Source organism: Archocentrus centrarchus, chromosome 2, assembly GCF_007364275.1.
Source record: "Archocentrus centrarchus isolate MPI-CPG fArcCen1 chromosome 2, fArcCen1, whole genome shotgun sequence".
NCBI classification, from domain to species: domain Eukaryota; kingdom Metazoa; phylum Chordata; class Actinopteri; order Cichliformes; family Cichlidae; genus Archocentrus; species Archocentrus centrarchus.
In genome coordinates, this window is record NC_044347.1 from 21508983 (window position 1) to 21612875 (window position 103893).

The 103893-nt window shown below is 43.0% G+C and overlaps 6 protein-coding genes across 11 annotated transcripts; 3 read left to right on the top strand and 3 right to left on the bottom strand.

Annotated features, from left to right (window-relative positions):
* Positions 1 to 2641: 2641 nt before the first annotated feature.
* On the top strand, positions 2642 to 17429 carry LOC115793713 (ras-related protein Rap-2a-like). Its single transcript, XM_030748829.1, has 2 exons — positions 2642 to 3503; positions 16154 to 17429. Exons 1-2 carry the CDS (start codon positions 3190 to 3192, stop codon positions 16389 to 16391), a joined length of 552 nt encoding a protein of 183 aa, XP_030604689.1. The 5' UTR covers positions 2642 to 3189; the 3' UTR covers positions 16392 to 17429.
* Positions 17430 to 18162: 733 nt separating this feature from the next.
* Positions 18163 to 25868, top strand: mrpl39 (mitochondrial ribosomal protein L39). The gene is made up of 10 exons (XM_030748819.1): positions 18163 to 18368; positions 20023 to 20229; positions 20354 to 20493; positions 20717 to 20816; positions 20971 to 21038; positions 21351 to 21463; positions 21610 to 21675; positions 22119 to 22272; positions 23704 to 23751; positions 25729 to 25868. The coding sequence occupies exons 1-10, from the start codon at positions 18332 to 18334 to the stop codon at positions 25747 to 25749; spliced, it is 954 nt and encodes a 317-aa protein (XP_030604679.1). The 5' UTR covers positions 18163 to 18331; the 3' UTR covers positions 25750 to 25868.
* Positions 25869 to 29346: 3478 nt separating this feature from the next.
* On the top strand, positions 29347 to 46662 carry jam2a (junctional adhesion molecule 2a). The gene is given in 11 exon segments (XM_030753904.1): positions 29347 to 29646; positions 29648 to 29742; positions 36290 to 36355; positions 36565 to 36675; positions 39453 to 39602; positions 39702 to 39889; positions 40138 to 40240; positions 41054 to 41161; positions 41309 to 41321; positions 45573 to 45606; positions 45769 to 46662. Coding segments are annotated over 11 exon segments (969 nt in total). The 5' UTR covers positions 29347 to 29584; the 3' UTR covers positions 45808 to 46662.
* Positions 46663 to 48104: 1442 nt separating this feature from the next.
* Positions 48105 to 50186, bottom strand: atp5pf (ATP synthase peripheral stalk subunit F6). Its single transcript, XM_030751195.1, has 4 exons — positions 50051 to 50186; positions 49431 to 49600; positions 49095 to 49219; positions 48105 to 48212 (listed from the first exon to the last, which is right to left on the bottom strand). Exons 2-4 carry the CDS (start codon positions 49598 to 49600, stop codon positions 48184 to 48186), a joined length of 324 nt encoding a protein of 107 aa, XP_030607055.1. The 5' UTR covers positions 50051 to 50186; the 3' UTR covers positions 48105 to 48183.
* Positions 50187 to 52655: 2469 nt separating this feature from the next.
* appa (amyloid beta (A4) precursor protein a) lies at positions 52656 to 87948 on the bottom strand. 5 transcript variants are annotated; one of them, XM_030744760.1, is made up of 17 exons: positions 87773 to 87948; positions 70226 to 70399; positions 68249 to 68378; positions 67763 to 67875; positions 67492 to 67682; positions 66852 to 67189; positions 66131 to 66298; positions 62385 to 62524; positions 61509 to 61583; positions 61232 to 61390; positions 60677 to 60805; positions 60483 to 60582; positions 59308 to 59520; positions 59075 to 59128; positions 57705 to 57796; positions 55787 to 55933; positions 52656 to 55264 (listed from the first exon to the last, which is right to left on the bottom strand). In XM_030744760.1, exons 1-17 carry the CDS (start codon positions 87830 to 87832, stop codon positions 55163 to 55165), a joined length of 2385 nt encoding a protein of 794 aa, XP_030600620.1. In that variant the 5' UTR covers positions 87833 to 87948; the 3' UTR covers positions 52656 to 55162. The 5 variants fall into 5 exon arrangements, with proteins under 5 accessions (XP_030600620.1, XP_030600612.1, XP_030600629.1 ...); XM_030744752.1 differs by having other exon boundaries at positions 62385 to 62527; XM_030744769.1 differs by having other exon boundaries at positions 62385 to 62518; positions 87773 to 87947.
* Positions 87949 to 88203: 255 nt separating this feature from the next.
* cyyr1 (cysteine/tyrosine-rich 1) lies at positions 88204 to 99206 on the bottom strand. Of its 2 annotated transcripts, none has more exons than XM_030753832.1 (4): positions 99125 to 99206; positions 95996 to 96095; positions 94382 to 94545; positions 88204 to 89259 (listed from the first exon to the last, which is right to left on the bottom strand). In XM_030753832.1, exons 1-4 carry the CDS (start codon positions 99204 to 99206, stop codon positions 89126 to 89128), a joined length of 480 nt encoding a protein of 159 aa, XP_030609692.1. In that variant the 3' UTR covers positions 88204 to 89125. The 2 variants fall into 2 exon arrangements, with proteins under 2 accessions (XP_030609692.1, XP_030609700.1); XM_030753840.1 differs by lacking the exon at positions 99125 to 99206 and adding an exon at positions 96214 to 96301 and having other exon boundaries at positions 89126 to 89259.
* Between the last annotated feature and the right edge of the window lie 4687 nt (positions 99207 to 103893).

Sequence of the window (103893 nt, forward strand, 5' to 3'; positions counted from 1 at the left end):
ACAAAGGACCTTTAGGTTCCACATGGATACATTTTATTCGAGGCTTATGTATCACTAGACTTTAGGATTGCACTTTCATACTGTTTAATGATCTGTTCTGTTTTTCGGTTCCTTTAAGGGTGAATCTGTTCATCAGTAAATAGCAGATACTACCGGTGAATAACTTCGACACGTTGCATGAGAGAAAACGATATTTTCTTTTCTTACTAAATGATACTGAATGTTTCTAGTGAATTAAAAAAATATGTCTGTACACAAAATGTCCTCATTTGGTGACACCCCCACCCCCGTGTATGGATTTCCTCTTTTATTGTTCTGATTTGTTTGTTTTTGTTTTGTTTTAAACGTGTCGGCAATGATTGACTGATCGTAAAAGCACTTTCTGAGCAGTTGGTCAACTGAGCAGACTCAGCTTATCCAAACACTTTGCCTTATCTTGAGTCCATCGTACTTAAGGTTTTATGTTTGAAAAAAAGCTCTTATTAAATTTATTAAAGAGACCTCAGTGGGTCTCTCTTCTCAAATCCCTTCAGAGTTTCATTTGAATTATCATTATATCGGAAATCATGTTTTTAAGGTTTTAAAGTACGTGTCACGAGGCCAATTTGGGGTGGGGGTGGGGGGGGTGGGGTGGGGTGCAGACAGTCACCGATCTTTACCTCCAGTCTCCCAAATCTGTGGTGTAATCTTTTGGCCCCCCCATTGCCTTACAATGGAACTGCTTGAAGCGTGCAATTCACAGCTTTAGCCAGCAGAGGACACTACGCCCCGGAGACTGCAGGTTATGAAGTGTGACTGCCTGTGTCATCACTGTTGCAGTGGACCTCGCCAACAAAACAAAGACATGAACACAGATTGACAAGAAGCCCCTGATCAGATTTACAGTTTCAGTGTAATCATTTTTTTAAAATGTATTCTTTTTGCATATATTTTGTGCTATTTTATGTTTCTATAGTCAAATGTTTCTTTGGTTCCAGCAAGATAGTGTAAAATCTATTGAAAAGAAATAAAGAAAAATCAAAGTAATGTGCAGCTCCGGCTCTCATTTGTGTCGCAGACTCTTCGATGGCCCCACAGAGGGGTTTGCTCTAAGCAGTTGCAGGGCTGTAGCTGGGTATGCTGCAGGCCAGCAGTGCCGAACATCCTGCTTCATCCAGAGTTTTTCTTTGAGGCCCTCTTGGGGAGGGGGGGTCCCTAAAGCCCACTGCCTTAAAAGCAAATAAACATTGATTCTCATGAGAAGATTTTAAAGCTGCTTGCATTAAAAACAGATCTGAGACCTGCAGAATTAAACTTTGGGGTTTTTTTTGCCAGAGATGATAAAAATAATGAGGGAGACCAAAGACCGGGACAAGTGAGCGCTTTTTCCATTTATTTTCTGCCATTTCCCGTTACTGCAGTGGAGTAGTGCTTTTCTGAGGGGGGGGCTGATATGAGGGGTTATTAGTAGCACACTGGTAATGGCTGTGTACTTTGTAGTTAACTGGCTTTTGATGACAGCAGTGAGTGGCCTTTCAGCAGCTTCTGCACTTAAAATGATTATAATTAGATAATAACCTTCTCAATTCATTATGATGGGCTACGATACTTCTTAGGAATACTGTTGTGCAAATTACACGAGCGCAGCCTTCCTTCTCTAGTGCTTTATGTTTACACCATTACTAGAAAGAAGTCCTCGCAAAGGCCATTGCTAGCACAAACTGTAACAAATTACAAAATGCAGGTTGTTGCAGAAGTGCAATCATGCATTAACTTTAACCGTAACCTTTGTTCCTAAAAAGATTCATGCTGACTTCCAAGTAAAACAATGGCATCAGCAAATGCCCCAAACTTTATAATGTGTTTGAATTCCAGTGACAAAGCCTCTGTCCAAATTATTTGTTGCTGTCTACATCACTTCTTTACACACTCATTACACCCAGTCAAATCTGCTGCTTGGTTGGCAGTCAAGCAGATATACAGATATGGGTTGCTGGCTGCTGAGACTGGCAGGGCAAAGTGCTTCACTGCCTGCAAAATGGTGCAAGACAAGACATAAAAAGGGCCTCAACGCCCTGCGCCAAGGACATTTTTGTCCTGTCTCCCTCCCCTCAGCCCCAACCGGCCACAGCAGATGGCTGTCCCTTCCTGCGCCTGGTTCTGCCGGTAGTTTCTTCCTGTTAAAGGAAATTTTTCCTTCGACTATTATTTTGATTTGGTGCTATATAAATAAAATTGAACTGAACTGGTGGATTTGTCCGCTAGAAAGGGAAGGAGTACATTTGTGCTTAATTGCCAGAGAGTCCTTTAATTGACTCAGCCAGCCACCCGGCCCCCTCCTTCCCCAGGTGGTTCTGTAACTTTGGAGGGCACTTGACACTCACTGACAAACATTATATTTTAAACCCCAGTTCAGATGACTTATTGCAGCAGTGGTTAAGGTGGGGACTGAGCTCAAAGTCAAGCATCATATATGGTCACTGTCTAGAAACATTATAATATGCTGGAAACCAAGTCCAAGCCTCTGGCTTTGTCATGGTGCAGGCTAGCCTCCCATTGGCTGCCGACGGCATTCCTCACAGATTAGCTTATATTTCCACGTTCTCAAATGAGGTCAAAAACAATTATGTCACAGCAGCCTTTTCTTATTTCTTTTCCATCACATCTGCGCTATGCTCCCTGTTGCCATGTGGCACTAATCTCCCTCCATATCTTCCAGGAAATAGTAGCATCCAGTGGATGAACCACAGCAGAGGCGTGGATTCCCAGCACTGTTGTCTTCTCTAACGCAAACAGGCTTCTTCGCCTTTAACTCTGCCGTGCCCCACAGTGCAGGGGAAATGTAGTGTTAGCCTTTTTTTTTTTATTTTGTCGGCACATAAAAAGATGCGCCGTCTAGTTGTTTCTAATAATAGCCGGTCTTATTTTAACCACACCGACGCCTTATTGCATTATGGATGCCTCTGGAATGGTGTCCCTTCCAGATAGCGTGGGAATATTTCAGTAGAGGCTGTGGCCGTGCATCTCAGGGCTAAATGCTCCAGCATCATCTCCATTCGCCCGCCTATAACTGCAAGAGCATCTCGTTTACCGGAGGCTGTGTCATGCCTGTAGTCTGAGTCCAGGCTCCTGTGTACGGGCATGCGTTTCTTTGATCCGCTGCTGATCACTTTATTCTCTGCATGCCGGATTTAAGTCCACGGGAGCGCTATGCGGGAGTATAAGGTGGTGGTGCTCGGGAGCGGCGGGGTGGGGAAGTCCGCGCTGACGGTCCAGTTTGTCACCGGGACATTTATAGAAAAGTACGACCCGACCATTGAAGATTTCTACAGAAAGGAGATCGAGGTGGACTCCTCTCCGTCGGTGCTGGAGATCCTCGACACAGCCGGCACCGAGCAGTTCGCCTCAATGAGAGACCTTTATATCAGAAACGGCCAAGGCTTCATCCTGGTCTACAGCCTGGTCAACCAGCAAAGTTTTCAGGACATCAAGCCCATGAGAGATCAGATCATCAGGGTGAAAAGGTGAGAGGCTTTCCCATTTCCCTAAATACATACCATGATGCAAGAGACAAAATGTGATTAAACATGTTTTAGGGCCCTTAAATAATAGGGATGATCATAAGTAGTTATATCCTGATTTAAATAAGTTAAAGAGTCAAATTCAACTCCAGGGGCTCTGGGGAGGTTGGAGTACCCCCTGGAGCCCCTCGGGGGCCTCTGTAAAAGTAACGAACCGCTCATGGAGACACATAAAAATCACTGTTTTTTTTTTTTATTTTAAACTGAGGCCCAGAAATCACCTCGAAACGCCATCCTCCTCTTCCTCTCTCTCTCCCCATGCTGTCCTCCAGTCCTTCGTGAGAAGCTGCAGCCCCGCTCATATGTTCTTCATAAGAGCCCAGCTGCGGCTCACCTGTCATACATCAACCCGCTGAACCCTCACAGGGTTTGATATTCTCTGTGTCTCTCACACATGACTAACTCTGCATGGCTTTGATCAGCTCAGTCCATTACTCAACACATCCCCCTGAGCTCATCTCACAGCCTGGGAGAGAGAGAGAGCGAGCGGAGAGTGGGAGAAAGGCTGTGATCTATCCTTTCGGTAGTGACACATTGGTATTTTTTTTGGCTTGGAGTCTCCTGCAAATGTGCGAGGCTGTGACTTTTTTTTGGTTTTATAGCCAACCAAAAAAAAATGATAAAGGCTCGAACAGATGATGCCTTAGATGATGTGTTAGTGGCGGCCCATTGAAGACAGGGTAACAATAATCCCCTTACCTAATTCACACTTAGGCTGTGGGTGGAGAAGGGGTGTCCCACTTTAAGGCTAGAAATCAGTGAAGAAGACTTACAGAGGGAAACCAAAGATAAAGTGAGGCATTGCCTGAGCTCTGACTCATGCAGTGGTCTTGCATGAGCGTCATCATTTTTTTTTTTTTTTTTTGGGGGGGGGGTGTCACCTAATCACAAAAAAAGAGAAAAAACGCAAACCTCTAATTTTAGAATGATTTCACTTGTAATCATTCTTTTTGAACATTACTCAACATGAGTGTGCCATGCTTCCTTCCCTTATAGTCTTATAGTGACATTTACAGTTTGAGGAGTACAGTTTGATGCAGGGCTTTCCAGCTCCCTCCCTGGAGGGCTCCTCGTGTGGTGCGGACGTCACGGGCCCAGCGGAAGCTCGAGAGCGTCACAGCTGACGATGCACAGCGGGGGGGGGCAATGCATGAGAGCGGGGGGGGGGGGGGGGGGGACTCCTTTGAAATTAATATAATAATAATGATGGATAAAAATAAAAAAAAAAAGCGTCCCAGCACCCAAAGCAGCTGCCCACACTGCAGCAGCCATCACCGTCCTCAAGTGTGTACCTATAAATATTTCATACTTGTATTTCACACTGCTCTGGCTTTGAAGTGGGGCTTCTTACTGTATGTGCAAAGCTGCACATAAGTAAAAGGCCCTTAAGTACACTTTAAAACATGATATTGTTGCCATGTTCTGTGCAAGGACATTGTCACACAGAAATGAAGCGTTTGCATGTTCTCCCTCTGCCTCCCTGTACTTGGCTTCCTCCCACACTCTAATGACTTTCATGATCGTAAATGGCTGCTTCAAATTGGGCTTAGGTGTGGCTGCTGTATGAATTTGAGTGGTCAGTAAGGCTAGAAAGGGCAGTCCCACAATCTGAATTGATTTAAGGACACTAATTAATTCTCAGTTATCTACCTGATCGCATGACGGTGTCCAGCACAATCAGACTGCTCTCCATTAGCTGCCTTTAGAAGAACAGCCTCCCTCCTCCCAAACTTGTTGCTGAGCCAGCAGCAGTAACAACGAGCCTCACACAGAGATATAGTATGTGCCCACTCACCAGAACTTAATGGGATTGAGTTGGGTTGAAAGCCAAGAAGACATCAGGCCTCCATTAGGCAGTCATATAAACCATAATGCTTATGCAAGGCTTTTCCATGTGCCGAGCATGGACAAGAAGTGAGATATGTTGTTTGGTGAAGGCGGCGTGAAGCCGCAGTCTCATCGTACATTGATTCCTGGGGGGTACGTGATGATTACAGTTTCATTTAATAGCTAACAGTTTACTGAAATTAATGGATAGAAAGCACAAATAGACAGAACAATAGATAGATAAATAGATAAGCCAATTTCAAAAGGGAAAAAAAAAGTTGAACTAACTCACTAAAGTGGCTAACAGTTGAGACTGTGAGCTAATGCTACGAACACTCTTAAAACTGCTTGCTAAAAGTGTGCATAAGCGGCTAAAACTGTTAGCTTAATAGTCTGAACTAGCTAGCTAAAATCATAATTTAAAAAACTTGGACTTTTTATTAACTTAAAACTTTATTACCTTAAAATGTGGCTAGCAGTTGAAATACTTGGCTAAAAGCATAATCTAACAGTCACAATTCTCTATATTTTGCTAGGAAAATGGGAAATAGGTGCAGCGATTAATTGAAACATATGCAAACATACATGAAAATACAACATATGAAGCAAAACACAGTCTGTGCAATTCCTCTTGCACAGACTTCTTTGGATGTTTCTGCCTTTTGTTCTGTTTTCTGTCAACATGACCCCACACTGCTTCAGTAATGTTGAGGTCCGGGCTCTGGAGGAGGCCGATCCATGAAATGATAGTATTTCCATTGCACTGGCAGTGTGTTTGAGGTCAATGTCGTACTGAAAAATTAATTGCATGCTTTCCAGATGGTATTACATAGTAGATCTAAATCTGATCATTCTTCATACACCTCTAACTGAAATGCAGCACCAAACCATGAGAGACCCTCCACCATATTTTACAGATCACTGTAGAAACTCACTGTTGTACCTCTCTCCTGATCTCCATACATATTGATAACTATTTAAATAAAAAAATTCAAATTTAGATTCATCATTTTACGCCTGACATGTCTTCTTTAGTCCTTCGCTTGTCCAGTTTTCTCTGTTTTACACTGTACACTGCTAGTTTTTCTTTCAGCTAACAGCTCTTTGGGAATCGTGTTTCTGGTATACATTGGTTCATCCTCTGAGTAAGGAGCCTTTTTTAATGCATGAACGATTTATAGGCCAGTGGTAACCTTTTACCTCCGAACATGTTGAACACGACACAGCGTACTTCAAAAGTGCTGCCGTTAACGGACGTCCGGCAACGAATTCCAAAATGCCCCTATATGGCTGTGAAGTGCAATCTCTGAGCTTTCAGGAACCATTTGAATTATTCTGATAGGACAAACGGTCGCGGAGTTACGGTAAAAAGCCAGCGCTGATACGCTATATCTTAACCAGCTGTTTGCCGGTTTGCAAGGGCAAGTAACCGGCGCTTCAGTTGCGATCGCTTGGCATTAAAGGGTTAAGTGGGTTAACAAACAAGAAAACATTCCTGTGAAAATGGTCAGGTGTGTGGACTGGACTGAAAATGAGTGAAAATGAAAAAGCAGCCAATGTCCAAAGAAACACTTTCAGAAAGCCTGGAGAACTAGTGCTCAAGACCGTTTTAAAAAAGACATTCCAAGAAAATCTAGCTCCTTGGAAATGAGGATTGCCTCAAGATTTTTTAGCACAGTTCTGCAGTTTGACAGAAGTTTCAGAAGTAAAAAGGACAGCTAAAGACTTGTTAATGAATTGTTAGCTTAACACACTGAAATAGCTAGCTTACATTATGAACAGGAAGTTTGAAATTATAGATTAAAGTGTGGCTTGCAATATTAGATTAAAAAGTAAGGCTAAACAGTTGAATTTGTTTGCAAAAACAATGATTATTATGATGAAGTGGTCGCTAAACATAAGGAATTGTTATTAAATGGAGGAACAGCTAGAAGTGGTGAACAGAAAGTTCCAACAGCATGCTGATAGTTAGTTAGTTTAGTCTGTAAGCTGCACTAAAAACAATAAGATCCATTTTAAACAAGTTCAAATGAGTACATTCAGAAATGAGCTGTGGCGCCCAGCTGACAGGCCTTTGGCGCCACATATATATCAGCATTACTGTGTTGACTTAAGATGTGAAGAAAAGCAGGAAATATATTAAATAGAACAACAGTAAATGTATAGCAGTGTTCTTCGCATTATGTGCATAATCTCAGTGTATATTTGGATAAACAAACACCACGCCAGATAAGCTTTACCCCCCTGAACACTCCAGCATCTCTAAATCTAAACCCCCATGTAAGTCGCTATCTGTGAAAACAACATCTGGGTGTAGCCCTCCTCGCAATTTAATGATCTCCTTGCTCGCATGTTACGGTTTATAGTTTTATCGGCCCAGGAGGAGGAAGCACGTTCAAAGTGCTGGAGCTGCGTTTTCACGCTGCACTGATGCTGTGTCTAATAGCAGGAGGTGAGCAACATGCACCGCTGAGTGGGAACAGGGGGGGAGAGACCAAAACTACGTATCCCAGGGGGCACTTTGGTGTAGGTACATAGCCACGTCTTGTCCTTAGGCATTTAGTGTTTCTCATAAGCAGGGGGAGAATTGTTAAAGAAGCCAGCTTGCTGAGGGTAGCCACCAGTAAAGTGCTCATTGCTGGTGTGTGTAAAGTGCTTGGACTTATATATTTAACATATTTGCTGCATTACGCTTACTTGTTTTCACCATGCGCCTCCATTTATCTCATTCAGTATTGACTTGTAGCTTTCTAGGTGCTCTCAGATATCTGAAAACATACGGTTCTACCTTGAGCCAGTCATATCTAATATACACTAAGATAGTCATTCCCAGCCTTTAAAGCAAAGTCCAGCAGGTTTGCCCAGAGGTGAATATAGCACAATAAAGAAGCAAAGATCATTAGGGAAGTCTAAAGTGAGCGCCATTTGTGCAGCAAATTGCAATTCCTTGCTTGTAAATCGTCTCGCATCCATTCCGGTTTATCTTGTAATCCCTCGGGGTTACAAAAGATACTTTGCCTTGATGTGCATCTGGAAGTTCCCATATTTAGATGATTATCACTTTTAGCCACAGCTATGAAACTGATAAACAGTGATGGGTGATTCCAGTTCCTGAGGGAATGTTTACAGAGTGAAAAAAATCTGAAAGGCATATGCATTTCATTGTCACTGAAGGAAAACAGGCTACATTAGAACCCATTTAGAACCCACTGGGTGGTGATACGGGAAGCCCCGCCCAGTGGTTTCCCAGTCTTAGTTTATGAACGCAGATTGTGATTGATCAGTATTACTGAGAGGCTACTAACGGAACCCAGAAAGAATCTGGGACCAAAAAATGTTGTTCCTCACCTACAGCTTCTGCAAAATCCCTGTTTGTAGAGCTTGGCTATTCGAAGTGACATTGACTCTGAATTTGATAACGGAATAGGAAGATGGATAGATGGATTTGATCAGTTTGCACTGTTATCTTGCAGTGGTTTAAATCACTCTAATATTGCACTTACTGAACCCCAGCTTCACAAGTAGGGAAAACAGTCAGAGCTTTGTAGGGTTAATGGGTTTAATGCAGCCATTTGAGATGTTGTAAATTGACTTGTACAAATAGCATGGGCACAACTAATGCTAAAGGCACCCTGTAACTATTAGACCACTAGGAGTGCTATGGAGCAGATATGTGAATAACACGAGGCCTGTTTTGTTTGTTTTTTTGTGCCTTTTGTGAGACACTTTTCAGCTGCCAGTACATGTTATAACTCCCTTGTCAAATTGACATTCCAAACTGAGAAAGGAATCGATTTCTCACTATGCAGAAAAAGCTGGAACTATATAGACTGCATACAAAAGATGGATGTAGCCACTGGGCTGTCCCTGCACTGTTGTTATGAAACCTTATGATTTTTGTAGTCATAAATATACATTGGTTAGAGTGTACATCCATCTTCTAACAAATTGATGCATTCTCATAAACTTAGAATTAATCCATTAAAAATACACTGGAGCGGATGCCGCTGTGTGGAAGCCACCATGTTGCCCCACCATCTTGAATAGTGGCTGAGATGGATGTCACCGTTCTGCCTCATCTCCTGAACTGAAGTCAGGGCTCTAACACACAAAAGTGTGCATAAACATGCGTATTTATTCCAGATATTGTTGCAATTACTTTTTGTCAGCAGATTAGACATGCGACCCTCTGGACAGCTAACAATGAGCTGGCTAAACAACAACAACAGCTGGTTATAAGCTAACATTATGCCAGCTAATGTTAGGCTCAAGTGTCCCAGAAATCACACTTTCCCTCTAATAAACAGTTTGATTATATTCTCACATTGTATGAGAGTTTATTCACTAAGCGTCCAAGTCCAACAATGTTAGATCCACTTCAGAGAAGGTTTCACTAACGTCAACTAACAGCAGCTAACTGAGGCTAACAGCTGCAAAAACAGCAGCGCTTACCAACAGAAAAGTTATGGATATCCTCAACAACTCCCCTCAGTATCGCTGTCACTGGACAGAAGTGAGCTTCACTGACTCATCGACCCGTATCTGACTCCTTTCACAAAGTTTTACAGCCTCCTCCAGAGTAAATAGACGTGGACACCCAGCATATTAATAGCTGAGCTAAACAGCGGATGACAGCCTACATTCATAACAGATGAAGGGCAGCAAGAGTTGTTTGACCTACAGTGGCCACCATAGCTAGGATTATTTACTTGAATTGGGAGGGGTGAAAAAACAGAATTGAGTTGACGGCAATCTACTGACATCAGGTGGTAAGATTTTACACACTGTACCTTTAAAATGCTGCATCAAACAGATACTGTTAGGCTTCACCTCTTCACGGTCCATTCTAGTCACTAATTCTAGTCTCTGAAGGATTAAAGTGGATCTGCTTAGCTCTAAGCATGGAAGAAGGAACTCACCTGTTTTCTTTGTGGACTGGCTGTGATCATCTGACCTGGCTCTGAGCTTTAAGGTGTTTGTGAATTTAGACAACTGCATTCTATAGTGTAGTAGATGTTTTACAATGTATTATACTTTCATAGCATCTTCACAACCTCTAGTCATAAATACAGGTGGAGTGTTGCTAAATCATCAATTAAAAAAATTCAAAAGCCCAAACCCTCAGCCTAACCTAATGATAAACAGAAATGCCAAACTGGCCAGTTACTGTAAACTTTACAGCAGTGGTTCTCAAAGTCTGCTGTGGGCCATTTAAAAAAAAAAACAGAAAATCCCATTCCCCTTTGGGAACCACTGTTTTACAGTACTGCAAACGACCCAGTTCATGAGCATGTACTTGTTCAAACTGTCCATCACTCACACACGCAGATCATTAACTTTTAATTTACAGTCACACATTTCTGTGTATGAACGACCACATCGTGTTGGTCACATGTTTGGGGTCTGATTAAAATAGCTTGAAAGTGAACAACATTGCCTCTTCAAGCTTTGAATTACTTCCTGTTTGTCAACTGGACTTTACCCTTTGCCAAGTTGCAAAGTGAAAGCAGCTTGTATGTTTCTGTCATATTTGTTGAGCGTTTCTGTTTAAAACGCTCCATTTGAAACTACCTGCCACGTCTGAGAAGGCACAACTCAGTGTGGATGGATACTGAAACAACATGCGCACACAGGAATGCATGACGGGAATGAGGCATAACTTCCTAATTTGCCTCCTGACTGTCTCCATGGCCTTAGCTTGGAAGAAATGCTTTATTGTGTTATCATTTCAGCCCACTTTAACCCCAGCTCCATGTTTGTGGAGCACCATTGGTGTCTTTGGGGGATTGACTTACATTTGGAGCAGCCTCCTGTGGCCAGTTGAGGAACTGCAGATTGGTCATTTCCCATTGGATCTCCACTTCCAGGCTCAGCATGCACTACGAAAGAAAAATTTGGAATATTTTAATAATAAAGTGTCGTTTACTGCACTGCACAGCTGGCTTACATCTCACTTTGGAGTCTTGTTGTCATTTAGCTGCACAGAACAGCAGGTATATTAGAAAAAAATCAGTACTGGTCACGTGAACTCACACCCTCTTTTAACATCTTTCTATCTAAACAGAGAAGGTGATTGCCTAGGGAGCTGAGTTGCTCCATTAAAGGTGGAAATGAAGCTTGGGGTTTCATCTTAAAAGAAAAAACCTTCTCCAGCTGCTCTGCAGGCCCTCTCTTTGCCTGCGTATCACAGGAATGTTTGTGGTTTGTTATTTTGCTTCCTTGATTTCTCCTTCATGCCGCCGGCATGCAGAGACATTACAGAAACATTAGATACCAAAGCTTTGTTCTCCAGCAGTGGCACACCCTTTGGGAGTTCACATACTGAAGGCACTATAGGTTGTGTGATTTTTCTCTCCCCTCTCTCCATGCAGATACATGGCTGGCTGTCACACAGCGCTGCTGCTACAAGTGGTAATTAACAGCAGATCCAGAGAGCAAAGAGGTGGCTGCAGGGTTGGAGGGCTTCGTGTAGGCGATGCCTGACTGTTCTTTTGTAATTTGTATGAGTGTTTGTGCTGTGGGCCTTGTAAAAACGGGTAAGTGAGGTCACTGTAGCTATTTAGCACAGCAGGTAGCCTTAACAAGTCTGTTGTACCCCAAGGCTAAATGGAAAATGTGGAGGCCATCTTTTTTTTTTTTTATGTGAGGAATAAATGCTGATTCTCTGTGTGTGGGTGGGTTTTGTGTTTGCCAGCAGCTGAAATAACACCCTGCAGAGGTGAATGGCATTTTTGTCCAAGTTTAATTTCAGGCTTCTGCGTGCATTACACGGATGCAGCAATATGTTGGATAACAATAAAGATTAAAGGTTTTTTTAATTTCTATATAGTTTCATAATCTATCAGCCACTCGTTCTCTCACGCTCCGTTTTTAAATAACAAATGTGCACATTTATACAACTGCTTAGTTCAGCCAAGCAATCCCAACAGACTCCAGCTGCACAGATAATCCCCATACTAGACAGTTTCCAAGTGCTGTAAAAGGAACGAGTCAGAAGTGTTTGTTAGTTTCTCCTGATTTATATTTATACAGCAGGCTATGCCGGGTAAAAACACTTCAGGAAGAACATAACACTGGTAAACATGCCGTTACGGCTCCAATAGTCATGAGGACAGTCCGTATCACGATCTCTGGAATAACTGTGACAGAGCCGTCCATCCATTTTCTTCTACTTATCCAGTTCAGGGGCTGAAGCCAATCCCAGCTGCCATAGGGTGAGGGGCAGGGTGCAGCTTGGACAGGTCTGTCACCAGGCTAACACACACACACACACACACACACAGACAACCATTTACACCTATGGTGAGTTTAGAACCTAAACTTCACTGATTGCGTGTCTTTGGACTGTGGGAGGAAGCCGGAGAACCGGGAGAAATCCCACACAGACACAGGGAGAACATGCAAACTCCACACAGAAAGATCCTTATTTACATTCACAGCATCATATACTTGAAGCTAGCGCAGTCATTCATGGGGAGCAGCGTTTCTGTCCATTCAACATATATAATGTCGTTGCTCCCGTGCCCTCCACCTGAATGATCTGCTATTATTTTATGTCATATCTAGAATAGATGTAATGGAGATGTTAGGCTCCTCACTCCAGCACCTTCTGACATATTCAATAAGAAGTGATACCAGCCAATAGAGCCCCGTGGGACAACTTTTCTTCATGCTGCGCCGAGCTGCTTCCCTTTCCCCCCCGTCCGATGGGGAGGGGCTTGTAGTTTGATGCTGCAATAAACAGTCTCCGTACAAACTCCCCTCTCCACCCTGGAGAATCTGGCTCTCCCCGTGTCTTTGTAGATAAATATAGAGCTTCTCCTGCAAGGCTGTCAGCTTGTGTTTGTGTCCGTGGTGCTCTCCTTGTTCACACTTCACACCCTTTAGATTCCAGCTTTCCAAAAACACAGGCCATGTGAGACGGTCGTCCTGCTGAGGTCAGCTGCTGTGCATGTGTGTGTGTTTTGTACAGTGTGGCTGTTGTTGGGGAAAATGTCAGGCTGCGGGGAAGTCTCTGGCTGTGGAATGAGTTTTGCTTGCTTGACAGTTTCGAGTATCTTTATAGACAATTAAGGCAAAAAATTCTCTCACTATTTTCTTTACTATCCTCACTTTTTGAGAAGCTTCCACCTCCTCCCTGCTGCCTGCGCTCATTTCCTGCAGCTCTCTGGCCCCCGACAGCTCGCTGAAACTTCTGCCAGCTCTTTTCCGCGCCTCAGCTCTTCTCCCAGCTGAGCAGCGTGGCAGCGAGCCACCAATTTGTAGATAAGAGCCTTTTTCTCAATAGCACCAGCAGATCAATAAGGCAGGTTGGGAAAGCACTTAGGGATGACTGATGGCCAAGGCTATTAGGTAGTCCATGCTATTACCTGTTGTGAGAATATACACCCGCTTTAATTGACATTGTGTAGTTATTTAATCAGAGAAAACATGAAGGGCATCTAACTGAGCGTCTAACTGAAATATCTTGTATTTGAATAACATTGGGGTTACAAAGTAGTAGTTGTGAAGTGGCAGCTACTGTGCTACCAGGCTGGAAAACTGTGACATGTCACTGTATATAAAAGATAGATGTATTGTGATGTTGCCCGTTGGTTCAAGGATCAACTGTGGTGTGTCAGTCATTACCCACACAGTAAGACACTTCATTGCAAGGTGCTGGAAACGATCCTTAGAGATATTGGTCCATGTTGACATGACAGCATCATGCAGTTGCTGCGGATTTGTCTGCTGCACGATGGTGATGATGATGATGATGATGATGAGGTGCTCTATTGATTGGATTGAGATCTGGTGACTGCGGAGGCCATTTGAGTACAGAGAACTCACCGTTAAGATCAAGGAACCAGTTTGAGATGATTTGAGTTTTGTGACATGGTGTGTTATCCTGCTGGAAGCAGCCATCAGAAGATGGTACACTGTGATCATGAAGGCATGGACATGGTAAGCAACAATACTCAGGTAGGCTGTGGCATTTAAACAATGCTCATTCGGTACTAAGGAGCACAAAGTGTGCCAAGAGAATATCTCCCACGCCATTACACCACCAGCAGCAGCCTGTATTGTTGATACAAGGCAGGATGGATCCATGCTTTCATGTTGTTTACACCAAAGTCTGACCCCACCATCTGAACGTCCCTGCAGAACTGGAGACTCATCAGACCAGGCAACGGTTTTCCAGTCTAATACTTGTAGCCTCAGTTTCCTGTTCTTAGCTGACAGGAGCGGCCTTCAAAGTTTGATGTGCTGTGCGTCCAGAGATGCTCTTCTGCGTACCTTGGTTGTAACAAGTGGATTTTCAAGTTACTGCTGTGTTCCTATCAGCTCAAAGCAGTCTGGCCATTCTTCTCTGACCTCTGACATCAACGAGGCATTTTTCTCCCAGAGAACAGCTGCTCGCAGGATATTTCTCTTTTTCAACCATTCTCTAGAAACCCTAGAGATGGCTGTGTGTGAAAGTAGATCAGCAAGCAGTTTCTGACATACTCATCCAATTCAGGGTTGCCGGGGGGGCTCACGTCTTCTTGACCAATGCTGCATGCCTAAATGCATCGAGTGGCTGCCATGTGATTGGCCATTTAGATATTTGTGATTAAGAGCAGTTGAATAGGTGTACCTAATAAAATGGCCAGCGAGTGTAGTTTATTAGGAGTTCTCCTTGACTCTGATGAATGTTAGTCCAGTGTTCATTCTCCTTTAGGCTTTCCTTTGACCTCTCCACAGGCCATTTCACTAAACATGAAATATTGATTGTAGAGCCGCTGTCTGTCTGTCTGTCTGTCTGTCTGTCTGTCTGTCTGTCTGTCTGTCCCCACTAAATGAATGTAATGTGTTTGCCAAAACACTTGATGTGGGCGTGCAACTTCTTCTGACTGTTTTGTGCGTGTGTGTGTGTGTGTGTGTGATTTGAGTAAAGTGCATCTTTAAGGAATTATTTATTGAATTACAGATGTCTGCTCTTTTCCTCAAACCCATAAGTAGTGTACACGAGTCTTTATAAAAATGCTAAACCCTGGAGCTTTTGCTGCAGTGACAGACAGCGAATACAGCCAAAAATGAATATGAAGTAGAAAATAGTTGTTTCCAATGCCTCAGTGTTCACGTCTCCCTATGTGAGAGCAGCACATTAGCTTTATTCAATTATTCAATAACTTATTCCATTACTCTCCCCAGCCTGGTTTCCTTGTATCGATGGCTCAGAGGGAAGAGGACTTGGGATTGTCAGCCGCACACTGGGGGGAGAAAGCTTTTGATCCTGAAGATGTGCTCGGTGCACGATGGGAATGATGCAAAGTGCAGAGCTAATGATTTTAAACAAGAATCGGAGGCCATTAAATATACAGCTTGCATGCCATGCAAACAGATATGTAATGAATTCAGGAATAAATAGGACATCAGGTTTTTCATGGTGGCAGTTTTCTAATAGGACCTCCTGCCGGGGCGCTGGACCCCCCGCTGAGCGGTAGGAGCCTCCTGAGAAGCTGCAGCTGAATGTAGCTCTTCTCTCACTCTGTTGTGCATTGTTTCCAAGCCTTATTGTTTCAGCATTTACTAAATACAGTATGTAGGCCAACAATGCGCACAGACCCACTCACACACACACACACACACTCAAACACACACAAGCCACCATGTTTATGGCTCCTCCCCTCTCTCTCTTTCTCCCTTAGATATCAGGAACTTCCTGTAGTCTGCAACAAAACACACGCAGCGGGGGAGAAGGCAGCACAATTCCAGTGATGTTACTCTCTCTCTCTTACTTGCAGGTACCAGCAGGTACCGGTGGTGCTGGTGGGTAACAAGGTGGACCTGGAGGACGAGAGGGAAGTGTCCCCCAGCGAGGGCCAGGCGCTGGCTGAGGACTGGGGCTGCCCCTTCATGGAGACGTCAGCCAAGAGCAAGACCATGGTGGATGAGCTTTTCGCGGAGATCGTCAGGCAGATGGACTTCTGCCCTCTGCCGGACCGGAGAGAGGCCTGCTGCCCCGCCGGTAGCATACAGTAGCAGAAGATCAGTCAGTGTGTGTGTGTGTGTGTGTGTGTGTGTGTGTGTGTGTATGTGCGTGTGTGTGTGTGTGTGTGTGTGTGTGTGTGGGGGGGGGGGGGGGGTGATGGATGGGAGAGGAGTAGAAATTAGAGTCCAAATGTATCCATGTTAGACAGCTAGAGGGGGTTAAAGGAAAAATCCACTATTGCTGTCACTATTCTTAGCTGCTTCCTAAAGGATTCTGGGAAATGTAGGAAGTTGCAGGCAAGACATTCACTATTTCTACAACACAGAGTGGATTTTTTTTTCCTTTAAAAAGAAACACACACAGACAGACACACACACACACACACACACACACACACACACGGCCTCCCTGCATCTATCACGGTTTTGTTGATTATTCCAGAGTGAATTCCCGGGGTTTCCCAAAGGCAGCGCGGTGCCAAAACCATCTTAAAAGCCATCAACAAAGAGGATCATAGTGCTAAATGCTTTTGGGAAAGCAGCCATAGGTCCAGGCAAGGACAGCAGCGTGCTCAGCAGTTTTATTTGTCCTGTTTTTCTCCTGCTTGTCATTCTTTTTTGCACTTTTTTGGCAGTGCAAGGCCATTCACCGAGTACCTGAAGAGATGAGCAACACCACTGTGAAGGAGTCGTTACTGGAAGTGCATTTTGAAGCAGGCCCACCTGACTATGAATGAATGACAGGATGAACGAATGTCCAAAAAAGGCCGCACCTTTTGGGGGAGGGGGGGTTCAATTTGATTGGCGTCCCAGTCGTAACTGCGGACGACGTGTGCACGAAGTTGTACTGTCACAGTGGCGAGTGAGTACAATCAATCGCACCCAAAGAGACGGCATCAATCAGTCAGTCGATAAAATGTACCAACACTCTGCAGACACCTTACAGATGATACAAATGCCTTGTTACAATGTATGACGTGAACATCAGTGTCAGTGTGTAGTTCATCTATCTTTAGTCACATCAGATATGTTAGTGGTTCCATGTCAGAAACACTTATTTTCAACAAAATAATAAATCTTTATGCACAAGTGTGTCATGTGTATTTATTGCTGATTAATCATTTTGTGTAACTTCATCTCTTTTATCATTTTTTTAAGTGTTTTTTTTTTTCCCCCCTCCAGTGTTTGAAGTTCCTTTTATTTTAACCTGCAGAGGTCGTAAGGTTTGCACTCATTGTGAAATTATAGCTGCCTTTCAGCTTTGCTCTTTAGCAGAGATCTGGCGCTGTCTTGGCCTGCATCGAGATGATTTATGATGTTTTGGTCCTGCAGCTGCGTTCCCCGGCCGGTCGTCCTCGCACTCCTGCCGGTTGCCATTAGTGCCAACGCTTACTGCAGATTCTGGTCCCGAACAATCCACTGGGCATTTGTCAGATTCGGAGTGCCATTAGAGTCCATTAGGATGATGAAACTGGGGGAAGGAGGGGGGGGCATGTGAGACTTTGGATTCAAGATCATATTTTTGGATTCCCTCCAATCAGTAAAAGTCTTTCAACACTTGGGAAAGAAGCTGAGATGATGCTGAAATACATTGTAGCCACCATAAATAACAGAAATATTAGTAACAGTGCTTGCGAGAGTATCTCTGAAGTGAAAGACACGTGGCCTTTTTAATGCTTTTAGGGGCTGACTTAATGCAGAGTACAATAACTACTGCAGGGCTTTCTTTACGCCAGCTTCTTTGAAACCGCTACTAACAGCGACACCTGCTGTCGTAAGCTATAACGGCATTTTCTTCCCTCCTCTAGGTCACATGGAACTTCCGGCTTCTGTTCAGTTCCTCTCCGGACCTAAATATACGCTACACACGAAGCAGGCATGGCGTCCTTCAGCCATAGCTGTTTGTAACTGACATTTGTCCGTTTGCTTTGTTGTATCTATTGTAGGCTTTTTTTTCTGTTTCTTATGTGGCTGTAGGAACAGTCGTGACAATGGCGAGCAGGACCGTGTGTCGAGCTTTGCAGCGCCGTAAGTAGTGGCTCTTATCCGGGTGGGGTGGTCCGGCTTGTGATGGTCAGCTTCTTAAGTTGCTGGGTTTATTTGACATAACATAGAAAAAAAAATATCTAAAACGTAATCTATTTTTGCTAACAGTAATGTTTTCCAATGAGAAAGTACTGCTGGCCCAACAGGAAAATAGTTACTGTGATTAAATACACCTTTTCGTAAAAAGCGGTGATCTCCAGTTTAAGTAAGAGACTGTTTAAAACCCTTTAGCGTGTCTGTTTTCTCTCCGTTCAGTTTTATTTATATAACGCCAAATCACAACAACAGCAGCCTCAAGGTGCTTTATTTTGTAAGGTAAAGACCCCACAATAATACAGAGAACGCCCAACAATCAGTCGACCTCCTATGAACAAGCACTTGGTGACAGTGGGAAGGGAAATCTCCCTTTTAACAGGAAGAAACCTTGGGCAGATCCGGTTGGGGGTGAGGGGAGGGAGCCAGCTCATTTAATTTCTTTCTTTTTTTTTTTGTAGTGAAAATAAAATTACACAAAATTTACAGTTCAGCGATACAAACTAACAAAGTTCTGGCCATCAGAATGAGGGGAAAAAAGGTGATTAGACTGATCCACTGGGATTTTCCCACACAACCATCTCTAGGGTTTACAGAGAATGGTCTGGAAAAGAGAACGTATCCAGGGAACTGCAGTTCTCTGGGTGAAAATGGCATGTTGATCCCAGAGGAGTGTCCAGACTGCTTTGAGCATTAGGTCAAATAACCACTCGTTACAACCAAGGTATGCAGAAGAGCATCTCTGGATGCACAGCACATAAAACCTTGAAGCAGATGCAGAAGAGCACACTGTGCAGAACGGCAAAGTGAACCTACAGTTCACACAGACTCATGAAAATTGGATGCTAGAAAATCAGATCGGGAAAACCGGTCTGATGAGTCTCCATTTCTGCTGCCACATTTTGATGGTGGGGTCATAATTTGCTGTAAACAACATGAAAACATGGATCCATCCTGCCTTGTATCAATGTTCAGGCTACTTGTGGTGCTGTAATGGTGTGAGATATTTTCTTCATGCACTTTGGGCCCCTTAGTACTAACTGAGCATTGTTTAAACACCACAGCCTACCTGAGTATTGTTGCTTACCATGTCCATCTCATGATGGATGTGCAGCAGCAACTGGGTGATGCCGTTATGTCAGTATGGACCAAAATTTCAGAGGACTGTTTCTGGCACAATTCTGAAGTGAAAGAGGTCCCGCTCAGTTCTAGCAAGTATACCCAATAATCCCTGGTGACTGTACAGCTGTAGGTATATAATGGTACACAAAAAAACATGGTTCTTTATAAACTTGTGTTTTAGAGTTGAGGTTGGGTCCAGCAGAAATGAAGATAATGATGGACAAAGTCAGCTTCTTGGCATTTGATTCCTTCAATAACTAGATAATATTTCATAAGATATACTTTAATAGTAATTGCAAGCTTGACAACTGATCGTTATTGATCTCCAAGATTTTTGTTGGCGCAAATTTACTTTTTAAAATAGTTTCCAAGGCAAGAAAACAAATTTTCCTACCTGCCTGCAGGATTATAATCGCTGTCCTTTTAAGTCCTCCTTTTACCCTCTGGCCATCCTTTCTGCTCCATCCTGGCCCATCCACAGGCTTTGCATCCCCTGCAGCAGCTCAGCGTCCGTCTCTGGCTGAGGTACGCGGTCAGCGTAATGCCGTCTTCTCCAGAGAGCAGGCCAGGCAGAGAGCTCTGTACCCCCGCATCGAAAAGATAGAGGTGTCCCTTCAGGGCCCCGGATTGGACGGTACGCTGCTCGTCATGAACAGAGGAATGTCCACGCCGTTGAGCTGCGCCAGACGTGAGTAAAAAGAAGATGCATTAAGACGCTTATTTTTGGCAAACTTATAATCACCTCGACTTCAGTCGCATGTGTTAATAAAGTATTGTTGTTTCTCTCCAAACACACACTCTGTTACTCTCAGATCTGACGGAGCATCACGTGACAAACTCGGCTCTGGCCCTCATGGACGGGCAGCCGTGGCCTCTCCACCAGCCCCTCACCCACTCCTGCTCTCTCACTCTGCTCACATTTAAAGACGGCAACCCCACGCTGGTGAACGAGGTACCGTATCAGCCAAACGTCGCCTCGAAAGTTCAGCTCGCTGACAAAGGATTGCATCTTTTAGTGCAAAAAGAAAAAAGTCATGAAAAATAAGATTGCATCAAAGTGAGAAGCCTGCAGTATGTGACCAGAGGACAGCAGAGTGAGGCTGATAAAGACGTGGAAGCCACTTTGTAAAAATGAGTAAATATTTGGGTATTATGTCCTCTTGTCTTCTGCTCAGGCGTACTGGCGTTCCTGCGCGGCCCTGCTGGGTCAGGTGCTGGAGACGGCGTTCAAGGATGACTACACTGTGCAGCTGCTCAGCACTCCTGAAGTGCCAGGTAGCAGAGCACTCCTTTACCCTGACCCCTGAAGATTAACTGATACATATCAGTTCAGACTGAATGAACATAATTCTTGATATTTAAGCATTTTTTAAAGTGAAAAATGTTGCTTTCTCATACCTTTTGTTTCTGCTGTGCCGTCTCCCTGCAGTCCTTTCTGGAGCCTTCTGCTGCGATGTGGTGTTCGACCCCCAGCTGGACTCATGGACTCCCTCTGAGGTGCGTGTGGTCCTTTGAATATCAGATTGATCAAAAGTTGACTGTTTCTAAAATTTTGGGTTTCTCAGACAACGCAGATTGTGGTTAGTGAGACTTTCTTTGGTTGAAATTCCAAGAGTGAAAACTTTTAACACCGGCACTCAAAAAACTTAATTTAGTTTATTTTGTCATCTCAGCATATTCCTTAAACTCTTTCTAATGCGATCATTCCTGCCCAAACGTTGGAGTGAAGGAAGGATTCCTGCTGTTTGTTGGTTGATGCTTTGATAGCTGGTGATCTGTTCATAGAGCAAAGTGTTGGTTTCTTTTCAGGAGTCATTACGCTCTTTGACCAGAGGGGCCCAGCAGCTCATCCACCAAGACCTGGCCTGGGAGCCTCTGGAAGTGGCGCCCTCTGTGGCACTGGAGGCTTTCTCACACAGCAGGTAGACTGGCATCGGACTGGTGCTCAGCTCTGTAGATCGCGCACACCTCCACATGCCTGCTTTTACCACTCATTCAGTTTTAAAATCTTCTACTCTAGTAAATACATGGTGTCCGTTATTGTAAGCTTCCTCTCTGTCTTTCCCAGGTGTAAACAGGAAGAGGTGGAACAGAAAGCATCTCAAAGTCCCAAAGGCACAGTGATGCTCTACAGGTGACATTGCATTTTTATAAGAACCTTATAAAAATGGATTTTATATAAGGCCCACTTCCCAGAGCAAAATGCAGTGTAATCCTTTGTTTTATTTAGGTAAAAAAAAAAAGTCTCCTTTCAATAAAAAAAAATCTTCAGGAGCACCCAGACCAAGAGAGCGCCAGAGATGGCAACAAATACAAACCCAGATAAATAAATACAACTGATGCACAGTTTGAGCAAGAACAACACAACATCCAGATCAATTCACGTGCAATAACACATCAAGAAGAAAACCAGCTTTAGGGCCAAGAGAACTATTTTCCTTTAAAGTGGACTTAAACTCCCCCACAGTAACTGGTTCTGGCAGTTTGCATGATGGGTAGAGCAGAATGAGTCCAGGTTTAAAATATCGTCTTTCATTATTCCAATGCTCACCTAAACTCGACCACTCGTTTTGGTAGATGCGGTGACCATGTGCTGCTGAGTGGGGGCCCCCTGGTGGCCAGAACGGGCCTGTGTTCCCAGTATGAGGTGACAGCCATCCACAGCCTGGGGCAGGGATCCTGGGGCCTCCATCGTCGAGCGCAGGGCCTCTCCCTGCCTCTGCAGCTTCAGGTAAGAAAGTGTGTTTGGAAGATGATGATGGTGTGATGGCACACTAAAGAAAGTTCAGTAGAGGAGTCCACCTTCTTCTGTTTTTTTTTATATTTGAACACAGATATGGTATTTGAAATTCTTAAAGCTGTTTTTAAGCCATGTTAAAGATAACTGTCTGAATTTGTAGCCTTCAGTATGAGTTGCTTTTAAATTAGACCTGTAATTTAAATCCAGGTTGAGGATCAGACACTGTGTTGCCAAAAGAATTCACTCACCCAAAGAAATCATTGAAATCAGGTGTTCCAGTCACTTCCGTGGCCACAGGTGTATCAAACCAAGCACCTAGGCATGCAGACTGCTTCTACAAACATTAGTGAAAGAATGAGTCAGTCGCTACAGACCTCCACACTTCATGTGGCCTTCAGATTAGCTCGAGAACAGTGCACAGAGAGCTTCATGGAATGGGTTTCCATGGCTGAGCAGCTGCATCCAAGCCTCACATCACCAAGCACAATGCAAAGCTTTAGATGCAGTGGTGTAAAGCACACCACCACTGGACTCTAGAGCAGGGGAGACGTGTTCTCTGGAGTGACCAATCACGCTTCTCTGTCTGGCCCCTTAGTTCCAGTGAAAGGAACATTTAATGCTTCAGCATACCAAAACATTTTGGACAATTTGATGCTCCTGACTTTGTGGGAATAGTTTGGGGACGGCCCCTTCCTGTTCCAACATGACTGCACACCAGTGCACAAAGCAGGTCCATAAAGACATAGATGAGTGAGTTTGGTGTGGAAGAATTTGACTGACCTGCACAGAGTCCTGATCTCAACCTGATAGAACACCTTTGGGATGAATTAGAGCGGAGACTGTGAGCCAGGCCTTCTCTCCATCATCAGTGTGTGACCTCACAAATGTGCTTTTGTTCCCATAAACACTCCTAAACATTGCGGAAATCCTTCCCAGAAGAGTTGAAGCTGTTATAGGTGCAAAGGGTGGGCCGACATCATATTAAACCCTATGGATTAAGAATGAGATGTTACTCGAGTTTATGTGTGTGTGAAGGCAGACTAGTGAATGCTTTTGGCAACATAGTGCATGATTGTAAACTTCAAACATGTCTGAGTGCTTTGAGTGATCAGTAAGACTATAGAAGGAATCGAACCACCAACCTTCTAATTAGTAGGTGACCCGCTCTACCTCCTGAGCCACAGCCACCACTACACCGTATACATGTCAGTCCACACCCGGGTTTAGTGTCCTTTTTTTTTTTTTTCTTTTAATATTCTTAAAAGCTTTGTAGCAGTGGAATAAAAACTAATCAAATGGCACTTGATCGTCCTCCTGTTAGAACAGTTTGTCATGCACAATTGCCAAGAAGTGTATGGTGTCTAAAAAAGGACTTTATTGTGTCTACATGCGCCTCCAAGTCACGTTTTCTTCTCTTCGCAGGCTCATCACACAGTCTGGAGGAAACTGAGGCAGCGGGCAGAGAAACTGGTAAGAACAACAAATTTCTCAGTTTTCTGCCTCTGACGACGTGAAGCCAACTTAGAGAAACTTGTCTTGTAGATACCGAGTCTTTGTCCAGCAGCCAGAGGTTAGGATTTAGCACTCCATTTTTATTACCGTGCATTATTATTTTGGCAAAAACTGAGACAGGCGAAACACTGTGGGGCTGTAATCTTAAGGAAAAGACAGGTCTCATCTTCCTCATGAAGGACAAACGCTGTTTTTCTGAAGTCGGCATCAAAAGCACAAACACTGATCCAAGGAAAACATATTTTTAAACCTCTCCAATTTCAAGGCTCTGCTTCTAGGCGTTGTAAACAAGACTTTTTGGATTGATGCGAAGGTGAATCCGCTCAGTCTGCAGAGCTGAGTTTGACTGGAGCGCTGAAGGATAGACGCATCAATTCTGCAAATTCAAACTAGGTTACGAGTTAATTTTGGATGGAGCCGTCTGGGCAAAAAATGTATTTTGCTGCAGCCTTTCTGGCATTCGCGGTGCATCGCTGATTGCGTAATTAAAAAAAAAAAAAAAAAAAAAGATGTACTCATTAATAGACACACTTAATTTGGCAACTGAGGACATGCTGCGATCTGTGGCCTACATTTTATTTTCACAGCGATTCAGATATTCAGGGAATTGAAAGCGACACTTTTAAAAAGACGAAAGTATGAACATCAGCGTTGGACTGATGTTAAAACTGTGAATTATTTGGATCACGTATTTGTGGAGTTTTTACAAGCGCGGGATTAGCATGCAGGCCTGCTACAGAAGAGGCTGCGCATCAGTTTTATAGTCTTGGAGGTCACGGTTATACGGTTATTACCCAGCCCTCTGTTCTGTGTTTTGTTGTGCATATGATGTGTGTGAAGGGCAGCCGTCCTGTCCTGTTTGTCCCATGTTATTAGAATATCACTATCGCTAATCAGCGGAAGAGCTATAAACTGAAGCAGGCCTGGAAGCCTCTGAAGGACAGTTATATTACGCTATAAGAAGGCATATGCAGGCAAGACAAGCCAACCGCACTTCCTCTGCTCCTCTTCCACAGCCTGCGCTGGCAGGCAGCCGTCATTTAAGACCGCAGGAGCGCTTTTCATTCCTATTGTTAAGCGCCCCGAGGCCAGCTCGTCTTGTCACGCTCAGCTCTTTGAAATAAGTCTTCTAAATCTGTCTTAATGTGAGAAACAACCTGCAGTATTAAACAGTTACAACAGCTGGATCGACCACGCCGTTTACAGTCCAGGTTCAGGTGTGTTCCAGTGTTTCACCTCAGGTCGTCTGGTGCCCTGAGCTCACTCTCGTATTCAGACACTACGTTTTGAGAGGGTGTTTGGTAATTCGACCCTGTGTTTGTAAGTGTGCAACATTTATTCTATGCTCGGAGAACTTTAAAAGCACTGCTGACCCCGTCTAAGTCCAGGAGTGTGCAGCGGTCGGCAAGGCAGGCTTTAGAAAAACAACACAGAGCCCGTGCTTTGGTCTCGTCGGTCAGTGTGTGCTGTTTTCGTTAAAGCTCTGAATCGAGCGGCGATGTAAACGTGTCTGGCCTCTTTGACAGTCGTAATGTGTTTCATCATTAAGCTGAAAGATTCGTGTCCACCTCCAGTATGTACAGAGGCGTACAGGCTCTCCAGGAACAGGTTTATAAAAGCAGCGAGACGTGGGCGGACGCGTTTTGTGAGCCGGCTGCAGGCAGCGGGGAGGCACGTCCCCCCGTCTGCCTCCAGCTGGCGCTCGAAAAACACCACCGCCCACGCTGCAAAACAGATTCTTCCAGATTTTCCCCCACGGTGGGCATCATGCCCCCACAGCCCACTGCCTGCACTGTGGAAGTGTTCTTTTTTAAAATAAAAAAAAATATGCAAAAGTATATATTTTTAGTCCATTTCTAGTAAAAGCAGGAAGGAGAGGGGATCTAGCAGTCTTTTAGTTTCTCTTCTCATATTTTTTTTTTGTTTTCTGCACAGGTCGACGTGCCCGGGTCCTGAAGTAGAAGCTCTAACCCACTCCTCCCAACTCAGCCTCCAGCCAGCCTCTAACCACCTTCCACGAACACACTTTAACGTGCATCTGATCGGATCACTTGTTCAATAAATGTATAAAAATGTGTGAGAATCCAGTTGCATTTCTTTCGCCCTTCTGGATATTTCTGCAAAATGTGACAAAACGAAGCATTCTGCGATGAACAGTCGCGGTTGCGGGCGAGAAGAAACAAGACAAAGTGCATTCGCACTTGTGTCAGCAGTTTGCTTAATGACAAAAGCTGCGTGCGTGCGTGCGTGCGCTCATGTGCATATTGGCTAAAGGTCAGGCAACTGTACATCTGTTGCGTCTATCACTCGGCAAACAGGTGGCTCTGCTTCTCCCAGTGTGTGAGCAGGCCTGAGGATCTGAGCCATGAGGCAGTTGAAGTTCCCTTTTCCTCTCTTTGTCAGATTCCCGACAGACTGACGCATTTAGACTTTCTCCAAAAGCCACATCGTCGTTTTTTTAGAAGTGCAATCATAGCCTGAAATCATGCGCTCAAATTCTTCAGTAACAGGATTTTTTTCCCCCCATTAAAAGACTAAAATTCTCACTTAATGCTGTAAATATTTAATTACTGTAATTTCACACATGTGCATTCTATAGCAGTTCTGTATATTTTAAAATTATCCACCAAAAATAGTAAAGTTACGCAAAAGATCTATTCTTCAGGTATACACAAATGAGTCTGAATAATAAATGTCTGTGAAATTACAGCCTGGCAGTATCATTTAATATAACTGCTGAAATTTTCTGTAATCTAAATACTTCTAGTTATGTACCAAGGGAAAGGCCCTGCAAGGGAGAGGCCCTTGCAGATTTTGGGGACACTTCCAAGGGGATAGTGTGGAATATCTGAGAATGTGAATGGCCAGCAAAAGGGGAAAATTTGGTGGGACCGCTGGTGTGGAGGGGTATTGTGAAAAGGAGAGTGCAGGAGAAAGAGGAAGCAACTGAAACACTGACGTCTGCAAGGTTCTCGGTGCGTGCAAACAAATAATGAAACCAGACATGGGAAGAGGATGAAAACATGCTCTTAACACTTTTTGTCAATTCTCAAGAACAAGGTACACAAATATGAAACTCAGGTAAAGGTCAGAGAGTGACATTAGGACTGCGGTTAAATTTTGTCTTCACACTTTTTCAAATAAAGCATATAAGGTTTGAGAGGTCATACAAAATTTTCTACCTCCTCACGTCTCTCTTCATAACTAATGCAATTCAGGTAAACGTGATTATTCCAACTCACACTTTACATTTTCCTAACAGGAGTGTGCATGTTCTCCCCGTGTTTGGGTGGGTTTCTCCAGGTACTCTGGTTTCTTGGTTTCTGGTTTATTGGTGAGTCTAAATTGCTCATAGGTGTGAATGGTTGTCTGTGTCTCTGTGTTAGCCCTGTGACACGCTGGCGACCTGTCCAAGGTGTACCCCGCCTCTCGCCCTATGGTAGCTGGCATAGGATAAGCGGAATAGGATGGATGGATGGATTTTTCCCTCTGTGGACGTCTGCGTGCATCCTAACTAAAGGTTATTTTTTTTAGTTTAACCTGTTGGTTTCTAAGCACTGCGTTTGTATTCCCCTCATTCCAGACTTCATGACATCACAAATGCAAAAAACTGTTACAGAATAAAATGCACAATCAATACATGGATTACTCATTTTTTAATTACTGCACCACACTGGTACAGGAATAGCACACAGACTCCTAACAAACGCCCACTGTTTTGTTACTTTTATTGGTAGCACATAAAATATGAATATCACAGTGGAGTCCAACATAAAACATATTACAGCTGATATCATCAAAAATAAACTGATGTAATTATAAACACATTTGCTAGTTAAGAGGTTTTTAACTTTGGTATGTCATTTTATTACATTAAATATTGCTTAAATGTACAAGAATTTCCACATACAACAAACAACAAACCCAACTAATAATGTAATTTATATGAATGTACAGCAATATTTGATCATATTATTAGATATTTCATCATTTTTACACCATACTTTTTATAAAAAAAAAAATACAAAAGATTGCATGTAAACTTAAAGCTACAGAACTGTATCCCCGAGTATTGATCCTTTCTTTTCTCTTATGTGTTTTTGGACAATTTAATTAAAAAAAAAAAAATGACAGGAACACTAAATCAGCAACAACAACAACAACAACAACAGAACCCTTTCTGGTCAGATTATTACGTTTGCTTCTCAGAAATCGAATCTGTCAGGCTGAATCCATCAGGATCTTTGTGCAAAAGTCAGAAAAGTTGCACACCATGCAGCTGTTGCCCAATCTCAAGCATCCTGCTGTTAACCCCCACTCAAAAAGAAAATCCCTGACAGCATGTGAGACACACCCAGACACATATGCCTCAGACTTAGTGCCAGTCACCCCACCAGCACCAGTTGAGATGTTTGACTCGGTGCCCCGACGGCCTGAATTCCTCGCTCCTGCAGCACTTTAGAGGTGTTTAGGAACTGCTGCTGCGCAAACACGATTAAAGTTGAATAAGTACTAAAATACTCTGCAATAATGCATTCCCACAAATTAATTTATAATGCCTTTCTGTTCTTCATTTGATCAAGTGGTCTCTAATGCAATCTGAGGGGGAACTGTGCATGTACCTGGAGGTCACCTTGTTTTATTCATAGTGAAGAGGCCCACTGAAACACTTAAGTTGTTGTTGATAATCAGCATTCAGCTTTCTATTGTCACATATTTCATGTCTAATAACTCATCTGTGTTTTCAGGTCTGGTGGGAAAGATGAAAGATCAAGCACTCTATACATTTACTGCTTTTAGCCTCCTCGAAGGTGTCCAGCCTTCATTTCCTTCATTGGGGGTTTCACCTTTTTTTTTATGTGACAGTGGTGCCACCTTTCTGCTCTTTAAATCCAAAATCAGTTATAATAACCTGAGTTTGTGTTCATAAGATAAACACAGGCTGTTTTGTTTAACCCTTCAGAGCTTTACAGTTCTTCTTTGAGCTCTAATTCTAAACCTGTGATTTTGAGCTATAGACAGATTTTAAAAGCTACCTCTTTAATGATCACTTGAACCACAAACCTACCTGCCTGTGACAAAACTCCTGGTACTGGTATTTATCTCTTTTGTTGGGTACAAATGCTTGTGGTGATCCATAATTAAATGCTTAAAATGTTAAATACATATGAGGCGCTTTGTTGAGAAGGTATTATTTTAACAAGCCTGACCAAAACACTTCGCACTGATGTTCCCAATAAAAGTATGTCTCATTAAGGGGAGAAACTCAGTAATATCTGCGTTTCTTCGTGGAGCCAGCCTCATCGTTCGGTCTAACTTGCGGGACGAGCCGTGTCTCCCTCGGGTTAAAGTATGAAGGGTGCCACACCTTGCTGCCGTGCCCCAGTTGCCTCCCGCTATGTGGCCACTTGGCAGTGCAGTGCGCGTCTTGGACACGGCGCTGCGCTCTCGGCGCTCCGCCGCTCTGCTCATCTGAGCTCACTCCGCCCTCCGTCCCTCCCTCCCTCCATCCACCTCAATCTCAACCAGTGCCGAGACCGCACAACAAACACAGAAGAGCATCCGTTCGTGTCTCTAACAGTGACAGAGGCTCGCAGTTTCCTGCCGTACTTCTCAGCCGGGACACCGATCTCGCTGACTGATCCGCGCCGAAGTTGCGACTTCACGCTCATCTGTTTCTCGCGCCAGCAGCTCCGCGCCGGGTCGGCCCGGTTCCTCCACACACACACACACGCGCGGGCACACACACGCACCCCCCTCCCTGGAGAGCAGGTTATTCCCTGGATGCTGGATGAATTATCGGAGAGTTGTGAACAAGTGCGCGAAGAAAGCTGAGGCTCGGGATCTGCCCCGTCGCTCCGTCTTACGAAGACAAGACTCAGCCAGAGTTGAGGACGATGATGATGGAGACGTCCCTGTTTCTCTCTACTGTTATCTTACTGATGCAATGTAAGTGGAGCGTGGAAAGAATCCATTCACAAGAAGTTATGCTCATACTTTCCTAGACGAGACAGCAATGATTAAGGAGCTGAATGAACCAAATCTAATGATTATATCTGTTATATTTATTACTCAGGCATTTCACAGTAAAGATAAATAGTAAAAACTTATTATGGGGAGGGGGCTTTTCTGCTAATTTTCAAAAATCAGGTTATCAAATTGTATTAGAGATTTGGTGTAATTGTTGATTTGCAAGCCCCCCCAGTTTAGCTGGAGCCCCTCTGTGAGAGTGGGCTGTGGTGATGGTGCAGCCAGACTGTGTTCCTACAAGCTGGCCCCAAAGTTGGATTGGCCCGGTGCCGCTTAAGGGTGTGGGTGTTATGTTGGTGGCGGGTGGGGACCCAATTTTTGGCAGAATAAGCTGCAGATCTGCGCATGAAGTCAGTGTTTGGATTTCCACCAGAAACTTCAAGCTGGTCTTTACTGTGACATGGAGTTTGTGGGGAAGGAATCAGGAAATTGGTAACAAGAGTAAATTAAGCCCTTAAATAGCAGGAAAACATCTAAATTGCCCCGCTTGTACTGCATGGAGACACAGGAAGAGAGTGCTGGATGAGCCTGAGTGTGAGATGGATGTGATGAGACAGTAAGAGTGAGTCACACACATTTTGCTCACATTTCGCCACCTGTCAGGACACCAGGTCAGAGTTCAGAGCTGTGTGTTTTCAGGCCCGCTGTGATAGAAATCACTCATCGTGTGGCTCTACTGATGGATGTCAGCAGATGAATGGAGCTCCACTGAGCCTCCCCCAGCTCCACTGCTGCCTGCAGAGTGCATTGTTTTAAAGAATCCAAGAGGAAATGTTTTGGGTGGGTCTCTGGCAAGTGATCAAGTATCCTCCATATCACCACTCTCCCTCTCTTCCTCTCTCTCACACACACACACACAAACAGCTTAAGTAATATTCCCATTATTAACCTCTCACACATATGCACGCATACATGTGTGTGTGAGAGAGGGTGATATGGCGAAAGCTGGGTCTCTTGCCACATCAACTCACCCAACATCCCTCATATCAACCCTCTCTCTCTCTCCCACCCACACTCACGCTGTGTCTGTCTGAGACAGCTGTTGCTCACAGTCTTACAGTCATACAGACTGGCTTTGTTCAAATGGCGCACACACACACACACACACACACACACACACACACACACACACACACACACACACACACACACACACACACACACACACAGTCAGTCGTCATCCTGTTTTCCTCCCCCCCCAACAGCCTTGAAACGTGTTTGCCCTCCACGTTCATGCTATCTACATCGCACAGGCAAACAGGATATTTCCTATGGGTCCATCTCCTTCCCTCTTTCATTTGTTCCCTGTTAATTTGAATAAGTGCCTTAATTATTACTGCGCCATGCTTTTGACCTCAGCGCAGCCCTGGCAACACCCGCCTCCGTCTCTGTAATACTCAGAAAGGCCCACGTAATGAGAGTAAAGCCGAGTGCCAAGGAGCGAGCGTGCCATCCTTCTATTTTTTGCTCAGGCAAGAGGGTGGCTGTCCCTCCTGTGAGTTTAAGCAGTAGCAGTGTCTGATTGATGTTAATGCCATGCACGACGTCTGCGTGTGTGTGTGTGTTTATTTTGCCTGCCTGTGTTGATGCTATTGTTAGTCTTTTCCGTGCTTCAGAACTACCACAGGCCCACAGAAGCAGCATTTTAATTACCACTGTGGCCAAATCTGATGCTATATTGGAGAACCACCAGAGACCCGCTGCTGTGATACTTATTATAACAATCTTTTTCATCTGGCAAATCTAGTCCAACGCTGGCGCACTTCATTAGGTGCATTTTCCTGTTTGGATAACCGAAGTAGTTGAAGTCCACCTGGATCAGTGAAAAAGTGGAAAGTGGACCTTGTTTACAGCCCCCATCAGTCTGTTGTTAGGACACTCAGCACTCAGTGCCGGTAATAGTCCTAACTAACTGGAGATGAATTTAGTCCAAATCAGTCTTCTCTGTGTCACGATTGTTTTGCATACATCTATCAGGTTTTGAGCTTTGAGTTAGGTCTGAAAAACCTAGAGTTTGGGTGCATTAGCTCCTATATATGCACCCATTTTTGGCTACCATTCAGAGTGTAGCAGTTTACATATTTGCAAAAAGTAAACTGCTAGGATTCCCGATGCAATCCTAACAGTTCGGTTAGGATTGCATCAGGAAAGGTGTAAAAATCCAGTGTAAAAATCTGCTAAATGTAATCATGCAGCACTATCCACTAATGTCAGTTTTCGCGTTGTTTAAAGTTCCAGCTCCATACTTTCATTCTTGGACTCTCCTGCACTAGCTTTGGATCACAGTTCAAGATCAGCCTTATTTAGCTTATACTCGGTCTTGGTGCAGCACAAGTGGAGTTAGATGGGGGGGGGCTGGAGCCTATCCCAGGGCGAGAGGCAGGGTGCACCCTGTACAGGTCAGCAGCCTGTCGCAGGGCTAACACAGAGAGACAGACCACCATTCACACCTATGGGCAATTTAGAGTGACCAATTAACCTAACCCCAGCAACTGCATGTCTTTGGACTGTGGGAGGAAACCCACGCAGACACAGGGAGACCATGCAAACTCCACACAGAGAGGCCCGGGCCAAGGTGGAATCAAACCCAGACCTTCTAGATGTCATTTTAGCTGTGAGGCAGTAGTGCTAACCACCATGCCACCGTGCTGCCTAAATGGAATTGAAAACCATATTATTTATCACACGTGTGATAAATAATATGGTTTTCAGTGTGGTACGGGCCGTACAAGAAGTCTGCGCTTCACTTTTGTTGAGTGAAATTCTTGTATTTCATTACTGAGCACTAATTAGCAGGTATGTGTGTGTATGCGTTGCACTCATATAGTATATGGAGACTGATCGCTAACTAAGCTTGCTAATGTTAAGATGATAACTCAAACCCGCTGCTCCAAATATGGTTTTTCTAGTGATGAAAAACAAACAATGTTAGTGGCCAAAAACACTAGCTGAGGCCACTTACATCTTTTATGAGGTCAAAGGTGCAATCCTTCACTTCATCCTCTGCCTGAAACAGGCTGTTTTAGCTCGTAAAATCTCACCACTAGATGTCAGTAGATTGCACATTGCAGTCAACTGAGTTTTCTCACCCCTCCCAATTCAAGCTACCTTGGATGCTGTAGGGCAAACAACTCAGACCACCTATCTGTAGTGAGTGTAGACTGTCCATGTCTATTTACTCTGGAGGAGTCTGATGTGAGTCCAGTCAGTTAAGCTCACTTCTGTCCGATGACAGCAATAATGAGGTTGAGGTGTTGAGGATATCCTGAACTATTCTGTGGGAAAGCGCTGCTGTTTTTGCCGCTGTTAGCTGGCATTAGCGAAAATGTCTTTGAAGTGTACCTAACATCGTTGGATTTGGACACTTAGTGAATAAACTCTCATACAGTGTAAGAATGTAATCAAACTGTTTATCGTAAGAAAAATGAGAATCGTGAGTACTCGAGCTTAACATTAGCTGGTGTAATGTTAGCTTATAACCAGGTGTTGTTTAGCTGGCTCGTCTGATCTGCTGACATTAAGTAATTGTGACAATACCTGGAATAAATAAACATGTTTATGCATGTTTCAGTGTGTCAGAGCTCTGACTTCAGTTCAGGCGATGAGTGAGGAGGATAAGGATGGGATTTTATGAAGGGGAGTCCTTCTCAGAAGATAAAACGCAGGTGTGATGCTTCATATCTTGAGTCTGAAGGTGCAGACACGAGTTAATATCTGCCGCCACAGCAGGCGAACAACTGCGAGGTCTCTTCTTCACCTTTGGCGTATGTGGCTGGTCTCTAGCCACATACAAAAAACGCCATTAGGCAAAACGGCAATATCCATCTCAGCTGCTGTATTCAAGTTGGCAGGGTAACATGAGGGCCCCTCCTTCTATTTATTTTTAATGGTTTAATTCTAAGTAAATAAGCTAAAAAAAAAAAAAATGCCCGACTGTACCTTTAAGGACTCCCTCCTTTTAAGGCAGCTTTTCTTCTGATTGTCTAAACCAGGGTCTGGTGTTCTGCAGGTTTTAGATGTGTCCCTGATCCAACACACCTGAGTAAAATGGCTGAATTACCTTCTCAGTATGCAGTCAAGTTCTCCAGAGTCCTGCTAATGACTTCTATATTTGACTCAGGTGTGTTGAAGCAGAGACACATCTAAAACCTGCAGGACACCGGACCTCAAGGCCTGGATTTGAGGATCCCTGGTCTAAACAGTACTTTATATATATATATATATATATATATATATATATATACACACACACACACACACACACACACACACACAGAACAAATGTCCACTTTAAATTCACTCACAGTTGCAGCAACAGAAGACACAGCATCGAAGTGGCATCCAGGGCTCAGTGGGTCAACTTTTGCTTGCTGGCAGTCGTCTGTGAGCTTAAATAGCATTTGTTATTTACTTGACTTGGACAGCAGACTGCATAAAGCTGCACCATGTTAACACCATGCAGTTCTGAAATGATCTGAACAGGCCATGTGTTCATTGTCTGCCTCGACGCCTTTGTAGTTAATTGAGGCCAGCGATGCTGACAGTGTTCATAGTAGTTGAGCACAGCAAAAGCATGACAGAGGCAGCGGGACCTCACTTGAAGAGCCTCTCTGCTCATTTTATTTTTTTTTAAGTGTGCGCTTTCTTTGTCTATGCATCTCACACACACAAAGTGAACTCAGTGTGGGCATGTTGTCAGCCCTGTTACATTTCTTCTTTCTCAAAGAGACACCCTTCAAGGTGGCGGCAGGCCTGGTCTCACACTATGTGACAAGAGCTTCTTCCTCTCACAGTCCTACTGTCTGAAAGGATCTCCTGCGCCTTCAATCTCACTCTCTCTTTTATTCATGCTTCTGCGGGTCTCTGGCCCCCACCAAACCAACTCCACCCCCCCGGTTGCCTCACTGTCCTCCACTCCATTTGTATTCTATTCTTAGGGCCGTTCATCTCTCCTTGATCGTTCATTCTTGTCCCTGTTTTAATCTCATTGTATCTCCCTCCCTCGTCTTGTTCATCCTTTAGCGAGACACTGCCTCCTCTGAGGGCGTTGCGATACGCCAGTCAAAGCTACGATGATAATCCTGTTACACTCCTGCAAGTCAACACAAGGCAACGTGAAGGGAAGCGAGAGCGTCTGGAGGGAGAGTGTGTGCTTTTAATTCACTTAGGTCAAAGTTTGACCAAGTGAAGCTGGTGTAAATTGTGCTCACGTCACGAAAGGCTTTTAAAAAAAACCCCTCAAATGTGCTTTATGCTGCATTTAGCAAATGACATTAAGATGCTGTTTATGTAAAAGAAAAAAAAAAGTTACTTTTAAAAATAGCAGCTGTTGTGCAGATTTGTGTGAGAGACCTTTAGAGCGCATATAGAGGAACAGTTAGTTTGACTGGCCATCTCCATGTTGTGTTTCACTTCCTGCCTTTTGTCTCAGCTGGGCCAGCATTCTTCCATGTCTTCCGCCTCGGTACAGGCACTAGATTACTCACTGTACTCACTGTAATCTAGTGACAATGGGCCCTACACAGGAAAAGTGTGGAGAAGTGACAGCATTTTTTTGTCATATTTATATCATACTTATATTTGAGTTTTGTTATTCGCGGGAACAATGGCAGGAAGGTGCGTATGTGTGTGTGTGTGTGTGTGTGTGCGTGCGCGTGTGTGTGTGGGGGGGTATTTGCTGAGGTGAAGGAACTTAAGTTTTCAAGAAATCCCCATTTAGCCACATTATAAGTTTTAGAAGTTTTGAAGCTCTTAATGTTCGGAGGAAGTACCCCAGAGGCCCATTCAACATTTATTCTGTCATTTCAAAACTGCCCGGCTTTCAGTCTGCAAATCTTTTTCAGGCTGGAGTTAAACTTTCATCCTAGTTTTTTTTTTGTGTGTGTTTTTACTGCTTGTTTCTGACCTGTTTCTCCCTCACGTCCTTCACCCAATCTTAACCTTTAATTAATCACAGGACGACTAGACAGTAATCTGCCCCTTAAACCAATCAGCACACAGGAAAGGCGGCTGCTGCTGCAGCTTCCGCTTCCAGTGTTAATGACAAAGGCATCAGGGGAACCCAAACGTAGGCGGGAACCAATGCCTACCATACATCGGGTTAATCTGACCCAGCTCCCAGTGAGATGATTGGTGACTCTTCCTATCTTGCGTTTATCTAAACATACAGCAGGCTGTTCCTTAACCCCACAGGATTAAAACAAAGCAGGGAATAATCCTGTCCTCAGCTCAGACATCCTGGAGGAAGACGACTGACGTCTTTACCTCAGACAGTAGAGCAAGAGACCAACGATGGCCATTAGGTATTCTCCTCTTGCAGTTAGCGGGCAATGGGGAGCACTTTACCCAATTCACCTTGCCCTCTAATGGATGATGAGTGATACTGCATTCTGAACTGCTCTCACCTCTCTTTTTTATCTCCCACTCTCCCTCCCCTCGTCTCCTCCCTCACCGCTGCCACCACCAGGTTCCCCCTGTGTTCCTGTCAGAGTGATGACCAACAGACATAACGTGGAGGTAGAGGAGCTCAAAGGGGAGACAGGAAAAAAAAAAAAAATCAGCCCGTCTGTGGGCCACTTCCACATTTGAATCTTTTTTTTATTTTATTTTTTAACCAAGCTTCTATCTGATTCTCTCTGACAGAATAAACCATAAGGCTATAAATAGACCGAGCAGTTAAAAATGCCACTGATGCCTTGCTACTCTGGAATAAATATCTCATTGGTCACACTCCCTCTTTAGATGCGGTGCTGTCCTGCATATTCTTCACAGAGGTAGACCAGAAGCCGCGCATCGAATGGAAGAAAAAGGGGAAAGATGTCTCCTTTGTGTTCTATAATGGAAAGTTCAAAGGTGAGAAAGCAGCCCGTCGCTCTCCGTCCTCTCAGTGAACAAACAGGGTGTTTGTTTTAATCAGCTTGCAGTACCAGCTGGATAGGGTGTGCCACATAGAAAAAAATAAAATAAAATAAAGAAAAAAAAACATTTGGGTAGAGGTGAGATATTTTGCAGTCTGTGTCAGTGATGTCGAGGCATACAATCTTAACCTGTCTCTTGTCCTTGATCTCTCATCTTTATGTTTTAGGATGTGAATTTAATGGATGAAATAAATAATGAATCACAGCAGCTTTCACCCGGACCAGTCATTTTTACAGCCGGTGCAATTAGCCTGACAGTTTTCTCAAATATGTCAAGGCTTTGAAATGCCTTTGACCCATCACCGCCTCTTCATTGGCTGCTTTACAGCTGAAGTTAGTTTTAAAGGTGCTATGAATAGTTACTGCGTTCGTAATGTCAGGCTGTTTCTCAGAAATGGCTGCCTTATCTTTTAAATTCATAACAAGTCTTGCCATGGAAATCGTACTTTCAAGTTCCCATTTATCAGTGCATGACAGACGCTTCACCCAAAATGATCCAGCTGTTAGCTCAGGGAGATAACAGCTGGATATGGAGTTATGTAAACTACATGACTTCACTGTTCAGTGTACACATATTATAGTTTGTGTTAAGAACCCCCCCCCCCCCCCCCCCCCCCCCCCCCCCCCCCAACTACCTGGGCAGTGGGGATTTCCAACCAGGAGTACGCCAAATGGTACTAAAATTAAGAAAGGGAACATAATCTCACCAAGAAGAATGCAGGAATGATTAAAAATATATACATAATGGCTCAAAAGGTAAAGTAGGTGTTCAAATAGCTTACTAAAAGTATGGCTACAGGATGAAATTATCATCTAATGCTACTGATAAACAAATTAGCTAAACAAACTAGATAAATGCATAAAAACAGCAGAATGTATGGCTAGCAGTTAAAATGTTGGCTAACAGTATTGATTAACAGTTAAAATAGCAACGTAAAAGTGTGGATAAACAGTTTAAATATTAGCTAAAAGCTAATTACTAATAGCTGCTAAGAGTAGTAGCTAAAAGTTATATATGAATACTTGCAATAGTAAGAAAATACTTAGGGGCTGGAGACATTTGAACACGAAAGCCTGGGCTGGGAATTTCAGCAGTTAGCTACCAGAACGGATCACTATCGTAACAGTTGCCTAAACCGGCCATTAGCATTAGCAAGCGGTTTTTTGGTATGAACCCTGTGAAAGGTCACAAAAGGAGTGTTGGGAACCACTTTCTTAGAGTGGCGAAGTACAGTATTGTGCAAAAGTCTTGCACAACCCTTCATTTCTTTATTTTTTTGCTAGGAAACTGAGATTTATTAAGATGTGTAAACATACATGGAAATATAATGCAAAAACAAAGTTTGTACAATTCTAACAAGCCTGAAAGTCAATATTTGGTGTGACCACCTTTATTCTTCAGCACAGTCTGAACTCTCTGAGGCAGCTTTCTTCTCATTTCTTTAAGTAGTCTTCAGGAATAGTTCTCCAGACTTCTTGGAGAACATTCGAAGCTCTTCTTTGAATGTCTTTTTGTTCTGTTTTCTGTCAACATGATCCCACACTGCTTCAATAATGTTGATGGTGGATCAAAATCTGACGGTGCTGTGCTCATAATTTCCTCAACACCACTGGCTGAAATTCAGCCCTAAACCATGACAGCGCCTCCACCGTGTTTAACTGACGACTATAGACACTCGCCGTTGTACCTCCCACCTGACCTCCTTTGTATATGTTGACGACAATTTGAACCAAAAATTTGCCATTTTGCATACTTTAAACTAACAACATGGTAGCAAATTATGTGTTTTTGCAACAGACTGCAGTAACAAAGTGACTAAAGATACAATTTAAAATTGGTTCTTTGCTAAGTTGCCTGTTATGTATAGACAAGACACTGGTTCATCCCTTGAGTTAGGTGCCTCTTTTATGCTTGAATAGGTTAGTGTTCAAGTAGCTTAACAAAAAAAAAACAGTCCTCTGAGAATGGTCAGGTATAAGCCCTGGGCTGAAAATGAGTGAAAAAGCAGCCAAAGAAAAGACCTTCAGAAATGTATGATAACTTTCTAAATTCATGAAAGCTGATTTAAGTTTTATAGCGAGTGCAGAATGACTTCTTACCTTGACTACAAACCTAACCTCAGGAACTCACTGTAACTTAAACCATTTATACACATAAGCTTCTGACGATGAAGGACGCATCAGCTCAGACACTGACAGATTTTCTGAGATGTAGCAGGAGTAGTTCTCACTACTGGAAACACTTTAATTGGCTTAGGCATATGTGTTGCATGGGTAGAATGTACAGGAAGATGGACACAGGATAACCACTTGATAGCTTCCAGTGTATCAGACTTTTACCTGTACTACCTGCACACAAACTGTATTAGGTAACTGTCTAATCAGACACATCCATCGGGTAATATCTAGAAAAGTCCAGGGTTCAATGCATGTGTGAAAGCATCTTAAAACTGTCACGTCCAGGCGCTGCATGATAGCATATGAAAGCTTCGAAGTTGGGTTTGCAGCTTTTCTCAAAATGTCTCCAAATTATGACAGAATTGAAAAATATGTAATTACAGAGTTATTTTACTCATACTGCACTTGTTCAATTGCTACTGGATAATAAATTTTAGGTGGCAGCAATGCAGACCGTGGATTATAACATGCAGTGGCTGTAGCCCACAGCCATGGAAGACATTTCCACTTCTGACCTTCTATTCTTTCTTCCAGGTCCCTTTGAGGGCCGAGCGACCATTGACGGAGCGACGGTGACGCTGAAAAGAGTGACCCAGGAGGACGCTGGAGAGTACCGCTGTGAGATCAGTGCTCCTCAAGACACTGTCAGCCTAGGCGAGACCAATGTAACGCTGAAAGTCCTAGGTACAACTGACTGAGAATCTGCTGTAAAGAGTCCACTCAAACATTATTAAAGATGGCTTGCTTTGCTTACATTACTGTGATTCTTCCCTTTTCTTTCAGTGCCCCCTCAAATCCCACTCTGTGAAATCCCCAGCTCAGCAGTGACGGGCTCAGTGGTACAGCTGCGCTGCAGGGACCAGCAGGGCATCCCACCTGCCACTTACTCTTGGTACAAGGACAACAAGCTTATCAGAGCGCCCCATCACGCCAATGCAACCTATCTAGTCAACTCACGCACAGGAGTTCTGGTGAGACAGTGTGTGCATTTGTGCAGATAAAAGAAAAACAGGACAGTTGGATTGTGCTGGGAAATGTTGTACACTGTCTTCTTGCAGTATTATGTGTGATTAAAACCATTCTGTTGAGTTGCTCTTTGGCTTGATAGAAGGTAGCATTTCTTCCTCAAGGACACGCCAGCATAAAAGATGCTTCAGTTTAAAGTATGCTCTTTCTAATAATAGGTAAAGCCTTCCTTTGCTGTCTGTCTCATCAACAGGAGTTTAAAGCTGTAACCAAAGAGGACACTGGCCAATACAGGTGCCTGGCATCCAACGGAGTCGGGCAATCCAAGACGTGCGAGGGCAAGCACATGACGATAGGTGTGCTTGTGTTATATGTGTGTTTCCACACTTCATCCTGCCTCATCCCCCACACCTTTCAACACCAGGCAAAATCAAGGGTGCAGTGGAGAGGAAAAGCCCACTAAGTTTATTCCACCCTGCTTCTAAAGTCTGGACACATTCAGAGCCAAGCTTGCAGTTTGAAGAAATACTGTACCCAGTGAAGGCCAAATTACACAGTTTAAAATTAGTGCTGGGCTTGTTAATAAATTATGTACTGTGCTCTATGTTAATGCAACCAACTATTTTAGGCACATAAAGTTGACCTATTAATTTTCAGTTCCATATTTTTATTGGGCTCTAGTAGAGTAGATTTGCATGATTTAAAAATGATCTTATAATGGGCCTGGTACAGCACCTCAGCCCATCTGCCTGAAACGAGCTGTTTTAACTCCTCCCACTTTCTTCTGATTGGCTGTAGAATGTTTTAACACCAGGTGGGTGGGGCTTCTGCAGCCACGGAAGACCATATTAGGGATTTCCACTTTCAATGACATCACAGAGAGCCAGGCGCAGAAAAAAACTGACTGAAACAGAACATTCACGACAGTCTGTAGCCTGAGCTTGTACATTTAAGGTGCTTGTACATTTAGCTATGTTTAACATGAGCATTCACCACTGTTAAGTGCGTGTGTAGGAATACTAAAATACAGGAATAGACATCAGAGCTGTGGGCAGCCTTTTTAAGAGATTATTTTACTTTATTTACTACTTCTTGATTTATTTTGTGACTTGCTACTTCAATAAATTAGTTACTGCAGCTCATAATTCAGTGTTCATTCCCACTTCTAGAGGATGTTAACATCACAGCGGTGGTGGCAACAGTGGTGGTGGTCTTCCTGGTCGTCCTGGTCTGCGGGTGCGGCGGTTTCCTCTTACAGCGCAACGGCTTCTGCAGCCGTGAGTTTGTTCAGTTCGCTTGTTCTTGGCAGTCCGATAACCACTCCACAGTGCACCAATTAATATAGAAACTGTTTTTACTCCCGCCAAAAAAGAATGACATTGACTCTGTTTTCTCTTCCACGGTCCCGACTCATTCATCAGCAGGACACAGAGGAAGGTAAGAGCTTTGTGATTAAATTAACATTGATGTGAACAAACACAAGCTAATATCTTACACGCTGAAGGAGGAGGGAGGGGGGGTGGATTGTTGTTGCACTTAGCCGGCCTGTCTGCATCTGTCTGCTGAGTCAGGACTGTGTGGAGTGACAGCTGTGGCTGTGTGTGTGTGTGTGTGTGTGTGTGTGTGAGACACAGCAGTGCCTGCTTTTCAACTCATTGGGTGATTTGATTGGCGCCAACAGATGTAAAACCATGGGAAAAAGTTTTTGCTATTAATTTGGATTGATTTTTAAAATTGATTTCCACTTCCGGGCAGATGTACTAATGTTAAATTCATGTCAAAATACAGCCAGACAGATGACCACTCCACCTCCATCTCCCTCCAAAAAACAGGACTGTCGGGGGAAACAATCAGTGCAACATAATTATGGAATAATTACCGGCTGTTAATCAGCAAGAAGGAAAATATTGGCAGTAGAAGGAATTACAGGCAATTAAACTGATTGGATGGGTAATTTGAAAGGGATTATTTAGATATTGAAGAATGAGACTGTGGCATAGCCAAGGCTGTTAGAGGAGTGCATTTACACCCCCTTACAGTCCCTGCCCTTCAAACGCAATCGAGTGGGTGTAAGGAGGTTTTGATGTGTGGCTGGCCGTGGATCCAGAAGACACAGCGACACAAATGCATGGCCTCCTGTGCTTGGCCTGACTCGCCTGACTTTATGTTATTTGATTACTGGCTTGTTACTGCTTAGAGTTTGATGGGGAGTCAGCACTGAGCTCTCCTCGAAGCTGATGCGAAAGCTCTTTGTCTGGGTTAAAGTCTGATGCTTATCCTACTGAGCTAACTGGAGTTGTCAGTGTCAACTTCCTATTTATAGAACAGGCTTCTTCACAAAGAATCAAAGACAATGCGACATGATTTCTGATGCACCGATAGTAGGCACAAATTTACTGAGGAGCGATGCAGATCTAGGATGCGGCATCTAAGAGAAAAATGGTCCCTCGGGCACCTGGTTAGATGGATGAATGTTATTTCATGCTGAAGACTGACAGTAGATGCATTTTCAGATGAATGTTGGTTGAATGAAGCTCAGCTTAGACTGTTTGGGCTTTTTTTTAGGATACTTAAACAAAATTAAGGTTGCATCAGAGTGTCCTGGAACAGTTTCATCTAATGACTGCATACACACGGCTTGTTTAGCTACAATTATATTTAGTTGCTACTCATAACTCATCTAAGATCTCGCTGGAAAACAGCAGCCAAAAACAAAGGGACTAGTTCAGTTAATGATTTTCTAGTGGTCTGTTTACAGTGAATGCTTGAAATAATGAACTAGAGATTTTTAAGGGGCCTAAACTGGAGCCTTGGGTAACTCCGGTTATTAAATGCATTGCTTAAATAGAAGGCAGTCACACCGCTTGGATTTTTTTTAATCTTGGAGTGTTGGATTGCTGCATGGGATTGGCTGCATGCTTGCTGGTTTATGAAATCATTCATAAAGTGTGCTCAAAATAGTTGTTGGAAGCTTGAACTTTATGGTTTTCTTCTAAGTGGGCTTGATAATATTAGTTCTGTGTATTTTGTACGTTTGATTCTTAAAGCTCATTTTGGTTTCCAACATCTGTTGGAGTTCAGGTCATTGCTGGCACATTAGTTTGAATATTTAGGCTTCTACTTGTTAACCATTCTTTGCATATTTGTGCAATATGCATTTATTATTTAACTAAAGCTAAACTGCTGATTATCTATTCATGGAAAAGCAGATATTGACTGTAATATTTTGTCAAAGGAGAGGGTTAGACGTTTGGAATTGCTATGAACTATACAAATGGCTAGAAAACACTGGTCAGGGTCATTTTTTTTGCTTATTTTGTTGCAAAATGACAGATTTCACCATTGTTTGGTATGCCTGAGTAAACCTATGGAATACAAGTGAACATCATTGCTGTCCAGCCAATACTGCTTGTAGCAGCTCCAGATATACTGATGGGCTGAGGCTCTAACCTCCTCACTGTTGTAGCTCAAAATTACCAGTAAAAGTGATGCTTGTGGTATTTTTTATTTTTTTTTCTGGCTTTCCGTGTATGAATTTGAATACACACTCTTTGTGAAGCACAGTTAACAGAGACCTAAATGAGAGAAATCAAATGTGGAAGTTGACAGATTTAGGTTACAAATGTTCAAGCTTGCCAAACCAACATTTGAGGTGCACGTCTTTTACGAATGACTTCATACTAATGCTCACACCCCAAAGCATGGCGTGAAGTACGAGTCCAAGAGGGCGTCATTCTTGTTAAAGCCCGTGCCCTGACCCCACCCCCACAGGTCATTTTGGATCTCCCAGTGTCATGGTGCAGCCCACATCAGCAGCCAAACCCTGCACAGAACTGAGGACATGTGAGTGTGGCACATTAGGAAAAAAAAAAATAAATGCAGCCGTAACTGGATCACAGACAGGGGAGAAATCACTGCAGAGGTCAAAAAATAGTCTAACCAAATGTTGTTCTGACAGTTTGTGTTTGGATTAAACAAACAAGATAACGTGTTAATTACCGAGCTTTAGAGGTGCTGGTAAGAAGATTTATTTTGCTCACAGAGAGCCAAGCTACTTGTTTCCACTCTCCATCCAAAGCTGAACATCTTTCTGGCTACAGCTTTCAATTTAATGATCAAGTTATGGGTTATTGATCTTCTCATCTAACTTATACTCCCGCTCAGAAGTTTGGGCTCACTTGGCGCTGCTGTTTCAGAAAGAAAAGCACGTTTGTTTTTATTTAAAAGCCCACTGATCCAACTCCTTTGTTTTGATGATTTGTCTACTTGAGTGTAAAGAGTTTTAGTCTTTGTGGGTTTGACAGTTTCAGAATGGGCCAAATAATAAATGAAGTAAGGTGAGTACTGCTTCCTCCTCAGAGCTGACTCTAGTCAGAACAGAAGGAGAAATGGGGCACACTGGTCCACAAGTGACCGTTTATCAGTCTCTCGTTTGAGAAATGGACCCCCTCACATGGCCTCACCTGGCAGTGTCATTAAATGGTACCTGCCACAGCGACACAGTGCTGTTTTTTTTTAAAAGTGTTGTGTGAAAACTTTACTTTTTTTCCCTCCCTGCATGTAATAGTTTTAATTTCTTAGAACAAGATGACTTTAAAAGACTTATTTTTGGAGGTGATTTTGAGACTATAATTAAACCCACAGAGGCTGATGTGCCAGACACGCATTACACAACAGCTTTACAGCTCTGCTAACACAATCATTTAGACTTTTAACGCTGCGTGTAACACAAGACTGACTGCTGCACACCTCCATAGATATTCAGAAACAATTCATGATGGATGATTCCATTATTTATAAGCTGTGTTTTACAACATTTCTGATCAATTTTGCATTATGTGAGATTAAAGTAAATGATGGCATATTGGAACTGTACATTGGACACAATCATGTGCATGAACTTGGTGCAAAAGCTTAAGCAAGGGGAGCAACAACAGCAGCAGGTGCAGAGCACGTGGAACATTTACTGTGTCCAATAAAAGGTGAAATCCTTCAGTCTTGAATGCTTCATTTTGGGTGGGAGAATTTTAACAGTTAAATGTGAGCAGCCAGATTTGATATAGTTTGGTTTTTAACATCAGGTTCGTCATGCTTGAAAGAATATGTCTGTCTACAGGAGAAGATCCACACTGCTCTCACAGCTGTTTATATACGAAGCCAGGAAGACGGTCAGCTTGGCGTAAAGATCGGGAGTGAGCGGCGCATTAATCCTGCTCTGTCCAAATGCAGAATCATATCTGCTTCCCAGCTCCTTTAAAGCCACATGTGATTTCTGGCAGCTGTAAAGTGCTGACTGCTTCTTGACCAAGTGCGGTGAAATTCCTTCTCTGGCCTTGGATGAGCACGAGACCTTTGTATGTGAAAATGCCTGTAATTCTTAGAGGATTAACATAATTTTTTTGTTAAATTGCTCAAATTAAAGCTGAAAGTCTGCGCTTCGGTCTCGTCTTGATTGATCTAATCTGTTGGTGTATCATTCTCCAAATACACACAGACCTGAATGATAACCGTTATATTAACAGCCCCCTCCATGACAAACAGACTGCAGCGCTCTCCAGTGCTGCCTAATGATGACTTAGGTCTGACTGTCCTCCCTACCTATGTTTGCCATGTGCATTATTAATGCAGGTGAGATTTAACTCTGCTGAGAGCTGTCTGATGTTCTTCCCATGCTTTTTTGTCTTCCAGGTCCAATATCAACTACATCCCTCCACCCCAAGAAGTAAGTGTTTAAAGTTGTCCTCCTTTCCCTCTCACATTGGACGCTCGCCTGATGCTTATTACTGTGTTTTTGATTGAAATTGTAACCATAATCCCAAAAAGAGAGCATGTAAACGGTTCATTTTGCACATGCTGATATTCGTTTTTGTGTCTCTCTTCTCAGCCCCAGGATTTTAAACACACACAGTCATTCATGCTTTGAGAAGCTGGCCTTCCTCTGAGAGAACAAACAATAAAAAAAGACAGTCACCCGTGTGATTCGTTGCCAACACTGGGTTCAGAATTGTTTTGGACTCCGAATGAGCTCTTGATCTTCCAATATGTGCTAATTTCAATCTTTTTCCTCCACCACTCCTTCCGGATGGTTGATGTCAAGCAAATCTGCAAGGCCTTCATACTCTCTTGCTTTGCTGTGTATTCGCCTTGTTCATTGATGTCTCCCGCGCTTATGGGATTAAAAGTACAGTTTCACGGTACTCTGCTCCCCCCTGGTGGTCAGATGTTGACATTTCAGTTGCTCTTTTCTAGTATCAATTTCTAAACCCTTTGCTTCATCCTTCTGCAGGCCAACCGTTTCAATTACTTGTTTTTATTTTTTACCAAAGACTTATGTTTAATTTTAGGAATTTATTTTCTTTACAAATTGAATCACCACAGGGAATTCTCCTTAAAGCCATAGGGACAGCATCTCAGTCGTCTTCAATATAAAACATCTTACCTCAGTCAGTATTTCGTCTTACACACTGGGACCACTTAGTAAGAACAAGAAGCCACTTTCCAACTGCACTGAGGACTACCCCATTCCATCCTAATGTGCCTGCATGGTCTTTTTTATAAATATACATATATACTATATATATACCTTGTGCCTTTTTAATTTGTCTGTCATATTTATCTCTGCATCACAGGTTTTTTTTTGTAAAGAATTTGCCTTACTTTTTTCTTTATATTTCTGTGCCACTGTTTATCTGATGGGGTGTCTGTTTTTAGACTGTGTGAATGACTTCAGAGTTTTATTTGAACAGTGTATCAGTAATAAAGTCTTTTCTACTCAAAACCATGTTATGTTTACATTTGTACAATGGTGGAAAACACACCATTACTGCCCAGTTTTCTCTCCGCAAGTCAGAACCAAACATCGTACATCTTGACTCAATTTTCCACCATTTTAGTTTTACCGTTCTTCAGTATCCCCGCCTTTACCAGCTGCAGCACTGAAGCGATACACTTTATTACATCACTATAGATATAAGCTGTATTTTTCAGAAATGAGTCACTGTTACTTTTCAGCATAAACTGTACAGTATAACAGTATTTCTCCCACCACTGCAGTCAACACAAGCATCAAACTGACAAGAGGAATTATTCATGACTTCCACTTAAAGTGACAAGAACATGTAAATCTAGTTAAGTGGATTGGAGATTTATCAGACTGTCTGGATAACTGGTAGTTTTTCAGGCTGCTCCATGTATTGCTTTATTCTCGAAACTCATACTGCTCAGAGCCTCTGCTGTATTCCTGCAGATGGCTATACTGAAGTGCAGCGGCCTCGGCAGGCAGGGCTTTACATTAATCTTTCAAGCGATAATCTCCCAGCAGACATGCTCCATCCCAGACAGGTTAACTAAATATTTCCCCAGTTCCTTTTTCCCACTCCTAACAGAATAAACAGCAACATTTTTAGCATGCAGCCATGACTGCGTGCATTCACATTTTTTTTTTTTTTAATGTGCATATTTAAAAGCAGCCCTTTTCTACCTTTTCAGAGGCCAGTTTTAAAGTCTGGCTGCACAGTCTAAAAAATTTAGGCACCAAGTCAGACGGAAACTTGCCCTTTCTGATGCTATTTTGGGGCTTCAAAACATTCATCACGGAGAGGCTTAAATGCATCGCTGACCTTGTCATAATGTGGAACGCTCAAGACCAGCGCAGATTGACAGCCAGCTCGCATCTAGGTCAGCCAACATGTGGCCCGCTGCATTTCAGATATCTACATATAAATTATAGAATTCAAATTAAGTGTGGCTCACCATATGTTCTGGAAATGTCACTGAAATTAGGGCCGCAGCTGACTTAAGCACTGCGGTGTCGGACAAATTAATGTCCAATAAGCAGCTGAAAAGGTTATTTGGTGGAAAAACAAACAGGATGATTAATAGAGTTACAGACTGCTATTGACAAACAGATGTTTCACCTTAAAAAAAAAAATCTACAATATCAATATTTTTAGTGTTTTAATAATAGACTAGAGACATACTTATGTATGTGCATAAATTCTACAGTCCTAGTTAGACGGGTTTTGAAGACGCCCTGGTACAAATTCATTTTTAGAGGGAACTTAGCTTAAACCTGATCATCCAGATTTCACTAGAGAGTGTCAATCACAGCAGATTTGTCCGGTCAGAACGATCTCAAATTTGACAAGATTGGAGGAGCTCTGAAAGCCTGATTTGGAAACAGTGTGGCAACAGTCACAAAGTTAACTAACCACCAGTGCATCGCGGTTCAGTCCACTATCCTTTTTATTAAATACAACATATTTTATGACAGGAAGGAGATACACAACATGGACATCATTCACTTGGCCCCTTCGTCAAACTTCGGCTCTGCAAAAAACAGACAGGACAGAAAAACCATCGGTGAGAGTTTATGATGCATTTCCTCCTTTTGCTTTACTGCAGCTGCACAACAATCGTGATTATTCTGACATCTTAAAAAAAAAAAAAGCAACAGAAATACACAACAACTAGCTTCAAAAATAAAAGCTTTCTGACCCAATTTCAAAACAAGTCATCCGGCTGTTAGGTGTCACCATCTACACTATTTATAGACCCAAAACTCAAATCACAGTGTGCCTCCTCTGTAAGCAAAGGGATAAATATTTATGAGTTGGAACAACTGCGGCATGATAAGCACATCCCGTTGTCGCTGCAGCCCTGTAGCTCATCAATAATCAGGACTTTCCCTAACAAAAGGGGCAGTTTTATGTTTTAGGTGTCTGCCTAAATGACACACAAAAAAAAAAACAACTATTACATCAGGAAGTCGCAGGTCAACTCAAAAACAATTAGGTGACTTGAGATACTGATAGCTATTCATGACCAGCACATAGCTACGTCTTTAGGGAGTGCCTCCAGCGGTGTAGTGGCAAGCACAAATTCGCTGGTTCGATTCCAGTCAGAGACTCTAATCCCCTTTGGGGTTGCACCAGGAAGGGCAGATGGTGTAAAACTCTGCCAAATCAAACATGCAGACCTACCCACTGTGGCGGCCCCTTGTGGTAAGGGAGCAGCAGAAAACAGCTTTTTTTTTTTCTTCTCTTTTAAACACAGATATATCTTTATTAATAAGCAAATGTTTTTACTTAAACATTAATTGCAATATTAAAGAGTGTTCAGCTGCATTTTTGACTTATTTTGTTTGCCTTTTCATTGGTAGGATACAAGTGAAAAACCCACTCACTAAACAGAACATGAGCCCAAACTGACCTGTGAATTTGAAATCAGGGAACTTGTTTAGGTCTCCTCCCCCATATAGTCTCTGCAGTTTGGTTACTTCTTCACCCAAGTTCTTCTGATAAGCTGGACCTGCATCCACAATGCCACCTGAAGTCCTGGGAGAGAGCCAAGACATCAAATTATGTTCAAAATTAATGAGCAATGATAGCAGCGAGAGAAGGAGATGGCCTTTGAACAGATGTTAGTGAAGGGGACATAAAGAGCGTGCCAATAGGACACTTAAAGTTAATGTCTTAGCAGTGAAAACTTGATCTAAACATGTCTGCATGTGTACTTTAGTGCGGTTCAGCATCATCGTCGACTAACTTGGCCTTGCTGTTGTAGTCCCGGATCTTGTCCAGGAACAGTTTCTGGACGGGGTCGAGCTCTTTGGCCCGCTGGAAGAGGACAGCGGAGATGCCGATGTTCCTGCGCAGGGTCAGGGTCACGGCGGAGCGCAGCACGGAGGACAGCTGGAATAACCGGTGCAGTGCCATCTGAAGGAGCCAAAGATTTTGTCTGTCAGTGCATTTAAACTTGAAGTCTTTAATCACGCATTCTCGTGGACATGTCGGCTCAATTGATACTAGCTGGCTTTAGCATTGGCTAGCTACCGTCAAAATCATCGCGTATCTTAACTAGCGGTTTCCCGCTAACCCCAAACCTCCAGCCTATAGAAACAACGTTACAACTACAAAGCGTGAAGTTATCTTTATTCTGAGTTACAAACCTGCACGTTTTCTTTATTTAAACGACAAAACAGCGGCTAATGCTAACATGCTAGGCTAGCTTTAACAGACACTACAGAGCATGCGGACGTCTTTGTGCCGTTTGATAGGACGCGGCGCGTTTCACCGCGGCTTTCACCAAACCGTGCATGTGTCCGTGCGACAGAAGAGGTGCCGGTAAATGTTTCAGAGGTTTTCTGTTTAGCGCACCGTACTCACCTTGGATTTGACACCCAGAGCAACAGATGTGAATGACCGCGGTGGATTGTGGGAGTGCGTTGGTGACAGAGGAGGCGTTCGCGAACGTCAAACGTTGCCTCTGTACGCGCAGGACTGCGCATGCGCACTAGTTGGACCTCAACTAGTGGCCAGGAAACATCGGCGAACCTAACGGCAGTGTTTCTCACTAAACTCAAGCATCAGGCTGGAAATGATGGATTCTCGCTATTATGGCCTTCTTCTTTGCGTGTTGGGCTTTGGAAATGTGTTGATTTTATAACCCAATATACTGTTATTATTACGCTAATGCATTTTCTTCTTAATTTAATGCTCGTCAAGTTCCAGTCACAAATGTAAATTTACAGAAGCAAACTAGTCTTTTTTTAACAGAGGGAAAAGAACAAAGCAGCAAAGATACCAATAAATATATGAAAAAAAAAAGTCAAAGCGACATTTGTATCTTACTCTTGATGCTTTTTCAGCTTACTTTTGTTTTGTTGCCCTATTTTCTGATTTCTCTCTTTATACAGCGTATAAATATAAAAATGCTTATCAGAAAGATACAGTACTGTGCAAAAGTCTTGAGCAACCTGCTTTTCTTTAGATTTTGCTAGGAAGATGGGAAATATGTGCAGCTATTTATTGAAACGTGTATTACCATACATGGAAATACAATATATAAGTGTGTATAGGTCTAACAAGCTTGAAAAAATCAATATTTATTTCGATACGATATGTACACCTTTATTCTTCAGCACAGCCTGAACTCTCTGAGGCAGCTTTCTTGTCATTTCTTTAAGAAGTCTTCAGCAACAGTTCTCCAGGCTTCTTGAAGGACATTTAAAGATCTTCTTTAGAGGTTTCTGCCTTTTGTTCTGTTCTCTGTCAACATGATCCCACACTGCTTCAATAATGTTGAGGTTCGAGATCTGAGGAGGCCAGTTCATGACTGATTGTGTTCTATTGTGTGTTTTACTATCCAGCTATGCTTTCACTGCATTGGCAGTGTGTTTGGGATCATTGCCATGCCAATCAAATGGTTTCAGATGGTATTGCATCGTGAATCAAAATGTATTCTCCAACACCACTGACCCCAAAACATGAAAGAGCCTCCACCACATTTACAGATGACTGCAGACACTGAAGTGGATTGGAGATTTATCAGACTGTCTGGATAACTGGTAGTTTTTCATGTTGCTGAATTTATAGCTTTATTCCTGAGACTCATGACATTCAGAGCCTCAGTGCCGCAGCCTCGGCAGGCAGGACCTTACATTAATCTTTCACGTGATGATCTCCCAGCAAACATGCTCCATCCCAGACAGGTTAACTAAATATTTCCCCAGGCAACACATGACATTCACAAACGCCTTCTCTGTTACCAGCACACTCCCACAATGCACTGCAGTCCTTCACGTCCATTGCTCTGGGTGCCAAATCCAAGATGAGTATGGTATATTAAACCCCTCTCCTGATGTCCTCTGTACATATTTATAACAACTTGAACCAAAACTATAAGTTTGGAGACATCACTCCATCAGACTTGTCACTGATTTTCACTTCTTGTGTAATGCGGCATACCTCAGCCTTTTCTCTCCATTTCCCTTCATTAAGAATGGCTTCCAGACAGCCACCGTTTCTGATGAGGCTTCAGTGAACAGTATGGATCAACTGAAAGGCCAGATGCAACCCTCAGGTCCTGTGTCAGGTCTTTGTTTTTCCTGTTTCTTAAAGACATGGCTTTCAGATACCATTTATCTGCTGTAGATACAAAGCGCCTAAAGATCTAGTTTAAAATGGGTTCTTTGTTACGTGTACACTGGTTCATCCCTTGAGTTAGGTGCCTCTTTTTGTGCTTGAACGATTCATGGGTCAGTGTTAAGTGTCAGTTACAAGGAGTGGGCTGAAAAATGAGTGAAAAAGCAGCCAGTTTCCAAAGTACAGTCTGAAAGACCTTCAGAACTATTGCTCAAGACCACAAAAATAATTTTAAAAAAGTAGAAGTCTGGCTTCTTGGAAGCAAAACAGAAAAGCTCAAGAATGAATGGCTCAAGACTTGGCACAGTGCTGTGTGTATGGGCTATCGTTCACTTTATTCTGATATTTTTGCCTCGTCACATTGCCCACTGAATTGCTAATCCAGACATTTTATTTTAAACACTTGTTTTCTCAGACTTTTTATAGTGTGTAGTTTTGACTCAGTTTATTTACACCATTGGATTTCCTCAGAGTAGCCAAAAAAAATTTTTTAGGTATGCAATTCAGTTGCCAATTTCTCTTACTTTTATAAAATAAAGCAATATTATAGTGTGGATGAGGTCCTTCAAACACTGGCTGAGTTTCTGTTAACCTTTAACAGGATGACCTGGGTTCAGATGTGTCTGGAGGTTTAGAGCCAAAGTTGAAGCAACACCCCGAATCCCTGTCAGCTCGATTCTGCCGTTTTCTGTCTGAAAATGACCTCTGACCACCGTGCTCGAAATGAAGAAGAAAATGGCCTTTTGTTTTTTTGATATTTAAAAGCAGACAAACATGAATTATTCGGATTAAACAGGATGCTTTTGCAGTGCATTAATAAGAAAAAAAAACCCCACAGAAACACCACTTGTATGTACATTCAAAACTTTATTATGGAATACAGTGTAGAAAGCATTTTCCCAGTCAATGCAAATGGCCTGCACAATATTACACAGTGGAAAACAAAAATCAATATATAACCCACAGAAGAAAAAAAAGAAAAAAAGAAAGATAATCCTGCTTCCTCTTCTACTCTACTGCCCTCTGTTGGGCTTCTAATGAGCACCCTCTGAAAAGCACACACTCACCCCACTGCAGCCTTCATATGTACATTTCGCTCACCACTGCCTCACTGATCTCAGTGACAGGCCACACTAAATTTCTTTCCATACAGTCTTAGCATGGTGACAACCCTTCAACGCGAGCTGACTTGACGATTTACCTCCGACTAATATTGGATCGCCGCTTTTCACGTCGCCTGCTTCCCGACTCGCTGTCAGCTCTTGATGGTAAACGCCTATCATCACCTATGAACACTCTGCCTTTGAGGAGTCAAGTGTGAGATGATGGCAGAGAGGTGAGAAGCATGCCTGAAGGAAAAGGAAGTCCAAAGAGGAGGGAGGTGCCGAGGTGGGGGTGGGGGGGTGGAAATCCATCACACACACACACACACACACACACACACACACACACACACACAGAGCCTGGCTATCCATCCAGAACTGCAAGTCATTTCCGCTCTACCTCACCCTCCCCCTCCTCTCAGAACTCCACCTGTCCTATCAGCAGAACAAAAAACAATAAGCAAGCCAAACAAAAGAGACGTGTCGGCTTGCAACTGGATGAACCACCAGACTGAGAATGTCAACACGTTCACGCCGAGATGATCTCAACCCAGTATCAGGCTCCTCGCAGCTCCTTCCCAGCTTTCAGTCCCCTTCCCCCAACACACACACACACACACACACACACACACACACACAAACATGCCCTTTTAACAAAAAAAAAAAAAAAAAAGTTATGAAATGATCAATAAAACAGAAAGGAGTGATTTCTGAAGGATTTAAACACAATATATTTCAGTGAACAAGAATAATATACAGACAGAGATGAAGCCGGCTCCCTCTCCTGCAGCTTCTGGAAAGTAGCAGGATTTAAAAAATATATATATGAGGATCACACTTAAACTCCAAAAGAAAAAAACAAAACAAAAAAACAACCCAGATCTCTTTTAAATGTTTTTTTTTTTACATGATAATCAAAGCAGAGCCCGTTCATCTAGACTTATATATATTTTTCATCATTGTTTTAAAGTCACGTGATCACGAGAACATACTAAATGTACAATCTTGCTAGAATGACAATCTATATGTGAGAAAGGATCTCGAGAGAGCAGCGTTAAGATCTCCGTGTGTGTGGGTTCTTTTTTTTTTGTTGTTTTTTTTTTTTAAACTTCCGAATCCTGTTGTCATTGTTGTCATGCACTACATAGGAACAGCTAAGACTTCAGCATTACTTCTGTAACATTACACGTAATTTAAAAAAAGGACTTTACATTTTTTTTTTCTCTGTTTTTTGATCTTTTTTGAAAAACAAAACTGGAAAAAACGATAGAGAGAGAAAAAAAAAAACCTCTAAAATTAAAACAGCTCATTCAGAACACGTGATTACTATTGTCGTCATAATCATCAACATCTTCAGATATCCTTAAGAGCCTTGTGTGACTTAACACAGCCCAGCTGTTGTATGAATGCGGGAAAAAAAAAATAATAAAGAGGATGGAGGGAGGACGGGAGGGATAGAAGAAGAAGGGGAGGGAGGAGGAGGCTCGCTTATACTCCAGTGTAGACTAGAGCGTGTGCAGTAGTGGTGCAGTAGGTGGGGGAAACACTGGGCCTCTTAAAAATAATCACGTTGCTATATTTTAAAATCATATAATTACAAAAGATGCAAACAAATGATTCAGTGAAAACCGCTCGATTCTGATGATTCTGCATGCAACCAAGTTTTGGAAACGAGGCCCAGGCCAGCATGCGTCCGAACACCCCCACTGATCAGCGGTCAGATCTGCCTGCACGAGTCCACGCCTAAAACTGACCCAAGCCTAAAAATAAACAATAAACCCAACTATACACTGGCCCTGAATCAGTGTTGAGAGAGAGCGTGCTCATCTTTCCCCAGAGAGAGGGTTTGTTCCCATGCACTGTGCGGGGCCTTTTTTCCTACCCCCCTCCCCGTACAACAGCAGGCCCAGACGGAGCAACGTATAAAAACTCCTTCCTTTAATTAAAAAGGCGTCGTGCTCCAGTAAAGTGAACAAACTTGGTGCAAAGTGGCTTGGCCGCAGTGTCCGCCCAGGCAAAAAAAAAAAAAAAAAAACAGAAGAAAAAGAAGAAGAAATAAAAAGAAAGAAACCCCGGCTACAGTCGCTCTGTGTGCTCGTAACCGACTATTTCAGTCACTCAAAGATCCGTCTTTTGGTTGAGGGGAGGGTTGGGGGGGGGGATGACGTGTGGGATGAGATGGTTTGTGTGCATTTGTTTTTTTGTGTGTGTGTGTGTGTGTATATATATATGTCTACATGTGACATTCCCCTCAGTTCTGCATCTGCTCAAAGAACTTGTAGGTTGGGTTCTCGTAACCATTCTGCTGCATCTTTGACAGGTGGCGCTCCTCAGGGGTGACGGCAGCATCCACCTGGAGGAGAGCCAGGGGGAGAGAGATAGAAAGAAGGGGGGGGGTTACACACAGACACACACAGACTTGTGGTGTAACGTAAAGACAATTTACATTTTAAGAGCGTTTTACTGCTTCTGGGAAAAGGTTTCTAAGAGTAACCAGGCTGCACTGGCTACCACATTTTTTTTTTTTTTTTTTTAATTAAACATCTAATGAAAGTTCTGAAATGATAAACACAGATAATTAGAAAAAGGAAAGCAGGAAATTAATCGGTAACAGGCTTTAATCCAATTATATTTACTGAGCTGATATAATTAAAAACAATTTTTTGCACAGTGTACCATCCGTGCACCACATTTCAAAGGCTTTTATCAGACTTAAACACCACAAATATCCGGATACATTATATCTACGCAACGCTGGAGAAACAGCTTAAAGGCACCGGTGCGTGCACAGCCTCCTCGTCACACGCCAGACTGACTGCTGTACAGAACAGCTTGCGCACACACACACAAACCACACAGGTCAGCTGTTTCTCACCTCGATGACTCCGTGGTGGATGGAGGTGTACTGCTTCTTTCTCAGCATCACCAAGGTGATGACGATCACGGTTGCTATGACGACACCGCCGACCATCAGGCCGATGATGGCGCCCTTGTTGGAGCCCACATCCTCTGCGAAGAAGACCTGTGGGTGTCAAGCGGTCAGGTGATCGGTCAGTCGCGCAGAAAAACCCGGTCACGGCCGTCATGTGATTTTAATCAATAATCCGGTGTTTCTCAGAGGGATCGGAGGCCCTTTGTTTCTGTTTCTTTCCAGGTTGCTTAAATAATTTTGCTGTGCGTGCTGTGTTTAATTAATTACATCTCCTACCACTTCCTTGTCATTTTTGTCATTACAGAGCCAAATTTAGCTTGAGAATAACTGCTGGGGAACAAAGACAGAACACACACAAAAAAAACCCATCATGAAGACTAAGGCAGCTTTTCGTGATGGAAATATTTTCTTCCTGTGGCTGTCGGCTGATTTACAGAAAGAGCAGCACAGCATAAAGAAGCATCAGTGCAGTGACTCAGCACCAACACAAACCAATTCATAATTGAAAGGAAAAAAAAAAACACAAAAAAACACAACAAGCCTACAACAAATGGTTTCTGTCCCCATAGCTACTTTCCCCTTCACAGCAAATGCAGAGGATGTTAATTTTTTTAAACTAAAGAGTTTAATTTGATTAAGACTTAAAAGTTATGCATTATTAGAGGCATGGCCACTTTAACAGGTAGGCGCCAGTGCAGGCTGCTGTAGCCATTAGCTGTCTGCTAAGCATCCCTTCAGCTACTCACAAGTCACAGAACTGAACTTGTGATCATGTTTATGGTGTTTTTGCCTTTTGGGGCATTTTAAAGCAATAACATGGTGTAACTGTGCAGTCAGTTGAAATAACAGCTCCTCAAGGAGTATGTTCACCATCTATGCCTGTGTGATGTACCTGTACAGTTTAAGGATGCAGCTTGCTAAATATAGTCAGTCCAAAATGCAGAGGCGCCATCATGTTGGTTTAAGGCCATTAACTTCCAATATGAGATTTTTAACACATCACTTTGCTTGTTTATGAGCAAAGCAAGCAAATGAGAAAAAAAAAAAGGTAATAATGTCCTGAAAGCGGAGCACAGCAGAAAGCAGCAGTGATGCAGAATGACTCAGCTCCAACACAAAACGATTAAAGGAAAAAAAAAAAAAAAAAGCTTCAGCACTTGTGTCACAGAATAGCAGTGCTCTGTGAGGCTCATTTTTCACATTTTACAATAAATGATAAATAGAACCAGTGCCTTCTCTCTAGCTGGGATAATGGCCCAAAAATTCAGCTACTGTGAATATCAAATTAAGGAGTCGCGTTAAAGAGGCGGCCTGACACACCGACTGCTCACTGTGAATGCCAGAAATGTGATATGTAATAAAATGTAGGGATTAAGGGATTTAAAGCCTTTAGGTGAGAGGAATAAGGTGCGTGGATTTGGATTTGACTGAGGATGGATTGAGGTTTTTGTGCTGGGATTACAATACTGGATGAGATTAATGACTGCGTGCAGAACTTACTGATATTAACGGCATAAAACTTAACTGATCGGAGGACATTGGATTTTAGAGAGAGGAGCACGCCGAGTGTGACGCAGTAATTATCACGGATGTCTCCATGGGCACCTGTCTCCATGGTGACAACCTTGGGAAGTTTACCAGGAGGACGAAGTGGAGCATGTGTGTGGAGGAGAAGGGGCAGAGTGCAAGCTTGCATATGTGAGTAATATGCATCATTGTGTGTGTGTGTGTGTGTGTGTGTGTGTGTGTGTGCGTGTGCACACCTGTGTCTATTTCTGTGGGCTTATTAAGCAGCCTGCATATTCAGATCAGTGAATTTCAAATTAGTCTGTATGTGTGCGCTGCTCTGTTTTCGGCTTACCAGTTTCTGGTGGTGAACTTCATACTCGGTGCTCTGTCTGTCCTCCGTCTCCATCCGCAGCTCAGGAAGAGCTTCCATCTTCATTCCAGTCACTGGCGAGGGAAGAAAAAGCACAATCTATTATAGATGGTGACATTAAGCCACTCTGCCTTTCTCTCGCTGAAATAAAAATCACTGACTGAAGCACATCGGATAGCGGCGTGTTGGCTGTGCCAGCGGTATGAATAGAATATAGCACAGCACATGCAGGACGCACAGGCCGCGCAGCTGCGTCGCAAATCTCTTAACAGCCACACCTGCGCCTTAATGGAGGTCAAGTGGAGCTGGCTGTGTGCAAATATTGGCTCAGAGGAGGAGAGACGGAGGGCAACACGCTGCGGTGCTTTTACTTGTAGTCTGTACTTCAAAACAATCAGAAGGTTTTAGAACCTGAAACTGAGCAAATATTTTCTGTTAGCCTCAAAACCGCTACAGCTCAGTACTCGCTGTAGCGCTCACATGCAGCTGTGGCCATGATCAAATGTACTTTATGATATATACATGAGCTGGAAATGCCTTACAGGCCCCAGACAATCCATATTATGTACTGAATAACAAACATTCATATGAATCTACAGAGGCTGGCACCCCTTTCTAACAGACAGTGCAGATTATGCTGTAAGTTGTGACTAACTTTGTTAAAAGGTCAGTATGTTACAGTTACAAGACATCATTTAGAGAGTGAAAGGGCAGCAGTGAAATTCATTTATATTATGCATCCAACAGGCATCAGTGGCTAAGCATTTTGTAATTTTATAAGGCTATTAACAAAAAAAAGCTAACAATACTAGTCCTCTATGGCCTATTAGGACCATACTGCACATTTATCATTTAAATCAGCTGTTTACAACTTATGCTACCTTTAAACTACAAGCGATGGAGGATAGCCACATTTATCCCGACTCTCTGTTGCTCTAACTTGTCAGCGTCATCCCAGACTTGTGTGTGTCTGCTAACGATGAACGTATGATTGGAAAAACGTCGTCACCGCAGATTTCACTTTTTTGCCCAAGTATCAGCATCAGTTTGCAGCCTCACACGGTCGGCTTCCACTGAAAATGATCTGCTGCTTTTTCACTAGTAGCCTGAACGCACCACTGCTGGCCAGTGATGCATGCATGGCCACCAAACTAATGCAACAAGACCCCCCATTACAGCCCCCATAGGGTGCACTTCTCCATCAAGAACGAGTCATACCATTGATGAAGGGGTTACAAGAAACAAAATACTTTGACATTAACTAGTTTACTAGCATCGCAGCATGTGCAGGGGTCTATAGTGTATATCTGCAGCTTTTAAACTGTAAATATTATCAAATTGAAAGCACTGACCTGGCCGTGTGGGAACGCCTCTGTCGAGACTGGGGCGAGAATCTACTGGCTCAACTAGAGGGAAAGGGAGAGAGAGATCATTGTTTTTACTTTTACACATTTGTTTAGGTTAGAAAATGATTTAAAAGCAGCTAGAATATCACCCTGATGCAGTTTGGGGGTTAATTATTGCACATTTGAAGCAACCAAAATGTAGTTACTACTCTTTTACAATGCTGTGTTTCAGAAAGTACCCTGGTTGTCTGTATTGGGCTGGTTGAAGCTCTCGGGGTGGATGAAGCCGACTCCAGCCAGGCCCAGGGTGTCCTCCTGTGGCAGCAGGTCAGTCTGGCCGTCTCCCAGCTCCTGGTCGGGCATCAGGGCATCGTTTCCGTAGCTCACCCTCACGTCTGTCTGCAGGTTAGCCAGCTGCTGAGCCATCTCCGCCTGCTCCCTCTGCAGGAGCTCTGCATGAACACAACAAGGAGGCAAGAAGGAAGAAGAGGTCAGAGGACAAAAGAGGAAAGGAGGCAAGAGGGGAGAGAAACAGGAAGTGGAAACAGGGAAGGAAGAGAGATAATATATTCATTTTCCATGTGACTGCATTGTTGTTTCAACACAATATGCTCCACATGCTGAAAATATTCCTGATGCCAGTTACCATTTAAGAGGAGAAGTTTGTTTGCTAAAGGATTCTTTAAATAAGAAATCCCACACAATCTACCTACGCAAATATTTCTGTATCAGAAGAGAGAGACCGCCTCAGAAGAAATGTTTCTTTATCAGGCGTGATGCCTAGCAAAGGCCGAATGAGGCTTTTTCCTCTGTGTGTGTTTGTTCCCTTTTTTTTGCTGGGCAGTACAGACTGTGACAGACTGTGTCTCCAAGATAGAGACACAGATGGCCACATGACGCACACAACTCCAATAAACCCAAAAACCCACAGAAACCTAGCAAATACAGCGGCGGGGGTGGGGGTGGGGGGGATTTATCTTCCCAGCAAACAGTTTCATTTGACTCCTAACAGAAGAATTAGGCCAAATGGCTCCGATGCCCTTATCAGAGAAAGAAAGGCTGGAACTGAGAGCATTCAATCTCTGTTACATGTAATCAGGACAGCGTTTCTCCCATACACAGGCCAGCGGTCACAATGACTGAGAATAAAAATATGGTAAATTCATAGTGACAAAATGTGGCTTATGTCTAAATAAGTTTCATTTTCTCATTTCTGCTATTCACTGCAGTCTCAGTTAAACGTATTTCTGTATCACTCCTTACGGTTCGATGTTTGCCTGGATATTGAGAAGGCTCGTTTTTCTTTAATAGTTCATTTCTGATATCACCTGCATTGTGGGTTTTGTGCCAATTTGAAAGCACCGACAGTGAAAGTTCATCGTAAAATATGCGAGTCTTAAGTAGAGAAACTCACCGACTTGGTCCTGGATGTCATCAGCCACACCGGGCACTTTGTAAAGAAGTCCGAGAGACTGGTTCATGCGCTCTTCAATAACACGCAGGTGAGTCAGCACCTTTCACACATAATAAATAGAATGAAAAAAGCTTAACCCCTCCATGTCTTAAATGGGAGTAAATCGTCTATTTTACTCATGTGCCTGGTGCTACCTGAGGTCTAATCTGGGCTGCCTTCTTGGGATCCACCATGCGGACGTGTTCGAAGTGTTTGAGGGTGTGCTGCCTGTCCTTCTGCTCAGCGCGCACGTACTTCTTCAACAGGCTGAAAACATGACGGGGCTACAAAAGACAACGGAAAGAAGATAGCTGGTTAAGAGCGGCGTAAGAAGAATAAAATCAGTCAGTCCCAATGTTTTCCCCTCAAATGCCATGTTCAAGCCTAACCTTTAAAAATTTCTGTTTGATTCTGTCTTTTTGAAAGCCTCCATAAATCGGTGATGTGCAGTCGCACAGTAACAAAGCACAGAGGTTTAAACAAAACTGAAAACATGCAGGGGAATTTATTCATGCAGCAGGTCAGATAAAAGGGACTCGCACTTCAAAGGAAAGCAGAACGAGAGATATGGGGATGAATAGCGAGGAATCTTAAAAGCAACCCCAAGAAGGTTTATTTTTCCACAAGAAAACTCAAGTTCAAGCTTGTTTATTACATCAGGACTTTAATAAGAGCAGGAGAGCACTGCTGAGCTGTGCATACAAGCATACCCTGGGTGGATCCTGCTGCAATGCAGTCAGGTAGCTCTCCAGAGCCAGGCGGCGGCGGTCGTTGAGCAGTGCCTCCACCCGGGCCATGTGAGTCTCCACCAGCTGCTGGCGCTCGCTGGCTGCCTCCTGCTCCAGTGCTTCTACTTTCTCTTGGAAACGCTGCAAACGCACAAACAAAATTACAATGTGTGCAGCAGTCGGGGGGGGGGGGGGGGGGGGGGGGGGGGTGTGTGACCGAACAGCAGAGACAAGCATAGCCAGAATATGCATGCCTTACCTGAATGACAGCCTTCTTTTCGGCACGTGGAAGAGTCTTGGCTTCCCGCTCAGCTTCCTCCCACTCCCTCATCACCTGAAGGCAAGCAAACAGAGGGGAAAAAGCCCAGAAAGAAACAAAAAATAAAATACAACTGTCAGTCCACTTTAGTCTTTTTAGCCTACACAGTGTTGAGTTGACAGTTGAGTGAGATATCCTGAATTTTCAGAGCTGTCTAAGAAAAAAAACAAAAAAAATCTCCACTAATGCCAGAATGTCAGCATGCAGGAGTTTCTGCTTAAAAAAATAAAATAAAAATAAATTACACCAGGTGGGGACGTTTGGTTAAAGAGCACGATGCGAATAATAAAAGGTTTCTGTTCCCTTTTTGCTCAGTTACATCCTCTACAGAAAGATTATTCTGCATCATTTTCACCCTTTCTGACTCATTTGGTTCCATTTAAACCTCTACCAAAGAAACGACCTGACGTTTAAAAAAAAAAAAAAAAAAAGATACGATGCTGCGCCTGTAGCTGTTGTTTCAGAACAAACAGGGTTGTTGCCGTTCTCGTCTGGAGCTTCAGAAACTGTCACATCGCAGCGGACCATCTGGTACTCCACCAGATGATTAAAGAAAACAAAGTTGAAACGGCTCAGTCGGCTCACTCAGAAGGGATTAACAAAAGCACCTACATGTTTTACCTGCCATACCTTCACTTCTCTATTTTCTATTCATACAAATCTTTGTCCTCTCCTTGCTAAAAAGAGAACACTCTCCTCAATAGTCCCCATCACTTACTAAAAATGTCGAATGAGGAAAGGAAGAAAAAAAATAAATAAAAAATCATCCACATCAACCCCCCCCCCCCCCCCTTCTTTCTCCTCCTCTGCCAGTACCTGGGACATTCTCTCACGGTGTTTGGCCTCCAGGCTCTCTTTGGCCTTCTGGAAGTGTGCGTGCTCGTTTTCATCAGCGGGCGTCTCCAGGTAGTGGTCCACTGCATCGGGGGAGCTGGGCGTTGCTGTGGGAACTGCATCAACAGCAAGAGAAAGAAAAAAAAAAAAAAAGAAGGCGAGGAGGTAAAGCTTCTTGTTGCTGCACACTTATTTGGTAGAGCTGCCTCTGCACACACAAACACTCAAGTCCAAAATGGGTTAATAGGGTTAGTGTGAGCTCAAGAGAGGAAGAAAAGAAGATAGTAGCTGTAGCTGGAAGCCAGCCCCCTTCGAAAGCAAACGAGTGAATCTCTCAGATGACCCACAGTGCTTTCTAGAAGAGAAACAAAAACCCCCTCTCATTTATATAACTTCATTCAGAGCGTGATAGAGCTCTCCTGCCAACCCACTGACACTGGAATTTATCCTGTGGGCTCAGAGGCACGCACTAAATTGTCATAGTCTTACCAGCCAGAAAATAAATTGGATCAGTTATTGCGTGAAACCTGGATTTAATCAGTGGAAAGTTGATTACCTTTCACAAACGCGCTATCAAGAGTGCTTGTTGTGAATCCGCGTGCAGGTCTGTGTGATCGCGTGAAGGTCGCGCATCATGTGAAATTGGTTACGTCTGAGGCGAGCGCATGACTGCGCAAGACACAAAAAAACCAACAGGGAGATGTTATTCAGTCTGACCCTGAGCGGAGCCTCTGGGCTCGAAAATCCTTTAAAGGACCAGTTCACACAAATTACAAAAAGCATTTTTCTCTTGTTTTTTTAAACCGACTAGAACGGAGCCCATTCAGGAAGAGTATAACCAAGGTTATTTTTATTACAGCTACAATGTACAGATGTCCACTAAATACATGACATACAAGCAAACACACTGCTCTGAAAAGAGGACAACTTCAGGGACACACTGAATGGGCCTGGGTGCTATTGTCCCCCTTTAAATCGCGGTTGTACTCGCCCACAATATGAGTGGGGAACTGAAAAAATAACATTTGATAAAATCATACCTGTGTACTTGTCCAGCTGTATTTGTGACAGCTTTAGATGCACCCCTTCAAAGGCCTGTTTGAGGATTAAGTCTTGGTTTTAAGGGTTTTAAGGTAAACTTTAGTTTTAGGGTACGGGAGAGGTTTGTTATGATGGTTAAATGTCAGGTTAAGAGGCTTAGGAATGAACTGGGCACACAACTTTTTAGCCTACTTAAGAATGCAAATATAATTTATTGTATTTGTGTGTGAAAACAAAAAGTTTCCTGTTATGCTGAGTGTTAGTCCACATTAAAGAAGGTCATCCAGTAATTCTTGTTTAGATTTAATCTGTCTCTAATGATTTGAGACTATTCTGCACTTTTTAATAAATCAAAACACAGATGTTTTTTCCCCCTTTAATTATACCTTGTTTGCTGCACTTTATTGGTGTGGCCTTTTCCTGTGCTGTAAATGCTGCAATGTGGTATAAATTACTGTTATACAATGCTTATTAATGATGGTATCAATTTACTTCTCATTGTGAACTCAAGTCCTGAATCACATCCTTGTTTCTGTTGGGGAACTGCTCTCATAGTTCAACAAAATATGACGTACTTTCCCCAACAAAAGCCTTTCAGCCTCCATTACCTGAGCAAATAATGAATCAATAATTACACTAAAGGCTGGTTTCCCCCCCTCTTCTTCCTCTTTTTTTCCCTCTAACATTTGTTATTCAAAGGCTGCTTGATTTATTACTGTAATTCCTATTTGAGTCATTCTGGAAATTACACAATGCTCACTATACAGTGGGCTCTTTCGTAGTTGTGTCCATAAGCATCACTACCCCGAGCACTGTGCCAAAGGAAGTGACAAGAGAGCAAAGACAGCAGGGCATCAAGCTGCCACAAAGTGTTTGGATTTATTAATTTAGGAAAACACAGGCTAGTATTTAATCATCTTGCTAAAATTGAGCTGCCACATTTTAATTGTGCAGCAGCAGTTGTGTAATTGTTTTCCCTCATGAGCTCACTATGTAGTCCTCTACAGAGAACTAAATATCTCAGACACAATTACGCTTTGCATTTGCAAAATAACCTAACAAAATGTCAGACACACGCAGACTGAATGTGAATGAATTAACAGAGTTTGTTCAGGGTGAAGGATACACAGCATCGCTTTCTTACCTAAACTAAGCTCAGCGGAGTAGAAATCCTGAACCAGCACGCACACACGGACTCACGCACCATCGATAAAATTAGATCAAAATACAGGGAGATGGAGAGGCTGCTGCAGTGCAGTTCATGCACTGCATGACTCAAACACACACACACACCATCACACACATTGCACAAGGTCATTGAACCTTACACACTGAAACAGTGAAGAAGTGAAATCAGTGTCAGAGCAAGTGCTTCAACGGCCTTCTGTATGAGTGCACACACATGCACACGCACACACACACGCACACACACACACAGCCAGGGGGAAAAGTAATTTGGCCATCCAGGACTGAGTTACTATTTGAAAATCCAATCAGTTCAGTTTGTGACTCAATGATCACGTCTAACCAAACACGGAGGAAAAAATAAAATAAATATGTTATTTTCTCCCCAAGTTTCCATTAAGAACCTTCGATGGTTGAACATATCAAGGTGGGGGAAAAAAAATAATAAATAAATCACTGCGCAATCATCCCCATTTTCAGTGATACCGCTGATAATCAATCACCACCATGTGAGATGGAAGGCAGGTATGCTCCGCGAGCGTGTAATGTTGCATTGATGAGTTTTTCCTTGCGTCTACCTGGGGGAATGTGTCACATTTTGAAAACTGCACAAGGGTTGACATCTGATTTTGGTGAATTGACTGAATTAACTAGAACTTATTTCCTCAGTGATGAGGATGGAATGAGGTAAGCAAGCCCACAACACATCAGGGACGTAAAGGGTAAAATGCAGCGAAGTGAAGATTATTGCAAAAATTATTTATGCCCGGATGAGTTTATGCCTCATATTTGTGCTACAGTGTCATATATAAGACGATGGCCATGAAATAGCTGTAATTATGGAAATTATGGTGGTTATCCTACAGGCTTCATAGGGTGACAGCAGAGCAGCTCTGGTAATATAAAGGATGTCGTTCAGTTTACGAAAGCAAACCGTCCATGAAAACGAGCCTTTTGTATCCAGTTACGGGAGCATTTAGTTTTGGGGCCCTGCTCCAGCACTAACCGCTAAAAAGCTATTTCCAGCTCTTAACAGCTTTCAAAACAAAACTAAGTTCAGCCTGTTCCAAAGTTAAATGTATTGGAAAATATAAACGCATTAAAGCACAGGTGCACCCTCACAAACACACAGTGTGACACACCAGAAGGACTGAGCCTGCTGACACTGGTGGGTGTGAAAGTAAAGGGAAGAGCGAGTGTACAGGCAGTCAGGCAGGTTTTTTTTTAAAGAAGTGCAGGAAAGGTAAAGTCAGTTTTTGGTGTAAACATATTTGTTTACATGATGGACACACACACACACGGACGGGAGAGTGTGAGGATAAAGGTTAGGCAAAAATCTGCAGACAGGTAGAGGAGTGGCACAGTGAGCAAGAAACTTCGGAGCAGCTGTTAATATTTGGCAGCTGGTAGACAGGTGGGACAGACGGGTGAGTAAAAGTGAGGGTTGTGGACAAAACAACTGGCAGTTGAGCCAGTGAGAAGCTGCCTCAGGCTGGACTTACTGACGCTGCTGCAGACAGACAGGCAGTACGCCTCTGACTCAAAGTTATTCCTGTTGCCTCCACAGCCGCCGTAGATAAACTGAACACAGTGGCCCTCCTCACGGTCAAAGTACCAGCGGGGCAGCATTGCCCGGCATGGACCTGTCTCTGCACTGGCCCAGCACACATCTTGGAGGACACACACACACACTTATCAATCACAAACTCCCACAAAACGACTGTAGTTAATCATGTTGGAGTATTAACGCTGATTGATGACTTTAAAGAAATACTTAAAATCATGGATATATAACAAAAATATGACCAAAAAAAAAAAAAAAAAAGCCAAGATGAAGCATTATTGATGCTGCTTGTGATTGAATTTGTAGGCCAATTTAACACTGTAATGTAAAAACAGTGCTGCACAACCAATTCTGACTCTAGTGAAACGTGGCTAATGAAAGCTGTGAGATGACAAATGGGCACAATGAGAAAAATGACAGGAGGAAATTAATTGGTGAGGAACATGAGGTTCAATTGTGTTTAGCAAAGCATAAAAATTGCTGGGTTAACCCCCCCCCCCAAAAAAAAATCATGTTTAGCATGTTGTAAGATTGCTCCACAGTAATCTAAATGCAAAGTTTCCAAGTCACCTGACTGCTCTATTAAACATGTTTCACATATCCTGATCAAGTATAGAAGAAAAAGACTAATAATAAAAACAGTTAAAAATGATCCTCACCCCTCACAACTTCCTCCACAGACTCTGTGGTGGTGGTCGTGGTGGTTGTAGTCATGGCAACATTGGTAGTTGGCTCGCCGTCGATGAGTGAGTCGAGGATGTCATCGTCGTCATCGTCATCTTCCTCTTCGTCCTCGTCACCCACCAGTTCTTCGTCTTCCTCACCATCTCCGTCCTGGTCGTTGTCAAGCACGTCCTCTTCTTCCGCCTCCTCCTCCTCCTCCTCCTCTTCCTCGTCATCTTCCTGGGCCACCTCTTCCTCCTCGTCCTCATCCTCCTCTACCACAGATGGCTTGGTTTCCTCTTGCTGCTCCACTGGCTCTGGCTCACGCACCATACTGGGAGGAAAGGAGGGAAGAGAAAGGGGAAATAGTGAAGCGGGAGGGGAGGTTAAGAGACATATGGTGAAGGGAAAAAAAAAAAAAAGTGGGGGAAAGGAGATAAAGAACGAAAGATGAGGAAGAGGAAGGCAGAAGGACAGAGACTCTGATATAACCCTTTTGCGGCTTCCTTTCAAGGAGAGAAACTGTACCCTCATGGCAAAGTTAAAAATGAAAGTGGCATCGTCTCTGATCATCTGAACGCTGATGCATTACTCCACTCTCTGCTGCCTTGCCCTCATTTATTTGTGAGCGCGTACCTGTTGTCAGAGTAGTCAGTCTCCGCTCCGCCCCACCAGACATCAGAATCATCAGCATCCTGCTCGGCACTATCGGCGTCACGCTCCGCCTCAGCGGGGCAGCACACAAACTCCACTCCTCGGAAGCGGTCGATGCCGCACGGCAGCAGCATCCCGTAGTCGTGGAGGTTCATGGTGCGGTCTCCACAGGACTGAGATAAGACAAAATAGATTAGCACATACTCATGAAAGCCACTAAAAGGACTGTAAGTGTATGCAAGTGTACACTCACCTCTTTGGCTACAGTGTGCCAGTGCAGGTGGCTCTCACACTGATCCATGCGCTCCTGGTGCAGGAACTTGCACTTATCAGGAACAAGCAGGGCGTCGCTCACAAATTCTCCCACTGCAGCAAAAACCACACACACACACACATTTAGATTTAACACACAGATCTCATTCAAGGGTCTTCTGAATAAAATCAGACCTTTTTTTAAATACACCGAGATTTTGGAGATGACAAACATCAAAACTATTCTGTCATGGCTTCAAAAACAATAAAAGAAAGAAGCTCAAAGTTGCACTAGTCTTGTGACCAAAGCTGTGTCAGAAATTCAGGATGACCATCTAACAATCTGACTGCTGCTGCTACAACCAGCCAATGGGATTGATGAAATCACTTTAAGACAGACATCTACTCAGTATTTCTCCTCTGTGTACTTTCTAATAATGTTTTCAATCACGGTCTGAAAACTGAGTGGAATACGTTGCGGGCTCACCTAGGCAGCGGTAGGGCACCACGATGTGCATGTGACTGCGACACTGCTTTCGCCCTTTCTTACACCAGTTCTGGATGCTGATTGGCTGGTTGGCCTCCACCACATTGGTAATCTGGAGCTCAGGGTACACCTATAAAAACAATATTGTGTGTTATAATCGGGGGGGGGATAGCAATGAACGCTTACAGCTTTACTCAAACATTTTTTAGCAGCAGTTCAAAAGGATTTACCCACTGGGTTACACCCACCAAGCGGCCTTTGTCTTTTTGCTGTGTCACAATAGTTTTGTTACACTGTATCCCCTGAACAGCTGATGACGGGTCACCTGCATTTCTAAACTTCAGTTTGAAAGACTGTTAATCATCAGTCTGTCACACTTTGGACCACAATGAGCTCAGGCTGATGATGCTGAGGTCATCTTTGGTCATGCCTTCTTAGCCACATAGTTAGTCATTAAGTAAGCTTTTGCTAATCTAGTTTAAAGATTATCAGTCCCTCCTTTTTAATTGTCTTTTAAGAACATTTTTTTTTTTCCCCCCATTCTCCAAGATACAATCTTCACAGCTCTGCAGTGCTCCTCAAGGCTGTTCCTGCTTACCAGAAACTGCTGTGTTTACCTCTATATTCTCAGCCATGCATGACATCTGCCTCTGTGCAATATTCTGAGTCGGCATGTCATCCCTCTCCCTTCATTCTTTTTCATGAGGCCTCCTCTTCCATTTGCTCTCCCTTCACGCCTCTCAAAAGCGATGGGGAGAAGAAAAAAAAAAAAGAAAAAAAAAAAAAGGAAGCCATTCCATAACCTTCTTGGATCCTTGTCAGTGTAGACAAGCGATTGTTTTCTGCTCAGCTTACGAGAGAAAGTTCTCAAGCTTTCCCTTTTTTAAAAATAAATATATATTTAATATCCGTAGTTCAAACTGTGCACAAAGCTGGGATTTGGTAAGCATTTGTTTCTTATCAGTAGATTTGTTATCAGTGGTAACAACAGGAGGGGTGAATTTATTTTCCTTGAGCATGCTGTAAATGTTTTTTCTCCAGAGAGCTCACCTCCTTTTATCAGATGAATGGCTTTTATTGTAGATTATTCACACACTGATAAGTGAGACTTGTAATATTCCCAGAAGAAAAACTGCAGTTTGTAGCTGCAAAAAGCCAAACTGAAATATAACAGTCTCAGTCAGAATGGTGTGTTCAGTTTTCTTAGGCTGAATGGCAAAAAAAAAAGAAAAAAACAAACTTCAATGTCTTACATTAAACTTTTGGTTAGTTTACTTTTACGCTGCCTAATTACAAGCCAAGTCACATGGACTTAAGCAGCTTGTTTACTGAGCTGAGTTTTGGCATTGTGTCATCCTGCCAAATTGGGGATTTTGGTGACTAAAAACAAATCTGCTTGCCGACTGTGCAGCCCACTCGTGGCAGACTTCTCTGTGCACCAACAACAACAAATACCCTCGCCTCTTAACATCCCATAATTCCCTCTATTTTTTTGGTGTTCCTTAGGTGTGAGTGTTCAACACTCACATTTCTCCTCGGGGGGGGCATTTTTCAGACATATTTGCTTTTAATAGTCCACACTACCTGCTCAATTGCTGCAGTTAGCTCAGCGTGTCAGCTTAATGGCTAAAGTCTACTAAAATGTCCCAACCCAAAAATATAAAAAACAATGTCACGACTTTAAAATTTATCATCTAGACTCACTCAAAACAAAATAACCACCGGGTCATTACAGTTTTCCCCATATCACACATCATTTTCCAGCACTACCCTGCATACACCCCCCCCCCCGTCTCTAATTGGGATTCAGGTGTTTTACTACCATTGAAACAATACAGATTCACATCAGTTTTAAAGGGTGGATTAATAGGATCGTGCAAAAACAGAATTAAATCCCCCAAGAGAAATAAACAATTGCAAAATTAAGTCAGGCCCCACCCCCAAAGACACACACACACACACGTACACACACTTTACCTCCTGGCAGTATTGCAGGATGCCCTCCTTGGTACCGATGCAGCTCTTCGTGCCCGAGGGGTCCGGCTCCCACTTGCCACTCTGAACGTTGATGTGCATGTTGAGTTTACCGCAAAACATGGCCACCTGGGGCTCTGCCAACAGGCCCATGGAAACATCTACATCCGTAGGCACCTAAGGGTGGGGGTAGAGGGGGGGGAAACAGATGAGAGTAGGAGAGAGATTTAATGAGATATACCATTCGCGTTAAACTCCTTGAGCACTTGCTCTGAAAAATGCAAGACGGATGCAATTAAATTTTATTACTCAGATAGAAGAGGGTCGGGGAGAGGAGAGGCGATTAGTGTGTTAGATGAAAAGTACGATGAGGCGAGCTGGTTGAAGATGAGAAGTGTGAAACGGGCGGGGGGGGGGGCAAAGATAAGAGCTGGAGCAAGTTTTTTCTTCATCAGCTTTCAAACATTTTGGTTTGTGGTCATAAAAACGCCCAACAGTGCAATCAAACACTTACTGCAGTATTGTTTACTGTTCAGAAAGAGCTCGCTGGGAAAAAAAGGGGATGGAAAAAAATAGATCTAGATAAGTGAAACAAAAATGACGGACTTGGGGGAAGGGGAAAAAAAATAAAATCAATACCTTTACAAGAATAAATTACCTCAGACAACAGGCCTGGAGCAATTCAATACACCCTCTTGTCTATGATGCTCAGGCACAAGCGCACACACCCACTCGACTGCCCTGTGCTATACCCATGAATAGGGTACAGCTCTGCTTGTGTTTTTGCTTTTTTCCAGGACAGTATCGTGTTTATATAACCCTCTGTTGATTTGTTTTTGGTTTATTTCTCTGGGAACAAGTTGGCTGGAGGCACGGGGAGTGCGTGCATGTAAGAGAAAAAGCCCGCCTGTGGCATGAAATGTATTAATTTTTGGTGTTAATTTACACTCCTGCGTGTTGATTTGTGCCTCTCCTTATGTGTGTGCGCGCCTCTGCTGCCTGCCTGCATAAGGAGGTTTTGTCCTGGAGCTCCCCTAGGAGAGGAGGTGCTGACAAACCTCTGAATGTCTGCATTGTACTGGCAAATGAGCTAGAACAAAATGAGAGGGAATACAGGAGGGGGGGTAGACAGAGGGAGCGGGGAGAGGGCCTGTTGCCATTGTGTGCTCCCTAATCTTGTTAATGGTTTTGAAGGGACTGGCAGGCAAACAAATGTTGTTTTGTGTGATGGATAGCATATTTTTTTCCTCCAGACTTGATTCTCTCCAAGCAGCCAGGGGCATAAAGTCCTCTTCCAATATGAGAATAGCTGGTGGGCCATCAATTTGGATTCAATTTAAAGCCGAAAACTCAAACCTTTGGATCGATTTAGCGGGCGAGTACCCGGGATATTGGCGCAAAGATGAGCTTTATCAGCTTTCATTATGTCCCATTTACACAAATATTGTATTTATACACTTGGCAGAAGGAGAAGATGGCAGCACTCTCTGGACCCGTTACTTCATTTTCTATTTTCACCTGATGGCGCTCTGAACAGCCACGCAAAGCAGAACAGCGAGCTTGCCAGGTACACAACCATGAGGTGAACGCAATAAAAAAATAAATAAATAAAAATCAACCTGTAAACTGTAATGCAGCTGAGTGCTACTGCTGCGAAGCTCGTAAAAACCACCTGAAAGGTACGGAGCTGTCATTTTTTTTTTTTTAAAGCTGTATCATTAAAAGAAATCTCAAACCTTTTTATACAGCAGGTGCTAGCAATACTAAATAAGTCTGCCAAATATGATCAAATGAGCATGTGTTTGGCTCTACACCCATCCAGCAAAACCATATCAAGGCCGTCATGTATCCTGGTTGGTCTCAATTACAGATTTGACACTAAAGCAGCGCTCAAAGAAAGCATTCACTGGAAAAACTAATTTGATACTTTTTTTAATATTTATCTGCAGCTTTTTTATTTCAGTTAATGCAGTTACAGTGTAAAGAAGCAGGATTAACCAGAAGCGTATAGCTTGATCAAAGATTATAAAGCATTTTTGCAACAGACTTACCCATTTTAATCACTTAATAATGAATAATCTTTTAAAATATATGTATTTGTACGTTAGTATTGTTGCTTACAGGACACTGAGGTGAGGTTAGGTTAAATAATGCATCTTATTAGCATACAGTTTTTACACATAAAAATACTATGAAAACTTTAAAGTTAAAAAAAATATCCCTAACCACAAAAATGATTATACTTAAGACCGTTTTACCTGTGGAGCTGATATTCAGCCCACCAGTTAAGATAACATTTATCATTTATACCTTCATATGAATAAGATTTAGCCATTTTCCTCACCTAACCCCTGACCACATGCCAGTATACAATTTAAATCATACATTTACATATGTAATGAAGCCTGCCATGGCAAATGCTAACCCTGAAACTGAAAACGTCAGCCAATATGGAAGAGCCAAAAAAAACTGCAGTTCATCAAGTGTCCACTTGAGACAGATTTCCATGTTGCAATAACCAACTTGACAGCAAAAATAAATTTTGGTCTCCAAACCTTATCCCGCCTTTATGGTGTGTGAAATATGGTACAATTAGACACTTGGCCATTTTGGCTAACAGGTGGATGCAGATAAAGACGATAACTGTTAGCTATCTGCCGGGTTTGCCTCAGATAATTTGGGTCACTGAAGTCAACCGTATTCGTGATGCTGGTAATTTAAGCATTGTTATTTAACGCACCATTCTGGTGAACGTCATGACTATGTGTGTAGTTAATGACACTAACAGATGGTCCAAGATGTGTTTAGTGGCAGCGTCCACGAGCGTCTGGAGTCCACGGATGCTCCTTGGTAATCAAGCTTGCTAGCACTAGCTGATAATTTAACACTTGTCTGAATCATGGATGTTATAAGAGATGGATGTGGCTGCCGTGAAGTCACCCACTGGTTTCAGAAGTCATGTTTTAAGGCCTTGAGATGAGCATTTCCACTGTCGCTATCTTGGTTGCAAACTAATCGGATGTGACGAGGAAGGTGGGATTAATTCAAGGTGACCCAAAATGAGTGAGTCTATAAACCCAACAGGAAACTGTTGACATTGGTTAAGTCAGAAAGCTGTTTTCCCATAGACTTCTATAGGACCGGAAGTCTTTTTGCAACCACAGCTATCGCCATCTGGTGGCGTTCAGAGAGAATGCACATTTAAGGCACTTTGCACTTCATTTTTCCCGACTCAGAAGCTATGTCCATATTTTATACTGGTCTATGGTCCATATATGGTCACTTCTGTCTCCAAAATGCTAATGCCGAGGCCCCTCTATGAAAACAGGAACTAAATGAATGAAAACAGTGTAATGAGTCACTGAAGTAAATGTTTCAGCCATTTATCTCAGTGAAATGACTGCAAAAACACCACACACACCAGGATCAGGTTACACTGCCATGGGTCAAATGTGCACACCTTTAAAGTTCACATCCCCCACTCATCAACATAAGGGTCAACATGTAGAAATAAAAAAAAAAAAATCCCACAAAGTAGGGTGTAAAATCCCCCCGTTAGTCTTCCTGAGCTCCCACAAATGACATTTAACACTTGGTCTTGACACTAAGCCATCTGCACCACCCAGGGTTATTTAAGGGTCTGCTGCTCGATTCCCACACTGCCATCTGTAAGCCATAAGACACAGATCGCAATCCACCGTGTTCACTAACAGCAAAACCCAGGGCAAAGCAAGAATGGAAACTTTCCTCAAGGAAAAGTGGTGCATATGTACTATCTTTTAATTAACTCACTCCCTGGGTGCCCAGTTCCATTTTGACCTTATCTGTCCACCCTCTGGGCCTTACTCTACCGCTTATTGAAAGAAAAGCCAACTTCCTCTCTACTTTGGGGCATAGGTAGGCAAATCACTGCCAACTGCTTGCTGACATTCAAATTCTGTGTGTAGTACACCTTTGGCTGGCAAATCATATCCCAGCCAATCACACTCCCTTCTCTCTCCCCTTTGCCACTGCAATAACTCCACCACTCTGTCTTCTGTTGATGGAGGAGGAGGGGAAGCGGGTTGTTGGCCAAGGCTTCGCAGCAAGCTTATAAATCAGACTCCCAGGATGATGGCGGAGGCAGGAGAGAGAGAGAAGGAAGTGCAAGAAAGAACAATAACCACAATGCCGAGAGACGGGGAGAAATGGGAGAGCAGATGAATTGGACAATAAGCCTTCAGGCTCAAGCAGAAGGTCAAGCACTTAGTAAAACTGAAAGGATGCGGGGATGAACGGCCAGAGACAGATGATAAGATGGGAAGCTGTGGTGTCAGGAAAAGGCAGCTTAGAAGATGAAAGGAGGAAAAAAAAAGATGGAAAAAACACTGAATTTCTCATTCTAAATCTAACACCTCCATAAATAACGACTTGCGCACATTTTCCAGTTTACAAATCCTCTCTAAAAGAAAGAGTGGCTGAATAAAAAGGCCATTTTTTTGTCGTCTTCTGGTTCCAGTGCCAACTTGGTAAGCTAGACTCTACCCCTGGCAGGCAACAGATGGACTCAATAAAAGGCAGCCTGACAAATGGTGACACACATCAGCAACAAAGTGTTGCACATTACAGGAGCAGAGACCAGGCTTCTCTCATCTCCTTCACTCGCTCTGTCTTTATCCCATCTCAGCTCTGGCTCACAGTCCTGCCAGTGTGCCAGCCGGTCAGACTGGCAGGGAGGGGAGGGAGCAGTAATCTGGGCACTGAGGATTAGAACGCCAGCACGGGCAGGAGAAATATCCCCCTTTGGTCTCAATCTGGCATGATAGCCATCACGGCGAGGACAGGGAATAAGTCAGGGGAAAGGAGGCTGATGCTATATGAGACTGACCCTGTGAAGATAGTTCAGTGAAACTCAGCAGAAAACCCAGTCACATACTGCTTGGTATGCCGTTTCCCCCTGAAAAGTGATGCAACTAAAGTAGTGATCCATCAAAAAGAAAAAAAAAAAAGCTTTTCAGCTTTGGGCTGCTTTTATTAATCACATTAGCTGATGAAAGAAGTCTATTGTTTGATAAAAAATGAGAGCAAGAAAGTCAAGAGCTCCAGTTTAGGGGGGCGTAACAAATTCCACCAAAAAGACGAAGAAATCATCTTGTGTGCCACTTGCAACAAAACCTCCAAAAATGACTGCAATCAAGTCAGGAAAACATAAACCTAAGCTGCCAGGCCTGCAACTTTAAGTCGTGTATAGTCTGTGTCCAGGTTGTTACAGCCATAAAAAGCATTAGAGATCAGCATAATAATCTGAATATAAAATGGAATTCATTCCCCCTCCAGCAGGTACATGAAAGAAAGAAGCACTAAAAAAAAAAAAGACAAGCAAAAAAAAAAAAATCTAATAATGTAATAATGCAATAACATACAAGTTTATAGTAGTATAGCGATTAAAGTGAGATTATTCCTACTGCAATTCACTAGAGTGGTTCGCTACCCCACGGAGGGCTCTGATGAGAGTGACAAGATCAACGCAGCGCTTCACATGAACCGCCCCACATTTCTGTCACGCCATGATGTAAAAATCACAGATGGGAGCGTTTCCATCACATCTGACAAATCTTAGAGACATGCATCTTTGCTTCATCATCATGAGACTGTCAAATGTTCTGGATAATAATAATGTTCTGGAGGATAATTCATTGGGTCACGCTCTTTTTTTTTTTTTTTTTTTTTTTTAAGTGGGTGCACCCACTTTGGGCTTGCAGATCAGCAGCTAGATTAGGAGTAAAACAAATTATTGATTAATCATTTTATTAAGCAACAGAAAATGTATCATTAAAATTAACTGATTAACCAGACTTTTTTTTTTTTTTAAAGACAAAAATAGGCATTTAAGTCTTATCTTGTGATTCATTCACAAATATCCAATCACACAGCAGCAACTCAATGCTTTTATGTATGAAGACACAGTTAAGAGGAACTGCTGCAGTTAAACCGGGCATCAGAATGGGGAAGAAATGCGATTTAAGTTCCTTTCAATGTGGCATGGCCGAGTATTTCACACACTGCTGATATACTGGGATTTTCCCCACACAGCCATCTCTAAAAGAAAATATCCAGAAACTATCCAAAGCATTTTCACCCAGAGAAAATGCCTCGCTGAGGTCAGAGGAGAATAGCCAGATTGCTTTGAGCTGATAGGAAGGCGTGAGTAACTCAAATAATCACCTGTTACAAGCAAGTATGCAGAAGAGCATCACTAAACACACAACATGTCAAACCTTAAAGCAGCTATTAGTTTTTTCCCCCTCGGTATCATCTTGCCTCCAAGTGTCCCATCTGCATTCAGAGATTACATGCAGCTCTTTATTCCAATGAATATATATATATTTCCAGAGCCCAGTGATACTTTTAAACTTTTTGAATGATTCTTTAACTGTTGTATAATTCTTCAATCTGTCTGAAATGACCATTATATAATTTATATTATACAGACAAATGTAAATTTTGAACAGAAAACAGTCCCACTTTTAAACTTTATTTGAAAATAATGCTACTTCCTTACAAGAAACTAAGCCACTCGTGATTTTCTGTATGCATGTGCATATTCACTTCCCAAAGGGCTATTCTGAACCCTAAGAAAATGTTAATGTAAATAAAATCACCTTGAGTGTTGTGTGTTTTTTCCCGTCATATTGTAACCAAGTTCCAAATGACCAAAATATTTTCTAGAACACAAGGTTACTGCACATGATGCCAAAAAGAAGGAAAAAATGTGCCTTTGAATTGGTTAGCTTGACCTTGACAGAAAACACAAATTAGGTGGAAACTCTATCTGCTCATCGAGTCTCAGAGGAGTGAGCATGCCCAGCGATCTATGCCGCTGCACGTCACTCCACACGTGGGACTCAAAAACATAACTCTTCTTCCAATTTATGGCAAACTACATAACCGTTTCCCTCTCAGAGCCGCTTGTGACTGCTGCATTCACTGATGTGATTATCTGCATTAATAGCGGAGAAAAGCAGGGACAAGTTTATTACCCCTTTGGTGTCAGAGAAAGGAATATTACATCACAAGTATACAAAATGCAAATAAATCAATTTTCTCTCACATAGAAGCAGAGAAACAGTTTAATGTATTCCAGCGCACCAAAGGCACACACACATACACAATCTTTGAAGTGTCCCCTATGGGCGCCGGTCCTGAAGCGCTATTAATTGTGCAGTCTTATCTGTGTGGCCCAGGCCTGCCACAGGGAGTTGGGTGAAGGTGGTGGTGGTGGGGAGGGTGTGTTAGATCAGCTCTCCCTGCAGGGGGAGACACCCTGGAGTGCAAGATGCATGTGTGTGTGTAGCTCCTACAACACACACACACACACACACTCTCTCTCTCTCTCTCTCTGGGACACATCTATTACAGGCATCTTTGGTTTTCTGTGTCCAGGGTAGAAGCTAACAAAACAAGGCGTTATTGTCCAGGCTGGGACATACTGTACCACAGACAAATGATAATGCCAACCGGTCCATGTTTAGAGATGGTTAACAATTACTTAGATACACAAGAAACGGCAGCTTATCACAATGCAAATAATGACTTTACTGTGTTAACCTCGGAGGCTTTCAGCATTTATGATTCAGATTAGATGCTGTGTGATACACTACGAACTTAGATTGCTTTCCTTCCAGTCATTAATCAATCAGATGCGGTGGAATCAAGCAGAAGCCTGCTGTCTGTGGCGTCTTTACAAGATGCATCGCGGTGGGATTTTGTTTACTTGCGGTGGCTGGATTAAATAAGGCTGGCGAGGTAACGGAAACGCTGCAGTACGTGCATGCCGGCGTCACTGTTATCCAAAGCCCTCAGATCATCTCTGACCGGACCTTCAGTGCGTGTGAAATGCCATCCCACCATCTTGGCGTGTATGTAACATTATCTGTGCCTGATGTTTGGGAAGCAGATCTAGTGGATAGAGTGTGTCGCTAATTAGAGGGCGGGCCCGCTTCCCTTCCCCTCACACTCTGTCAGGCCAGAAATTCAATTACAGAGTAGATCTAAAAATTAAATAAACACTGTTGAGGCAGGACGGAAGCGCTGGTCTAAATAGGTAAAAGAAAGATTTTTTTTTTTTAAATTGCTTATCTCATCCTCCAACAGCTTCAGGTCGGATATATGGAGCTAAAAAAAAAAAAAAAAAAAAAAAAAAAAAAAAAAAAAAAAAAAAATCAGGTTATAATGAAACCTGAGCACCTCAACAATAGCACATCACGCTCATTCAAGCTTTTCCTTAAAAATCAATAGATCTAAATCAGTCTGGGATAAATATTGATTTCCTTACTGATTTCTCCTTAAAGGACAAACTGACACAACGAAATGACTCCTCAGATCAACACTCATGACTAATTCCTTTTAAGCGTGTCTGTCTTTGTTGATGACCTTCCCAACCACACCCAGTTGGTGTTCCTGGTATGTTCTCTTCATGTGCATGTCATATCCTGTTTTTACTCACAGCTCATCCTACAGTCCTCATGTTCAAAAGCTTGCATATAGTCTGAGAGGAGAATTCAAGTTTGTTTGAAGAATTATCTTCATTCATATTCAGTGCGATTAAGCTGCGTCTCCGGGGTGGGGGGGTTTCCTCAGGAATTAGCATCTCAGACAAATCTGTTTAAAATCTGATTAAGAAGTGTGTAAGAAACACTGATCTGACTTCTGTTCACTTAATTTGTCTAGATGTGATGGAAGGACTCTTGGTTTCCTTAGTTATAATCACCATGGACACAGAGTCTGCTCTCGACCCTAGGGAAGCGCCTGTCACAACCTCCCTCTGGCTGTGGCAACCTGAGGCAACACCATTATCCAAGTCACCAGGGAGCAGGAATTTCATCATCGGGGTACTCTGCTTTGTAAGGAAGTGGGTTGGTTTATGTGCAACCTGCATATTGCTTGGCATGCATGTTTTTTTTTTTTTGGGTGGTAAACGTAGCCGTTGCAATGACTGGCTTGTTCAGTACCGGCCTGGTAAACTGGCCGTGACCTCAATAGTATTCAGGCGGGAGTCACTTTGCAGCGACACGTCAACATAAACAGATGGGGCTCCGATCGCTTATGCACACAGACACACAAACACAGTGATTACTTTATAAACTTAGATCTGAAATGGCCAAAATCTGTTTTTTTAATCTCACCCTTACCAAGGGTCACTTTAGCAATAACTGAACGCACCAAGATATTAAATATTTCTGTGAAATGTTACTTTGCAGGTGGAAAAATTTTTACATCTTCCTGTAATTAAAATGTTTAATTTTGTGGGCAAACATTTCTGAAGGTGCTTGACTTTAATCACCTGAAATACACTTTCCATCTTTTCTGCTTCATGACATCTTTTGTCAGTGCCCAGCGTCACAAAACCAACCAACCAACACCTCTCACCCAATTACAGCCCTGTGATGACACATGGGCCGAAGGAAAAAACAGAATTTTCCTTCTCCAATTACAACTCCCATTTGATCCCCATGGAAATGGAGCAGCAATTATATAGTGCCTTTCTAGTCTTAATGACCACTCAAAGAGCTTTACACTAAGGCTCTTACACTTTTAACCATACATTCATAAAGAGCCTTATACGTTCAGCACTTGATCTACTTCGTACCTACAGCCAATTTAGAATCATCCATTAACTTAACATGCATGTCTTTGGACTGTGGGAGGAAGCTGGAGAACTCAGAATCTACAGCACAGGGAGAACATGCAAACTCCACTGAGAAAGGCTGCGACCAGGATTTGAACCTGCTGTGAGACGACAATTCTAGCCACCACCACCACTGTGCCACCCATGGAAATCGCATTTCCTAATGCATTCATTACCATCAATTTGTAGGGAAGGCTGCTGAAATATTTTGGCAGTAAGCTGATGTCAATACTGATATTTAGTGTTTCTTTGCTTAATTTGTTGTCGTTTGCTTTGCACCTGGGGAAAACAAAGAAATTACAAAGGTCTTTCAGCTCTTAACACCATATTTGAAGTGAAATTGATGAGACAACAAATAAATATCACAGCCAAAAGCAAATATCTTATTTGCAGAAAGACCAGTAACAGTATCCCCAACTGTTCCCAATGTTTAGCTGGTATATCAATTTGAGAAGAGGTCAAATTACACTCCCGCCCCTCAAAATGCCAGATTCCATTCAGACAATGCTGAAATGAATCCTGAAGCCTAATAACCATGTTTACAACTACACAAGAAATATTTTATGGATGACTGAGATGATGTAATCTTTTATCAGTGCTAGTGAGGACCCTGGGGTCCTGATGATGTGCCATCTCTAGACAGTACAAGCAGATAAACTAGGGGACAGAAATACCAAAGCACCACACCAGTATTTTCAGTGTATATATATATTAGTATTATGCAGTGGTCACATTTTCCTCATGCTCTCATTAAATTAGACAAAAAGCTCAGCTTAGCAAGATGAGAAAATTCTGTTTCTAAAATCTCAAATGGCTACAAAAACAACTCATGAGTCATCATTGTCATTTCAGAGAATCTGGATTTTGTAATTAGTGGTTTCCCGTCGCCCCCCCCTGCCAAAACACACACACACACACACACACACACACACACACACACACACACACACACACACACACACACGGCTTGTTCTGCATCAGTCCGGTTTACTGCACAAATGGAGGAAGCCCACTTCTATCATGGAGTCCAAACAGGAAAGAGATCCAGAAATAGCACAACACTGTCAAGAATTCCCGTCCGCTTTCTGGTGCAAATCTCCACAGCACTCATACACAACACAAATCTCACACACACACACACGGCTGGCATTTGAAACAAGTGTTCCAATTTCACAGTTGGACTCCGAGAGCACTTGTCATCTACAATTGATGGCGTGTCGCCCAACTTGGAAGAAATACTAGATTCATAAACCCTCTGATCTGTGCATCTCAGTCCCAGGGCATGCAAGCATATCTGTAACACAGCCTATAGATAACACAGATTTTTCAGAATAAAAGCAAGAGTGAAATTCTTCTCATGGAAATGTTGAAATGGGTGAGGAGAACAGCGGGAATAACACAGAACGGCCTAATTATACCAGGCACCTGGGGTGGGGGTGGGGGTGGTGGTGGTGGTGGGGGGGGGTGCTGTACTGCTATGGCAACCATGAACACCCAAGACGATGAGCGGAGACATGAGGTAGCGAGACAGGAGAGGATGAGATCATTTCTGTAAGTGATGAAATATAATCTTCAAAAACAAGGACCTTGTGGCTTTTTATGTGTCGACAAAGATGGTGAAACAAACAAAAAAAACCCTTCATTAGGAAGTTTTGTGTTTTACCATCTGAGATTCCCCCCATTTTAGAAAAAGCCCACAACCTCTGCAGTAATCAGACACATACTGAGGCAAAGCACTTTCTTAGTCTACATTTGTTTAATGGAAAAAAGAAGAAGAGTTGAAAATGAGAATGATGGAAACTCCAGCTCATTTGTGGCTCCAGGAAATATTTGAAGTTACTTTTAAAGAATTAGTTTCTATTGCTTATGATGGAAAGCTTGGGCATACCTTGTCATTTTTTTTTTTTTTTTTTTTTTTTTTTTTTTTAAGATGCATGCAGAAAAGCAGTTCATAGGGGGAAAAAAATCTAATATTTTATCACTACCAGTGGTCTTTGCCATCTACTTTAATTTTTTTTTTTTTTTAATTTGTGCATTTGAAAGCTTTCTGACCTTTCTGTCAACAGCATCTGGCACATGTCTGCATTTAGCATCAGCAAAGAGAATATCGGCCTCATAAGCAGATGCCGTTTCTGGACTGTGCCTTGCCGAGTTCATGGTTGAAGAACATTAACTTTTTAAGTTGAAATGTAACCATGATGTGTCGAGTTTGTGGCGGTGAGGCATGTAGACCAGGCACGAGGCACGTGTTTGCACTGCATGGGCAGTGAACAAGAAAAGAGGACAGCAAACAGAGAGAGAGCACCTTAGAAAGACGATCATAAAAAGCTTGTTTTTCTACCACCCATTTTGCTTTTGCAGAATTATCAGGGATCTTTGAGTGCCACATTGCTCTCTTAAAATGTCTCTGGTGACAGAGATATTTCCATTCTAGTTTAATAAACCCGAGTTTATAGCAAAACCATACTTGTCACGAAGACACCCCCCCACCCCAAAAGGTTAGCTGTACTGCCATTTCCCCAGTGTACTGAGGTTAACTTAGAGGAGTCTCATTGGTTCATTACAAAATTCCAAGCTTGGCAGCCCGTTGACAGTCAACACACTGAGTCGGGTCTGAGTCACGATACGTGATGATGATGCAGCCATTCATATATAGTAACATAATGACTGCAGCACCATGTGTTACATGAGTGTGAAACCACACAGTCAATATGCAGACTCATCCATCCCACTTTGATATTGTTGCATTTGTGTGACCAAAACCACGATTAAAGCCGTCCTTGGTCAGATTATTACACTGTAGGTCATATCTGAGTGGAAAGTCTGTTCCATACAACACAACACACCCAAACAGAGATGTTACACTTCTGATGGAGCTTTGCAACGGCAGGAACACGCTTTCCGATGTGGTGTGAATGCTGCACCCCCCCCCCCCCCCCCCCCCCCCCAAAGAAAAAGCTGGATGTTCTGTGTGCAGCTGCTGAATGATTGTGCAGGGCAGGGTGACTTGTTTCTCAGCTTATTATTCAGATTTTGTACCGACAGCTGCTTACTCAGCAGTGGTGAAATGAAGAGTTTGTCTTCGTGGCACACTGCTGATATTTACAGATGGAAATAACAGTAGAATGGTGATGAATGATGCTGCTGTGTAGTGGGAGATTCGCTCTGAAATGAGAAAAGGGAGGAGGAAGAATGTTCCCTGAAGACAGCCTGAGAATAAAGTACATGTTGACCTATTAGAGCTAATTATAAGCCAGACATAAGGAGGCGGAGGAAGATGAGGAGAAGGCTTTTCAGAGGACTGACTTGCAGAATTGCATTAGTGAGACATAACGTCTTGAAAATGAAGGCAGCGTGGTGCGACAGACTCATCAAAAGCTGTCAGGTTAACACAACCAGCCTTTAACTTAAAAGAAAACCAGGAAAAGCCATCCTCTACAACTTGGCAATTTATGTCTTCTTCACAGTCAGTGAATCAGGTTCTTGACCCGATCCTAAACTCTAAACTAGCTGGAAAAACTTTTAAACTAGTAGAAGCTCCTGCACCTGCAGATCCTGCTCAGTGGCCAGGGGTTAAGACTCAGGTTGCAGAGTCCTACTGTTCAGACTGAAGAGGAAGTCCAACCATCAGATCTAATCAAGCCTGTGGTTATCCACAATATCTCATTCAGAGGGCAAGCTGCAGTGCACAAAGCATGCCTTTTATCTCGCTACTGGCCTCTGAACTACCGGATTCCTACCATGCTTTGAAAAGGAGGGAGTCCAGCTTTTGAGAGGAACACGCTAGAATAAGAAGCCAAAAATATAGGTAACAGGAATAAGGTTCAGGCAGATCATTTCAAAGCAGGAGAGCACCTGTGGTTAAATGCATGGTTTCACAGTGGGTACTCCAGAATGAACAGGGTCCTATGGAGCTGTGGCCCAAAATCGAACCTTCACGGGGTAAAAATGTTCTAGCAACTCAGAGTTAAGAAAGAAGGGGGTCAAAATAGTTTAAATTATAAATGTCTTTTTAGTGGGTAGCAAAACTAATTACAGCAAAATAGTATTGGGGACTTCACAGCACCACAAGCCACCTGACAGCACGCGCCATTTTGATTTCATGCATATTATGAGCAGCAGCAAAAGATTTACAGCACCAGTCATCTTCTTGTTATACACGTATCTAAGTTTCAGTTTTGATTCAACTCCTGAGGTCGATCGTGCTCGCATGCACAATCAGTGTCTTCTTTTCACATCTCAGTTTATATGTTTTAAACTAAAACAAAAATCTGAGCTTCTCTGTAATTACTTTAGCCATTTTACTCCATTGACTGAGGACCATCATGTGAGGGCCCTAATAGGAAAATTGCACCCATTTGTGACGCAATGGGAAGTGACCAGTATCAGTAGATCAGCTCTGGTAGATGTGAAACCGTTCTAGTTCTAGTTTACTGCTTTGGACAGCTCATTACTTGGAAAAGGAAATAAAAAAGACCTATGAGTCGTCTCAGGTTGTGTTAGGTGGGACACAGACACAATGCTCCAAAAGACAGCAAGCAGATAGGTGTCATCCCATTTTACCATGACAACAGAGACAACAGAAGGTCAGGAATTCTTTTCTCCTGGACAGGCGGACGGGACGGGGGGGGTGGGGGTGGGTGGGGCATTAACTGGGAGCGCTGCGGTGTCGTTGTCGTTGTTGACTCAACCACGACGGACAATGTGCTGTTTGCACCAGGAATTTTCATAATCAACTATTAGCACAGCTGGGAGGAGAGGCAGGATTAAAGCAAGATAACCAAAGGGAGGAAAAAGAAACAGTGACACGAGGAAAAGAGGCACAACCTGACAACCCCCAACATAACCACAGTGATGATTACTTTCATGGGTTTAAAAATTAAATTGTTTGGCAGTTCGCTTAAAAGATTGTTGATGATTTCAAAGAATTTAAAAATCCAAACAGACTTTTGCTCACTCGATTTAGCAGTGAGCTAATGTATCATTTGAGAGCTCGAGCATTTGAAACGATAAACTTCTAAACAGCTGATTTGAGTATGGATGCAAATAATGATTACTTTCCTTAGTGAGTAATCTACTGATTTAAAGGGTTACTCATTTCATTGAGTAATCCTTTTTTCCTATACAAATAACAAATAGCTTTGTGAGAAATCAATACGATGCTGTAAAAGAGGCTGTATACAGAGGTTTTTGCTTAATTAATTACAAGCAGTTGATGCTTTCTATGGAATGACTAATCAATTAATGGACAAATTGTCTCAGCTGCAGATTAACATACAAAAATGCAACTACTGAGCCATCTGATGCTGAAAAAAAACAACAGGTTTTTGCTGTCAGTAACAGAATTTACACTGACACTACCGGGTCAGTTTGACAGCTAGCAATCAAGCACATTTCTTAAGAGTTAAAACTCACACCACAGTTGCTTTTCTGTCTACAAATATGCTGGAGATACTGACTCAAGCATGAACTCCCTCTTCTCTGAGGGCTGTCAAAAAGGCCTTCTGCAAAAAAAAAAAGAGCTTCAAACTGGAATAAAAGTGGATGTGATGCAGGTGAAAGTGAGCTCAACAAAGCAGAAAATAAGAAAATTTTAAGCAAGTGAGGACACATTAGTGTCAAGTGGATTTCTCCTTCAAAAGAACTCAAAACTGCAGTGTGAGCAGCGGAGAAGGTGCCAGAGAGCGAAGCACTGGCAGTGCCAACAGGCATAATGGCATTAAGGTTCGCTAATAAAGGGAGAGGGCTGGTCCACCCCGGGCTCAAACACTGCAGTATGCACACAAACAGGCTGCCAGCACCCATCCGAGAGCCATTTCCCAAGGATTTGGAAATAGACAAAGGCTGGCATCCAACTCCCACGCTCCACACCACGGCCAGCGTGTTACAGGGCGGGTCCTGTCAAGGAAAAGGCTGCTTCCTCGGGCTAAGTGTTTAGAAGTGTTTGTATGTGCCAGTCATCAAGAGGGGCAAAAAGCAAGCCATAACAAGATAAAAAAAAAAGCTTGCAACATCTCATTTTCAAGTCTTATCTTGTTTATATTGTTTTGGAAATAAAATCCCATTTGCTCGTGTTTTTGATGTTTCTAATGTAAATAAAGGACTCAGAGGGCAGGGACTGTGTGAACTGCCCTCAGCTTTGGATTATCAACAAAGCCAATGCTTTGCTTAAAGGGAGGGCCAAACTCCTCATTCCAAGTCCACTGATTATAACATATGCTTACAGGAAACAACAAAGATCAGCTGCCTAATTTCACCTCAAACGCTGGCCCTTAATGGATAAAAGGACCCGAGCTAATAGTTCATTGGCACTATTGATCGATTTATCATGTATACAAGCTCTAATTGTTAAAGCCTCCTCAACCACAATTGTGCTTTCAGTATTGGTGTGGCTACAGCAAAGTGTCATTTCTCTCACAACCACATGGAAATTACCCATTAGGATAACTGAAGATTTCCCAATTTGGATGGGGATTTTTTATTTTATTTTTTTTTTAAATAAAAGAATGTAATTCTGTCATGACACTGCTGACAGGTACTATTCTTAACAAGACACTGAAGATGCCTGAAATCTGACATTACACACACGCCAGCAGCACAGGATTGAGTGAATGGCGTGTAAAAAATAGGCATTTTTGCAGCCACAAAGCCATGTTCCTGGCAAAGACGCTCTTTACAATAAATTAAAAAAAAAAAACGCATGAGCAGCGATTATATGTGGTCCCAGCTCCGTGATAAATATATCACCAGTGTGACTGTTAGCATGTTAAACTCCCCTCTATGGATTAAAAATAATAAAATAAGCCTTGAAAGGCAACAATGCCAGTCAAAGCTCCTGTCGGCTTTCCCAGTTTCCCCTCGATAAATGCTGCAGTGCACCGCCGCCATCTTACTTCTCTATTCTCTACCATGTAATCCGCGGAGGGCGTTTATAGCGTTTTTGTTTTCCACTGAAACTCACACGTTCACGACCTTTTCTCTGCATTTTATTTAAAGCCGAGTCAGCTCAAGCCTTTATTAACGAGAGACAAACATTTCTTTACTTATTCCCATTCACAAAACACACCCACTACCTGAAAATCAACCCTCGGGATGTGGAAAATGAGACAATACGCTTCACGTTTATTCGCGGTGATTAGTGTAAGGAGGCTGAATTAGCGCTGATTCCCAAACCATCTGCGCAGTGTAACTGGCTGTCAGATATAACGGAGTCGAAACGTCTTAAAAGCAAGTAGTTTCCCAGTTTAACGCAACGAAAAGGGGGAACAAATCGACAGCAGCTTTAACTGAAGGGTTTCGGATCTTCTGCCCTTTGTCACAGACTCGGTAAATCAAATTAAACCACAAGCTTAACGCGAGGGTTTGCCAGAGAAACGGAGCAAGGGGATTTAAGTTAAACACACCCTTTGCTTCATATGGTGTTTATTAAAGGGCAGTGAGAAATAGTAAAGAAATAGTCCACTGGATACGCGACAGTGTCCTAAATATTTGCGTCGACTCTGATTTGGGAATACACAAGAATTTAGTGCTCAAGCTAGCTTGAGTATTAAATTAAACTTCCGGTTACAACCTTCAAGACAAAACAATAGGCAAACAAACTGCGCATTTATATTCAAACACACCGTGTTAGCAGCAGATTCACAGGTCAAATATGACAATTTGCTGTTGATTCGTTGGCAGAGACAATAAATTTACCTGTAGTGCTTATATACCCTCGTTTTTTCAATCTTAATACGAAACAATTTTAAGCTTTAGCTTTGAAGGTACGACAGCTCAACTTCCGGTCTTCTCTTCGCTGCCTCTAGCCCGCTTGACTCCACCGACAGGAACAATATGGTAGGGAAAATGCTACAAATTCTCGCATAAAAAAGCTTTTCTCTTACCTCGACAGCCAGAGCCGAAGCGGCTACAACCAGCAGTAGTAAAGCTACTCGGTCCCCCATGCCGTGTCACTAAAACAGCGCTCCTAAAGGTAGCGTTTCACCGCTTCTGAAGGTCTGCGTCAGGCGAGAAAACGCGTGTGCTCGGCGCCGGTGGCTCCCGTCGTCTGATGGTGAGCGATACCGAGGCTGCACAGCTGCTCAGCGCCGGATCACCTGACCGCAGCAGAGTGGGATTAACGCACACAGTTGCGCGCACGCGCTATCTTCCCGACACACACGTTTGTTTCTTAATCTGAGCCAACTCACGCGCGCGCGCATGTACTCTTTTAATTTTAAAGCAGAAAACAGTCATAAAGGACACGCGCGCGCACTCGAGGGTGTGCATTATTGATCACACGGGCACAGGGATACAGGAGTTCATGTTTGCGCTTAAAAAACACGTTTTATTTACAACACCGACAACAGTAAAGAAGCACTTTATTTATCTCAATATTTACATGGTTAAATCCTTCCCATCGTTCACAGTCAGGACCGGGAAAGTGACTTCATTGTGCTGTGGCTGCGTTCACTTTAGATTCAAATCTTTTTAAGTCAGCCTTCAGGTGTAATTCCACAATCAACGTGTTACCATTTTAGTTCAAGAATTTAAACAACAAAACCCAGTTCATACCACATTGCTTCAAGTAAGGCAATTAAAAATAAACAATTCATTTACTGACGAGTCATTTCAAGCCATCCATTCTATTAAGATTGGCATTATTATGAGTTATATTCAAGTCTGTGTGTGACAGGCAGGTCCAGACCTGACTTGTTTAAAACACATTTAATCACATTTAATTTAACAAAAACAAAAAACTGGAGGGCTGCAAAACCAAAGTCTCCACTGTGTCTGTGTTTTTTGCCTCAAGTGATGCCAGCTTTCCCCTCCGTGTTGACAAAAGTGATCATTTGAGCGGTGCGCTGCCTCTGATGTGCACAGGTGGGGACGGATAAGGGATATCGGTTATTAGCGGGCAAGAAGTGCCAGCTGCAGGCCAGCAGGGCTGCTGACTGTTAAGTCTATGATCAGCCGAGATGAGGCTCTTTGGCCAGCTTGACCCACATTTTGCTAAATAATTACTTCCCCACCGTGTCCTCAACTCCAGAGCGGCAGAAATGCAGGAAAGCTGAACCGGGTATTCTGGCCTGCCGGTTATGTTTGTGTTTTCAGTGTGGTAATTTTTGGTGGTCACACCCAAATTGCGCCATCTCTGCTTTAGAGTTCGGGGGATGCACAGGCGTCTCCGTGTCTGAGAATCTGGGCCACGGCGGCTTCACCCGAGCTGGCCGGTGCACGTTCAGCGCAGAAGGGATTCACTTTCGGGTGCAGCCGGGGTAAGGAGGAGGTGGGGAGTAGTTCGCTGATCTAGGCTGTGTTGGGGTGTAGGGCGGGGGGTGAAGGGATGGAGGGTACATCTCACAGTCATAGGTGTATGGAGGCGGGGGACCTGAGTTCGAGAAGAAAATTCACAAAAAAACATCAGTATGCATGTTGGTCAAAAGCATTCAGCTATTCTGTAATGATTACAAGCTTCACATTTCTTCCATATTTAATGGGAATGAGGCACATTGAAGCTCAGGACGCCTGCCCCAATTTTACTACAGGTTTCACAGGGCAGCTGCACCCTCTAGTGGTTACATTGAGAAACCGCATTCTGTGGAGCCCACACTGAAGGAGGCCAGAAATGGAAATGCTGCAGGTATGACAGAATACAGAAACCAGCATACAGTCACATAGTCGTGAGTAGGAGCTTTATTTTAAAATATCTAGTACTGATATGGAAAATAACTACAAAAAAAATTAATATTTTTTTTTGGCATTGGAGTAGAAAAATAATAGCAGCAAGCCCTCTTCACACCCAGTGTGAAGACATGAGGAAATAAGCACACATTGGTCATACAGTACATGCATCGTGTCGTATTCATGAAACATGATCAGAGCCTCAGGGCAGCACGGCGAGCTCTCCTCCAATGTAGCATGAAGGCGATACGCAGAGGAGAATGAAAGATGATAAATAAATGATGAGGCCCAGAGGGGAAAAAAAAAAAAAAAAAGAAATCAAAAATCAAAAGCAGCGTTCCTGAGGCTGGAGAGTGTCAGGACACAGACAATGATGTGCAGACAATGTACCTCATGAGAACAGCGTGGAAACGTTGTTGCCATTTTCTCCCCTTAAGTAGGAACAGAGTGTATCAGACGTGAGAGTGGGGAGAAAAGAAGCATAGGGTCTAACAGGTACTAAAAGTTTTAGAAAAAAAAAAAAACGCGGTTATTTGTCTAAAATGATTCAATAGTGGTCTTGGTAAAATTGTTAGTGGGCCCTTTGGATTCATTTTTTTCCCCGTTTTCTTTTCAGGTGCTGCCTGAGGACAGGAGATGAGGTTTCACCACAACAAAACTGGTGCAGCAGCCTCCTTTGCGTGTGTATATCATCATGTAGATGCAAATGAATTACTGAAATTATTTCCTGAAAAACTATACTATATATACATATTTATAATAATAATATATTCATATATGATAACTTTGTTACAAATAATAAAGCAAAGTCTTTATGAACATCACATTAAAGGAAAATGCCTGTGGTTTAAAAACTATGATTATTATAATGTTATGTTGTATTATAATATTAAAATATATTAAAATAAATATTTTATTAATGAATGACTCATTTTTAATGCTACCATGTAAGCAATTATTACTGATAATTATCAACTAAATATCCTTAAATGTTTGATTAATGAGGTTGTACCACTTTCATTACTGGCCAACATTGACGACCGTCATACTGACAGTTATAACAGTACTAGTGTGCATGTCCAGCATATACAGTGGCTTGCAAAAGTATTCATACCCCTTGAACTTTTCTATATTTTGTCACATTACAACCACAAGCATAAATATATTTCACTGGAATTTAATGTGAAAGACCAACACAAAGTGGTATAAAATTGTGAAGTGGAAAGAAAATTATACATGATTCAAAATATTTTTTACAAATAAAAAACTGAAAAGTGAAGTGTGCAAAAGTATTCAGCCCCCTTTTCTCTGAGTTTAACCAATTGCATTCAGAAGTTGCCTGATGACTGCTAATGACTAAAAAGAGTCCACCTGTGTGTAAACCAATCTCAGTACAAATACAGCTGCTCCGTGACGGCCTCAGAGGTTGGTTAAGAGAATATTGGGGAGTAAACAGCATCATGAAGTCCAAAGAACACAGCAGACAGGTCAGGAAGAAGGTTGTGGAGAAGTTTAAAGCAGGCTTAGGCTATAAAAAGATTTCCCAAGCTTTGAACATCTCACAAAGCGCTGTTCAATCCATTATCCGGAAATGGAAAGAGTACGGCACAACTGTAAAGCTACCAAGACAAGGCCGTCCACCTAAACTTGCAGGCCGAACAAGGAGAGCACTGATCAGAGATGCAGCCAAGAGGCCCATGGTGACTCTGGACGAAATGCAGAGATCCACAGCTCAGGTGGGGAAATCTGTCCACAGGACAACTATTAGTCGTGCACTGCACAAATGTGGTCTTTATGGAAGAGTGGCAAGAAGAAAGCCATTGTTAAAAGAAAACCATAAAAAGTCCTGTTTGCAGTTTGCCAGAAGCTGTTGGGGACACAGCAAACATGTGGAACAAGGTGCTTTGGTCAGATGAGACCAAAATTGAACTTTTTGTCCAAAATGCAAAACGCTATGTGTGGCGGAGAATTAACACTGCACATCACTCTGAACACACCATCCACACTGTCAAATATGGTGGTGGCAGCATCATGCTGTTAGTAAAGATGACATAGTTAGTGCAGGTGGGAGACCTCTCTCCAGGCGGGAGAGAGGTCTCCCACCTGGAGAACTGGTGCCAGGAGAACCACCTCCTGCTCAACGTCAGCAAAACAAAGGAACTGATCGTGGACTTCAGCAGGAAGCAGCAGAGGGACTGCCATCCACTTGTCATCAGTGGTGCTGAGGTGGAAAGAGTGGACACTTTCAAATACCTGGGAGTGACCATCTCACAGGACCTGTCCTGGACTCATCACATAAACATCACTGTGAAGAAGGCCAGACAGCGTCTCTACCTCCTCAGGCGGCTGAGAGACTTCAAGCTCCCACTCAAGGTGCTCAGGAACTTTTACACCTGCATCATCGAGAGCATCATGCGTGGGAGCATCACCACCTGGATGGGAAACTGCACCAAGCAGGACTTCATGGCCCTAAAAAGGGTGGTTCGTTCAGCTGAACGGACCATCAGAACCACCCTCCCCAACCTGCAGGACATTTACACCAAGCAGTGCAGGCTGAGGGCCATGAAGATCCTAAAACAGCCCAGCCACCCCGGACACTCTCTCTTCTCCCTGCTCCCATCAGGCCGGCGTTACCGCTGCCTGAGGGCTAAGACTGAAAGGTTGAAGAAGAGTTTTTACCCACAAGCCATCCGTCTGCTCAACTCTGAGCCCTAACTGGACCATTATTGCACAGTGTAAATATTATAATTTATAAAAGTGTGTATAGTGTATAGTATATAGAGTATAGTGTATAGTGTGAATTACTTTTTTTTATTTTTATTCTTCTTCTTATTTATATGTGTGTGTATATATGGTTGCAGGTACAAAATACATTTCACTGTGCATTGTACTGTGTATAACTGTGCATGTGACAAATAAACACTATCTTAATCTTAATCTTAATGCTCTGGGGCTGCTTCTCTTCAGCAGGGACAGGGAAGTTGGTCAGAGTTGATGGGAAGATGGATGGAGCCAAATACAGAGCAATCTTGGAAGAAAACCTGTTGGAGTCTGCAAAAGACTTGAGACTGGGGCGGAAGTTCACCTTCCAGCAGGACAACGACCCTAAACATAAAGCCAGGGCTACAAACGCTCTCCATCTAATCTGACTGAGTTTGAGCTCTTTTGCAAAGAAGAATGGGCAAAAATTTCAGTCACTAGATGTGCAAAGCTGGTGGAGACATACCCTAAAAGACATGCAGCTGTAATTGCAGCAAAAGGTGGTTCCACAAAGTATTGACTCAGGGGGGCTGAATACTTTTGCACACCGCACTTTTCAGTTTTTTATTTGTAAAAAAATGTTTTGAATCATGTATAATTTTCTTTCCACTTCACAATTGTATACCACTTTGTGTTGGTCTTTCATATTAAATTCCAGTGAAATATATTTATGTTTGTGGTTGTATGGAAAAGTTCAAGGGGCATGAATACTTTTGCAAGCCACTGTAGTTTTGTTCCTGTACCAATCTAGAACCAGCCCAAAGCTGGGATCAGTGGCTACCATAATAAATTTACAGATGATTGGTAGATGCAGCCCACAGGTTCTGTGTCCTGCTGTTCTTTCAGGAAATATCCCAACTTTGGTCAGTCCGTGATAATAAGAAGAGTCCAACTAATACCAATATTTGGTGATTTGAAAATCGTATATACACTATATCGCCAAAAGTATTCACTCAGCCATCCAAATCATTTAATTCAGGTGTTCCAATCACTTCCGCAGCCACAGGTGTATCAAACCAAGCACCTGGGCATGCAGACTGCTTCTACAACAATAAGTGAAAGAATGGGTCGCTCTCAGGAGCTCAGTGAATTCCAGTGTGGTACCATGATAGGATGCCACTTAGGATGCATATTATAATTATATTATAACAGTGGAAGTGATTGGGAACTCAGCCACGAAGTAGTAGGCCATGAAAAACACAACAGAGCGGGGTCAGTGAATGCTGAGACGCATAGTTGCCAACTTTCTGCAGTCAGCTGCTTCAGACCTCCAAACTTCATGTGGCCTTCAGATTTACTCAAGAACAGTGCGCAGAGAGCTTCACTGAATGGGTTTCCATGGCTAAGTAACTGTATCCAAGCCTTGCATCACCAAGTGCAATGCAAAGCGTTGGATGCAGTGGTGTAAAGCACGCTGCCACTGGACTCTAGAGCAGTGGAGACGTGTTCTCTGGAAGAACTTGGCCGGCCTACACAGAGTCCTGACCTCAACCTGACAGAATACCTTTGGGATGAATTAGACTGCGAGCCAGGCCTTCTCGTCCAATATCAGAGTCTGACCTCACAAATGCTATTCTGGAAGAATGATCAAAAATTCCCATAAACACACTCCTAAACCTTGTGGAAAGCCTTCCCAGAAGAGTTGAAGGGTGGGCCGACATCATATTAAACCCTGTGATGCATGTGAAGGCAGACGAGCAAATACTTTTGGCAATATAGTGTATCAGCCAATTAATTTTTTTCTTTCAGACACATTAAACAGATTTCCCTAACATCTGTCATATGCAGCTATTTATTTACTCGTTTACGCTCTGCCTGATCCTACTAGGATCAGCTGGTGTGTGTGGAGAGCACTCCACCAGAGGGCAACTCTTGTGACCTGGTTGAAGGATGTTTCACCCATCTACTTTTTCATTTATCCACTATCGTAAATGCTGATACCAATAGATTGACTAATTGTCTTGAAAATTTTTTTGGCTGTCCTTAAAATCCCAGTAACTTGATTTATTTAATAGTAATGATGGTTGTTAGGGATTGTTGAAAATGTGTGGTTGTGTATATTGTCCCACCTGGATAGCCCTGTGTCACGGTGCTGATGTTATAGGAGGTGCTGAACACGCCGACCCGCGCACCCCGCCCGTTCTTCATGCACATGCACACACACAGGAACAAAGCTGCCACCGCTCCCATCAAAAACACCACGCCAAAAACAATACCGGAGATGGCAGTGCCCCTGGAAAACACAAGCACACACACACACACAAACAAGTGTGAAAGGAGGCAGCTGTCTCCAACAGACATACTACCAATACTTCTAAGGTGCTGCCATGGAGATAAACTGCGGCATCTGATGTAACTCAGCTGCGTGTGATATCTGTGCGCCTGTGAGCACGTGACTGCCGAAGATCCTGTGAGCTGGCGCTGTAAAATAGAAAAAGGACTCATCATTCACAGGTTTCTTCCATCTCTGTGGTCGGCGTGAGTCAGCATGTCACCCGAGGCTGCTTTGCAAATTCGCAACATAACCAAGCCATTAGAGGTTATTCAATGGGATTAGTACAAATATACAAGTAACATGATACAATTACTTAATCGTGACTTTATCTCAGAGGAAGAGGGTGGGGGGCTGGAGCCTATCGAGGGGCTGAGTCCGCCCTGGACAGGTCACCTGTCTATATAAGGGGACATGTTATACCCAACTTACTTCTGATTGGCTGCCCCTTGTAAACAAAAGATCTGAACTGAGATGACCATATTAGGGATATCTGCTCTCACTGACATCATACAGAGCCAAGAAAAAGGGAAAAGGTCCCAAAAGCATTTTTTAGACCAGTCTGAGGCCTGAGCTTTTGACTTACAGGGACCACTCACACACAGAGTGACATCATTATTTAAAACTGGCCATAAAGGTAAGGGAAGTGCCAACAGGTCCCCATGTGATGTGCTAAAGCAGCTGTGCTGTGCAGATTGACTGAAGGTCTTCTGAACAGCTGGGATCTGAATTAGTTGTCTCTCCTTTAAATCACCTCCACACTTTAAACGCAGGCCGAACAGGAAGTGCAGAGTCCAGTCAGAGATTCAAATACTGAGGGCTTTCTCAGCCAGCGTTTACTGAATCTCTCACTCATCAGCAGATTAAATATCGGCCTCCTTTTTTTACACTTTTAGCACCAAAATAGCCAAACACTTCAAGCTCTTATTCACCTTTTTTTTTGTTTTGTTTTATGGTGGTAGAAAAGAAAAAGAAAAAGAAAAAAAAAACACAGTACACAGACTTCAGATAATGTGCTCTGCTCTGTTATTTCCAGTGGGATCCAACATAACACATGTAATCTGACCATGATCTGACAGAGATGGGAGATAATTGTGGCTTCCTGGCAACCAAGGCTGGGGAGCTACACTGAGACCTCGAGTCAGTCCCTAATTTATCCTCATGAAAGGGTCTGACAGATTTGCCAGTGGCTACACCTGTATTTTGTTATCAGCTCTATTTAGACACACAAAGGAGAGGGCGATGGCAGAGAGCTGCAGTCTTAACACTACAGAGAACAGCACCAGAACGGGAAGAAACCTTAAATACTCGAGAAAGAGGTGCAACAGCAGCTCTGTCTTTGACATCTCTGTGTCCCAGCAATAGAGCAGATCTCGGCTAAACATGGTTGTGCGTGTGCGTGTCGACTTACGAGAGGACATCTCCCACGTAGGCGTAGTAGGAACAGCAGAAAGGCGGCGACCCATCGCAGCAGTACTCTATACAGCCCTCACACTGGGCCTCACTACCACCTGTAACACACACACAAACAGCCACACACTCTTTAGAGATGGCTAACGCAGGATGTTACAAGTCTGTGGTACATATGAAAGAAGTGCTGGTGGACAGAAGAGTGAAGCCTGTGTATACCTAAAAAACTTCTTAAAGAAACTCTCCAGTCAGGTCTTGGCAACATTTTACATCCTTTTCCTTCATGAAAAAAAACAAACAAACCTTCAACACTATAATGAAACCTCTTATGAACTAACCTCTAAGCACACAACCTCCAACTGGCGGCTTCTATTTATACATTTGAAGACAGATTTAAAGGCACCGCCTGGGCTAAAAAAGAAGCCATCGACACCTGTGGAACATTTGGGGAAAAGAAAATGAAAAACATATACATCTCCCCAGTCAGCTCACAGAGGAAGCCTGGGTTTTGTTTCAGTACATCGGAGCCAACCCTGCTCGCCTGCACCACAATAACACTTTTTAATATCAGCCAGCGGGGACAGGCGAGTGAGTCAATGCTTTGATACTCAAAAAGGACATTTTAATTCACTCGTCGATTTCAAAGAAAAATGTCACAATTACAAAACGCCATCAAAAGGAGAGCCTCCCGATCACATAAAAATACGAAGGCCACACGCTGTTCAGCATCTCTCCATTAAAACTAGACGTGCACGGTTTATTTTCCCACATGCAGGCTGACTGAGGCGCCCAAACAGCCCACGTCTCCTGAATCAAACACTGTGGACTGATCAGAGGATGACGGGCAAATTTGTGACACAGCATAAAAAAAAAAAGTAACGCTTTTCATATGATGATGTGACGGTAAGACGCTGATATTAAATTTAGATCCCAAGCTTGGGTAAATGGGGAGGTTTTGAGGAAGGGCAACCGGCGTAAAATCTTGGTGAGTATGCATCATGATGGACTGATGCCGGGTGTAATCTAGCGCCTAATTTGGAACCGGAACTACCTTTCTACTGTGTTAGTCCTTATGTCATGTTAATCACCTATATCGTGCAATATTAAAACAAAAAAAAAAACAGATGGAACTGCTAAATGTGAGTTTCTCTGGGAGGGGCTGCTGCGAGAAATTCGCAGCTGATTCCGACGGGAGTTTCTTTCCTCTAAAATAAACTTTTTCTAATGCTGCGCTCCACTCTGTAGCACGTGTACAGGTATGCAACACGAGACAAAGCGACATAAGGCTCAATTCTCAGGACTGTTGAAATGTGGGGCGGTTTTTAAAAGGAACCTATGCAGAACTGGCACAGAAAGACTTGAAAACAAGTACCAGATAATCCAATTCAATAGAATAACCGGCTACAAGTTTATCAGTTTCTTTTGTCGAGGCTACAATGACATCGATTGCCTAGCAGTGGAGCTTTTGCACACTTGAGTCGTTTGCAAACCTTTTTTTTTTTTCCTCAGCTGATCAGAAATCAGCAAGAAAACAGAAATCTCTGCAGCCCGTCAGGCTCTGACTCAGACTGCAAACTGCTAGAAGAACACATTTGTTACTAATGAAGCATAAAGCATGGACTGCATTATGGAAAGCATAGGCTCCAGTGTTTCTGGGACCTCACTGAAGACTAAAAAAAAAGTCATGATGTTTCAACCTCTAAAATCTGATTTTAGCCAGTCCTTTAAGGATCTAGTTCCCACGAGCCCCCTCAGCTATGAGAAGAGCCACACTGCTGAAGTCCTCCTCGAGAGCCGGTTGAGGCTACTTTAAAGAGCGCTCGAGATCGTGCACTCTTAAATTTGCACAAGCTCGTGAGTCTCTGCAATCCACCGACTGAATTAATTACCCTCTGAGTGGGAGATCATTAGAATAAGATACAGTACGAGGGACGAGTGTTTGTGTGGGGGATCAAATTAAGATGATTTCAGAGCTTTGCTGCTCGCGCACCGACGCAATCCATGATCCAGAGTGATGATTTTACACCGATGTGAGCCAGTGACATTAGCAGGATCTCTTTAGTGTGTGTGTGTGTGTGTGTTTGACTAGTGTGGTTTATTACCCCCCCCCCCCCCCCCACCGCGCAGCCAAAAGCATTGTGCACACAGCTGTGCCTCTCTGTGTACTCGTCTCAACCTGCTGCCACGACACGAGCCCTTTTCATCCCGAGGCTCTCTGCGAGCTGCAGCATTTGCGTTTTTCCACGCAGAAGGTTGGAGTCTTTCACAATCGAGAGCGCGCCAGGGACGCAATTCAGATGAAGGACGCAGCAAAAAAAAAAAAAAAGAAAACAAGCCTGTGTGCATACGCGGGTCTGCTTTCTCTCAGCAATCACTCACGTTCAAATTGTGTTTGCCCGAGGGGATATATATGCACACATTTCCACGCTCGGGTTCAAACGGAGGGAGAGAAAGTAGATGCGAGAGTGATGGCTTTTCATTACTTTTCATTACTATAAAGAACTTAATAAAATGGGGGGTGCAGTGGAGAAAGATGAAGGTCTTATAGTCTGGATTTCCAAATCAGTTAAGCCTTTTTTTTTTTTTTCTCCTGTCATTAGAGCTCAAAGTTTTGATGGATGTTTTCTTTATGGCGGTGACACATCCTTTTAATTTCACACCGCCTCCCTGAATAAAATACTTCCATGTCAAGTCAATAGGAGGTCCCACTTGCAGACCTCTGCTGTGCTCAGTCTGGGTGGTCCTCTGAGGTCCTGGCTCCTGTCTCTCCACACGCTGGGAGACAATAGCACCATGTCCTTCACCCCCACCCCTTTTCTTGCGCTCTCTCTCTCTCTCTCTCAAATACATACACCAAGCCCTCCTGCCGGCCCTCTCCCCTGCCCCCATCCACAGCAGCACTGTAAGGCAGACTTTACTCAGATGAAAAGTTTGTAGCAGTTTGCAGATCCTGACTGGGTCTGATTTGGAAGATCTTTCTAAATCCCCAAATGTGTTTGCGCTTTAAATATTGTTTCCTTCACTCCCTACAAGTTTCCCAGCAAAGAGGAGCCACTAAAGCCAATTTATAGGTGACAGGGACACGCATCCTGCTCGTGAAAGTGTTTAAAACGATTAAACAGAAACTCACCGGTGAATAAACAGAGCAGCAACGAGTTCAACTTCCATCTCACCGCCTGCGTCCTCCTCCTCCTCCTCCAGGGGTTTTCCATAATCTTCTGTCACTCCTGCGCTTCCTTTCTCAATAAATGACAATATTAAAAATAAAAAATAAAAAGAAAGCGCCCCTTTACTCTGCTCGCTCTCCTCACTTATATGGCTCTTCCAGCAGCATTGCCTTATCCCTTCACTCCCCTTAAACAGACAGCAGTGAGTTGGGTACTTGTTTAAGCGCTCGGTTCGTTCCTCCACGTGTGCGCGTCTTTTCCTGCTCTGCTGCGTCTGCTTCTCACACCTCCGACTGATCGCTAAGACATTTTTTTCGTTTGTTTTAATTGGCCTGCCCTCCCTCGCCGTCCCCCTTTCTCTCAAATTACCATGCCGAGTTCACTCTAGAGAGAGAGACAGAGACAGACTATATATAAAGGCTTCTGGTCGAGACTTTCAAAATAAAATTAATAAATTTTTGCGATTTTTAAAAATCGAAATGGAAAAAAAAAAAAATGAAACCATAAGCCCATGTGAAAGACGACTTTTATCCCACTACATTAAAAAAAAATCTACCAGGTGGTATTTCTTGTTAAATTATTTTTCTCATTTGACAAACGATTAATTAGGAGACAAAAACGACGAACAGCTCGGAAAGTACATTTCAAAATCTCAGTTTTTCCACATGCATTGAGTGTACAGCTATTTAAAGATTTCAGAATAAAGGCACAGAGTCTTTTGTTTTCTATTAATTTTAACTCCTGTGTAAGGCTAGCATCACCACACCACACCACACCACACCACACCACACCACACCAGAAACAGAAATTGTTTTATTGAAAATATCTCTGTAATAATTTAACTTTACTGCAATTTTTACACTTTGCGAAGTCATCCACTGGGCTAAATCGGATCCTTTGGCAGGCCAGTTCAAGCTCCCGGGACATCTAATGAAGCTAGATGAAAATATACACTCACAGCCACTCTGTTAGGTACACATGCTCTTTAATGCAAATATCTAATCATCCAATCACATGGCAGTTATTCAGTGTATTTAGGTATAGGCTTGGTCACAACGACCTGCTGAAGTTCAAACCGAGCATGGAGAAGAAAGTGGTTTCTTGAAGATGACAATAGAAAAATGAGTTGATTGTACTCAGTGGCCATCCAGCCATCTCAGTGCAATAGCGCAGCTTTGGGATGTGGAGGTGTGGAGGCATGTGCAGCCGACAAATCTGCAGCAACTGTGTGATGTTATCTGTGTCAATATGGACCAAAATCTCTGAGGAATGTTTCTAGCACCTTGTTGAATCTGTGCCATGAAGAATTAAAGCAGCTCTGAAGGCAAAAGGGGGTCCAAACATGTGCTTATAGCTTATATCCTACCTGCAGCCTGTCATCATTACTGTATTTCAGTATGTTGTAGTTCAAATGTCTGGTAATTACAGCAACCCCGGTGTTCACACAGTGGTAGTAGTCGTGTCCCATGCGTTAGTAGTAATAAGAGTCAGTGTCAGTCTCATTTATATCGGTATTTAATGGATTTTAATGTCATGTGCTTTTACTTTGAAGGCATTGTCTGAGTTCCTGTTTTAGCTTCGTTCTGACGGTCAGCCTGATGCTGCAAGAGAAAAGTGCACGTGTTTGTACGTGCGCGCGCACACGCCCGTTTTCCACTCTTCAGGCCGCTGCTCCTCGTTCTGCCATCACGTCACGACCTCTATTGAGATGAAAGAGGATAATGACCCACGGCGGCACGATACACACCTGCCTGACAACACTCAGGGGTATTTATTTTCAGCAAACGAAACAACACGAACCGCTGAGGTCAGCTTCAGGGACAGAGGAGCCTAAAAAGTAGGAATCCCAATATGCAAAACACAAAAAGTTGCAAAAGCCCCGCAAACACAGGGGTAGGGGACACTTTATAGTATAATCATATAATGAAATAAATCCTAATCCCTGTTTCAGGGCCAAGCGTGGGTAGAGGACACTGGTCAGATCTGGATACATTATGGCCAGAGCAATGACGGGGTACCATAGCGAAAATCATTATTTAGCGCATTATATATTTGATCACGTGACAGAATAAAATGAACATGTGTGGGACGGTGGGGGTGGGGGGGGCTTTTCTCTGACACTAAAAGGACATTATTGCACCTTCAGCCAAAAGGGCAGGGGCCACCACCCCCATACACCTCCCACTGTGCTGGGAAATTTGGTCAGATGTCCCAGTTGTCCCTGTCTGTGCTGACCTCACTGTGATTGTTTAAAGGGACAGTAAACCCCAAAATCCAATATATTTATTTTCCTTTGGAATATAGTGCTATGTATCATCTAGATTGTTTGGGTATGATTTTCCCTTTTTTTTGGAGCTATGGGCTGTCTTTGCTTGAACATCCATCCAATTCAGGGTCACAGACATCTCTATCCCAGATGTCTTAGGGCAAAAGGTGGGGTACACCCTGACCAGCTTATTGCAGGGCTAACCCACAGAGACAGACAACCATTCGCGCTCACATTCACACCTGCAGCCAACTTAGAATCACCAACTAAGCTAACATGCATGTCTTTGGACTGTGGGCAGAAGGTGAGAGAGGACACAGGCACACAGACAGCATGCAAACTCCACTCAGAAAGGCCCCAGCTGGCCGGCGGATTTAAACCAAGGACCTTCTTGCTGTGAGATGACAATCCTAACCACTGCATCACCGTGTCCTCGGCATATGTGTTTAAAGAAATACAGGTGCAATTTCTCTGTCCAGAATTCACGACCTTTTTTACTAAAAATAAAAAATACCCCTCCACAAACCATGTTGTGAGCAGTTTTGTGTGGGAACGGTTTTCTTTCCACCAAACTGCCCACCATCCATATCATGTAGCAGTACAATGTGTGAAGGGACATGTGCCCAGATGCTAGCGGTGGTGTGACATGATGTTATCAGTAAATGCACACATTTATCCAAGGGGATATTAACATTTTGATATTTGTGCCCAAACCCCTTATTGCAGTCACTGCGCAGACCTACTGAAGTCTTCTTTTGGCCACATTGGATTCAGATCTTCAAAATATGAATGCAGTTTCTTCTGAAGTTGGGAAAACTGGATCAAATTTGCCGTAATTTAAACAAACTTTTACAAGCAACCAAGGGTGGCAAGAGGATGAAGGTAATTTAGTTCTCGGAAATGCCACCCACATTGAGCAGCGATGATTCATAATGCCTTCCAGATGTTTCTCTTTAGCTGTAATGACATGTAAAAACAAGCAGGTAAGTTTCATTTCAGACATTCATCCTGAAGATGACATTTTTCCTCCATAAGTCTGTGATTTCTATCAGTTGTAATATCAGAAAAAACAAAACAAAACAACAAAAAAAAAACAACATAAAGTATTATCACCGTGACCAGCTGTTTGGGCTCACGAGGCTGGTGACACATTATGCTATTATCAAAATTACAGAGACGGCCAATCTTCTTCTCAACCATCTATAATTAGGGGATAATCATTTCCTTTGTGGTGCATTGGAGCCGACAGGGCGGGAAATCATCTTCCTCGGGGCCAAACAGGAAGTGCCACATGGGCTCCTGCTTCTAGTTCAGGAGAGACGGGGTGGCAATCCAAATTTTCATTGAGGAAAAAGACATCACTGACTTTCTAAAAGTGGTTTCCGGTTTAATGGGCTGCAAAGAAAGGGTAGTGCATTTTCCACTTTCTGCACTGTAGCTCTACAATGACAATGAATGCTTTTTTCTCAGAAAGCACCTCGCTTTGATTAGAGCAATTTTAGAGGAGGAAGTAAGGCAGCTGCTCAGTAGTCTGGGTAATTCAGAGTGACGTCAATGTGCTCAGCTCAAATTTTGTTATTTTACATATAAGTGCAAAATTGAACTGATGGGATTATCAGACGGTTGTGAACAAACACGGTGTTCTTTTCACTCGGGTACTGCAGCTAACTTTTCCAACCTACATAATTCAGGTACTCATTTGTGTGTGTGTGTGTGTGTGTGTGTGTGTGTGTGTGTGTGTGTGTGTGTGTGTGTGTGTGTGTGTGGAGATCCAACCAGGCTTAAGTGGTGCCAAAATGTTTGAACTTTAATCTGAAATGCAGAGATAGTTGATTACATTTTTTAGTAAATGCAGTACAGTATGTGGTTGGTGTATGTTGTGATAAATCATAACTGCGAGTTTTACTGTGATATCAAACATCACCCAGCAGCCCTCCAGAGCTGTCGGGATATTCATTCATTTTACTCTCAGTAACTGTGATCTGTTTTCTCATGTAAAAATGTATCTATCCAGTTTTTCTGTTTAAATTTAAAGCGAGTGCGCACAGTAGCAGTTACTGTATGCATGTGTGCATCATTAGCATTTAAATTCAATTGACTTTAAGGGCATCAAAGTTAATAAAAAAAAATTGCCAAAATAAGACATTAAGTCTGGTATATATGAATTCAACACTGATAACCACTAATGAATTTATTGTTTCAATCCACTATTTAAAGGGCCAGTTCACCCAAACGATAAAAGCCCTTCCCTCTTTCCTCTTGAAACGTAAAAGGTTTTGAGACGCAGGCCTCTAAAAAAGGTTAGAAATGGCCCAGCAGGACTGTGCAGTCATTGGGAAGGTGAAAAAAGTGGATATATCCCCATCTAGTGGATGAACTCTGAATCATACACACACGGTCTCTAAATCTTGCTTGATTAATGACCCTGATTGCTCTTTACTGAAGTTAATGTAATGGTTGAAGTGA

Excerpts from the sequence above, each read along its gene's own strand:
- LOC115793713 (XM_030748829.1), top strand. The coding sequence starts at position 3,190 with ATGCGGGAGTATAAGGTGGTGGTGCTCGGGAGCGGCGGGGTGGGGAAG. Across the intron at positions 3,504-16,153 it reads CAGATCATCAGGGTGAAAAG|GTACCAGCAGGTACCGGTGG; the intron begins GTGAGAGGCTTT and ends TCTTACTTGCAG.
- cyyr1 (XM_030753832.1), bottom strand. The coding sequence starts at position 99,206 with ATGGAAAACCCCTGGAGGAGGAGGAGGAGGACGCAGGCGGTGAGATGG. Across the intron at positions 94,546-95,995 it reads TACGTGGGAGATGTCCTCTC|GGGCACTGCCATCTCCGGTA; the intron begins GTAAGTCGACAC and ends TGTGTTTTCCAG. Across the intron at positions 89,260-94,381 it reads CGTGACACAGGGCTATCCAG|GTCCCCCGCCTCCATACACC; the intron begins GTGGGACAATAT and ends TCTCGAACTCAG.
- mrpl39 (XM_030748819.1), top strand. The coding sequence starts at position 18,332 with ATGGCGAGCAGGACCGTGTGTCGAGCTTTGCAGCGCC. Across the intron at positions 20,494-20,716 it reads ACCCCACGCTGGTGAACGAG|GCGTACTGGCGTTCCTGCGC; the intron begins GTACCGTATCAG and ends TCTTCTGCTCAG. Across the intron at positions 20,817-20,970 it reads CAGCACTCCTGAAGTGCCAG|TCCTTTCTGGAGCCTTCTGC; the intron begins GTAGCAGAGCAC and ends GTCTCCCTGCAG.
- atp5pf (XM_030751195.1), bottom strand. The coding sequence starts at position 49,600 with ATGGCACTGCACCGGTTATTCCAGCTGTCCTCCGTGCTGCGCTCCGCC. Across the intron at positions 49,220-49,430 it reads GACTACAACAGCAAGGCCAA|GACTTCAGGTGGCATTGTGG; the intron begins GTTAGTCGACGA and ends GCTCTCTCCCAG. Across the intron at positions 48,213-49,094 it reads CCCTGATTTCAAATTCACAG|AGCCGAAGTTTGACGAAGGG; the intron begins GTCAGTTTGGGC and ends TGTTTTTTGCAG.
- appa (XM_030744752.1), bottom strand. The coding sequence starts at position 87,832 with ATGGGGGACCGAGTAGCTTTACTACTGCTGGTTGTAGCCGCTTCGGCT. Across the intron at positions 66,299-66,851 it reads TGTGGAGGAAGTTGTGAGGG|ATGTGTGCTGGGCCAGTGCA; the intron begins GTGAGGATCATT and ends GTGTCCTCCAAG. Across the intron at positions 62,528-66,130 it reads GTCTGTCTGCAGCAGCGTCA|TTGATGCAGTTCCCACAGCA; the intron begins GTAAGTCCAGCC and ends TTTCTCTTGCTG.